Genomic DNA, 129,336 nt, shown 5'->3' on the forward strand with positions numbered 1-129,336 from the left:
GTTAAGCCCATTAGTCTTATGCTTTGTTTATAGCGTAGATCTCAAGTTGTTACAAATATACAAATAAGTGTTTGCCGTTTTCATTTAAAAGTCCAATTTTTTTATCTCGATATAAGAATTTTCTTCTTCGAATCGGGCACAAAAACTGCTAAAACTAGGATATCTTAATTAATTAATATCTTTTTTTTCATTTGTTAGTATCTTCTTTAATCCCCGTTATACATAGAATAGATTTTTTAGAGCTTTTATTCCTGGCACAGTTTTGCCTGTTCACCAACGATAAGAATCATTACCTTTGCCCAACTAATTGAGGTCATCATGCCAAAAATGGTGAATTAAATTCCCTACATCCCATTGGATGATAGGTGAGTGAAGTTGGGCGAAATTTAAGGGCATATACTATTCTATAATATCTTATGAATCTTTGATTTCAGTTTTGCACTAATACTTATTGACATTTATTTGCAGAATCGATTCCATACCTCTTTGAGTCAAATACGGCCGAATTAAGAAAACAGAAAAACTCCTTCTACCAGGACAAAGTACCGGCTCTCAAGCCCTTTCATTTATTTGTCGAGATTTTGCACTCAATTAAAAGTCATCTTCAGGAACTCTTGGTTGTGCCTGGTCGACCAGCAATAATTAAATTCGTTGGTTTATTGTTAACCCAGCCTTGAGTTTACAGAATAAACAAAGTAAAAAAAGTTTACCTTAATATATTCATATTCGAAATCAGGGGTAATTGTTGCATGCTTCAGTTGCGTAAAAAATTAAAAATAGAAAACACGTGTGCACTCATACAAAAAAATTCACTTAAAATTGCACCTGCCAAAAAGTTAACTGCGTACAAGAGAAAAACATAACTAAAAACTGCGTATGTATTGTATGAAGTTGTGAAAGTTTTGCATCTATTATTCTACCACATCAAATATTAATTTTTTGCGTTTGAAATTCTTGTAGTATACCACTACGCATGCTCGTACAATTTCATTCATAAGCTCGGAAGCAACGTAAAACCTCCCACCCAATAAGTGAAGAGAGCAGAAAGTGGGCGCTGCTCCAATTACAAATCCATACTCTATCAATAACTTATATGATGTTGTAACATTTACTTTTTAAATTGTATGTAAACTATGATAATTGCCTTTTCCATTTCTTTTGTACTCACACATACATACTCCTACATACATATGTACACAGTAATCGCAAAGCTGAAAATGAACGCTAGATATGCGGTTAGCGAAATCTCAACAGTGTTGCATGGCTTTAGGCGTTAGTTGGTTGTTAAATACAACGTTTTATGATTCATACTGCCTATTGTTGATATTGTCTAGCAACAGTGACAGTGAACGCCAGCAAGTCGCTTCATAAGCCTTTATGGTAAAATCTCTTCACAGGTTTATTCCTACAACGCCATGGCACGCTAAGCATGATTTTGTTTTATCCATATAGGTAGTCGTATTAGGTATATATAAGTATTTATGAAGCTGTGCATCTCCTTTGGTGCCGCTATCATAAGTGCCTACGAAGCAAAAGAACGACCGATTCATTTGTGACCATTCGCGTTTGTATGCGCCAACGAGACCGGCTAGCAGCGAATGCGCGCATTCACGAACGCCCACAAGCCCCATCACTCAACTCACAGGCCGAGCACTGCACCATTCACCATTCAACGAGCAACAATCAACATTTAACGCATTCAAAGTGTATATCTGCGCCTCGCTTAGCACCGCTACCGTTCTGCCTCCGTCGACGTCAACGCACTGCTGGCGCTCACTGTTACTCACTGACTTTGTCCATTTGCCGCAGATATTTAACATCCTGTTCCATGTGATCTGGCACTCAGTTGTTGCATACTTTTCGGCGTGTTCACGTATTTGCTCCACCAAACAAGCGACCAAATAAAATAACAAAGTAATAATAGTCTGTGTCTGACTCGCATGTGGCAAACGGACAGCCAGTTTATTGGTTAGTCAATCTAACAATTAATTTAAAAGTTTGCATTCGTTTTTTTTTGTTTTTTTTGGAAATCAGTTGTATTTAGCAATCACAATTTGTAATTTTTATTTGCCAATGTTTTGTGATAGTGTGCAAAAATATTGGAATTGAAGCAAATTAAAAATTTAACTGTTTTCGCAAGTGCAGTGTAATAAAATTAAAGTGCGAATATAAATACAATTTTTGAGCCGCGTTTGTTGGTGTTTATCAACAGGTAGGTGGTGCGTAGATTGTTGGTAATTATAGGTTGATTTATTTCAATAAAAATTTATGAAAATCATTTAAATGCAGTTTTCTGAGTGGCGCTAAAAGGCGAAATAGCGGAAAAATATTCAATTAAAATATGAATATCAATATATTTCATTCGGTAGAGCGTTTTTTTTACGCAAAAGCAATATATTTATTGTACAGCTTTTTCAAATGCGAAAGGCAATGCTTTTATTCATACAGAACGTGGCGAAACTGCGTTTATTGCTAGAAATACAAAACGAAATAAGGACAATTTTGGCAATAATTCATAAACACGTATAAAAAATTCCGCTCCGTTTTTAAATGCAGAGGAGTAGTTGCGTGTAATTTTCGTTATGAAACTGATTTCATAGTTTTTTGTTTGTAATTTGGCTTTCGTCACTCGAAAATTTACATTGCAGAAACAAGTTGTTTAATACATATCAATTATTTTTAAATAGCATATTTGAAATCCAAATGAAAATTTTGTAAATTGTCTAGTGAGCTCGGTTTATTTACGCGTCACGAGCAGTACACATTTCCAGCTGCTCTACACTGCTGGGACTTAAGACTGTCAATATTACAATCCACATCGTCATTAAGAACTTAGTCTATCTACAAAAGGTTTTCACAAATCACGGTTTCTTGTTCCATATTTTAGTTCGATGAATAATTTGCTGGCCTCATTATTCATTCACCTTCTCCAAATCAATTTAGGCCGGCCACTATTTCTAGCGCCTCTTGGATTCCACTGCAGAGTTGAATGAGCTATTTCGTCCGGGTTTTTCCGAAGCGTGTGTCCGATCCATCTGTGCTTTCTACGCATAATTTAGTTTTCAATGATTAGAAATGTTTCGTGGGCACCAAATGCCGATAAAATCTATTTACAAATGACTGCAGGTTTCTTGCCGATTCTGTTTTAAGTGCCATATTTCGCCCCCATAGAGTAAAACTGATTTTATACAAGTATCAAAAATTCTTATTTTGTGGGTTAAGCAGCTGGCAAGATGGCAGTGTAACCATGTCCAGACATCTGCTTTCTGAAGGAAATATAAGTAGCTCTTTCGTCATCTCTCATCAAAGAAGGACGAAGGTAACGGCCCTACCACCGAACTAAGCGAGTATAGACTAATCACCTATATTTCGTCGAAAATGTAACTGACCGAGTATCTACCAGAAATTAAAACAAAATTTAAGTTTTAGTTTTATAAAAATAATTTAGAATTTAAACAAATTTTGTGAACGCCAGTTTTAGTCATAAAATTGTGCAGAATTGATTCCTGAAGTAGCTCTATTTGCCACTGTCTAACGTAATATGTAAGTATCTAAGAGAGCTTCCATTTTTAACATATAATAAAATTTAGACTTAAGGCTGGATGTGCGGAAAGCTAAAAAAATCGAATATTTAGATTGGAAAAAAAATCTACGAAATATACAGATTTGCGCAAAAGTTTAAGACCACTGTGGTTTATATAGCCCTCATCGCCCTAAATAGCCCATATAGACTATATAGCCCTTTCGACTTTAAGCCATCAGCAGTATAATGTGCCATCTGCAGTCTTGTATTGTTGAAATATTTTCCTTTGCAACAAGAAATTATGAAGAGTTTCGACGTATTTTTAAAAATTAATCATGACGTCACCAATACATAGGGCAGAGTATCCATACCAAGCCATATGGTAACTCTCCAAACAGTAATATGCTCTCCACCTCCTCGGAATTGTTTTTGTTTTTATTCGCAGTTCGGATGGCATCACTTGAATAGTTGATTTGGCAACTTAAAATGGACAATTAAACGCTTATAACGGGTGTTTTTTTAAGAGATTGACAGAAACTGGTTAACGGGTGCTTTAGTTCTTAACACAGTGCGTATAATGATTTGTCGGGTGTTTTTTAAGAGCTTGAGAAAAATGAAAATGAAAAAGAAAATTGAAAGAAAATTATAATACAAACAGAAATATTTTTTAAGATAATCTGGTAGATAATTTCATGGCATTTATTTTTTGAATATGATATCCGGTGTAAGTCCACCGCGACTACGAGTTACATGGTCCATTCGATCACTTTTTCCAATTGCAATAAATCGATCGGATCGAAATTGCGCTGTATGTCGAATTGGTCCGCCTTGTTGAAACTGATTCATTTTTGGAAGCAAAAATTCAGTCAGCATAGCTCCATAGCACTCACCATTCACCGTAATGACAACTCCTTTCTAATTTCGAAAGAAATAAGGATTGGCTGCATAAGTGGTCTACGAACTTTATTTTATTTTATTTTTTTCAAAGTAAATTTTCACAATTTGGAAATTGTTATATTAAACGATTCATGATGACATGCCAAGCCAAACATTGTTTTTGGGATAGAAATTTTTTTTTTTCAATTTTCGACGAAAAGGTCGCATAGTACAACTCTTTAGCTTTAAAACCCATTTTTTAAAATTATTGTACGATTTTTTGAAAAAAAGTTATGACATTTTGAAATTAACAGTTTCAGTTACGTATACGTTGGGTATAACGTCTATTGGCGTAACTGAAACTGTTAATTTCAAAATGTCATAACTTTTTTTTAAAAAATCGTACAATAATTTAAAAAAATGGGTTTTAAAGCCAAAGAGTTGTACTATGCGACCTTTTCGTCGAAAATTGAAAAAAAAAATTTTCTATCCCAAAAAAAATGATCAAAAATGGCTAAAATGGCCATTTTTTGACCTTTTAGGCTTCATTTACCAAAAATCCTGACGTGATGGAGCATTTTGAAGGTCAGATTCGTTTTCAGCGCATAAAAAACTACAAGAAACAAGTACAGCCATTCTAGAAACTGAAAAAAGTTAAATTTCGCAGGCCTGTGTAGTTCTTATGCAGGTAATAAAAGCACCAGATATTTAGCTCTATGTATAATCTCCAGTTCAGTTGCTTTGCATGGATGTTTATTAACTGTTCCGAAGACGGCGCCAAGACAGACATTTTACTACGAGCATTTGGGCGAAAGCTTTAACCGTTTGAAATATTTACAATATTCAGGCCAGTTTATTGAAGAAAAATTAAATGCGACTATTATTTAGCTATTAGGGCTAACTATTAAGGCTATTTTTAAGGCTAACAGCATGCCCATCAACTCAGAATTGAAAAGGAGAGAACGGAGCTGGATTGACCATACGCTTCGAAATGACAATACCAATGTAACGAAAATGGCCTTCGAGTGGAATCCACAAGGTACGTGGGGGCGAGCAGTGCGTACTAAAAATTCTCATTTTTGGTTTGGTTTTTGGTTCCTGGAGTCAAATAAGGGGTTATGCATACGACTGCAGACGTTGCAAGAGGCTAATCTCCATCCTATGCTCTGAGTAATATTTTTAATTTGTGCACCAATTTAGAACTACACATTGTAACCGCGAATGATCGCAACAAGAGTGCGCCCATCAGAGAGTGCGTGATGTCACATTAGCTGAGTTGTGCAGTGTTGCCAACCATTTGCTCTTCACAATAAATTTAGTGCTTTTTTATACCCAAAAAGCGAAATTTTTTAAGTTTGGTGTTTGTTTTTTTTTTTTTTTTAATTAAAAGCTACCGAAACAGTAAGTTAAAAAAAAACTGTATTAGTAAACAAAAAAAATTTTAAAAAAGCTCGCTTTGAGAAGATTTTAATTCTAATGAATATTTGCTAATTCTTATAAAATTTGATATTTCAAAATGCAAATTTAATTTTTTGCTCCTTTTAAGGTTATGCAAGAATATTAAATCTTCTTCTCTCAACTCTTCTTAACATTCAAAAACCTTTTTACACATTTTAAAAAGCGTTTTAATTTACTGAATACGAATTAAAACCACGAATTACTTCCGTTCCTCAATTCTTAGAGGGACATAGGGCATCTAGGGATGTATTCATAGTAAAAATAAGCAAAAAAATACCAGAAAATGCTGAAGAAACCATAACGACATTTTTATAAAAAGAGTACCTTATCTTATATGACAAAAAAGTCGTCCTCTTAACAAAAGAGTTTCACTTAGCAAATAACTCATAACTTGAATTGTGCGTAACCATAACACATTTATTTAAAAAAACACACATTTTAAAGACAATTTATCACGCATATAAAGTTTTTTAAGTAATTCAATAAAAATTTGGTATTTTATTTTCTTTAAATGGGCATTTTAGTGCCTTTCTATATCCAAAGCTAGGCAACACTGAAAGAGGGGGAGAGAGATTTGACTGCTGGAAGGAGAAGAACAACAACAATAATCAACAATATTCGCAATCACGGACAATGTGACCAGATGCTAAAAAAAACTTAAAGCTAAATAAAATTGGGTGAATCTTGCATTGTAACTAATTATTGAAGTATTACTTTGAATTGCTTTAAGGAATAAATAATTATTAAGTTCTCCAACCGAATTTTTGCCATGCATTAAAATACACGAACTGATGATTCTGGAAATAAAACGCAAAATGTTTAAAGCCTTGAGTTTAGAATTATTTCATTGCAGCTCAAAGGTGTGTTTTATACCATTTAATTTCTTATTTCTATGATTAACCAATCAAATTATGGCTACACCCTGTATTACCTACTTTGGGGTATATACATAATTGTACTTGAACCTGAATGATCAATGTTAATATGACCCACATATGTCGCAGTGCTAGTCAATACGAATGTTCCGCATGTGTCGCCAAGTACACTAATAAATATGCCGTCGCTGCAAACGATAGGCGCCAAGTGTAGGTCAGGCACATTATACCAGATCAGAACTTGCAGAGACAGCCAGGATCTGTTGGTGCAACTTATGCACCTGCTACTAGGCAAATTTCTTGAAAATGAAAGAGTTACGTTCACTTTCAGAACTAAACACACGCCACAGATGATGGGGAGAACATATGGATGGCATAGAAATCATCGACAACCTAATATAGTATTTTGCTGTATGAGGAAAGCAAAGAACGCTTTTGCTGAGCTTTTTAAAACTAAGATGGTGTAATTTTACAGTCTCTACGCCGCGAGCGATCAGTTTTACTAAGGAGTCGGTAAAAGTGAAAGTAAAATGGCTCACATGGCTGAGTGCTTGGAAAATCATGCCTATTTTTCCGGCTTACTCCAGTCCAAACATTCATTCCAGCATTTGTTCACAAAATTTGCGCAACTGGTGTTCGATATTTCTTTGCCATCTAAGGAACTGAAAATATTGAACCTGTTATCAGCTACTAATAAATGCGTGCACGACTAAAGGCAAAATAAGAGATTGAAGCTGAATAAATTTGTGCTGGCTGAAGTTGTTGATTAGCTAATGAAAGTTGTTTAAAATTCGTTAAAAAGTTAATAGGGAGAAAAAAGCAAGTGTGCGTAAGTATTGTATTCGTGAGATTTTGATTTTACAAGATAATGCATGACATTTTCACATTCAATATACGGTGCCTCAAAATGTGCTAACTTTAATATACGGCCTTCAAGCCATATTAGAAGACACTCCCGAGAAATCGCTCGCGATAACTGAAAGTATTACACAAATTTCGCTTAAAAAGCTCACTTGACGACATTGTGCATGCCTGATGTAACTTCCTAGAGTTTTCGAAATTACTTATACTAAGTTCCAGCAACATCTGCCAAATATACTCCTTGCCAATTTTAACCAAAGCAAATCGCTAATACAGTTCTCCGAATATTTCCGCTAGCACCACCTAACGGGCAAAATTCGTGGAATTGTTCTGCATATGAATCAAAATGGATCATAAATACGACTACGATTTAATGAAATGTCCTGACGTTAAAGCTACGCAGCGGATTATGTAATATTTTCATTATAAAAGCAAAGGTTTATTCATCGGAAAACAAATTTTTGATACGCTTGTGGTTTGAGTTAGATGGGAATAACCATTTGGGGTTCACACAGCGTTGCCAACCCGTAGCGCTCGGATCATGGTATGGAGAGGGAGAAATGATGGTATTTCAGGGAAAATAATGGTATCCACCGATAAAACAGGGTGTCTTAGGGAAATTCATATTTTTTATATGATAAACTTCTCAACAACATACATTTTTCTCAATGACATTAATAGTTATTCAATAGCTATAGAATCCGATTCAGACATCTTCGAAAATAGAATTATCTCCACCATCCTCTTCCCCGCTGTCAACCTCTGTACTTCTAGTTTCCTTCGGCTTATCATAAAGAGAGTCTTTGGTCATTCTTGATATCATCTCTTTGGAAAGTTTGAATACAGCACAGCCTCCGTTAGCTTGAACGTGTTGGCTGGCTAATAAAGTGCCTCGAACGGTGGGTACGATGAGTCGATTCCTCAATTTAGTCTTGATGAGGTTGACCTTGGAGAAAACTCTTTCACTGTCGGCGTTGGAATGAGGAAGCGATATGATACTCAAGACGCATCGACTCAAATTCTGGAACAAGTACACACCTCCCTCGTTCTGTATAGATAATAATGTTGCCCAAAATACATCTGTGTCCAGTGCTTTGATCTCTTGGCCAAGGGGGTAAGAGCACAACCGACGCCACTGGTCATCCACGTCTTGATAATTCTCTTGTTCACAAACTCTGGGGAGCGTGACTAGGAGTGGAATGAGCGAAGGCGTTTTCTCTCGTTCAATGCTGGATAAGGCGTTTTTAGGCTTGAAAATTCTCAGATTTTCCAAAAAACTATTTGTAAAATCATACCTCTTCTTGATCTGAACACAGGCACAAATCAAAAAGGCTTGACATTTCTCACGAAAATGTGTCAGTAAATCCAATCGCTCCTGGACTTGTCTGCTCTGCTGTCCTAGCAACACCTGTACCCCCAAGTACATTTCTGCCATTGGCAGATAGTGAACTTTATCTTCTGGGTCTACTTCTGACAATGGACGTGAATTGACATAGTTTTTCTTCATGAAGCTATACAGGAGAGTTTTGTATAAGTCAATCATTACTTCATGCAGATCGGTGATCACAACTTTAGCAGATTGGAAATACTTGTTGACTCTAGTAAATTTAGGAAGCACCCACTGAAGAAAGAAGAAGAACAGTTTGTTGAAGGGATCATTCAAACACTCATAAATGGACTGTGCCATTTTCAGCTTGATTGTCAGCCATTGGTCAGTGAAATACAGCAACAGAGCAGGCCACGTTTCGAGAATTCTGTCAACCACCGTTGCCAATGATAACCACCGTGTCTGGGAAGGATGCAAAAGCTTGTGAACCTCAACTTTCGAAAACATCTGGAACTCAACATATTCACTTTGACGTTTAGAACTGCTGTTAAAAAAATTGTGAATATTGCGAGCAAAGTCCTCACACGTACGTGGTAATTGTTCACATGCTTCGCTTGCACAAAGATGCAATGAGTGGCAGATGCATTTCATGATGGTGATATGTGGTAAATCTCGCTTCAAACGACTAGCGACAGAGTTATGCACACCCATCATAGCACTGCAACCATCAGACCCAAAACCAACGATATTCGCCATTGGGATCCCCCTCTCTTTCAAACTTGCAATGATATTATTGTATAAGTGTTCAGCTGTTGCACTCGTCACTTTTCCAGGCTGCAATACTTGTACTAAGTCCCAAAATTTCGACACAATTTTACCTTCTTCTTCATCGAAATATCTCGCCAGCAAACAACTTGTCTTAGTTGCTGAAATGTCCGTTGATTCGTCCGTTAACACACTAAATTTAGTTATTTTCAACTTCTCCGCTAGCCTGCATTTCTCAGTCTCACCAAAAACATATTTGACAATGGCAGTTCCTTTAGTGCGTTTGAGAACAATTTTGTTGGCAATTTTGGACTCAGAGAAAGATGATTTCAGCAAGTCTGATAAGTGGTCTAATGCTGCGTAGGGAATATTGTGCTCGGCACAGAATGCAGCTATCCTAATTTCTGCGCTTTTTGCTGCAATGCTGAAAGGTTCTTCTATGCCACTCCCACGTTGAACAAACTGTGTCATCTTCATGCTCTTGTCTTTCAGCGGTTCTTCTTTTTCTCTGTGTTTCTCTGTTTGTCCATGTGCCCTTAATACTGATATGTCAGCTGTATACTCATGACAACAGAGTTTACACCTGGCTTTACACAGATTACCAGGTACACGTTGTAACCAAAACTTAAATTCCTCTTTCTCCAGCCAATCATCCCGGAACCTTTGCACGATTTTAGTCTTCTTTTTCTCGACTCTCGATTTTTTTTTGGGAGGAGTACGATGAGTATCCTCTTCGTCTTCCATGGCACCTACAGTGATTTTTTCAGTGAGTCTAGAAAGCTTATTGTCATTCATCGATATTTACCTGAGTTATGACCTGCAAAATACTCTACTCGTACTCTGAATCCTTCAATTTATATGCATAAAATTCCTGTGAGATTGTGTAGAAACTTCAAACGGAGCGCCGGCGTGTATCAGAAAAATGTTACAATGAGTAATTGAAGTTACACCATGAGTGGATATGAGTTTTGTGGTAGACGAACAAAGTAGAATCATCTCTATAGGAAGGAATTCTGTGATTGGTAGAATTCTCGTCGCGTTGCCCGTGATTCGTTGAAATTTTCAATTGGACGGCTGTGATTTTATCGACCGGAGGTTCTAGTGAATTTTTGTGGCGCTCTCGGAATGTGATTAGTATCTAGCTTTCCATTCTTACACCTCTACTTTCATGGACAGAATATAGCTAACAACAATTCAAAATAGAATAGAATAAACCGATTGATCACTTCAATTGTAGCTGCGAACGAACGGTATACAAATGATTCAGTCACGGACTGAAGCCGTGTCATCGATAAAATTGTCCAAAAACTAAGATAAAAATTTTAAATAAACGCATCGAAAAAAAAATTTTTCCCAAATCATTCATTCCGTTTCTCCTGAGGAAGAAATGTTATACCATGATACCATGATAGACATCATGGTATATGGTATGGGACTCAGTTTTATGGTATAGATACCATTAAAATGGTATGGTTGGCAACGCTGGGTTCACATTAATTTTAAAACTACTTAAATATAAACTATCAAATTTTACTGATATGCGACGATGTATAGATTAAATTGCACTGTGCCGCAGCCAAAACCAGACAAGAATTCTGGCAATTATGAAAGAAAAAGAGCTGTAGAATAGTGGGACACCTGCCGATTTGTCTCTAAACGTCGCAATACACTGTATTGAAGATTCCTAATTTGGTTTAAAGTAAATAGTATTATTTAAAGAAAAATTCGTTAAAAATTACATTTACCATTAACAGCCCACAATAAAATTTATTTGCGCATATTTTTGTTTAACGTTTAACAATATTTCTTACCCGTGTGGGTAATTTAGACCCTTGTTTTTACAAATCTATGAAATATTAAGGTTGTAGGGTCGATGGAGGACTTAAATGTTCTATAGAAATATTTTTCAAAAAATTTCACAAGAGGTTTATTCAGGCGAAAACGGACAATGGACAAAAGTACACCAGCACTGCTGAAACAATCGTACTCACTATTCTCAAATGAACTATAATATAATATGTACATACTTATGTATATATGACTATTTTTACAGAGTGTTTTATGGCAGAATTAAGAATTAAAACTCAATTTAAAAATAATTACTAATAATAAAAGTGTATTTCATATAAAAAGAATATTTATAAAAAATAAATTTTTTTTTATCTTTAGGTGAACATTTTATTTTAAAACGATTTTTATGAAATGGAAACTGAAAAAATATTGAATTTTTTTCACAGAAAATAGCGTGGTTTAAAAAAAAATTTCTTTTAATCACCAACCTTTATATTAAAATAAATATCGTTAAATTACTGGAAAATTCATTCATTTTAATTTAACCACCATGGCAAATAGTTCATATATCGTATATGCGCCATAATAGGTATGTATGTATACTTGCCACATACCATAACCACATATATGAGTATTACATTTACAAGTAAAAGGGAAAGCTGTGAATGATTTGGCTTTCAACGAATTTCGAACCGCATTCTTGGCCGACGGCAATTAAAACATTTCGATCATATTGCACATTGACGAGATGTTAATAGCCAACTACCCATGCATGCAGCACATGCGTTCATATTTTTCTTCCGCAGGAAATCCATTCTTTACTTGGAAGAACATCGTAAGATATGCGTCTGCGTTGGAATATTCGATTTTCATTGGGAGACCAATTCATAAAATCTACATAAACAGAATTGAACTGGTCCACAAATTTTTCTTAAATACGCTCAACGTTCACTGAGCTTGGTCGGTTCGATTCCTGCGTATCCCAGAGCGTAATATTCGTAGCTATCTATTTATATCTTTCTATGGGCTTAAATGTAAAACAGAGTAATACTCCTCTTGTTCAAACCTTGAGTGACTCTAATTTATTCTCTGGTTCTATCCAAAGAGAAGTTTCATCTCCGAAAAGTTTAATTTCAATCACTTTATACTCTTTTCTTTAGGTACATAAAGCTTGAGTACATAGGCTAAATAAACAAATAAATATAATAATTTAGATCCTTAGTTAATCTAAACTTTTTTAAAACATATTTTTCATGTTCTTTCGATGCTTTAGAAGTTCTGGAGGGGCGCTTATACGATAAAATGGTAATATTGTTCCATTTACAGAGTCCAAGAATAATATAGAGTTTTTAAATTCATTATAACAAGAAGCAGCATCAACAATGCCAAGCACATAAAATTTATAAATAGAAGAGATTTTATGAGTTACTTTTCGGCGATCAAAATATTCGAACAATTCAATTTCGAGTTTTATTGGGCAGTGATGCATGTTTGACAAAGAATACTAATTGAATTTAACATTTTGGCTTAAAATTGTAGGATCTTAAGGGCGGTGAAGTTTTTATGAAAGATTGTCTACAAAATAAGCCTCTAAGGAGCTGGACAGCCAAGTCAGGTATGATAAAAATTAAAGTCCCCCAGTACGCCCAATTTTATTGTGAAGGGAGATAGCGTTATCGACTCAAGCTTTGTAGATAATTTCGTTAGACTCCTGTACAATTAAAAAAATATCTTTATCAACGGCTAAAATATCGTATTCGACATTCCGATCATCCATTAATAACTTTCCGATTGCCTCAGTAGAGAACGGTTTTAATACGGTGCCTTTTTTGACAGTTCAAAACGGGATCTGATTTCAATAATTGTCTATTGCCTATGTAAAATTGGAATTTAACTCGCGAGAAGTATACGTGGTCTATTGGGATTCATCACACGCTCATTCGCGAATAATTTTCAGAGAATTTCTGTATTGTCTTTTAAGTAATAAAGGTCTCTATCTAATATCATCTAAATCCTATATCAAGTTTTGTAAAGATGCTTCTAACCTTTATACAATTTTTAGGCAGTTAACATTATTTTTGTTTGTTTTAATAATAGCTCGTAACATGGATAAAAGGGTCATTAGTATTTCTTATAATAAGCGTACTTTTTTCCTTCAGCTCTTAATGTTGGATGAGCGACATAAGCCATTCCATCATCACCTTGCAATAGTCGATGTCTTCGGTTTTTCTGCTTCTACTTCTCTCACTAGAATCTTCAAACGTTAGAAGGCCGAACAGCTTGACTCGGTTTACTCGGTTTATTTCTTTTCAGAATCACTTCCTTAGAAAAGACTAAGGATAATTTAAAATTAGTAATTCTTTTATTTAAAACTGCTAAATTAAAGAGTTCCATAATACATACCTATGCTACTAAAACCCATTTTACAACTGTAGTTTGAGACTTGCATTAATTAAATATTTGGAAATTAGAGGCATACTTACTCTAGTTTCATCCATAACGATAACTCCGTCAAATTTTAATGAATATTGCAATCCGTCATGTTTAGAAGGTAACGAGGGTCTGTCTTTGTGTGGGCTAGGCGAACTATGTTTTTAATCTCAGAGAGGCAAGTTAGGTACGTATCTTATGTCAAATAACGCGTGGAACAACAGGCGATGCTCATTTTGAAACCAATATTGAGGCTTTATACCTTCCTTTCGCACTTTCTTCGAGCTATTTGGGCATTAACTCCTAGTGTAAAGGGTTGTAAAGTATCTACACAAATCCAAAAGTGGGCATTTTATACGCATGGGATGCGAGCATATTTATCTTCTGATCAGAAATACCTGATTTTCTCAGTCAAGTTAATTTTTTTCGGCAACTTAGTAAAATTTTGAATATCACCACTGCTCGGTGCAAGTGTAAGTTGCTTCAGCGCCACTTCTGAATGTTTCTGTTTCTGAGAGCAGCAAATGACGTAATGAAACCACCCGCAGAATCGCAAAACAATTGTGACCTACTCTCAATGTTAAACGTACAGAAATCTGCTAAGTCAAAATACGCATACATTCGCACGCTGATTCCCGTTATAACGGGGCGCTGCTTAATAGGCAGACACGTCCAGAAAATGGGCGTGGAAGCACATGACTGCTGCAGAAGCTGTCTAGATGAAGAAGAGATCTTATGTTACACCTATTGTGCCATTATGCTGTTCTATTCAGACGTATACTTACCATTTTAGGCAGACAATTTTTTAATGAATTGGAAGATCTCAGTACTGTAGAAATCAGGAATTTTCTAAAATTTTATAATTAAGGACAAGTTCCCCATGCGACAACAGAGTGAGCCTGAATGTGTCCAGATTCAACCTAACTTAACAAAACGTCATGCGCAGAGACATTGAAAATGTTAATGGGCTTGAATGTACGAGCAGAAGAAATAAATAGTTAAAAGTGCACCATTCTGCAGTTGATGAGACAGGTCTATGAATATAACAACTAACGAAACCAGATATAATCGAAATGGCCATTCTCAGGCGAAGCAAAATCCCAAATTCCCACATTAAAGACTATTCAAAATCAAGTTTTGTGGACACTATCTTTTAATTGCCGTGGGGTGCTTGACTCCGAATTCCAAACGTCAAGCCAAGCATAAATAAGCGTGCTGAAATGTAATCGTAAAGCGAGAATAATTGTCACAAAAGGCCGCATTTGTGAAAAAAAGACTGTGGTTTTTTCTTCACCATGGCAATGAACCGACTCATACTTTTTGCACGCAACTATTTGATCAAAAACAACATTAACACACTGTATAAAGTTTTGGATTCACCGTTCATGGCTCGGCGTGACTTTCTGCTGATCTCTCCCACGCTCCAAGTAAACACTTCGCTTTTTGAAGAGGAAGCCTGCTTAAGCACTTCGTAATCAACTGAAAATTAACAAACCTCATACGTGTAATCTTACACTTACAAATGGTTCCCTACCCGATTTGCATACCTTTGTACTTAATACGTAAATTGAGTTGCAAAGTCATTGGTAATCAAATACACCTACCTTCAGTTATTATTTGTAGCATTTGCGGCATTTAAAAAGTTAAAAAAAAAAAAAAACAAAGCAAAATTGCTGACGTAAGCAAATTTATGCTTAGCACATTCATAAAGCTCTATGTGTTTAGATGCGTGCGTATGTGTGATATGATCATTACTTATGCGATTATATGAATTAAGTGAAAATTACAATTCCACTTTCTCATAAAGTCAAGGCGGAAGATGTGAAATGAGTCTCCTGACACTAAATAAAAGCCTTTACTAAAGCCAGGTGCCGACGTGTGTAACCTTTCAGAAGATTCAAGCAGAGGTAAGGCCTTTTAGAGACTAATTTTGAAGTCATAAATGAGTTAGTGGAGTAATGGTCAAGAATCACCGGGGAGAGTCAGAAAACATATTGTAGATGTGTGTGGCTCTCATGATACAATTACAACACATGCACATATACACGAGTAAACTTACCTGCATGTAAGGTGAGCTAACATGGCAGCTTGGGTAAGAGTAGTGGGTTTGTGATATTACAATTATTACAAAAAATGTTCAAATGCTATAACTACACAAAAGATATATTGCAAATAATAAATAATACATACATGCATATAAAGGTGAAACGAAATTCAGATGAACTGTACAATATTTCTGATTTTGAAATGACCACAAAATTGGCTTACACGCATTTATGATAGCATTTGATCTCAAACGAAGCCGTAAGATGCCCCAGCGTACGTCTAATTAGTTTAAAATTGTAGTGTCTGGATGCTCGTATTCTGAGTCAAGTGTACATGACATTTACAATAAATATATAAGTGCATGTATACGTATATGTACCAACGACAACACATGTGGCCTTGCTTACGGGGATCTTCACATACATACATACTTACCTCTTGGACACTGTAAGCAGACAATTACTTAATACGGCTACATACACGAAGGCCTAAGGACATCCTGCCGTGGTTACTACTTATTACATGCAATACATACAGCTGCAGTCAAAATAACGGTTTACCAAGTGGAAAATCAATGCAGCAAATGGAAGCAAAATCCATTTTTGCAGATTTTTTATTTATTCGATATAATTTTTACAAATTATTTTAACAATTTTTATATTTGGGTGACCGTTTGTAAATAAAATCGAGACAAAAATATATGGTATATGTATATATATAAGGCGGTAACACCCTTTATGGATGTGTGGTCGAGCTCCTCTCCTATTTGTGGCATGCGTCTTGATGTTGTTCATTAATATAATGCTCCAAATCGGCAAACTTGTCACTGCCTACTTTCAGTAAATATAATATGAATCTATGAATCTTCTTTATCAAACTTCTTTGCATTTAATAAACGAGCTCTTGCTATCCAATAAAAATACCCCTACTTAACCTAGCTAATCCTAATAGTGAAACTTTCATTGTTCGGAGCGATGGAATGCCCTTAAGGGGGTATTCTAGTCTAGAGGCCCGAATTTCGAGCATTTTTTGACGATGAATAAAAAAAAAGCTATTGATATTTTTACGATACATTTTTTTATCATTTATTTATTCATATATCAGGAGCACACAAAATAAATTTGAAAAAAAAAAATGAATTTTCATGGAGTTATGCGTCCTTGAAGTGCAAGGGGGGAAAAAAGGCAGTGTCCCCGTCGTCACGATTTCTACGCTTGTGGTCATCTGAAAAAAAATAATACAAATTCTTAATTAATATGAATGTCATTATCGTATGAACCAGAAAAAACGGAAACAAAAATTTTTCCATAAAATGGCGGCTACTCAAAAAATTGAGGTCGATTTTTCTCTTATTTTTAAGCTTTCTCGAATTGTTTACACATATTAAAAAATAGAAATTTCCAGTTTTTCGAGCTTCATACGATAGAGATATATTTAAGGAATATTCATGATAAATTTCAAGCAAATCGGTTGATTAGAACTTGAGATATTGTGCCGACCGTATCGAACGAAGTAGTTTCGAGAAAAACACTTTTGAAGTTCGGCGTCCGCTCAAACCAGTCAAGCTGTCGCGTCACTAAAATAGTTGTAGCTTCGAAAATAATTCGAATTTTGAAAAATCCTTTTAGGGAGATATTTTTGAATAGTTAAACTATCAAATTTTGAAAAAAAAAATTTTTCGATTTTTTCAAAGTTCTAGACTAGAATACCCCCTTAAGATTTCTATGCCACCAAGTAGCCTGTGCCAGTTCTGTCAGGTACGGTCCCAACTGAAGAAGCTTATTATATCCGTAAAAACATGGGGAAGGGACTTGAGTAATGCTTCTTAGGTACAAAAATGAGCATCTGTGGTTACCCAGTGTTTAATATCAACACTCTTAATCTAACATAAGGTACAATTAGCACATATTTGACTAACTTTTATTAGAAATTACCCCAACTTATTGTGATATTCGCTTTTTCATGGGCGTATGAGAACATAATTGATAGATGGAGTATTCACAAGGGTATCGTAAGTGTCGTATTGTTGTATGTCATAAGCCTTAAAAAGAATGGGCTCGTTGAGAGCATAAAAAAAGTTGGACTGAGGTCGAGATGAACCAACACACTGAAAGAATATGTAAAGAAGCTTAAAACGGAAACATGGAGAGACTTTAAAGAGACTAAGACAATACAGAGACTAAGTGGTTGTAGCGCTAAATGGCTCGAACTTTGCAGACCCTTATACTTTTAAGATGCTATTTATTGCTTTTATCTAATATGCTTTAGAACAAGCCATGTTTACTTACAGACCTTCGTATCGATTCTCTACTGATAGAATTCAAAGAGTAAAAAAATCTTTGGGAAAATCTTGGACTCCAAACTTAGGTGGACTCCAATGCTCAGTAGAATGGGTGAGGAAAGCAGAAACTTTATTGTTGTATAGAGCAGTTATACGACCAATTTTATCACATGGATCGGTAGTTTGCAGGAAAGCTCTAGGAACAGAATACAAAGATCAGCTTGTGCAATAACGGTCGGAACCATCAGATCTAGGACCACAGATGCTCAAAATGCATTTTGGGAGATCGTGAAGTACCCTGGGACAAGTTAGGGGTGTGTAGAATAAATCCCGTGCACGTTGCTCAAGAACAGTCGAAAATATTGCTCTTGTAGCCGAAAGTGTTGAAGAAAACCCCGTTTGTCCATTCCTCGTCGTTCTTTGGAATTAGGCATTCCACAAACGTCATTACATCGTATTTTGTATAAAGATTTGGGTCTTAAGGCTTATAAAGTCCACTTAACACAAGAACTCAAGCCAGTCGATTATCAACAACATTGCGTCTTTGGTGATTGGGTCGTTAAAATGCATGAAAATGATCCGGAACTCCATCGACAAATCATCTTGAGCGATTAGGCACATTTCCATCTCGGTGGCTTCGTCAACAAGCAAAATTGTCGGATATGGGGCTCAGAAAATCCAAGCGTTTTTATTGAAAAGCCTCTCTATCCTCAACGTGTGACTGTTTGGTGCGGTTTATGGTCCGGCGAAGTCATTGGACCTTACTCTTTCGAAAATGAAGCTGGAGCCACAATTACGGTGAATGGATTGCGCTATCGAGAGACGATTAACAATTTGTTATGGCCGGAATTGGATGGTATTCATCTGGACAACGTTTATTCTCAACAAGACGACGCTACGTGCCACACAAGCAACGAAACCATTGAGCTTTTATCAAAATAACACCTCTTATTGGAAAACCCTTAGGTTAAATGAAGAGGATAACTGGAAATAAAAATGTTTGGTCTTGCCAGTATACTCGTATTATTGGGACAAGCTCAGTACACCAGATGGTTCAAAAATAGATTGTACTGTAGGAGCAGGTATATATTCTCATAGGCTTAGAAATCAAAAATCTGCGCGTCTTCCTAATTACTGCAGATCTTCCAAGCGGAAGTATTGGCAATAAGGCAAACGACATTGATAATTGACGGGAATGATAAAGCAGATGAACTGACAAGAGGGGGATCTGCCATGAATAACATTATTGCAGAATCGGTATTCACACCTCTAGATGCAATCAATAATGCAATCTCCTCAAATTACTTTCGAATTGCGGATTGTAGATGGAAAGGTCAGGCGCATGCAAAATTAACAGAATGTTACAGTCCACCTACAACCACAAACAAACGTCAAAATTGATAAATATGAAACGATGCCTGCAGACTCACGACAGTGAGAGAGCAAGCAGCCAAAATGGGTATCCCTTAAAATTTATACTGTCTTAGTTGTGATCAACCCGAAAAAAGGAAACTATCTTCCACTTCCTCTGTGAATGTCCTGCCCTATGGAAGGGTTTGTCTTCTTCTTCTTTATAGGATTAAATCTGGTTCTTTAACAATGTTTGTACTAAGATACAATTTATTTGGATTAAATAAATATATAATAGGCGCGTACACCGTTTTTAAGTTTTTGGCCAAGCTAGTCCTCATATTTGTGGCGTGCGTCATGCGTAGCACGTGATTTTTTATTATCTCGTGATTTTTTACTATTTAGATAGGGCTTAGGCTGTCGCCTTCGCTTATCCCTGATGTCACCGGTATTGGGGTTGATATTTCATTATTAGCCTTGAGGGAAGTGGTGTTTTCGGCGTTGAGATTTCTAATTACTGCCAGAACATTGTTGTCAAAATTTCGTTTTCCGAGAATTTTAATTATATCTTTCAGTAAAACCTTATCAAATGCTTTTGCCAGGTCGAGGATGTTAACCCTTGACGATCCGCTCTTTTAAAACCTCGAAGAGCTGGCTGGTATAGATATAAACAACCTTAGTAGGTTTCCCAATCGCACAGACTGGATATATTCGTAAAGGAATAATCCGTAAAACTTGTTGGCAGCAGGGATGTAGCAACAAAATGGTGCGGAAGAGCTAATTGGATTCTTGGATAATCACCACATCAACCAACCATCCATGCGCTCTCTTCCCTGAAATGTTCTGATCCTATTCTGTCAAATGAATCCCGCTTACTTTTAATAGTCTTAAACAAAGGAAAGTAGAAAGTAGAAGATCGATTTTGTCGATCGAGCTTTTTTGTTTAATAATTTCAAAGGTGAAATTGACTGTTCCTCTCTTTTCGAAAGGATCAACTTCTCCGTCTTTGCTTGGGCTTTACGTAATAAATATTAGCTCCATTTGAATAAGTTCAGAACAAATTATGCCTGCGGTACCCCAATTGCTCGTTCCCTTCATGAATTGAGTTTGGTTTTAGTTTATCTAAACTACGGTTTTCTGCTCAATTAAGCTGTGTATTGCAATTTAACTTAACTTTTTGTTAACAATACTCTTCTAGCAAGTAGTACGTAAGAACAATTGTTTATTGATTTCGTATAAGTTAATAAATAAATAAATAAATTTAAAATTATCTATTGTAATAATATTCTGCTAGTGTAATATTTATAAAAGTTATATGGCGAAGGCTCTGGCTGTAAGAACTTCAGTATTTATTAAGTATAATACTCTTTTTATTCCATTTAATCGTAATAAATAATTTTAGTTTTTTTAGTTATAAGAGGCACTACATTTTTTCTGACCGCAACTGTATGTGCCAACATATGCACGTGCATAAGTATGATTGTGTATAAATGTACCTGGATCTTTTCTCATTTTTACTTGCTGGTTGTAATTTTATTTCGCAGCCCATGATTCATCCGCTAACCCTCTGCACCCGCCGCCACACATAGACACATAAAGTCTACTTTTAACAAAGTACGCAGATATTATACCGTTTTTTTACGTTTAATGAAAGAGGAACAGTTATAAAATTGCGCACACTACCGTATCTATGTGGCTTTAAAAATGACTTTAAAGTCATTAGAAGTTTTCTGCCCTTTAAGAAAATGGAGCACTGAAGATTCAATGGTTAAATTTTAAAATTAAGACAATATGCCTGAAGGTATGAACATTTAATCGAATAAGTTCAAAAAAGTAAATTTATAAAACGTCAAGAAAATTAATTTTTTTTGCATTTTTACTGCAGCAATTTCATTTCTGAAACAATCGTTTAGACGATTATATTTTTTCCGGTATTCTATTCATGGTGAAACGAATTTAGAAGGTATGGCCATAATCCGAACGTTAACCGGCTCCCAGCGAATTTAAAAGAATCAGCTGATTGGCGAACGTCACCGGAGTCATGAAAGCGGTTATTTTTAAAAAAAGCTGAAATTGTGAGAAACGAAAAAATCCACAGAGTATTCGCCCACACCGCTTCACTGCCTTCTGAACAACGACTGATTGGACGAGTGTGTGAATACGTGTGAAATGAGCGGGAAGAATTCGGCTGCCGGATACCTTAAAACGTGGCTACCGGAGTTACTCACTCAATTTCGTTTACCTCAATAACATGTAGGCCAAACCTGGCAATCTATCTATTTCCCATTACTTATGGAATGCGATTTCGTTCACCTCAACCGAGTTTTTTAAGATTCAGCCCATATTCCCCTTAAGCCACTGAATTATAGAGGAATTGTGGGTATCACATCAATATTTTAGAGTGTCCTACTAAGAAAATTATTACAAATTCAATCGCAGTTTTGTAACGGCCAATTGGCTTCACAATTAACGACCTTTTTGCTGATAACTAAAGTTCTTCCCTATTCAAATACAAGGCACATACGTATTTGGTAGCATCCATCATACACTGAAAACTTAGCAAACGATTCGGCCACTCCAAACCTGACTCCCGCCCGTGATTGTAACATTATGCGGAGGTAATTTTTCCTCCACCTGCGGATTGTGGTGCGCACCACGTCAACAAAAATTATATGCGGCAAAATTCGACCTCCAATTCGAATAATTCTAAACAAAATTATGGGATAAAAGAAAAAATATCGCAATTTGGAATGATTTTTCAAATAGCTGTTTCTCGGTCAAAACTGGTTGATCGGGAGCCTTTACTTTTGAGAACTTTTGGCGAATAAATTTTGAAATCCAAATTTCCGATTTTATTATTATCATTTTTCGGAAATTTCGGCAGGTTATTTATATTATATATTATATTTTGCTTTAAAATTTTGCAGGACATTTTTTTTGGAAATATTTCTTTTATAATTCTACCTAAATCTCAAATACACTATGCATTTTTTGTTTGTTTTTTTATTAAAAAAATAAATTTTGAAATCCAAATTTCCGATTTTATTATTATCATTTTTCGGAAATTTCGGCAGGTTATTTATATTATATATTATATTTTGCTTTAAAATTTTGCAGGACATTTTTTTTGGAAATATTTCTTTTATAATTCTACCTAAATCTCAAATACACTATGCATTTTTTGTTTGTTTTTTTATTAAAAAAATAAAATTTCTCCTATCAAAACTAGAAACAAAAATTTACAGTGAAAATAAAATTAAAAAAAGTTTACAAACATGGATTTCTTAGGATTCTTCCATTATATTTAAAAGATAAATTCTGTTTTTATAAATACTTCTTCTGTAATTCCAACAAAATCTCAGATACACTACCCGAATTTTTGTTGTTTTTCATACTTGTTAAAAATTAAATTATTCTTTCCAAAAAAAAAAATAATAATAATAATATCTAAGGAAAATACAATTGAAACAAATCTACAAACCTTAAATTTTGTTTTAAAATTGCTTCAGGAAATTTTTTCCTAATATTCCTGATTCAACTTCGGATAAAGTATTTAAATTCATGTTCAAATATTGAATTGAAGCGCTGTGAGTTAAACCGTATTTAAATATGCGTAAAACACAAATACTCAGCCTCTCAAAATATTATTCAAATTGCACGATTTATGTAAAGTACATACACTCATACATACAAATATTTCGCAAACATTAAAAACCAATTCCTTCATTTGATCTCCTTTTCTATAATCTATTTATTGTCACCATTCCTCGTAAAACAAGCATACAAACTATTAAGCCTTATTTCAATTTCAATTTCACTTCGCTGCTAGCGACCATCCAAATTTGGTGTGTTGGTGAATGTGATTTCATTTGCTGGAGCTGCGCGTTGATACTCAATGAGTACAATGCGATTGTCACCGCTTTTAAGTACTTCGCGTGGCACATAGAGCGTCATCTGTGGGCCTGCCATTGGCCAATAGCGACCTAAATTTTCACCGTTCACAAACACCAGCCCCTTACCCCAACCTTTGGTATCTAAGTACGTATCACCTAGTTGGCCTTCCGCAATCGATAGTTGGCCATAGTATATTTTTGGTCCATTTCGCAACACCGAACCTCCTTTTTCTTCGTAGAAACCAACACTATTAATATAATCAGCATTCACCAGTGATATAAGAGTTTCAATGTCCTCAATGGATTCTAGTGGATACTTGGTCATGGTCCAATTGGACAGCACATCTTTCTCGAGCACTACATTACTGGTGATGCCCTTAAAATCAGTGACTGGTCCATAATTGATGCGTCCCTGATTTTCCACCAGCAATTGCAAACGCTTGCCGTAACTGGGACTAATTGGTAGCTCAAGTATGGGCGTCTCGCGTGAAAGTATGCCCACGAGCTGATCGTCAATGTATACATAAGCGCGATCATGCACACCGCTGGCACGCAAAATACTTGGATCGCGTTTGACGGTCGGCAGCAAAGTTTCGTAGAGCACAAAACCTGAGTACTGATCAAGTGCTTCGAAAGTCAATGGTTTGTTATTGAACACAACACCAGTTGAGAGTATTTCTCTACCCTTTGCTGAGAGTAATGTACAGCAGGGATTAAGTCGAATAGTGCCATAGTGTTTCTTTGGTACCGGCGCGGGTATTGGTATATTGGGAAGTGGTAGATAGCGCCCAATAATTTCGCGTAATTTATAATATTTCGAAGTCGCATCGCCAGCCTCATCCATAGGTGCATCGTAGTCATAGGAAGTAATATCAGGTTGATAGCGACCGGGACCGCCATCGTTAGCGCCAGCGGTGAAGCCAAAGTTCGTGCCACCAAACATCATGTAAAAATTGACGCTAGCACCAGCATCCAACATTTCACTAAAATGAGAGAAAGAGAACAATGCACTAGATTAGTGAGGGAGACCAGCTTTAACTACTCAAGTATACAACATTTTTACACGTACACAAATGCTTTCGTTATCGCCTCGGTGCGCACACGTGCCATTGGTTCCGACCAATGTGTCAGCCAACCTGGATAGAATTCCGCATTTACCAGTGGACCTTTAGGTTGTATCTGCCGCAAGCGCTCCCAATAACTGCTTATGTCGTTGGTTGCACCAAAGTCCATAGTGGCCAGCACGCCTTCAATGTGACCACACCTCAGTACGCTCGGGCCGTCGTTGGTGAAGAGCACGGCTTTGTCTTGGACATGTGTGAGTGTCTCATCTCGCAACCAAGTACGATATTTTTTATCACAGGCAAAATAGGAGCCGTACTCATTTTCCACCTGTACCATAATAATAGGACCTCCATTCCCGTAGAGGTAAGATTTCAGCTGATTGAATAGCACATTGTACCACGTGCGCACTTCGAACAAGTAGTCTACAGAGTGAAAGAAAATGATATTGTGATTGGAATAGAAATACAACTCCTGACACAGTAACCGAGTGTTCGATTTCCAATGCGGTCGCAAAATATTAAGAAAAGTTTTGCCTTGCAACGGCTCTGCACCGCTTGGCGAAAAGGCAGATCTTCTCATATAAACCGTCTGCTATTCGGAAGCGATATCAAATATTTGAATAGTTCATTTGTGACACAGCACCAAGACGTACAAGACAAATTGGAGGAGAAGCTTAGTCTAAATACTTTTAAAGGATATAAGCACCATTCTCTTGACTATTACTTACTTATATCAGATGTACGCAGCTTTATATTGGGATACTTGGTGAGCAACCAGTACGGGAAACCACCCTGAAAATTTATCAGAAAAAAATAAAAAATTGTTTTATTAAAGTCAAACAACAAAAAAAATCAGTAGGAATAAAAGTACAAGATGTTATAGTGGCAAAGAAACTAGTTACACTTAAAGGATTCGAATTTGTTGTCACGTGACACTTTCATAGCCAAACTAAGTGGTCACCAATGCCAGCATTCCATTAGAACATTTCGCGCATATGAAGAATACACTGGATCACAAATTTCAACTTTTTTCTGCACCAGAGACGCCGTTATGAAATTCCTATGTAAAATCACCGTCTGATTCCGAAAATCAAGGTTATTTTTTATTCTATGGTAACGTTTTTGAGATATTTACGAATTACCGTTATTTCAAAAAAAAAAATTTGGCTCACTTAATCATATATATCTCGAAAACGAATTGAGCGATTCCAAAACCGTTTAAAGCTTTAAAAAGGTAATAAAATTTGCTATAACCCAATAAGCCAAAATATTGAAGAAATGTCTAATTTTGAATTTTCCTCTCTAAGTAAAAGTAAAGTCATATTTTCGTCTAATGAGAGACTGTTAATTAATATTGCCATGCATTTTTCTATACAGTATAAAAAAAGAGTTTGCGTCATTCCTGCATACTTATCAAAAATATATAGAAACATTTAAGGTGTTGACCCTCTTAGTGCAAATTAGCGATATTTTATTTCCAAGCTTTCGAAAGCAGCGTCTAGACAAATGGGTATTACATAAAAGACTTGGCCGGTTCCGTTAATGATGCAGAACAAATGGCTTTCTGCATACAACTGGCTTGTAGGGGTATACCCAAGGCTTCGGGACTTGTATTTTGCCTAATCTTCTGTGGCGCCGATCACATTGTAAAATCTAACGAAAAAGGAAAACCAAATCTAAATATTTTGAAAACAACCATTGGTCTTGTTAAGAGCAAAGTGAAAACTAGTCAAAGTTTGGTAGAGCTTGACTCTATAAATGAATAATTTTAAATATTTCGGCAGTTACGAACATTAACATACCTTTATTTTGACCTCTACCAAATGATCTGAAATTTAGTTTTTTGTGTATTGAAAATCGCTCAAATTTTGCCCATCCTTAAAGCCGAAGGTGAACTCAGACCAATCGCAAGTTTACCCCATCTTTCAAAGGTATTCGTCAGGTATAGACAGTTGAACGCTTTTCTTTCTAAGAACTCGCTTTTACACAAATGACAATCCGGTTTTCGAAAGAGACATAATTGTATAACTGCCCTTATAGACTTATTTATTTATTAAAGATATTCCTGAATCCTTACCCTGCTTGACCACTCAAAAGCATTCGATTCAGTTAATCACAGCATCTTATTGACAAAACTCTACAAATTTATTGAGGTTATCCCTACTTCTATACAGTTAATTGCCTCTTTTCTTAAAAATAGGTCAGAAGCTGTCTGCAGTGGGCCACGGATATCATCTGTTTTAGAATTACAAAGGGGAGTTTCGCAAGGTTCTATTCTTGGTCTTTTTCTCTTTTCTTTGTACATTAAAGACCTTCCAGCAATTTTTACCGAAATGCATTCGTACTTGTATGCAGATAATGCCCAGATTTATCGATCTTGTAAGATCAATAATATAAATGACTGCGTTCTTAAAATCAAGCAAAATTTATATGTGCACTAACTCTTAGCCGTAAGCAGTCTCAAGTGCTTTTTATTTCCAGAAAGCCCCTCGACAATTCAACTTTTCCAAAAATCTTGCTTGACGGCATTGCTACCAATTATCATTTTCAACCTCGTAATCATTTTTTCCCAAAGGTTAACTTGGGATAGTCACATAAATTTAGTCTTAGCAGTGCCCCGCTTAGTTCCTAGTGAGAATTCATTTGTACACTTTGCCTGAATTAAGAAGTTTATTTGGTTGCTTTTTGATTGATAACACCTTTGTTTCTACATATTTTGGCACTGACGGTTAATTATTTTATTTATTTATCTTTTCTTGCTATTATTCTTCAAGTTATTAATGATCGTTCTTATGTGTACTATGTAGTAATGCTGTCCGGTATAATTCGAGAATATGCCTCTTGAGGGATTTCTGCCACACGCATTTTCATTGCGTAAACTTACACTAGAAAAAGGTCAAGCTGGGGTTTGGTATAAGTGTTGAGAGCACATCAATTCCGACTATAAATAAACTAAAAATTTCAGATCAAACCTTCTCGTTTGCTCTCTTTCCCAACCCATACAACATCTTATTCAAAGTACATATTTTTTGGCCTAAATCTGTGGGCTATGACAAAACAAATGCCTGGTCATCTTCAAATTCGGCATAGGAAATGGAAATGGATTGGCCATACTCTACGAAAACCCAACGGAGGCATCACCAAAGCAGCTGAAACCCGCAAGGAAGTCGCAGGAAGTGGCAGACCAGAAGCAGAAACGCTGCCAGCAGGCCACTCTTAGTGGCAAGTGAAATTCCTAGCTTTAAACAAATATAATTTTAAGTTTTTTATTGAGACCCGATCTTCCAACTAGGAACGAACCGGAAAACATATATAATTTTTTTTAAAGGGTGGTTAAGTTTCAAGGGCCGGTGTTGATTTTGAATAAAATACAATTTTTTAAGAAATTATTGTCATTTCTCTTTTATCCATCTGATGGTCCAAATTTTCGATGACGCTGAGGCATAATTGAGGTTCTATGCCGTTAATGTGCCGAATTATCTCATCCTTTAGCTCTTGAATTGTTACTGGCTTATCAACGTACACCTCTTCTTTCAAATAACCCCAAAGAAAGAAGTCCAACGGTGTCGTTGACCTTTAGGTGTGGTTCACATTCAACATCGGCCCTCCAAATTTAACCACCCTTTATATGCACAAATTTTTCGTGGCACATTTTTTCATTAAGTTTTTTAACTTTGAACGTTTTGTAGGTTGTAAACAATATAAATCGAAGTTTCAAACTCGTTATCAAAATTCAAAAAAAATTTATTAAATTTTCGTACTTACAAAATCACGCTCCGCACATATATAAGGTCCAGGTCGCAGTATCACAAGTAGACCCACTTCATCGGCCAGTTTGATAAATTTCTCCAAATCTGCTATTCCAGTCCAAACATAGGAGCCATTTTTGGGATTATGCAGTGACCATTCAACGTACCTAATGAGGCATGAAAAATAACATAAATTGGATATTTTTGGGTTGTAGTTACGTGTATTTTAACTCACGTCGTAACCGCATTTACGCCGGACGCTCGCAGTGTCTGTAATTTGCGTTGCCAACTATCTGGATGTGCGCGAAAGTAATGAAGCGAACCAGCTATGAAACGAAATGGTTGACCATCCTTTAGGAAACGATCATTATTCCAGTCAACTGTGAAATTTCGCGACGCATAGTTGTCAAGCGCATAGAGGTGATGCACGCCCAGCAATGCTAGTAAGCATATCCCTAAGATTTGCATTTCCTATAATATAGGAAGAATAAATAAACGATGAGAGCGCAATAAGGCAGCAACTACGCTATAAGTACGAGCATTTACTAAGCTATACTTGCATTCATGTGCCTATGTAGGAAGTGAATGAATGCAAATTTAGTGCGAGCATTTATGAATGACCTCACATGTGTTTGAAGATGCTGCATTTCCATAAGTGTTAATTAAATAATGCTTTAGCGTAGTCAGAGAGTGTCAAGATCTATACAACTGCTCATGACAAATTAGATTGAACTAGATTAGATTAGCGATGAATACGTGCATATGTATGTGTGTGTTTATGTATACGTTTATGTATGAGCTTTCACCGGAACCATTTGCGCTTAAATAGGCACGGAAGTCAAATCCTACATTCGCTATCAATGCTGGCCTGTCAGTAGGCGTGAATAATAGACAATGGTTGCAATTATTTTCTTTACAGGCAAATTTGACAATTTAGTGCAAGGTGAATATTTGCATATCTTGGCTTAGAAGTGAGTGATGATACGCAAAATACATATATGTATGTAAATACTTATGTAGTGCATGTTAATTAACGCAGCGCATGCTACCGATAACAGTGCCAGTTATCATGTGTTCCACTCTACTAATTTTATTGGAATTAATTAATTCTGACAGCGAAGAGTAATGCAAGGCAAGAACAAGAACACAACTCAAAAATCATATGGATAGTTTAATTTTATATATGTTTGTATATCTAAGCACTGGAATTCACATTGAGCTAGAAAATGTTTCAGAACGCATGAGAAATTTACACAGTTGGTTGACCATATTGTTCAAATGTTCCAAATTTTCCCTCTGCTTTGCTACATATGTACATATGTTTATGGTGCATCTGTTTGTGTTCACATTTAAACACTGAATTTTGTGTTGGAAAAGAAAACTTTCATGGCCTATTTCCGCCAAGAACTTAAATGCAGTTAAGAGCTCTGTTAAGTTTCAAAAATGTTAAACGTTTCCACGGCAAGAAAGTTAATTCAGAATATGGCAGACATACTACTGTGGGCAAAAAGTAAGGTGAATTTATTTGTCAAACTTCGCGGGATTAAAATTTCGCTCTAGTTATTTTTTTCATGAGTTGGCAGCACTGTTAATAACATCTGGGCCAACTTTCATGTGAATGTCATTATCAGTAATATATTTAAGCTTGTGTTTACCAAACGACCAAGAGTGCACTTTTCGATTTTTACAATGTCTGATTTGATTGAGCAGAGAAGTGCCATCAAATTTTGTTTGCGGAATGAAATTTCGGCTGCGGAAACGTTTAGCATGTTGCAGAAGGCATTTGGTGATTCGACCATGTCGCAGAAAAATGTTTATAAGTGGTACAAAGACTTCAAAGAGGGTCGAGAACGTGTTGATGACTTGGAGCGCTCCAGACGACCATCGACGTCAACAGATGACCAACACGTCAATAAAGTGAAGGAGTTAGTGCTCAAAAATCGTCGGCTGAGTGTTAAAGACCTTACTGATATGATCGGAATATCAGAAGGATCTGTGAAAACTATTTTGAAAGACCATTTGGGCCTACGAAAAGTCAAATCTCGTTTGGTACCGAAAACTCTCAAATTCTTGGAAAAAAGTCGACGCGTTGATGTGTGTGAAAGAATGCTTTCAGACTATCAGGACAAGCTCAAATGCATCATTACGGGAGATGAGACTTGGATTTATGCTTACGACCCTGAAACAACCGACCAATCAAGCGAATATCGTGCTGAAGGCGAGGCCAGACCGAAAAGAACACGTCAAAGTCGTTCAAAAATAAAGGTCATGATGACAGTTTTTTTTCGATTTTCGTGGTGTGGTGCATTATGAATTCCTTCCACCTGGCCAAACTGTTAATAAAGAATATTATTTGAGCGTTATGCGTCGTTTACGTGAAGCAATTCGCCTAAAAAGACCAGAATTATGGGCCAACAACTCTTGGTTTTTACATCACGATAATGCACCGTCTCACACTGCACTCGTTCTTCGTGACCATTTCGCCAAAAATTCCACGTATATCGTTCCGGAACCACCGTATTCGCCTGATTTGGCTCCGTGTGACAGGAAATTATAGCGCTGCTTGCAATTTATGATTTATTTTATTATGATTTTTATTCATTTATGCTTGGGCGGACATTTTTTAGTATACCAAGTTTTAGGAACAAATTACTCTCGTTAAGCGGAGACTCTCTTGGCCGGGCGGACGCGGACAGTAATTTTTCATAAAATTACTAAAAATAAGATTTTCATAACAAATCCAAAAAAAAAAATCTCTGTTCAGTGGACGCAAACTCCTCATAGGGACGCGAATTCCCTACATATAAAAAATGTCAGTGAGCCGTTTTACTCACATATGGTACATATTTGCTAAATAGGGAATAAAAAAGGGGACTTTCCGGATAAAGAGTGGCGTTTTTTCATGCACCAAATTAGTTTGGTTTGTGCAGTGATTTTATAAATCTTACGGGGAAAACAATTCTTCTGTCCGGGCATTAACCAGTTTTACTAATCAAATCTTGCAAATATAATTTTTCCAAATAAAAAATAATTAATTCAGTTTATTTGGTATAATGTCATCACTGAGTCTCGGTATGAAATTTTAAAAGATATAAGTCCGATTTTCCTTATTAGGTTCGAAATTGGAAGAATTCAGGCTGCGCTCATCGTCAAAAATAAAACGATTATGCAGTCAAAACGGATGTGTGGAGACAATGGCTTTACTGCTTTCGAATTGTTAAGGAAATTATCTGCAAAATAGTTACCTTTTGAAAAAATAAAATTAAAAAATTACGTCAATCGGCCATTTCCGAATTTTTTATGAAATGAATTGAATCAACTAATTTTATGCAGTTTGTTGACTGAAATGTAATATTTATTTTTATTTTCGTTATTGAAATATGTTTATATATCTTCTATACTATAAAGGTGAATGTCTGTACGTTGTCCGCGCATCACTACGAAACGACAACACCAAATGACGTACAACTTTTTATACATTCATATTTTCACCCAATGAAGCTTATAGGCATGTTTTTACGATGGAACTCTCTTCCCACAGCCCCCAGACCGCGCCACCACTCTCATTCGTCACTGATAATCGAATATTTGCTTAAATTTAATCTAAAAAATATTAGTTTTTCCTATTTCCCACTATTTATAGCACACTCTAGACTTCATAATCCGCATAAGCTGTTCAACTATGACCCAAATGCAAAGTTCAAAAACGGTTTGAGATAGAAGATGAATAAAAATAATTTTCCTTGATATTTTTCTGATAGGTTGTTTTGATTTTATTCAACGAGGCATAGCAACGGATGCCGGGTATTGTAATGTTATGGTTATTAATATAATAAAAAACTATTTTCTATGAAATTATTGTTTGTAATTCTTTTATATACAGCTAGTATATATATATAATATATATAATTGGCGCGTACACCATTTTTGGGTGTCTGGCCGAGCTCCTCCTCCTATTTGTGGTGTGCGTCTTGATGTTGTTCCACATATGGAGGGACCTACAGTTTCAAGCCGACTCCGAATGGCAGATATTTTTATGAGGAGCTTTTTCATGGCAGAAATACACCTGGAGGTTGGCCATTGCCTGTCGAGGGGCGACCGCTATTAGAAAAATGTTTTTCTTAATTTTGGTGTTTCACCGAGATTCGAACCAACGTTCTCTCTGTGAATTCCGAATGGTAATCACGCACCCACCCATTCGCCTAGCGGCCGCCGTAGAAATAGTATTAAATTAATTAAAAAATTAATAAGTTCTTAAAGTTCTAAAAGTTCCCCTTGACTGGCCGCAAAAGGGAGTTTTCTCTATAATTATTGAGAGTTCGATTCCGCGCTAAAATTGTGCCAAACAAATTGGAATCAATGTTCTTTGTTTTGCTTGCAGTTACAGCTTTGTCTTCGCCATAAGTACCTTGAAATGTTTACATTTAGCCCTTCTGTTCGGCTAGCACAGTTAACTCAGCTTAGTTCTAAAAAACCAATTTATCGTTAAAAACAAAACAAAAAATGCATCAAATGTATCACTTGAATTTTTTTTAAAATATCAAAATATGAGTTTAGAAGAAGACTATCAAAATTAAAAAAAAATTATATTTGGCTGTTTTCAGCGATATTATCGTGCTTTTTATTATTGTTAACAATGAAAAAATAAACCACAAATTAATTCCAAATTCGAAAATATACGTTCTGCAGCTGGCGAGCTGTGAGGCAAACATGGTAAATTAAAAATGTATGCAGTCAGCTGAGTTACGTTTAATGCATTTTCTTTAGGCTTATTTGATAGACTCAATATTTGCAACAAATTTTAAAATTAAAATTAAAGTATCTCGCAAAATGAGTGAAAAAATGAAGTATCAGTCACAAAATGCGAAAAAAATATCAGTTTTGAAGTATACGGGTCAAAACGGGAACACCGTTTACGAGTATCAGTATCGGACATCAACAGTTTTATAGAATTGACAGACGGCGGCGTTAATCCGGATTAGCGGCGAGCGCAGCTAATCAGATTAAAAATGTAGTGTGACAGACCGTTGTTAAGCTACCCGTATTAGCTGCATTGATACTAAAAAATAATTAATTATTTAAAAATATTACATTGGAATTTCTCAAACTGCTCCGAATATCAAAATAATTAATGTAATTTCAACGTGCTAGTGCAAACTAGCATTGCATGCAGTCTTTCTTGTTCTTCTTTTGAAAACTTTGAATATTTTTCATTCATAATAGATATTAGCCGCTGTTTTCCGGCAGTGTTGCAGATAAAATTCCCCTAATTCACTTAAAATATGGGAATTAAGTCGAGTAGTTGATGCAGAAAGAGCCGCCTTCTAGACACGAGAACGACGATTTATCTGTACCGTTCGATTGTTATTCCAACCTTGCTATACGGTAGTGGAACCTAGTCACTCAGGTATACGGATAAACAGAAGCATCTGATCTTTGAAAGGAGAGATCTGCGAAAAGTCTTTGGCGCGAATGGTACGCTATAATCATAAACTCGAAAAACTGTACCTGTAGCCGTCTGTAATAATCACCAATAGTGTTCAATAGATTGAGATGGGCAGTATACAGACTATGGACTAATGCCGATTACCCACCCCCAATACTCTTTGGAAAGTGCACAGACATAGAAGAAGGAGCCGCCGCCAGTTAGATAGATTGATGGTGTAGATGAGGACGTAGATTTATGGGGATTTTGGGCATGGAGGTCGCAGGCACGAAAGCGAGACAATTCTAGTCATATGCTGCAGCAGGCGAAGTCCCGACCAGTGTTTTTCCAGCCGACAATGATGAGTTGATGCGGATTAGGTTCGGTGAAAATGCATGACTAGATTTCACTGAAAATTGTATCCACTTTGGTGCGCAAATTGCAAACGTGATTTTGGCATTTTTTATTATTGCTATATATAAAAGACAATACTGAGAACTTGAAAATAAATACATTTTGTAGTTGTAAATTCCATTACAGCTCCTGCTCCTACCTGTGGTGAGCGTCTTGATGTTTTATTCCACCTCAGAACGGCAAATAATTTTTTATGAGTAACTTTTTGATGACAGGAATCTACTTTGCCATTGCCTGCCGCGTATCAACCGTTATTAGAAAAACTCTGCCATTAGGTCGTTTAATAATTCACTACTGAAGTATTAATAGTAGGAAAAGTGACGAAACAGTCAAAAAAGTTTTTTACAACATTGCCTAACATTGGAAGCACGTAGCTTTCAGGTCGAGGCAAAGGAAAGAGAGCTCGTATTTGAACCACCCTGTATACATCATTAAACTCATTAATTTTTCTTATTTTTTTCTAAAAATAAAATATATATATAATGTATATATAGGAAAATAATTTATATTTATGTATATAATATATAGTTCAAATACAAATAAATATATATATCTAATTAATAAAAATAAAATAACTCTTTATATATTGCATATTTTATTATTTTTAAAATTGTAGAAATAATTCAATTTTGTAGGTAATAAATGTACGAAATATTAAATGGTAATAAATTGCGACAATTAATACTTGCAATGCAAACAAAGATCAAATTACTTGTTATACATTTTTCTTTCTACTTATTACGAAAGACCGAAAAGTCGGGGTTCGACGGTGATTAAATTTCAAATAACAATGAACAAATTGTGTAAGGTTTCAAGTTTTTTCATACACTTCCATATAGCTGCACTGTTATTTTCATATATTTTTGCTTGTTCGATTATAAAGGGTTTTCCAATAAGAGGTGTTATTTTGATATTCAATCAATGGTTTCGTTGCTTGTGTGGCACGTAACGCCGTCTTGTTGAAAATAAACGTTGTCTAGAATAATACCATCCAATTCCGGCCATAACAAATTGTTAATCGTCTCTCGATAGCGCAATCCATTCACCGTAACTGTTGCTCCAGCTTCATTTTCGAAAGAGTAAGGTCCAATGACTTCGCCGGACCATAAACCGCACCAAACAGTCACACGTTGAGGATAGAGAGGCTTTTCAACAATAACTCTAGGATTTTCTGAGTCCCAGATCCGACAATTTTGCTTGTTGACGAAGCCACCGAGATGGTAATGGCCCTCATCGCTCAAGATGATTTTTCGAGGGAGTTCCGGATCATTTTCATGCATTTCAACAACCCAATCAGCAAAGACGCAACGTTGTTGATGATCGACCGGCTTGAGTTCTTGTGTTAAGTGGACTTTATAAGCCTTAAGGCCCAAATCTTTATACAAAATACGGTGTAATGACGTTTGTGGAATGCCTAAATCCAAAGAACGACGAGGAATGGACAAACCTGGGTTTTCTTCAACACTTTCGGCTACAAAAGCAATATTTTCGGCTGTTCTTGAGCGACGTGCACGGGATTTATTCTTCACATCACTAACTTGTCCCAACAGCTCGAATTTTTTCACCAACTTCTGTATTGCGGTCCGACAAGGTGCTTCACGATGTCCCAAAATGTTCGAGTTTTACGAACCGTCTCTGCCAAATTTTCACCATTTTTATAGTAAATTTTAATAATTTTAATGCGTTGTTTAAGGATGTATCGTTCCATTTTTATAAATGTTGTAGTTTCTACTTGTCAAATATCAAAAAATGACAGCTTCAAAAGTGACATCTACCGAAATAGCGGGCTATTCAAAATAACACCCATTATTAGAAAACCCTGTACTTGTATATACATACATAGATATGTAGCTCTTCTTTCCCAATACACAAGTAACTATATATAATTTTATATCCGATCGGTCGATGCCGATATGTACACATAAGTAGGTACACAGATACATATGTATATAGTACTCATATATGTATGTGTGGTCAGAAGCAATAACCGTGTTGCGTCATGAGAAGACCAACCCACATACGTTTCTGACCATGTGAACGAAGCTAAAATCACTTGGCTTAGAGGTTTTTAAATTAGTTATTATACCCTATGACTTTATACCCTATGACCAGAAAATAACGGGAATGTTTAATTTAAACGACCGCGCATGTGGGAACCGGTTGATATGTTTGTCTTATGTTGGTAGGTCGTTGCTAAGACAAATATCTGTCACTTTTTAGCGCCATCGGATCATTAGTGTCTGCCTGGCCGGCCGGAAATGTGGGCCAACTATTCTTGGATTATGTATGATGATAACGCGCTATCGCACCGGGTCCAAATTGTGCTGGATTATTTGACTAAACACCAAGTAAATACCATCGTGCAAGCATGGCCCCGTGCGACTTCTTTTTGTTACCCAAGTTGAAGTTATCACTTCATGGAAGGAGATTTCAGTCGTTAGAGGAGATCAAAGAGAATGCGACGAAGGAGCTGAAGGCCATCCCTTCGTCGGCCTAACAGGGGTGCATGGAGAACTGGATTAAACGTTGGCATATGTGTGTTGCTTCAGACGGGTCATATTTTGAAGGAGATAAAATAACTTTGCCTGAAATTTAACTCTGGTTGGTGTTACGGTGGCCGCCGTAGCCGAATGGGTTGGTGCGTGATTACCATTCGGAATTCACAGAGAGATCGTTGGTTCGAATCTCGGTGAAACACCAAAATTAAGAAAAACTATTTTTCTAATAGCGCTCACCCCTCAGCAGGCAATGGCAAAACACCGAGTGTATTTCTGCCATGAAAAAGCTCCTCATAAAAATATATGCCGTTTGGAGTCGGATTGAAATTGTAGGTCCCTCCATTTGTGGAACAACATCAAGACGCACACCACAAATAGGAGGAGAAGCTCGGTCAAACACCTAACAGAAGTGTACGCGCCAATTATTTATTTATTTATTTAGTTTTTTTTTTTTTGTGTTATTTAAACATTCCCGGTACTTTCAGATCATAGGGTACTCCCAAAATACAGGCCTCTACAAAGCTCCCTTAATAGAAGAGGTACGGAGAAAAGTGACAGAGAGAAAGAAATATGATAGAATAGATACAAAGTCAAAGATAGAACTCAAATTTCGTATCTTCCTCTAGCAAAAGCAGGACACTCACAGAGAAAATGCTCAGAGTTATTTGGCTCCTCTAAGCAGGGTAAGAAAAATGGGTTGTGTCCTGTAATAATACCGACCACCAACTGAATGTCTTTTCTACCAAATTTTAGAAGAAAATTCGATAGTTTTCTGTACAGAAACTGCATAACTGATTCCGATTATTGGCTCTGGTCCCTGTGGAGGAACCGCTGATCCACAGTTGGCCAATTCACCGGTACTTTCATTTCCTTGGTATAACTGGTTACTGCGGCAATGAAGAAGAAAATGTATAAATTATGAAGAATTCATCTTAGCAAAATTTAAATGAAAAAACTAAAGTTGCTTACGAAAGATCAGCATTCATTGACCTAAGGGCAAAAATTACGAAAGCCAAGTAAGTTATGGATGCATAATGTATTATACTCGTATGTATACCAGCATTGATGATCTGTATTTGGATTTATGATATTTTGTTTTAAGCATATATGTATGTAATTAATTTGGTATAAATTGATTGAATGTTTAAAAATTCTTGGCTTGCTAATTTTTCTTTGTATTTTTTTTTATATTTTTTTTTCATATCACTTCGTATTTATTTCTATCTACGTTGTGTGTTTAACCCACCCGTAGATATTTATTTAATTAAAAAGGCCTTCACAATGAACTTTAAATTCCATGCGGCGAATAAATTAAGACAAAAGAAAATACCCCAAAACAACAAATGCATATATAAATGATAAATGCCGGTTGAACAGCTGAAAAACGCCACATAATTCAAGTATTTTTTTAATTTTCTTTCTTGCATATTGTGTATTCTTCTTCTTCCTTGCTTTCAAATTGAATTAATCATTTGACCCACTTCAATTAAAAATGATCTTCATACGCAATTTTTGGGCCACAAATGTCAAACTATTTAATTTGCGATCGCAAATTACTAAAATATATATGTATGTGCATAAATATATAATACATGTACTTGTATTTGTGAGCTTTTTACGAAACAATTTATTGACCTTGTAAATTTTTGGTTTTAGATCTACATTTTGTGATCTTTCACAGACAAATTCAACATTTGTATTAAATTTCCTAATGCAACAACTATCACTGATTGATAACCTGAATATCTCATTAGAACTCAAGAATTTAGAGTTTGGCAGGCGTAAAGTGCTAAGTCGATTTAATTAATTTATTCAATAGTCTAACTAACGATTTGTATTAGAAATAAAAAGTTAATTAAGAATAAACAAAAAATAAAGGCTACGAAAAATTCAATGACAAAATCGGTAAATTTACCATTCCTAAAAATATGCACAGCAGCAAAAAATTGATTAAGGAATTATGTTAAATAATAGATATGTTTGTGTGTGTGATTAAGGGGTAAGACAGTAAAGCGGCTGAAAAAATAAGCACATATTGGACGTTTTTTCCAGCGAATCTAAGTACTAAAAAATGTAATTTATTATAGCTAATTTCTAATAGCTAGAAAAACAGCTGCCTAAATTATCAAATTTGAAAATGATTCAAGTATTTTGGAAATTCCCGTGAATTTTTCTGAAAATTGGTTAATTTCCGGGCTTGAGTATAACTAATAAGAAAGAAACTTAAAAAAAAAAGAAAAAAAGTTAATAATTTTGAGATATATTAAATGGTGAAAATTTTAGTATTGAGTCTTTTATACATTAAAAAAACGATGTTTTCAATTTTTTAGGAAAGAACATCGCATTTAAATCTTTTTTATTTTTTATCTTTGAAAATCATTCTAACATAAAACAGTTTTTATTTTTTTTATGATAAAGTATCCCATAAAAATTTGTTTTGGAATATCTTTTACTTTTTGTAAAAAAAATAAAAAAAAAGAATTTTTGTTTGGTTGTTTTTGAAAAACAGGTGAACAGCTGGTGGTTACTAATTTTTAATTGAATACGGGAGCATATTTTATACATATTCACATACACATATTATAGTATGTGTATACTTTTAATGCAAAAATATAAGAATACGGCGCGCTGCCAAAAAATATTTTGTGATATTTACGTATGCATGTATATGCACAATACGAAGCCAATAAAAACAACAGCGAAATTGCTTGTTTTCGAACAACCTCTTGTCCACCAATGTCTGAAAAAGTTAATGAAATTATGAAAAAAATGGGAAAGACATGCAGATAAGTAAACACAACTAGTGTACTAGGATGCTAAACATTCGCCAACAAACATTTTTTTACATTTGGATAAGTGTAGGATAGAGTGTCGTCCCTTGAATTTCAAGTTAAATATTTTTTACGCATATGCTGTTAAAAGTTTCGTAATAACCCAATATTATCTAGAAAATAATATTAGCTGGATTTATAAACGATAACCCGTGCCGACTTGCGATTTAAATTTCTTCATACAAGTTGCATGAGTACTGCGCTTGTCATTTCCTACGTTATTTTTGAGATTATTAGTGCGTAAACATGTCGGTGGAATTACGGAGTGACAAACAAAATATTTTTCTTACCGGATTGCCTAGCTATTAAATAAATGGTGCAAAATTACGATCTAATCGACAAGTTCGCTCAGTCTTATTTTAAATACAATATTCGACAGGTTTAACTGACTGTGAAAGTGCAAATCTCTTTATTAGGGAGTGCTTCATATATTGGGAAAAAGCAAGAGTTCCAACTAGGGCATTTCTCAACTGCGTAAAGAAACTTGTTGATTTATATCATATTTGGAGAGAATTACAAAAAATTGTAAGAAAACTCAGGTTACGTTCAATGGCCGTGTGAACAATTTCAAAATTGATCTTGATTATTTGTTTGATATTCCACATGCTGATGCTTTTCAGAGAGTGAAAATTGAAGAAGATAAATTACTTTTAATGAAACAGAGAGGGCCAGGTCGCCCGAGATGCTTAGGTGGTGTAGATAAAAAATTGGCGGAAAAAGAGAAAGATCTAGACGACAACGACTGGAAGGAGAGGACAGGATTGTAAGACAAAGAGAATCACTGACCGTTGCAGCTACTTTCACCACAAATAACTTAGAAAGTATAGAAGAATCTGACGAAGAGCAGATCTTCAATTCTGAACTCAGCTTGCCGGATGTTCCCTGCCATGAACAAAGTTCAAAAATAGGAAGAAAGAATCTCATAACACCTAAACTAGTTGCAGCTTTAGATCGATGCCCGTTAAGCATTAGAGACTCCGTTTACATTCTTAATGTGGGGGTAGAAGCGCTTGGTCTGAGTAGCGATGATTTCCCTATTAATAAATCCTCGATTCAGCGAATTCGTACTGAAACTAGAAAATCAAGGACAGGAGCAATAAAATCTGACTTCCAAAACAATGTATCGGAAGTAGTCACAGTCCATTGGGATAAAAAACTATTACCCGGGTTGGATGTACGAAGTTGAAAAGAAGAACGCTTGCCAGTTATTGCTTCGTTTGACAGCTTAACAGCTTCTTGCAGACCCAAAACTAGAAAGTTCTTCTGGAAAACATCAAGTTAAGGCTGGCTCAACAGTTCTCTTTGAGTGGAATCTTTACGATAAAGTAAGTACAAATAATGTGACACAACAACTTCCAATACTAGCCGTTGCAGAATTGCTGATTTTCGCCTGTCGTCATCATATTTATGAATCGGTCCTAAAAGCTGTCTTTGAAACCAAGATTAAGCAAATAACTTGTAGCACAATTGGAAAAACATCAATTCTAATAGGTCTATGAATAAGTTCGTGCGGTTTTTTTTCGAAATTTGAATTTCGAATCATTCCCATGGCTTTTAAACGTTTGGAAATGGTTGATTGATCAACTCCCAAAGTTTTTGCAACCTCTTCTTGCGTTTGAGCCGGATCTTGATCGAGCAATTCCTCCAATTCGGTATCCATGAACTTTGGCGGCGCGGCCAAAATCACCACTTTTAAAGCGTGCAAACCACTTCTGGCACGTTCGCTCAGCTAGAGCATGCTCAACATAAACTTCCACCAAGATACGATGACTTTCGGCTGCTTTTTTCTTCATATTAAAATAATGAAGAAGAATTCCCCGCAAAAACACATTATTTGGCACGAAATTCGACATTTTCAAGTGTGGTAAAAATATTGTTGTTTACGCTTGAAATAAAAAACTTATACTGACGTTTGTGCCTTACGACAGTAGCTCTCCAATGAATGTTTGGAAATGTGGATCGATGGAATAATAATCAAGTTACGCCATCTGTTGTAAAATCGCACGAACTTATCCATAGACCATTAGTAACATTGAACCATCTCTTAATTTCATAAAAAAACGAGTAGCCGAGACAGCCATTCAAGCTTTCTTAATATTTTATAAGGCAGAAGTAGACAAAGATTTTGAAATTTAAAACTAAGGCGCCACGGAGCTATGCATCAGGCACGCTGGATGGCGAGAGCGATCTGCTCCTTAAAAATATGACTGCGAAAGATAAAAAGGCCGTACAAGATGTTTGTTTATTTGTAGTGATGTTGAATGTTAAAGCCTGGCTCGAATGCACCTAACCAAGATTTGCGCTTCTAAAAGAGTCCGAAAAAGTTAACGCAACAATTTTTAAAGCTTCTATAACCAAGTTTAGTCATCACTTGCTGTATTTATGTCAACAGACAGTATTCTATCACTGTATGATTATAAAGTTGATAACCACACTAAAAAGAAAATGATTGCCAACTACAACAGGGACAAAACCTCAGATTCTAGCAAACGCTATAACCCGTCCAAGGAAGGACTAGAAAGAAGTTGCCCAAAGTGATAATTATTACTTTATGTTCATCTCATTTAATTTTTACTTTTATTCACTTAATTTATTGCATTTATTTTTTTTCCTTGTTCACTCCACTCGGGAGCATAGAGCCTCGACAAGACTCAGTCTTGCGTTGGTTTCGTTATTCTATTGAAGTGAAGTTAAATATTTATCTTTTTGACTTCCGCTTTGTGTTCACATTGCACATACGTTTCATTTTAACGGAGTAATTATATTTGGACCTGGTCTGCTGCCGTAGACCAAAAAATATATAAACTTTGCGATACCAAACAATCAAGTTATTAATACAGAGGTGGACCACTTTCTAACTATGTTATAACTGCTTGTGGGAGAAAGCCCGTTAGGTTTCTTATTTTATGGTCGTGCACGCAAATTAAAACCATTTCGAATTAGCTTCGCAGTGTTCGGACAGCTGACTGACACCTTAGGAATTATTTGACTATCTCTAAAGACACACTGAATTTATGATATTTTTCAAGATTCTTTGAAACCTGCCAAATTACCTTCTTAGACAGACGCACGAACTTTGGTCCAAAAATCCCTCAAAGTGGAGAAAATAACAAGCCATTGGCAGATTTATATGAAACTTTGCATAGAGGCATTTTTGAGGTTGCTAATTACGAACATAAAATTAGTTTTTCTTAGTTCCAGGCGGCGGCCACTCTATAGCGAACGCCTTTTAAAACAATCATCTGGCTTAAATTGCACTTCGTATAGGGCGTGTGCCTATGGTTAGATGGAGGGAGGTCTTAGTTCGATTTATGCATCTCAGCAGCATTGCAATCAAATTTCAGTACACTGACATCAGGAATGCCTAAAGATGCGTCTAAAAGTGATAGTAGATCTGTTAACCTGTTAAATTAGATAGACCATGAAGAATGTATACCAAAAAGCTTACGAACAAAAGCGCCTTAAATAGTTTCCAGAGAGTTTATTATTCCTAGAAATTCCTCCTGGAACTTATCAAAATACTTCAAAAAGTTCTGATTCCAAGGGCAATTTTGATTCCGATTCTGAAATCAATCAGAAAAGGGATGATTTTGAGCTTGCCGATTAAGCTTGAGGACGAAATATGAAATATCTGGACAAATATAATATATTAATAGATTAGAGTCTGTTCAGAGAGCTTTTGGGCGCTTCGCAAAGCGATCGATGAAATTCGTTGATCGCATTCCGTCCTATCGCTTACAAATAACACTCATACGAGGTGTGTTCAAAAAATATGGTGAGTTTGCAAATTTCGCGGGCTACGTACATTCGACTTTCGATTATTATAATTGTTTATGTTGGTACTCTCTTCTCCAAGATATCATATGTTCACGGTTTAACAAAAAAGCATACTTAGTTTGTTTGTGAGAGGCATAAATATGTAGGACAAATATTTTGCGTGTTTGGCGACTTATATATACCCTTATTTATATATAATAAGATATTCTGCTCCATTTAGCCACTTTCATATCTTCATCTGGGTCAATTTTCGCCACATTAGATGGGCTCCTGGTCTATAGCACCACGATCAGAGAAATAATCTAAGGAGTGAGTAATACCCATATTTCAAAATAACAATTTTTTAAATGCTCGCAAATAATATTTAGATACGTTGATAGTCGAAATGACGTGGAGACCGCGGAAATCGTTTCGTATATTTGCTTGGTTGCTGTTACTCATATCAATTCGCAATGTAATTGATGCACCTTGCATACTTCTAGCGCTAAATTCGCAAAATACTTTAAATATTTACATAGAATGCAAATCTGGGAAATTTCTATTCACTGGCCTATGTATATATGTATACACGTACGTACTTGTGAGGGCATCACTTGCAATTACTAACGAATATAATCAGCAGCTTGTTTCGAAATTCCAAACATTTAAAGATGGCTATACGGTAAACGTTGCACTTAAGTGAATGTGAAATAATCTTAGCGCTACTCGAACGAATTGATGTAATTAACTGATAACTGGGAATACCCTACAGTACAGAGAAATCCATTTTTACTTACAATGAATGCAAAAAAGTCCAAGTGCACCGCTAAATAGATAGAAAAATGTGTGCCTTGTCTTTCTATCCAATTATGTGAGTTAATCCTCCGACAACACAATTATGAAAAACGAAGAGCGAAATGTAAATGATCTCCTATCAGTCCAGCAATTTATATCAGCAATAATAATACAATTTTGAATATTTAACAGTTTTTATTCATTCATTTTCATCGCTTCACTTGTATATCGATTGTTGTGCTTTCGTCTTTTACTATTTAAATGTTCTAGCGCGCTATGACCGTTTCTATTTCTTGTTTGCAGCAAAGTTGAAACGACTACACTTTCTCGCTTTCAAAACGCAACTGAACACTCAACCGTCGATCGCACGAACAGTGAGCCGTGAATCAGGAACATTGCCACCGACTCGCTAGAAGCCAACCCAATTGCGATCTGCATACTCTTAATGTAAATATGTCATATGTTTTTAGCATATTTGTACCTCTGCAGTTACTCACGCTTACAACCATACCTATAAGAATGAATATTTATACAAATGCCGCTTGATTCCTGTTCGTATGTTTCAACCAAATTAATCGCGTGTACGTCAAGCACGCTCTAGCTTAGACTCGTCTGCTCGCATTCCGCTGGTACAACGGCCGCGACAAAATGCACGCGTAGCATACGCCAGCTGTTGTATGCCGAGCAGTGAACTTGTTTTAGTTTGTTGATATGCTGATATGCACTCGGCTATCATTTATCATATCAGTCATGCAACGGTATTCAATTATTTCTCGCTTCGAAAAAGGTGATCTCCAACAGAGAGCTTGAGAGTGGTAGTGAGTTAAATTTTTTTCAGTGCTCTTCCCTGTATTTCTCTTTAAGAGTTGAATTGGAAGTACATATATGCTCTAAGCATGAGAGGCGATCCGTACTTATTTTTGTAAATTTATGGCAAATGAAGGGGAAACGAAACGATATCAAAAGTATTTGAATGAGCCATTAAAAACGTAACCACAAATTTTGTTTAATTAATTTTGATAGATTAAGTTTCCTTTAGTATATCTACAAAGCCTTAGATGGTAAAAGGAACTGTTGCGGACTCTTTGCCGACACTAGAAAAGCTTTTGATAAGCTGGATAGAGAAATACCACATTAATTAAAAAGCACCGAGAAAAAGTAGTGGCAGACCGTCGACATTGAAAACTGATGAAAACATCAATGAAGTGAAAAAAAAATTGATCAATAATCGCAAATTAAGAGATCGCAATTGGCAGAGGACCCATTCAGGGTTTTGTACAATAGTAATGATTTGGGTTTGCGCCGTGTTGCTGCAAAGTTGGTCCCAAAGGATCTAAATTTCATGCAAAATAGCCACCGCGTTGATATCGCCAAAGACATGGTTTCCAATACTCAATCCGACCGCAACATTCATCAAACGCAGCTTTACTGGAGGGTTTATGAGTAAAACACGCAATCCATAATCAGGCGAGTGAGTGGAGAGCTCCGAATGAGTTAAGACCAAAAAAGAAAGCATTTGTGGGAAAACAACTCTTGGATTTTGTACTATGATAACGCACCGTCACACAGTACCACCATTATCCGTGAATTTTTGACCAAGAACGAAACGAATACGATTTAAATACCGAAGAGCCCTCGAATTGACCTGCCATGGTTTCCTGCGATGTGTTTCTGTTTGGTGGAGGCAAAAAATCACTACGTGGAACGCATTTTAACAGCCGAAAGGAAGAAGTGGAAAAATCGAATATGAACGCGACTCTGATTGCTATACCGAAAATAGAGTTCCAGAAATGTTTCGAAAACTTGACTAAACGCTGGCATTCGAGTGTTTTAGTTGACGAGAGTACTTTGAAGGCAATAAATTCACTTTTGAGGAATAAACTTGTATTTTGAATTTTCTGATTATATTCTAGGAACTTTTTGATCACAAACGGTTTAAATCCTATCGCACCAACATATCACAACAACTAAGAGTGATAAACAACTAGAATAGCTTGCAATTCGTTCACCTGGGTGTACCCAAGGTTCAGTTCTCGGAGCAATATTAATACTAGTTTACTCACTTCTTCACGCCCATTGAAAAGCAATGGGCTACTTATGTGCATGGGTTACTTCGATGTATAGCACAATTTGCTGAGAACTTTGTTTGTTTTACGCCAACTGTTTGTTAATAGTAAAACTAAGCTTATGTGTTTTAGCCATACGCTAAGGAATCTCCAAGTATTTCATTACTCCCATTTCGTGGTCTAAGTGGCATCGCTGTCTCTATGTGCGATGCGGCTGCCAAACCTAACCTAACCTATTTCATTTCTCAGAATGGCTTCGTTTTAACTTGCATATTATTGCGTGTTCTTTGAATGCCTCACAAGTGTTTTTCTCTTCCAAGTCAAATGCAGTGACAACTGCTTCAAGATTGACACTGTTAATAGGGTTAGGGTTAATAATAATAAAAACAATATTTTCTTTATAATATCCACTGTTTCTTCCGCCTCTAAAAGTTGTGTTCCATGCCCACACTAAAAATCACGATGTATAGAATGTAGAGGTGTGACTAACATCGGACCCTTAATCGGCCCTCCGCGATTTTGAAGGAATCGGCTAATTTGCTGACGTAACGTTATTTCAGCGGTTTGTTTACGAAAAAACTGAGGTTATGTTGGTGATAAACGAAACCATAAACGATATCACAATCTCTGCTCACGATTACCATAATCTCTGCTCATGTTACTTCGTTGCCCATCTGAACAACAACTCATTGGACAAGTGAGTGAATATGTGTGAAATGAGCGGACAGTATTCTACTACCGAATACCCAATGATGCCGCAGCCGAAGTTATTCTCACAATTTTGCTTCCAATGGCCAAAATAGTTTACTATGCTATACATTTCAGTCAAAGCTATTATACAATATGGTATCATTTGCTAGGGCGATAATAAACTTGCACCCAACGTAACAATTAAATTTTTAGAAAACTCTAAAATTCCTGGCAGGCAGTTAATTGTTTTAAAGTTCTAAACATATTTTTGTTAAACCTGGCTACTTGAAAAGCTTCCATCAAAAATTTTTTAATTTGCGCAAAAATTTACTTTCATCTGTACTTATACAGGTTCCACCTTCGCGGGCGTCTCACTTTAGAAATTTTTTTTGCGTATATGTCGTGCAAATTGTTCAACTCCTCTTGCAAGTCATTAGAAATCGTTGTTTATTTTATAAGGTCGATATTGTATTCCTTACGTTGAACGAAATATTTTAACTAAAGCACTTTTCTTATTAATTTTTTTTCGAAACGCTTGTCTTTGTATAGATCTTTTTTATTAATTTTGTTTTTACTTTTAACTTGAAACGAATATTTTCTTTTATTATTATTATAAAATTATTTCTATTATTATAAAATTCTTTGCAATGGCATTTAGTATTATTTAAATTTTTGATATAAAAAAATGCACATATTTGTTTTATGTACTGAACACACATGAATTTATTGTTAATATGCATGCATTAAGAAAATGGTAAGTAAATAAAATAAAAGTAAAAACGTGTGTTTAACATGAATAGGGTATTCACCTCAGGTTTGAATTTTTATAGTAAAATTACTATAGGTTTTTGAACTCTATGTTTACTTCTTGTTTGCGCGAATGCTGTGTACCCAACATCTACTTCTCAGACATACGGCATCCGATCATCGCCACCCCTTAGTAGAGGTTAATGGGTGCCACAAATGAAATAAATTAATAACTTCTATGCAGACGAATTGAAAATTATGGAAAAAGTAACAGACTTGGCATTTGTCAGGTGGTTTAAGCAGTAAGCCGATTGAATTGGCAGTATGACACAGTTTAACTTTTTTCCAGACTTGAGAAAATTGATAACTTAATGGTAGTCATTATGTGTTGTTGGTTTTCCAACACCACGTCAGGACCTGGAAGCTTCTTCAATTCAAAACCTGCATTAAAAAATTATCCCAATTCTATAAAATCATATGGCTTAGCCAAATGGATATCAAATGTAAAAAGAATGCCACATAGGCCGATAGTCCTAGCTACTAGTGCCTTTCGTAATGTAATATAGTTATTTATAATTATATTTCTAATAAATAAATAAATAAAATAAATAAAAAGAATGCCAAGACAATTCAAACAATTTTTTTTTTCGAAAAATTTGCAAAATTTACAAAAAGCCTTCCTCCATCTGAATTGTTCGGTGAAAAAGATAGATGAAGAAAAAGACAAAGCTACAAAACCTAGCTTGTTATATCATATTTCTGGGCAAGTTCCAGCCGAAAGTAGTGCACTGGGCAAGATATCCTCGGCATTATGATATCCAAGTACACATTAACACCGAGCACCAAAAATGTTGGAGTTTACCCGCAAAAGTTTGGGTTTGCTAGGTGGACGTGCGCCGCTACCATTGGGTGGACTTTGCTGATCAGACTAACGTGTCGTTAATTAGGTAGAACTGCGGCCATGTTGGAGAACTCCTTTGTTGAGTTAAGTTTTATCCTTCATGTGTACAGTACAGCTCACCTAGCCCCCTGCTGGGTTGCCTCTTGTCGTAACTGTCGCGCAAGATGTGCTGAAATAATGATCGTCGAGGTGCAAGCGTCAAAAAGAGCTCATACCGAGTGCGAACGTACTCCCGCTTCGAATTTCACCAATCGCCAGTCTACCGTTTGTTTTACCGTGCAACCAGGATCTGTAAAGCCTAGTGTCCGGAATCTGTCACCTCAGCTTCTTCAGTCTTCGTTTGTGATTTGCTGGCGCTATGGTCGGACTCATCTAGTCGCTGATGAGCGAGGAGTCTTTTCGTCATTGATGTGCAGTGTGGTGTACTTCTTTTCAGTGCACCGTTGGCATGCCCCTCGTTTGTATATTGAGTAGAGACCCAGCAAGTCCTCATGCTGGCTTCCCACCGAAGGTTCTACATGGTAAATGTGGCATAGTCTCATCGGATGCTTCGAGCTACAAAACGGGCTGAGCACATTCTTTCTCTAATATTTCTCATAACTGAGAATTGAATCATTCCTCTATTATTTTTTATTATAGAAACATTGGTGGGAATGAAATGACCAGGCTGAAATCAACGGAGGCTGAGACATTCTATCGCAGTTAATAAATATTTATACATTGTTTTTATAGAAAACTTTTTAATGTTCTTAATTTATATTGTATAATTCGATTGTTTGGTTTTTATGTTTAGTAAAGTATTGTACATGGAACCCTACCTCTACATAAATATACTGTAGTGCAATGTTCCTAAATTTGTAGCAATCTTCCATATAACTTAATAATAATTACTTAGTGTCTCACGATAGTCGTAATATCTGAGGGAGCAGAAGAAAAACAAAACAAAAATATTTCAAATATTTACATAAAAGGCACATCTGGAAAATTTCTACTCACCGTCACTCTCGTGCATCACCTGCAATAACTAAATACTACATATACATACGAGTATACTCGTAATCAGCAGCTTGCTTCGAAACTGTAAACATTTAAAGATTGATATATGACGAATTTTGCACTTAAGTGCATGAGTAACAATCTTACTTTAACTAATTGGTATTTAAATAGCTGATAACTGGGAATACCCTACGGTGCGGAGAAAAATATTCTTACTTACACTGAATGCAAATAGTTCAAGTCCACCAACTCGTAGATGTAAAAATGTGGGTTATATTGTCCTATCGAAAGAACGAAAGCAAATAATAGTGCTATCAGAATGGGTCCATTGCGACAACGCATTTGACAGGCATGACATGTAAAACATACCGTGCTGCCGCAATGAAATTATTGCCGCATATAAACAAAAAAACAACAGATGTTCTTGTCGTGAAAGCAAATATTATATTATATTTCGTTGTGTATAAATAGGTTCTTTTTTGGTTATGAAATATATTATAAAAGTAATGCTTATTCAAGCGAAAGAGGATTTGAATATAATTTATAGTAGGCATAGACGGTGGGTGCGACCATGATTTCGAGATCGGAATGCACATTCATTTTTCCGGACAACTTGGTTAAGCCTTTTCTCTAGCCTTTTCCCTACTCCTTTCAATACTTCATCAAAAATGTTAGGGTGCATTTGAATTGACTCCATTTACTTTCTGCATTTAATTTGTATAATAAAAATCACAATCGATAAAAATTTCCTTCAAACAAACTTCCAGCTTGTCATTTTCTTCGCACTTGACGTATGGGAAAAGTAAAAAGTGACCAGTTTTTGTGCATTTCGACATGGCGTACGGCACTTATGTGGCGCCTTCGGCTCACAAAAACATATTCTATTTTGTTGGCAGTCAAATTCGTTGCTGCGATGGACCCATTGTGACGGTTATCATTTATTTATTTGCGTTAATATATCAATTTTAATCGTGATTATATCGAGTTTATATAAATTCCATCGTGTATTTTTTTAGTTGCATGAGAACTATGGTTTGACAGCTGAGAAAGGCAAACTGTATTGGCATTTATGTTCAGTAAAGTTTGGAAAGTCATCATGAATCATTTAACATCACAATTTCCAAGTTGTGAAAATTTACTATGAAAAAAAAAATAAATCTATTCGCGAAGTTTATAGAGCACTGGCGGCACCATCAGTCCTTATTTCTTTCGAAATTAGGAAGGAGTTGCCGTTGCGGTAAATGGTGACGGCTATCGAGCCGTCCAAAAATTAATCAATCAATCCAATCAATAAACACCGACGGCATTTGGTTTCAACAAGGCTGCGCAACTTGCAATACAGCAGGCTGAACAATCCATTTATTGCAATATTCAAGTAACCATTGACGCCATACGGCCAGATTTATTGGAAAGAATAGTCGAAAATTGGACTGATCGAAGGGTATCAGTTACAAAAAATAAATGCTATAAAATTGTCTACCAAACTAATTTGAACAATATTTCTGTTTTGTATTATCATTTTAAGTTCCCAAGCTCTGAAAAAAAACACTCCATATATCTTTCTAAAGTAAAGTCGGTGTATTTATTCGTTAACATAAATTGTGGTTTCATGGTAATCACACTTTCATGTATTTGTATTTCATTTCTATGGCTATTGATTAATTGTAATAATAATAAGAATAATTTTAATAATAATAGTAATTAATAAGTTTAATAGAGAATGTTGTTTGTCTAATTCTTGCAATGCTATTGACATTTTGGTGTTCGCATTATTCCAATAGGTTGGATCCTTCGTTTCGAGTAGTGCATTCGTGATAGCAAGCCCTAGGGCTTCAAGTGATAATTCAGATTTCCTTTTTTACTAAGTCCACTTTTTATATATAAAACGTAAACAAATTACACATTTAGGTTATATTTTGATATTGTTACCGTGATAAAAAAAGACAATCCCACTCAATGGTTTTGGTAAGTGTTAACTCAATGGAGTTATGCTGGAATTGTTACATCTACCAAAATCAAGCTACCAGTTACAGTAAATAAACTATTATTCAATTGTTTTATACAAAATTTTAAGCAAAAGATAAGCAAAGAAAGGATCAAAAGAAGTCTTTTTAGTGAAATAATAAAAAGAAAAAATATATGTAAAAGATGTATGAGTTTTGTAAAAATATGTCAATATCCCTAAAAAATTATTGTAGAACTATTATTAAAGTGAAACTACTTTTTTATAAGTATGTACTCAGATGATAGGATCATCTAAAAATACTTATACCCACTGCATATTAAACATGTAACAGTAGCCGAGCAAAAGCAGCAAACTGTGTACATTTTGTTATTAGTTTTGTACTCTAAGATTTCAAAAAAAAGATGAACAAATTTTGACATTATAGAGTAAATTATAAAGAAAAATGTCAATGTATGACCTCAGTTTTCGAGTTTTCAGCTGTTCACCGCCTCTAATTGTATTGCCAACCCAAAACACGAGATCAGGAGTCGAATTATGTATTCAGTGAACGAAATGTGAGTGGAATAAAATGGTTTACCTGACTGATCGTATGCAACATAATCAATATGTTTCCTTGTTGCCCGAAATCGTTGGCCAAAATTGTGCATTTTATATTTCTTTTGTCGGTTCTCGGGCTGCAGAGAACCTCTTTGGGAGGTTTATCGTGAAATGTTATATGCTTTCATGCATATTTGTACCTCTACAAATACTCACTCTTACCCTCATAGGTATTTAAGTAAACATATAGGTATATCTACATACAAATACCTTCATTTATGTTTACATTTTTTAACCAAATCAATCGCGTGCGCATCAAGCACGTTCTGAACTTAAGCTCGTCTGCTCGCATTCCATTAATGGCCTCTGGCGATAATATGCGCCGAGCAGTGAACTTATTATTGTTTGTTGATATGAACTCAGCTATTATTTATATCAGTCATACCTACAAGGGCATTCAATCTCTTTTTGCTTTGTTAAAGGTGATCTCGGCCTGTGTAAATTTGAGCATGATAGTGAGTTTAATGTTTTTGATGCTCTTCTCTATTTCTCTTTAATGACCAATTAACATTATTCCACTAGCACTTTAGTCCAGCGCTGGATAGGAACTGGAATAATCTAACCAGGTACTGGAATAAATATTCATATATGCAAATCTCTAACAATAATATTACCTGTTCCTGAAACAAGGAACTTTGATGGGATAGCATAAAGTTTTTATAAATTCTAAATTATTTCTGTTGGTAGATATGCATAGTTCGTGCTTGGGCGAAAAAAAAAAATCTCTATAAGAATATCGTATTTGTCAGGGTGGTGTACAAAAAGATTATATTTTTGGTATAAATTACACCGCGAAAATACATTACACCAAGACAATGTAAAATTAGTTGTGATAAGAAAAAATCGTTCAATCACTAGCAATGAATTTTCGTGAACAAATCTTAACAGATTCAATGTTAACCGTTTTTTTCAAAATAAATGGAATACAGACAAATTTTTCCGATATAGTATACTAGCTTTAACCCGCGGCCCCGCTCGCGTAGGAGTAGTTTTGAGGGATTTAGGATATGTATATAAAAGAATTACAAACAATAATTTCATAGAAAATAATTTTTTATTAACAACCATAGTATTACAATACCCGGCATCCGTTGCTATGCCTCGTTGAATACAATCAAAACAACCTATCGGAAAAATATCAAGCAAAATTATTTTTATTAATTTTCTATCTCAAACCATTTTTGAACTTTGCATTTGGGTCATAGTTGAACAGCTTATGCGGATTATGAAGTCTAGAGTGTGCTAAAAAATAGTGGGAAATAGGAAAAACTAAGATTTTTTAGATTAAATTTAAGCAAATATCGATTATCAATGAGAGTGGTGGCGCGGCCTGGGGGCTGTGGGAAGGGAGTTCCATCCTAAAAACATACCTATAACCTTCATTGGGTGAATATATGAATGTATAAAAATTTTCGTCATTTGGTGTTGTCGTTTCGTAGTGATACGCGGACAACGTACAGACATTCACCTTTATAGTATAGATATGTAGTTTTTTAACAATATTCGAACCATTATTTTCAAAATTTTGAACTTTTTCTAAATACGTGTTGTTTTTGCGAAAATCTATATATCCAGAACTTCTTATGTACTTCTATGACTATTTATCTTTGTACTTTTGGTAAAACAACTTAATTCGGCTTCTGTAAGACATTAAACTCCTAGCTTTTCTTGAATTATTTATTTTATTAATAAATAACCGTAGCTCGAGTAGCCATTTCAACAAAAGTTTAATAAAATACTGACATTTCTATGATAGATCATAATTTATAGGCTTAAAACAATACCTGTTAAAGTTACATACACATACATATATGTACTACGTATAGGTCACATATATGACATTCTTGCTTGAAGTTGCAATATTTCCTTATTACTTGGAAAGTAGGGAATACTAAAAGCCTCTTCTGTTCGCCACTTCTCTGCTCGGCTCACTTGACGAAAAATTAACATGTGTAAGCCTGCTTTAGTTATCGAGCAAGTTTCGCCGCTAACGAGTATGGTTATACCTCATAATACTGCTATAACTCACTATTTTACAAATAAATTAAATTTTAGGCAGCTGAATTTCAGCGCTGCCAAGATATGTTTATTTATACCAGTTGCTTCATCTATTCGCCACTTGCAAACGCTTGACGAAAAAAAGAGGCCTTAAAATGGATTAGCCTAATTATCTTACTAAAGGAGATACCTATATACCTATAATAGCACAACGACAAAATACTCAGAATAAAGATGAGTTATTTGCTAAGCCCTTTTGTCTTAGCTAGGAAATTTAAGTCATATAACTAAATCTCTGGAAATTGTGCGTTAACTAAAATTTTTATCTACTACGCTGAAAACATTGGTTCTCGTCCCGTCATCGAAGTTAAGCAGCGTCGGGCGCAGATAGTACTTAGATGAGGGACCGCTTGGAAAACTGCTTGTTGTTGACTATTTATCAAAAGGACGCTTTGGTGCTACTTGGCAATCGGACTTCAACAATTTGGAAAGCTTTATATCGTGCAAGTGGGCTCTCGAATGGGTTGATGCACAGGTTCGGAATCCCGGACACGGAAGAGTGTTAGCGCGAATTATAATGATTTTACACGTTTACAAAAAACATTTTTTTTACTGTAAACGAAAAGTTACAGATGGTTTGGCTGCAGCCGCCAGTTTTCTTTCACATTACTTTTTGAAAATGCAATAAAACACTACTTTCAGAAATTTAATTTCTCCACTATTTCGCTGAAAAACATTCCATTATATTTTCCGTCGCTAACGTAGCCGAACCCCTTTATACAGGGTGGCTGATGAATTTTGCTACATTAAGAAACTCAAATAACTTTTTTTTTAGTGTATGGAATTCATTTATTTTTTTTTCAAGTTGAAGGTCATTAAATTTTATTAAATGTAGCTTAACTAGTTTTAAAAATAATTGAATTTAAATGCCCCCATGCTCGTTGACACAAGTGCGGCATCTTAGTAAAAAGTTGTTCATTGCTGCTTTGAGAGTTGCGACAGGAATAGCCGCAATTGTTGCCCGAATGGATTGTTTTAGTTCATCCAAATTTGTTGGCTTTGTTTTATAAACTTCTTGTTTACATAAACCCCACAAGAAAAAGTCAGGTGCAGTAAGGTCAGGCGACCTGGGGGGCCAACGAAATTCGGAGTTTCTTGAAATTGGGAAATTTTCGTCGCAACTCTGTCATAACAGTCTGGGCTATGTGAGACGTTGCCCCATCTTGTTGAAACCACACAGAGTTGAAAGGAATTCTCTTTCGGCGTAGTTCTGGATAGAAAAATTCTTTCAGCATTTTCAAATAACGGTCTCCAGTAACCGTAACGGTGTGACCATTTTCTTCAAAACAATAAGGCCCGACAATACAGCGTGAAGAAACCGCACACCACACTGTCACGCGAAGAGAATGCAATTCCGTCTCGTGGAGTATCTGTGGGTTAGAAGTACTCCATATTCGACAATTTTGTTTGTTCACATTGCCGTTTAAATCGAAATGGGCCTCATCAGACATGAAAAGGCAGTTTAACATGTTTTGGTCTTGTTCCACCATTTGCAGGATCTTCTGGCAAAATTCCAAGCGAATCGGCAAGTCTGCTGCATTCAGTTTGTTAACCATTTGAATTTTGTAGGGAAATAAGTCTAAATCTTTGTGCATTATTGTTTGCACAGACTGTCGGCTGACACCAAGTTGAGCAGATAAGCTTCTTGTTGAAACCCTTGGATTTCTTTGTATAGCTGCAGCTACAGCAGCGATCGTTTCCTCCGTCCGAACTGGTGGGTTTCGATGATAAGGCCTTCTTGCGACTGTTCCTTGCTCAGCAAAATTATTCACCAGTCTCATTATGGTCCATCTGCTCGGGGGATCGCCGCCAAACATCCGCCTGTACTCTCTCTGTACCAAAACTACGGACTCCAGTGCGTGATAGCGGCGGACTATCCAAATTCTTGTTTGCGTGTCCCAGTTATCCATTTTAATAAATTTTAAAGATCAATCTGCAAATTAAAACAAAAATGGAACAGATAACTTAAAAAGAAAAAAAGTTATTCAATTTTTTTTTGGTAGCGGCTTTCATCAGCCACCCTGTATAATATTGGGATGTTGCTGGCATCGTTGAAAAAAGGTCTTAAAGTTTTCTTACGAGATCCTTTAGTTTTAAACTGTCACTAAATGAAAAACAGAAATATTCTGAGAGACTTGTCATTGTCTGCCAAGTGTCACAATATTTTTTTTATTTATATCCACGATGGTAATTGAACCCAGGAACCCAGTATGTTACACCCAACTTCACTCAACTGAAAAACTGTTTTCAAAATTTTATTTTATAACCGCGTAATATGGCGCATACACCATTTTGTTGTTCTACAAATGGAGGGACCGACTCCGAACGGCAGATATTTTTTATGAGGAGCTTTTTCATGGCAAAAATACACTCGGAGGTTTGCCATTGCCTGCCGAGGGGCGAACGCCATTAGAAAAATGTTTTTCTTAATTTTGGTGTTTCACCGAGATTCGAACCTACGTTCTCTCTGTGAATTCCGAATGGTAGTCACGCACCAACCCATTCGGCCACAGCGGCCGCAAATAAATTACAAGTAATAAATTTAGTTTTATCATGAATTATCATAGAAATAGAAAAGCGTTACAAACTAATTAGCAGCTACTCCGCTATTGCTGTACGATGGGATTAAGCAAGTAGAAATAACTGCTAAATACTAAACAGCATTTCCTGTTACTACTTTAGTCGATTGGTTGATGACAACGGCTGTTGCAAGCCATTGCCACCTAAGTTTACTCGTATTCGTGCAAAGTGTTCAATGGTACATTGAAAGCGCTGCCTTTACGGCCAAGCCAACATTTGTGTTTCTTTTATTTATTTTTTTTTTTTTGGCATAACGGATATTGCTACCGCACTGTGCATGCACAAGTTAACACAAAACAGCAAACATTCCAAAAGTGGCTGGTGTCTTCTTCCTGAAGCATTTGGCGCAAAACATACGGAGCGCCGCAACCAAGATGATTACTCCACTAAAGGAGATGAAGAAAAAACGATAACGATGAGGAAGACCAAATTCAATTGACATCAACCGCAATGCAAATGTTGCCATTTACTTGCACTTTTTGTTTTATTTTTGCATTTGCTACAAATGCTGATGCTGATGCTACGCCGCTGTCAACTTTTCAACGTCTTCATGCAATCGTCAATTTGTTGTATATTTTGTTATTGTTGTTGTAATCATTGGTGTCAATCAATTCAATTGAATATAATCAACAGGTTGTTGCACATTTTTCATACACTTGTGCGCACGCGAATATACTGGGAGATACATGTTCACTACGGATGCCAAGTTTCGGGATTCACTGATCCGGATTTTCTCGGGTTTTATTTTTTACATCCCGAGATTTGCGGGACTGCCCCAAAATTAAGAGGTCTTTAGTATTGATACGAGTATAATTTATTGTTCAACCAGTGTGGCAAATACTTTATGTACTCCCCCTATTATGGTGTTGGCTCAAGAGAAAATTATTTTAAGAAATTCTTAAGTATTCGTTATACGCACTGAAAAAGTGTCTGATTATGGGAGGTGTCCGCTTAAGAGATTTGTCCGGAGAGAGGTCACCGTATTTTAATTCAAAATATTATTGCGAAGAAAAATAGAGGCGTGATCATAGTCCAATTTAGTTAAAGTAATGTTAAAAAGTTAGAATTTTAGAAAGTTATGGAATCATGTAATGTAAAAACATGGGAAGCTATGAAAGCGAAATGTAAGAAGTAGGCTATGAAAAGTAAAAGGCGCCTGATAAATTAATATTCCAAAGTACACTTTGGATCATTAGAGTTTTGGGGATTGAAAGATAAGTGTGTGTCGGTAACGAAGTGTAATTCAGAATAGTGTATCCACCGGCGAATCGTTACACCGGCGATGGTAGAAGATTCGACTTACATATATTGTATATATATATATAAATATATATTATAATTGGCGCTTACACTCTTTTTGGGTGTTTAGCCGAGATCCTCCTATTTGTGGCGCGCTTTTCCTCTAGCGTTTTAACATAATTCGATATTAAAAGCACATTTTGTAAAGCAATAACAGGACAATGTGACTGTGGACACACAAACATTTTATTAAAATTTTGTCTTCAAATTTATTTTGTTTTCCGGCGTTCATTTTATTTAGTTTTTACTTTGTCGTTTCTCTTTACATTCATAATAATAATTATCGATAACACAGGAAACACATAATCTCGTATTTCGGAAGAGAAATTTCGAATGAGATAATTTTGAATCATGAAAATCTTTTATTGACCTCTATGCGCTCCATTGCTTGTATGTTTGTATACTGCGGCTGTTTAGTCCACAAGTGTCAAATATGTCTGACACACGACACCATTTGCAAAAATTATAAGTTTTCCGAAAGGGTAAATAATTTTGCGCCACTTTGTATAAATAACTCGAGAAATCAAGATTTTGCATTCTTAATAATTGTAAATCATATAAAATATTGAAGTTTTCCAAATTTTTAATTATTACTTATTCTCTTTTCAATTTTAATTATTACTTTTCTCTCAAATTCATCAATTAAAACGCTACAAACGCAGGATTTGAATTTTCGTTTGGTTTAAGAATTTTAGGAGCAACTAAAGTGACAACTTTTCGACACTCTAACTTTAGTGCTGGGTCTGAGCGAAAAAGTCGACTCTTACTCGACTAGGACTAAGCTAAAGTACAGTTTTAATTAAAGAAGGGTTTAACTAATTTAGAACCGGCTTTAACTTGAGTATGTTTATGCGCCATAGTTTTTTGTAATTCATATATTTATTCAAACAATAAATTAAATTCATTTATAAACAAGAAAAAACATACTCGTAAAGCTGAAGTCTTCAGTATTTTATAACAATTTTTTTTATTAAAAGTATAAATATACTTGGAACAGCAGCAATTGCTTGCCTAAAATTATTTTAAATCTAGTTTTCTAATAAAAAGAGTTGAATGCACTTAAGGGGTAACACCACTGTACACGCGTAAAATAAACACGATTTTTAAAGAATTTTTTTGTATAGAAGGAAAGGGGAAACAATCACTCTGATTTGGGAAGTTATTACTTATATACTATTTAAAATACAAAACTACAAAGTTTGATCGAAACATTTTACAAAATGGCGGCATTGGAGACATTTTTGTAATGTGGTTTCTCTTGAAGGAGCTCCGCGGCACGCAGCATAGAGGGTGCAAATTTTAATTTGGAACAAAGAAACATTTTTTTTCTTAATCTAGATAAGAATAGCTAGAGAAACACGTAGGGGATTTAAAAAATATTTATTTTTGTGGAATTAGCAAGCATTTGAAGGAAAAAACTCTATTTTGGACTAAAAAAACGGCACTTAAATAATTATAACAATCGTTTAAATTAATCTATCGAAAATCCCCTACGCTCTTCTCTTAAGAAGGTTATTATACAGACGTAGTGAAAAACCTGATTAAAAATATTTAAAATTGTTTGAGTTATGCTGCGTGCCAATTTCAGAAAACGTGTTTTGAGAAAAACGCGTTTAAAGTTTGGAAATTTGGAGAAGTCGTCAGGTAGCAGTCACTAACGCTTGGTTAAAAGCTTAAAATATTTATGAAATAGACTTCGGTAACGTATAAAACTTTTTGTTCTGTATTTTAAAACGTTCAAAGAATTTTTTAAGCTTATAAAAAAAAAATCAATTTTTTGAAAATTCTACATTAATTAAAAACTGAAATTACAACCAAATTATTTACCTAAATATGGCCACGCAGTTTATCAAGAGTTTGACAGTTACTAGAAATTGACGTAGTAAACGAAGTATAAAATTTGGTGTATTTCAAATATAGTAGCGAATCACATTTTTAAATTAAATTACTGTTTGTTTTGGTTAAACTGTGATGTTAGGAAATTTTAAATACTAAAGCTCAACGAATGTTGCAAATAAAGCTCTCCTTTCCTCACAAAGGAGGATTTTTGTGATGAAAATTTTACTAATTGCATGTGATGTAAAAAAAGTATATTCAAAAATCCCTTGATTTTCAAAATTGAAAAAAGGTCGGACTCCCGTGGTCCCGATGTTGACATCGCCAATGTGTACCCATACAAACATAAAAATAAAACGAATACAAGCCTGCACTATAGCACGCAAACAACCACAAGTAGCAGCAATAAAGAGGTAACTTAAGTCACAGACAAACGTCGAAGAAGACTGAACTACTCATTGACTGACAATTTGACTGATTGGTTGAATGCACACACAGCGCACTGCATCATTGCGATACATAGACAGAGACGCAATGATAGATAATTTTATTTATTACTGAGTATTGAAATATTATTGAAGATGTGCCGAAGTCAACTTTAGCGCAGTGTCAGAAATGCACGAGAGGCGCCGTTAAAAAAGGGAATGTACAAACAATGCACATGAATGTTGTTGCGGTAAATTATAGAAGTTAATTTCTAATTGGAAGTTATTTACATACGAGGTGTGTTCAAAAAGAATAGCGAATTTTGAATTTTCGCAGGTTATGTACTATATATTCGGCCGCCGTAGCCGAATGGCTTGGTGCGTGACTACCATTCGGAATTCATAGAGAGAACGTAGGTTCGCATCTCGGTGAAACACCAAAATTAAGAAAAACATTTTTCTAATAGCGGTCGCCCCTCGGCAGGCAATGGCAAACCTCCGAGTGTATTTCTGCCATGAAAAAGCTCCTCATAAAAATATCTACCGTTCGGAGTCGGCTTGAAACTGTAGGTCCCTCCATTTGTGGAACAACATCAAGACGCACACCACAAATAGGAGGAGGAGCCCGGCCAGACACCCAAAAAGGGTGTACGCGCCAATTATATATATATATATGTATATATACGTATATTCGAATTTCGATTTTTTTGTGGCGATATGTTGGTACTCATGTCTCTAACTCATGCCGACGAGTTCGGTCATTTTGAATGTTCATTTGATTGCATTCAATTGTTGACAGCTGCTTTGCTTGCACGTGTTTTGGCTCGTTTTCGATTTTTACCTATTCAAAAAGATGGATCAAAGAATCTGTATCAAATTTTGTGTGAAAAACGAAATCAAGTGCGCGGATGCATTCCGAATGTTGACTGTGTCATACAGAGAAGCTACTTTGGACCAAAGAAACGTTTATCGGTGGTACAAAATGTTCTCAGAAGGCCGAGAAGATATGAACGTCGAAAAGCGTGCCGGACGCCCGAGCACTTCAACAATAGAAGAAAAAATTAATTAAGGGAAGAAAATCGTATTGGCCAATCGTCGAATCACCGTTAGAGAAGTTGCTGAGGACCCAGACATATCGATTGGCTCGTGCCATTCGATTTTTTTAATGATTTGGGCATGACACGGATCCCCACAAAATTCGTACCAAAACTGCTCAATTTCGACCAAAAGCAGCATCGCATGAACATTGCTAATGAGATTTTGGACGAATCGGGGGTTTATTGTTATAACGTGGAAACCAAGACCGAAAAAAGCGTGCCAAGTTCGGTCGAATGTAAAAGTTTTGCTTACCGTTTTCTTCGATTGCAGGGGCGTTGTGCATCATGAGTTCTTGCCACAGGGTAAAACGGTCAATAAGGAATATTACCTGCAAGTTATGCACAATTTGAGAGAAGCAATCCGCCAGAAACGCCCCGATTTGTGGAAGAACAAAAATTGGCTTTTGCATCACAATAACGCCCCTGCTCACACATCGTTGCTTGTCCGCGACTTTTTGGCCAAAAACAACACACTAATTATGCCACAGCCACCGTATTCCCCAGATCTGACCCCCTGTGACTTTTTCTTGTTCCCGAAACTGAAGAGGCCCATGAAAGGACCACGCTACGCTACGATTGACGAGATAAAGACGGCATCGAAGGAGGAGCTGAACAAGATAAAAAAAATGATTTTTTGAAGTGCTTCAAAGATTGGAAAAAACGTTGGCACAAGTGCATAATATCTCATTGGGATTACTTTGAAGGGGACAAAAACACAAAATTCGCGATACTTTTTGAACACACCTCGTACACTGAGGAGAATAAGAAAACATTAACGCTATTAATTCACACAGAAAAACTCTCGATAATGGATTGTTAAAAAATTAGATAACAAATTTGAGCAAAGTTAAAAAATTTTTCTATATGCAGCATAAGCTTGCTTGGCAAGCCTACCACTGAAACCCTACCCTATTTTATTTTTCACATCGAAATTTTGTACTGCCATAATCAATTCCAATAAAAACCCCATACATATGAGGTTGTTAAATAAAGGGTAGTATTTTATTTATGATGAAAAATATGTGGATACATACATTAGGATACCTAACCAAAAAAATATAAGCTTTTTCACCGGGATCATACAATTTATTATATTTTAAGATTCCGCCAAAATATTTCGGAAAAGTTTTAAAGTTTATGTGAGTTGGACGGATTTGAAAATCGAATTTTTATATATTAAATAAATTTAGTTTTTAAATATTTTAGAAAAAATCACCTCAGATGATACAAAAGTTTAAGCCTAAGTCCAGTCTAAGCCTGTATTTTTTTTTAATTTTATCAATAGACACAAAATAATGGAATTTTGATGCTATTTGTAACTTTTTTTGGAAATTAGATTTAAAGAAAATTTGAATAATTCAGACAAATATTATATATTTAGACTTCTAACCTTGGGACAATTGAAAATGCGTATTACCTGTCGAAAAGGAGAAAATTTTTTTGCGTAGCCGAGGCATCCAGACAATTATAAAGACAATTTAATTTTCAGAAACTGCCGTTAGTGTCGTTTCGTATTAATTCATTGCTTTGATTTTGATTCTTTCATAAATTACAATAAAATTTACTGTCTTTAGAAAGTCATTAACAGTGACGAAAACAAAGAGATAATAGTGAATGCATTAGTAAAAAGTAAGATGCCAAGTAAACGCTAAGCAAGACATCATTGGAAAGGTATTTTCTCACAAGAAGAACTTTGTTTTTTCAAAACAACTTAAAGCAAAGAATTCAGATGAAAATAATTCTATTTTTTATTGTACAAGTATTAGAAAGAGTAAAGTTTGGTATTTACAAATGAAACATTTTGTCGGTCCAGAGATTAAGATGTCCACTTCGACCACGATTACAGATATTGATTCCTCATTAAAATTTTCAATAACTTTTTGGTAAAATGGCGGGTTTATTTCGTTAATAACGTCACGGATTCTGAGTTTTAAGGCTGCAATCGATTCGGTTGGCTTCGTATAGCCTCTATCTTTAACATAGCCCCACAAAAAGCAAATCAGTGGAATTAAACGCATAATGGGAGCGACTGAATTTCGTGAAGTTAAGCCAGCGGGAAATTTGGCTGGTTGTAAATTCATTTTGGCACCATACTCATGAAGTCACATATCAGTGATATCCATCAATAGGGTCATTATATATAACTTCTTCTTCTTCTTTATTTTAGGATAATATCCTGAAAATAGAAACAGGACAATATAAGTTCTAATTAGGAAACTTAGAGCATATCAAAAAGTCATTCCTTAGTTGAGCTTGAGATTCAACACTCTCGCCATCTTTTGAGGCTAGATATCTTAGCATCAATAATAATCCAATGCAGTTGTTTACAGCTCTCAATAGCTTAATAAACTGATCGCACCGCATTTGCAGTCCAAAAAAGGCCCAATCATAGTTCCAGACGACAAAGCGCTCCAAAAAACGGCTCAAACTTATTGACCAAATTCTAAATAGCTCTCTCAGAAGCACCATTATGCTGACCAAAAATTTCCCGAATTTTACGAAATGTAGCTTTTGCAGATCCACCATTTTCGTAGAGAATTATTATTATTTTTAGATGCTCGAGCGAAATCGAGTTCCTTTTTATAATTGCTGAAGATTATATTTTGTATATGTCAAAAAATCGAATTCCAAAACTGTCATGACGTTAGACTTTGTCCTTATTGGAAAACAAAGTTCTTGTTGAAAAAACCGCTACTACACCATTTAGTTCGGCTGTGCCGTCAACAAGACTGGTGAACTTAGACTAGATTAAATTACTTCGAGGTTCGCACTTCGATCTCACGGTCTTTCGTGCTCTCTGCTCATCACAGTATCTCATTCAGGCCCAGTTCCCTTATTAAACTCAGGATAGAGCTGAGTTAGGTTGAACGTTTGGGCTTTCTTCTGGCTCCTTGCTATAGCGCTACATTCAAGGAGAAGGTGCATTGGAGTACCCTGATATTGGTCGCGGAAACGAAAAAATCCGTGGATCAGATAACTACGCAGTCTGCAATGGTCCGTGAGAATGCCCGTGAGCATCCTCAGTTAACCCGTGGGAGGGTTATGAGTTTCGACTGGACTGCAACAACCTTTTTCGATTTTAATTCTTTAACTATTTAATCCCCGGCATACAACTGCGGGTCCCTCCATATAGAAGGAGAAGTTCAGCCAGGCACCCAATAAGAAGCGTCAGTGCCAATTATATAGAATATATATATTATATTATATGTGTGGTATATTTCAGCCGAAATTCTGTTGGGACATGAAGTGAATATTGTTCTCTTAACATGATGTGGCTGTAGTTTTGGCAAGTACGAGCAGATTCCCGGCTCATAGAGTTGACATCGAAATGATTTGTTTACTAATATTGTTTAATGAAGGCTGAACTGCTAAGCATGAGTCGGAAGATAAAGGCCTCTTTGGGTTGCTTGCTGCAATAGTATTAAAATTTCGATTTTTCTTTTGGAAAATTGTTATGGAAAAAGCGCTCCGACATTTTTGATAATTTTTTTTTCTTTTTTGTAAGATGGGCTTTCCATTAGAAGTGGGAAAGCCGAAGGCCATTGTGGCCATACGTACTTACAATCCGATAGTTTGAAATAAAATGAAAAATGACAAAGAATGCTGAGGAGGTTTAGGATTACGAGAGAATGTATAATTAAGAGAGACTAACCTTTTGAAAACAGCGTCGTAGGATTCTCTAGGCTGCTGGGGCTTCTTTGAACGGTCAGCGCGCAATGAACATCTGGTTGTGGTTGTTTCGAAAAAATCTTAACAGACATGGTGAGAAAAGTTTTATATGCCGATGACGTCAAGCTATTTGTACAGCGATGCTAGAAACTGTCCAACCAAGCTTAATTTTTTGCAAAACCGGTGAATTATTGCGTAGCTTGATTTGATCGACCAGAAGCAAATCATAAAATAGCGCTAATCCAATAAGGCAATCAATACTGTCTCGCTTGTAGAACTGTACATCTACCAATTTTATGTTGTTGGGCAAATTCCATTTTCCGATATGAGGAACGAAATGCAAACGTCTCGCTAAGTGTTAGTCGGATACTATCAAAACTTTTTGCTACTCCAAGTATACTTATAATTGTCCCTTATATCTTTTGCTATTTATTGCACGAGCTTCTCTTCCAATCCGAGGTGTGTGACTTGATATTGTCCCATAATTAGCAGGACCCTTAGTTTCCTACCATATTTTATGTTGAGTTTTTTTTGTTCTCTTTTTTTTGTTGATTTGTTGTTGTTGTTGTTGTGTGTATTCATGGTTAAAAAACTCAGTCGTGAACTTAACATCGCTCATAGAGGAGCGGCTGCTTTTGGAAAAAACTTTGTTTTTAAGTTTCACTTGAGACCAGCTAAATGGTAGTGATGCACAAATTCAATCGGCTGAGGTGGCCGTCATGGCTTTTATTACTTATTTAAGTATTAAAAAATTACTAGTTAGCCCCTTTCCATTAAATGATTAAAATTATACAAAAATATTTATAGAAATATAATATCACTTTTATCACTTACACTCTTGACTTCCTTATAAGTATTAACTGTTGATTTAATCACTGAATTATAAACTGAAATAGCATCTGAAATTAGGCAACTTCGACAAAGTGCTCGCATCAAGAACAAAAGCCCCAAATAAGCTGCTAACAAATTTACTAATTACTAACACAAACAATCACTGCAAGATAAACACTCACACAAATTAGCGGGCTCATCATAGGCATGGAGTGCTTAGAACAAATTCATGTACGAATGTCTACAATTATATATATCCAGCAACCGCAAAGGGACACATTTGCGGTGGTGAAATGTCAAATCAGTGATATTAAGCGGCAAAATGATGCTGTTAATGCTGAAAGCTTAAAGCTTAATTTTAGACACCAGGGAGTGTTGAGTGGTTGAAAATGTGCATTTAATATGTACATTACTTTTGTTATTGTAAAATAATGTGTGTACAAACATACATAAGGATAGCGAGTTTAAAGTGAGTTTAAATAGGTAAACGTGCACATACTTACACACATCTAAAACGCCTAGAAGCACACTAGTCTCCACGTACAACGAAATGGTATACATTAAACAGAACATTCCACCCACGAAAAAGGAACTTGAAAATACTGTAATAAAAATGCGTAACGCAACAATGTCACAAACAAAAGGCAAAAACAAACGAACACTTTTCAAAGCAAGTGAGACCGAAAGTAAAGAGAGCCAAAAGCGGAGGGAAACTGAATTTTTAAGTAAACAAAGCAACAATGCGTCAGGCCCGGATCACTGATTCGCCTTTTATTCCTATGTGCGTATTCATGTATGTATGTATGTTAGTATCTGCATTTGTATATTCGCACCATCGTCGCTGCCTCAAAAGGTTGATTTTCGCACACAAACCACAACCGAATTTTTCTTTGACCCGCAGCAATGTGACTTTTCTAGCCACGACTGTTTGTTAGTTGTGTTGATTGATCAAATTGACTTGATTTGAATTCCGTTACCGCAGGCCGCACAAACCAACACATTCATGCACTAGTGGGTAGGGTATATGTGTGTATGTATGCGGGACTTTCGCTCAAACTACACTAAAGCGTCGATGTTCGCAATTGAGCCGACAGAAATAATAAGAACAATGGGTATGGGAATTGGAGTGCCGATTGAGGGATATTCAAGCAAGCACAAGCGTTTAAGTGGCGCATATCCGGGCACATACATATAAATGAATCCCAACGCATTCATATATATAAATATGTATGTATGCAGGGATGTACATATCCTTAAGCGGCATTTTCAAGCATATTTACTCGCATATTTATTGACTCAATAAAATTATTAACTATAACGCCACCATTCAAGCAATTAGAATTCTCTGTTAGTGATAGCTTGCGGACATCCAGATGGTGTGTTTTACATACTTGCAAATGAGATGTTCGTGAAAAATGGCATTTGCATTGTTTTGGATAGTGTCCTACATATGTATATATATATTTACTTATGCGCATGAATTTGTTTTGATTGTATGAGTGAGTTTTCTAAAGCTTTCTTAAAGCTGAATATGTTTAAGTGTCCTAAGGCGTTAAAGAGCAGGTAATCTCACTGAGGATTACCGTACACTATTTCTTTTAAAAATACGATTTAATTTCAGAAGTAGGCGTAAGTAGTTATTTGTAATAACCACATACCAGGTTTTTTCAGAAAATAAGGTGACTTTTCAAATTTCGCGGGCTACGTACATTCGATTTTCGATTATTATTATTTTTTATGTTGGTACACTCGTCCCGAAGATATGTTCACGGTTTTAGCAAAGTAACATGTTTAGTTTGTTTGTGAAAGGCATAAATAATACAAGTGTTTTGCGTGTTCGGCGATTTTCTGCTATCAAAAAAAGGATCAAAGAAGTTGCATCAATTTTGTGTAAAAAATGGAATTAAGTCCTCAAAAACACTTGAAATGTTGACATGGGCATACGGTGAGAGTTCTCTGAGTCAAAAAAAGTTTAACAAGTGGTACAAGCTTTTCACAGAAGGTGAATGACGACGCTCGCTCAAGACGCCTCAGCACATCAACAACCGATGAAAATGTTGAAAAAGTGAAAAAAATTGTTATGGAGATTCGTCGAATAATAATTAGAGATGTTGCTGAGGATGTCGGCATGTCGGTTGGCTCATTCCATACAATCTTTACGGAAATTTTGGGCATGAGCGAAGTTCGTTCCAAAATCGCTGAATTTTGACCAAAAACAACGTCGCATGAGCATCGTTCAGGAATTGTTGAATGACGTCAATGATGATCCAGATTTGCTTAAAAGGGTCAAAACTGGTGCCGAATCATGGGTATATGGTTATGACATCGAAACCAAAGCCAAATCGTCACAATGGAAGAGTCCAGGAGAGCCAAGACGAAAAAAATCACGCCAAGTTGATCAAATGTCAAGATTTTGCTTACTGTTTTCATCGATTACCATGCCGTAGTGCATCAGGAGTTCTTAACACAAGGTCGTACGGTAAATAAGAAGTATAACCTGGAAGTTATGCGTCGTGAAAAAAACGCCCGGAATTTTGAAAAAAAATCATGACTTTTGCATCATAATAATGCACCTACTCACTCATTTTTGCTTGTGAGAGATTATTTGGCCAAAAACAGCACCGTTATCATGCCTGAGCCACGGTATTCACTAGATTTGGCCCCCGGCGACATTTTACTGTTCCCATGATTGAAGAGACCCATGAAAGGACGGCGTTTTACGACGATTGAGGAGATAAAAACCGAATCGCGGAGAGAGCTCAAGGACATTTCAAACAGTGCATATCAGAACTGCACATGTGTATTATATCTGAGGGGCACAACCTTGAAGGAAATAAAATAGAAATTGATGAATAAATAAATATGTTTTGAGAAAAATGAAAATTCTCCTTATTTTTTGAACACACCCGTATACCCTTACGTTGTTAACTGAGCTAAATCAAGAATGATGGAATTTTGGATGGAGATAGCAGATTTAAGTGGAAAAATTTATGTGTATTTACGGCGCCGTATCCACGCCAAATTTTATTTCCTTTCTTCTATTTAAATTTGAAAAACTTGTTTATAAATATAAGTAAATATTTTTGTTTTCAATTTATTTTAGTTATTGCAGTCTGTTTTTACAATAAGCAGTATCTATCTGGAGGATGGTTCCACATGTAGATCGCCATTCACTTGGGAGTGGCCAGGACGATTCTTCTGCATATGATTCAAGCAGCTCACAGCTCCCGGGATTAGCCCAAGTATCCTCTGGGTAGCTTCCGAACACCCGTTCGGGAATGAGCTAAAGTGAGAAGGCGAAACATTCCAGGATAGCTGGTTGTGCGCTGGGTTTGGGACCCGCCATTTAAAACCCTCCACGAAAATATACACAAAGCCTCGGATGAGAACTTCCAACACTGATGACGACCCCTCCAAACGATCTAAGGACTATGATTTGAGGGCATGCACCTGGAATGTCCGGTCCTTTAATGGGGAAGTGGGGGGGTGCCTCTGCCCGGCTGATTGATGTCCTCGTGAGAGTAAAAGCTGACATCACTGCCATCCAAGAGATGCGATGGACGGGGCAAGGAAAGAAAACCATAGGAGCGACGTCTACTACAGCTGCCATGTAAAGGAGCGCAAATTCGGGGTCGGATTTGTTGTGGGAAAGAGGCTTCGTCGCCAAGTACTGTCGTTCACTCCGGTGGACGAGCGTCTCGCAACAATCCGCATCAAAGCCCGTTTCTTTAACAAATCGCTAATTTGCGCCCATGCCCCGACGGAAGAGAAGGACGATGCGACCAAAGATTCATTATATGAGCACTTAGAACGTTCCATTAAGCGCTGCCCCCGCCACGACATAAAAATCGTGCTTGGCGACTTCAACGCCAGGGTGGGCAAGGAGGGAATTTTTGCTCCCAAAGTCGGAAAATTCAGCCTGCACAACGAAACATCCGGTAACGGACAGAGGCTGATCGACTTCGCCGGGGTCCGAAACATGGTAGTCTGCAGCACCAGATTACAGCTTCTTTATAAATTTATTCTCATTCCGTTTTTGTGTTAAATTCTCTCTACTTGCGGAAAGTTTTGATTTTCCAGCTTCCTTGCGAAGAAAAATGTGGCTGAAATCCGAGACTTACAGTGAATTCCTAATTAGCAAAAGAACTTTTCGTGAGTAGTGGGAGCGCTCTTGAAGCGAACATTGGCAAAGGTTATATTCTGCATTTGTGGGGCCGATTCGGTGAAATCATCACAGAGGACTGGTATCGAACACAATAAATCCATTTGAATCGAGTACTGAGGAAAAATGTTGGCAACATCAAGAGAGATACAACTAAGTTTCTTCCAGGATAAAACCCGTTCTCATGCCTCAAAACAAGTGAAGACATCTTTAGAAAGACTAAATTGGTAGGCCAACTCTTCAAGAGATGTTGCCCCAACTGACTATCATTCGTTTGAACTGATGGCACACGTTCTAGCTGATCAATATTTTCTCACTTATGAAGAAGTCAAAATATGGATCGATTCATGGATTGCCTCAAATTATTAACTGTTCATCCGGCGGCCGCTGTAGGCGAATAGCTTGGTATGTGGCTACCATTCGGAATTCAGAGAGAACGTAGGTTCACATCGCGGTGAAACACCAAAATTAAGAAAAAGTTTTTTTCTAATAGCGGTCGCCCCTTCGCAGGCAATGGCAAACCTTCGAGTGTATTTCTGCCATGAAAAAGCTCTTCATAAAAAATATTTGCAGTTGGAGTCGGCTTGAAACTGTAGGAACAACATCAAGACGCACGCCACAAATAGGAGGAGGAGCTCGGCCAAACACCCAAAAAAAGTATACGCGCCAATTATATGTAAACTTGTATATATATCTTCCAGTACGGTATTTTTACCAATGAGCAGTACTTTGAAATATTTAACCACATTCTTAAAATAACGTCATTAAACTTTTTTAAAGAATTTCTAAAACCAAAGAAGCCCACGGCTCACCCTCTACTTATATTTATTTAGCATAAAATATTCTCATTTGGGCACATCGCATACGAACTTTTTACTTCACGAGATGATTTAATTTTTACTTATATGCGTATGTTTTGAATTTTTTCACACACTCACACGTATCCTATCCATATAGTCTATCCTCGTTCCGTTACATTTCATTGAGTATGTACACACGCAATCATTTCCATTTTTTAATGCACTCTTAAAGTTCGATTGGCTTTGGTGTAAGCCTCGCTTTCAACCAACTTTGCCCAGTCTTGGCTTTGTGGTTATACGTATGCCGACATGGTAAATATAATTTTATAAAAATGTATGTAAATTTCTGTGTGCATTTCGTTGTTGAAAGCTCAATTTATTTATTCGTCCATGCATTATTGCCTCAGGCAAGACATAAATATTCTATCAAACCCAAACGCATGCCAAGAAACGTATATATGGAGAGCGATTTATGTATTTGCATATATGTTCGTACAAATATATAAAAAAAAAAAATAAATAAATAATTGGCGCGCACACTTCTATTAGGTATTTGACCGAACTCCTTCTCCTATTTGTGGTGTGCGTCTTGATGTTGTTCCACAAATAGAGCAACCTACAGTTTCAAGCCGACTCCGAACGGCAGATATTTTTTATGAGGAGCTTTTTCCTGGCAGAAATACACTCGGAGGCTTGCCATTGCTTGCTGAGGGGCGACCGGTATTAGAAGAAATTTTTTCGTTCATTTTGCTGTGTCATGCATGAAGATTCGAACACACTCCCAAATGGTAGTCAATTGAGTTAAGTTAGAACAATGATGAGTGTATAAAATAGAACAAAATGCAACTATTTATAAAAAATACTCAGATAAGAATGTCACTCTTATATACTCGTATAAGAATAAAATTAAAGCAAATGTGCTGGAAAGTTAAATCCGAATATACAAGCATAGTTATAAACCATAGTTGGCTATAATAAAAATATGTCAAATTCACGTCCAAAGTCGAAAAATTCTGACCAGACCCAGGTACCCAACGGAGGGTTAATGTATGTATACAAAAAGATATATTAAAAAATTGTTTAACTATAAATAATATGAATAAAATTGGTGTGCTATCTAAAGAACTAAATACCTGTTTCCACTATTAAAGAAATACATATAAACTGGTTCTGGCTTGTTAAAATCGATTAAGTAATTTGCCGGTTGGACAATGGCACGTCAGTGAGTTCACTCGCACGATCGACATGTTTTCTTTCTATAACAGCAGATGGCCTTTTTTATTTAATTCGATTTCTGATTATTGATTTAATTTTATTTGTAATCTTATTGCTATTGTTATTGTTATTGTTAATATTCTTGTTAGTCTTTTAATCGTTTGCGGAAAAATATCACTACTAAAATAAACCAGTCTTTAGTTTTTATGAATATGTATGCACTTACAAGAGAGTTTGCCCATAAATTTAAACCTATGACGTATTTATCTGCCTGGTAACTGGCAGATGTCAAAGCAATGAGTTTTGAGTTCAATTTATTAACCTTCCGTTGGGCGCAATGCTTTTTCAACAGAATAGGTGCGGGGTATACGATTGATATAAAACAAGTGACATAATGATAATGAGTAAATGGATAATTTTGAATGCAATCATGACGTTCGAAATAAACACAGACCGGATATCGGCCGCGATCACCACCTGTTAGTTGCCGAAGCTAAACTCGATTTGTTTGCGATATGTAATACTAAAATAAATAGACGTAAAAAATTCGCCGTCTCCAAAATAGCAAGCAAACGTACCCGTGTTGCCATATGCAATAGATTGGGTAGAGTCCAAACTCCCGATAACAATAAAAATACAAACGCCATCAGGAGCAGTATTAAACGCCAATTGCATGACATATGCTCAGAAACTCTTGGCCACACTCGACGCAAACAGTAGCTCTCGTTTGATACCTGGCACTTAATCGAAGAGCGTAGGGCAATAATGCATTGAGTAAACTTATAAAGGAACAAATTGAGATGAAATTCTACGAAGTCCTAGGTAGAGAGGCACAAAATGCAGCTGAATTGTCGTAATCACTCGTGAATCGATCATATCAGTACAATGTCCAAAATCATCGCACAATCTGCCGACTCAACGCTACGCTATACTTGGCCGCACTTGAAGTTCGCGGTATCCCACCAAAGCTAACTAATATAATATAATATAATAAAAAGCTCATAAAATGGAGACACCAGCAGCAGGCACCTGAACCAGGGTTGCGCTCTCTCTCCTTGCTTTTACTTATTATCACTCTCGCCATGATCTTCGAGAGATGCGATTTCGCCGAACGTGGTATACAAAAACCAAAAACTACGTGGAGGCATACAGTTAGTAATAAAACATCCAATTCCAGAGAGCGAGAAATGTTTTGTAAATAGTCTAAGTTTTTAATTTTATAATGAAAATTTATGTAATTAGAACACGCCAATAATAATAACAATGATAAGGTCACAATTTTTTTCTTTTTTTTCAAACCAAATTTTTTTATTAAAACATATTTCATTATATAATAAAAACCACATAAATCTAAGTTTTAAACTTTATGGAAAATTTTTAAACATTCATCCAATTTCCATCAAAATTTAACACTTTCTATTCTAAATTGTTGGGAAATTTTTGTATGGTATGCAGTTTATAGTCTATTAAATTTTTGTATACCAAAGTGTTAGTGTGAAGTAGATCAAAATTCTCATTGATTTTTGATCATTTATTTCCTTTGCTGAGTTGCACATTTGCCCCATATAACAAATGTACGACATTTTTTTTATGTTTTGCGCAACCCTGTCAAGGAAAAAAATTGTCAAAAATCAATAGGAAGTTTTCAATTTTGTTTAGATCCGGGCTGATCGCTAACCACTCCGAAATCGGTTCCTTTCTGGGTGAAAGAAGCTTCTTTGTATTGCACGCATAATAAAAGAATCTCCATAACAAAGTTTTTGAACCGCAAGTACAAATATATTTGCTACAGCCGGAACTGCCTAAAATTATTTCAAATCCCTATTCGAAATCGATATTAAATAAAATTAGTGCCAAAGTACAATAATATAATATAAATTATAATTTCTACAATAATAGAAGCGATTTAGTGCATTTATGCGAATACTAAAATTGAAATCGAATTATTTAAACAAAAGAAAAATAAATTATCGTTATCCGAAACGTTGGTTATCTGAAAAGCATTAAACTATCGAGAGTGGTATCCACCAAGCATTACCTAAATTTATTTCATTTAAGTTCAGCAGATGAGAATCACAGTTCTGCTTCACCACTTTTTGGCAGAATTGTTGATAGAAATTGAAATGCTTTCTGCAGATCACTGCAGTTTCGCCGGATTGCCGCACATTTGGCGGGATTTTCGGACTTCGCGCTAATACTTACAACAAGACTAGTCGATCCAAAGTTTAAGTTTTTCAGCAAATGCTAAACATTTATTTCTGTGGCGTTACAATAAATTGGGTACAGCCTCTCGGAACTCATACAACTAATTAATTTACTTTCGGTTAAGATTTGATGGACTTTTCTTCTGGATATGTTGAGATCTACATGAGTCTGGGTCTATAGGCCGCACAGCTAGACGCCGCATTTCACGCTTATGCCATTCGTCTAATTTAGACGGACTACAGAGGTGCTTGATTCTTCAATAAATATAGCGATTTTTAACAAATATTTCTTTGTCGATTCACTCTAGCAGCTATATCGTCAATTTTTGTACCAGCTTCATTTAAGCTCCGTATCAATTCGCACTCCTCCTCCGATAAATTTGTTGCATGTGGCAGTCTAACCTGAAACCCGCATGTACGCATTGCTTTCAAATTTACAAAAAACAATTGCATTCCTTAAAAGATGATACATATACTTCTTTCCCTGTGTAACAGCCTTTGTTAGGTGATTTATCGAGATTCTCCGCCAATTTCCGCTATGCATCTTGATATTGTGCCTCAAATTAATACCATTCATGTCAGAGAGATAGCTATTGAGATTTGTCTGTCTCAGACGCTTTGAACCCAACTCCCTTCCTCCTTTCCACAGCTACGAGTATGGAAATTGAATAGAGAGGAGTCCAAAGGACTTTCCGTATCCTCCGTATATTGTACTGGGGCCAAAGGGTTTTCGAAATATCACATGAAGAAATGAAGCTCCATCTTTGCTGCGCTTTCCTGAGAAATAATTTATGCAGTTCCCCTTTAACAACTGATGCCGATGCCCGGGTAGAAGGTCTCTGAGGTCAATTCAATTCCTAGCAGCTCATCAATTTCATTTCCCTCTATACTCCTATGTCCTGGAACCCAGATTAGAAAAATGTTTCCTGCACACCCAAGAAATTTGATATCCTCATTACAGGAGCTTACTAGTTTCGTTCTGCACCATAGCGTCGTCGGAGCCTTAATCGCGGCTTGGCCATAGGAGAAAATGTACATATCTCTCTCGCTCCCGCGTTCCCTAAGCATTTTGCATGCCTGTAGGATCGCAAAGGCTCCTGCTTGAAAAACGCTAGCAGTATTCGGCAGTTTGAAGGAGGTAGATAAATTGGCTGATTTAGAGAAAATCCCGTCAGGGAAGACAGAGGGGCAAGCTTCGGTGCAGATTTTCCCCTCGATCCAATCTTGCCTATTTGGAAAGATTGCCCTAGCACGACCCTCAAACTCTAGTTTGCGTATAAAGAGATCTGTTCGAAGTTCGGAGAAATCACAGTGTTAACTGCCCGAAAATGCTACCATATCCCTTGAGAGATTGCCTGCAGAGGCCAACCTCCTTCAACCTAATTGCACTTTGCGCTGCGATGGAAATAACGTGCAAAAGGACATTCAGGGCAGCACTGGAGCAAGCTTTACATGCTCCAGTAATGCCAATGCATTCAGTCCTTTGCACCCTTCCCAATTTAGTGATATTATAGCCCTTCCGAAGAGCTTCCCATCAAACCAGGCATCCATACACTTTCAAATACATTCTGTCAAAAAAATATCAGGACTTGTTCATTTAAAAAGCGAGCGTTGGACATATGTCTACATTTTTTTGCTAGAAGGGTGCTACAAATATCCTCTATAGTGTAGCAGAGTTTGAGCGTGTCAGTCAATTACTTGTTTTTAGCAATTAATTATATCAATCAATCGCAGGTGTGCTCTGCGATTTTCACCATGGAAAAAATATCGAACAAAGAATGTGTCTTAAATTTGGTGTTTTGAACGGGATTTTGTGTGTCGAATCGTTCAAAATGTTGCAGAAAGCCTATGGCGAGTGGGCGAGTGAAAAACACGGCTCTACGAGTGGAATAAGGCTTTTGCATTAAGGAGAATTCACTGAAGAAGCTGAAAAAGATCTCTTTAAACGCATTTAAAAGATGCTTTGATGACTGGAATAATCGTTGGCATATGTGTATTTTTTCGAATGGAGCCTATTTTGAAGGCAACAAAATAAATTTTGATGATTAAACAATTATTTTGCGTTTTATTGAACAATTCCCGGTACTTTTTTGACAGAATGTATAGCTCTCAACGAGCGCGAGGGAAATTCTCAAACACCATTATCTCGTAAACTGAAACTAAATTGACAAAGATAATTGAATTTAGAAAGTATTAAAGAAGTCAGATGAACTACCAAAGCCTTTCGCCAAACTTTGATCTTGCACAGTGTTATTTACAAGAAGACCAGCACAGGCCGTCGGATCGGAATGAGTTTTGTGCGTGACCACCTTATAGTGGGTGCAAGTAAAAGTTTTTTCTAAAAGCGGTTGCCCCTCGGCAAACAATGATAATCCTCTTAATGTATTTTCGCAATGAAAAGATTTTTCATAAAAACATCTGCCATTCGAAGATAAGAAAAACCTACGCGCAAATTCTATTTATTTATTTTTACCCCCTTGTTCACTCCACTCGGGAACAAAGGGTATCGACAAGACTCTTACATCATATACGGTTCTGGGCTGTTTGTTTTTGCCCCGTCCCATGTGATGTTGCTCCCTTGCGGGTGTAGCCTATCCATCGCCACTATCTACGTTTGATTTGCCATAGGATGAGCTCCTCATTCGTTGATCCCCACACCGCTTCGTTGTTGATGGAATATTCTATAGATGATGTGGAGGCATTTCTGGAGCCTCTGTGCGATGGTGTTAGAGACCAGCAATGGTTCACTTGCATGCAACAGTACTGTCTTCACACATTACCTGAATATTCGCAGTTTAGAGCGGCTGGAGATTTGCTAGCTCGCCCATACTGTATGCATTCATCCGAATGCCGCCCATGCTTTGTTTAACCTGCAGTTGACATCTTCATCTGCTCCGCCGTCTGCCGCGATAGAACGCAGTTTCAGTAAGCTAGAGTTCTAGAGTTCTACAAAGTGCTCCAGTTTTTCATTTGGGCACAGTTTGAGTATTCTAAAACCCATCTTTGGTGCTTAGAGGTCTCAGCTGGTGTCAAGCGACATATAATCCTATCGTTCTTTGATAGATCTTCTTTAGGCTGCGTAAGTATTTATTTTCCGCTTAGTAGTTCAACATTGCTCTTTGTGTGGGAAATGACATTGAAAATATTGACTTCTGAGTTCTCGTGGACGTTAAACGGTCCATTGTTTCTATTTGATTAGGTATAAAAAACTTTTCTTGAAGCGTTACAAGATGCTTCCATGAAGGATCCAGCATTTCCAAATGAGGGGCCTAAAATATAAAATAAAAATCAAAATCAAATCAGTTATCAAAAATATAAAATGTTGAAATGCCTACGGAATTTTTTCGGTGAGTTGGAACTGAGACCGACTATCTGAGTTTCAGCAAAAATAAGAAAAATATACGTGAAGCAAACTTTGACAATCAAAACACAAAATCACAAAATAAACTGCTCCAGTGACATCCCTTTGAATGGATTCGCCTGATTCAAGGCATTTTTCATTGAAAATTTCCTTCACATATGTAAATGTACTAACATAAAATACTTTACCCATATGCAAATTTTCTCAATTTTTCCCATTTCAGCTATCCTTTCCATCACCACTACAATCACCGCATTTTCCTCTTTTCAAACAAACTTTAAATGGCTGTGCAAATTCTGAAATACACCACTGCGTGCTGCTGCAAGCTGTTGCTATTGCTTTTACTTTGGAATGCGGTAGTAGCGGCAAATGGCACCGGAAATGTGTCGCCGACGCATGAGGAGCTTAATTACCCAAAGGTAAGTTGATCACAAGAAATGCATTACAACAACAACAAAACTCGAAACTATCTACGGGACAAATACAAAGTAGCACCGACTCAAAGAGGAAATGTCATTTTAAAGTTTGTGCAAAGGCACATCTTGAAAATTAAAAAAGCTTTTTATAGTGACTTTGCGCAATGGACGTATGTGAGTAGTTCAGTAAATAAGATTGCCTAAAATGTCAGGAAATATTGCCTTATATATGGGATACTTACATCTGTATATGTACATATGTTTTTATGAAAAGGATTTTGCATTAAGAACTATACATTTCTTTTTAGTGTAATACCATCTCATACTACATATTTTAGCCATAGATGCGCTCAATACGATCGAAGCTAATCTTCAATTACTCTACCCTCATGTATCGATGGGTACTACTGCAAATTTTCGTTCCAGGGACGAGCAAAGACCCACTAGCTTGGAGCTATTTTAATGTCACTGGCTTGTTAACAGAGACAAAATGACTTATAGCAGTAACAAAAACAGGCCAAAACTCTCAAATCATACAACCGAAAGAGTCACTTGGCCGGCCCGTTTTTGTAAAAAACATGTTGGCAGTGCATAGACGTTGAAGCATGTAGATCCATCTTTCTGGAACCATATTTCACAATTTTTGAACCCACGCAGTTGGAAAGAAAAAATAAGGTGACGTTACTGTTAACTGGTGCCCTTTACAGTAAAATATTAGCCAACGTAAGCAAAGAAACCACAAGGTCGGCATGGAATCCCCATCAAACAACCGTCTTTTCGGTATAAGGTCTCGTCTCTGGAATCATATCTGGGCTTACTTACAGCTAAGCAGTAATAGTAATAGCAATGATAATAATAAATGGGCCAATACGTCCTTTATTAGATTTTTGACCAAGCTTATCCAGTTTGTTGTGTGCGTCTTGACGTTGTTTTACAAATGCGACAATTTTAAGCTTTCTCCGACCACCGAATTAATTCATTAAAATAAGACATAAGTACATACTTTTATATTCATAGTGCGATCAAACGTATTGATGTTCCGGGTTTAAAGCAAGAATCTGCTTCTCGTGTATCATGCATAATCACACTAGTTCATGGTAGTCGCCAATTGTGCTAAATCCTATTCTTGTGATAAATACGGCATACGAAACCCAAGTGTAAAAGTGCAAATTAAAAAAGCTTGGGGCTTGATTTCGTAGACTCGGTGCCCACCCTATATTATATCTAGTCACTGGTCACAGATATATAGGCGGAAACTGCAAAGCGAAAGAGTTTCTCAGATGAGATAAGACTAATTAAAATCAGAATACTTCTAGAAGCAAGCCAGATGTAAGCATGATAATAACCAGGTTAGACCACGCGAAGCAAAATTGTGAGAGAAACTTCGACTGCCACCTCACTGGGTACTCGGCAGCATAATTCTGCTCGCACACAAATTCACACACTTGTGTAATCAGCCGTTATTCACACGGCAATGAAGTAATATGAACGGGAACTGTGTTAATGTATTTCGTATACCACCAACACAATCGTAAATAAACCAATGTCATGGCCCCAGTTATGTCAGCTAACCACACCTCTGAACTCTGTACATCGTGCTAGATCTGTTGACGAGGTAAAACCAAACGCTTTCGAAAACGTCCTAATGTTGCTAAGAAAGTCGCATTCGAATGTGTTCTTGTTCCATTATTAGCGAATGCGTCACCTATTATGCACCCAACTTTCTGAAAGCGAATATTTCAGTCAAAATATTGTTTACTCCATCTTTCTACTGTACTATTTAAGGGGGGAAGTTCTTATATACTTTCAACATCCGTTTATAAATTTCCTTTGCTTTTAAACCAAAAATAAAAGTTCAACCACTGCACGATAATTTATTATCGATACTACATGGCTTGTAAACAAAGAAAGAATACACATACTTTCATATGAAGAGTGTACCAACATAACAAAAACATATATTATTTAGGCTAGTAGCAACGCCCTCTCTTATTGAACCGCAAAAGTTATTCAACAACCTTGTTATCCTATCAGCACACTGCTTAGTATCAAAGTTATTACAGGGCAAGATTGAAAGTGTATTCTGCACCTTCTCTACTACTCCTCAGAGTTCTGCAATGTTCGAACGCAATATCTTTGAAAACATTTCATTGAGAGATTAACAAAAATATTTATCTTAGCTATTCGGCCGCCACAGCCGAATGGGTTGGTACGGAAGACGTAAGAAGACGTAGGTTCAAATATCCGTGAAACATCAAAATGAAGAAAAAATATTTTCTAATAGCGGTCGACCCTCGGTAGGCAATGGCAAACCTCCGAGTGTATTTCTGTCACAAAAAAGCTCTCATAAAAACCATTTGCCGTTCGGAGTCGGCTTAAAAGTGCAGGTCCCTCCATTTGTGGAACAACATCAAGACTCACGTCACAAATAGGAAGATTTATTTATATATAATATATACATATATATATTTATAGGTTAAATTGGAAAAAAAGTCGGATCTAGCAGTGCCACAATATATCTAAATATAGAGGGATAACTGCTGCTGATTACACCTACCGAATCAAAAATATTTTTCAGCGGCGGATTTTATTTTATATTTTCTCGAATTTGAGAAACCTCGACGCCTAGCAAGGTCAGGTAGCTGTAGCTCCTTACTCAAATGAATATTACATGGCTTTAAGGTGAGCTATTTGCCCGAAATGGCCCACTTTTTCAATAATGTATGTTTTCGTCAAATTTTGGCCGTTTTTGCCTTCTTTTTATCAAACTGACTCATATTAATGCTGCTCTCAAAACAAAATAGTGAAATAGATAGTTCCTAATTTAAACCCTGCAACGTATTAGTACACACTATATGAATATATGCATGTATGTATGTAAATTAAACGTGACTTTGTAACTTTAAGCCAAAAATATGAACAATTTTCTAAAATTTTATTTTCCCGCGCTGCTTTCTTCATGCCTTCAAACATTAAAAGGTCATAAACGAACGGGGCAAACGTGATGTTTCAACATTAGGCGACACCACTACACCGGCGGACAACAACAACAATGAAAACAACGATACACCCAATGATAAGGACAAGCATAATTTGCCATTTCATCTCGGGTAAGAAATACAAAGAAAATTATTGAGTAGCATGAAACTGAATGGGTAGATGCGTATGTTTAAGAAAAGCTGGAGAACTGAAAACTTGCGTTTTTAGTGGAGTGAAAAGTGTTTGAAAATAATTAATGAGCAATGGGCGCTAACGGCAATGAACGCAAACAGAACAAATTTAATTATTTTGTGTTTTTTTTTCACATTTCGAAGAATATTTTGATTGCAATTTGTCGTCAGGCAATTGAGTTATACAGTGGAGAGCGTAAAAATATGGACAGTTGAGAGCGTAAAAAATTATAGCTTTAAATATTTTAATTTTTTTTAATTAATAGCTATTTGAGATTCTTTATCGGATAATATAATTTAAAAAATAAATATTCTGTTTATTTTTAGTCCACGATAGAAATAGATAAATTTCCTATATTCTGGCGTTAGATTGGAGTATTTTGGAAGGCGGGCAAGGGCATCTCATACCGTCATATCCTAAACGTCTAGGTTTGAATTTTCGCCTAAAAAGTAACAGTAAATGTCATCGCGAGGTTAAACTAAGTTTGGCATTTAAAAGAGCGCAGGGCAAGGAAAATTTTAAACAAATTTTGAATTTTCTACCTTAATCAAATATTTTTAAATGTTTTAAGTGTACCGTTATTCGCCAATTTCATTTTCTCAAGTACTATTTTCGTAAAATTAACAACTAATTATTGAATAACGTGTACCGAAAGTTAAATTTAAACAACGGGTTCATAAACTAATAATTTAATTACAATTAAAGTGTAATTTCCCTCTCATATCTTATCCCCTTTTCTCCTTCCCGCATTCTCTTCAGCAATCCGCTGCGAGCACTGAACATAGTCAAGCGTACACCGAATGGCTTCATTGGTATGCGCGGCAAAAAGGAATATGAGTTCACCGATTACAGCAACGCCAATAGTCTAGCAGTGGATGGTGATAACTACGCCGATTGGAGCATTGACCCCACACAACAGGTGGCCTATGCAAATGAGCTGAATAATGCATACGATCGATTGTTGACACTGGACCCACGCTTCAAAAAAGCGTCCAGTACTTTTTATGGAGTGCGAGGCAAAAAGTATTCCGGCAGCGATTTTAATCGCATTGACTCACTTTTGCAACGGCTGGAAGAGGATCATTTGCGTGAAGCTCTGATGCAGAACTTTTTCAATAACTTGATAAATCGCAAAGCATTATCACAGAATGATGTCACAAAACGAGCGCCAACTGGTTTCACTGGAATGCGAGGAAAGCGACCAGCTGCTGGGGTAATGAACTACTTGTATAATGATGAGGATGGTACGCTGCCGTTGCCTATGTTGGATGAGAAACGTGGGCCGGTGAATGCGTTTGTGGGTGTGCGGGGAAAGAAGGATGTAGACCATCAGACATTCAAGCGATCGCCGGCAGAGGTGAGTGGAACACATATTTTTATACCGGCGGACTTGTGTAACAGCACAGGTAACAGCCCAAGGAAATCGAGATAGATAGAGGCATATATTTGCGTATAATGCAAGAGAATGATGAGAGGAGTCGCTTTAGCCATGTCTGTCCAATCGTCTGTCCGTCGTCCTTGCGCACGATAAGTCGAGCAAAAATTAATTTTTTTAAATGAAACTTGGTACTCATATTACTCATTGTCGAAAGTGGATTCGTGTTAAAAATGACCAAAATCGGTCGATACCCATGCTCACTTCCAATATAACGGTAGTTTTTAAAGAAAAAAAATATTTCACTTGTAAATTATTCAAATTTGGTAAAAGTGTTAAGCCTAAAAAATAAATATGCTAAAATAATTATTTTGGAAAATGGGCGGTCCCCCACTAGTTTTTGGTGGTGTGTATCTCTGTAACGACATAGTAAATCTCGACTAAAACTTGAGTTCGGACAAAAACCATGTTCACTTGCTATATGTTAGATCTTAATTTCCGTCCGTCTGTCTGATGTTGAAAGCTTCATTCTTTATTATTGTCTATGAGTTTATTTGCGCAAGTACTACTCGTACTTATACAACTATACGAAACAATGCGCAAAACTGAGGAATTACAGGGAACAATACCTGCTATGCAACATAATTACTTAGGGAATGTAAATTCATTCAAAGATCCACTGCAGCTGGTCATGCAGTAGTTAGGAAGTGAGCAATATTGTGTTTAAACGCCGAATAATTCTTAAAATGTCGATATGTTTATACAAAAATACTAACTTTGTTAACTTCGTGGAGGCGATTATCGAACATGATGGGCAAAAGTTCGGTTTTTGGACGACCTGTTTGGCATGCGGTTCCCTCTTGATGAGCTCGCCCATACCCAAACCTTCAATCCTCGATTGTGCTGCCAAACAAAAATTAGGATCACGTCTTTGTAGCACTCTTCGTTAACCGAAATGTTGTTTCCGTCTTTGTTTTCGAAGAAAAATTCCCGAAAATTTTTTACATGTATCATAATTTCATAAGCCACACAAAAATTTCACGCGCTCAGAATGCATTGCAGAGTTTTCCGTACCCCAAATACTTCAATTTGCTTGCGGCGAGATGAAAATGGTTAAAATTACTTTTTGAGCTGTCAGTTCCCAGCGGCCTCAAAAATCATGTGGAGAAGCGTTATGGAAGCGAATTTTTCTTTGCATTCATTTTCTAAGTCAATAAAACCTTATAGATGAATAGGCCGACATGCTTATGCGCAATTCTCTTAAAGTAAGTGCAGCTAATGTTGAGTTGCTAGCGATTAATGTTCTTCAGTTAATGCGGACACCATCGGAAAAGTAGCAACATCCGCGGTTGAGCGGGCTTGACAAACACGAGGACAGTTTGTCTTGGCAATTAACAAACCAATTTCTCGAACTTTCCTCATTAATTTAGTTTATACACACAAGTGCAGTTGGTACATTATGTAGGTATATATAATTGGCGCGTACACCATTTTTGGGTGATTGATCGAACTCCTCCTCCTATTTGTGGCGTGCGTCTTCATGTTGTTCCACAAATGGAGGGCAGAAATACACTCGGAGGTTTGCCATTGCCTGCCAAGGGGCGACCGCTCTTAGAAAAAACTTGTTCTTAATTGTGGTGGTTCACCGAGTTTCGAACCTACGTTCTCTCTGTGAATTCCGAATGGTAGTCACGCACCAGTCCATTCGGCTACGCCGACCACATTAGTATATTATCTCAACCGAAATTCCTTTTTAATTGTTGCACTATTTCGGCAACACAACATCCGCTATGGGAGTAAGTTTTAAATATTTCGGAATATTGTTTAAACGCAAAGCGAAATGTGGTAAGATACATGGTATTGAAATTCTTTCACTTTCAGCGCAAGTTAGCTGTCGAAATACCATGAAAAAGAAATAAAACCACGACCCGCTTCTTGTATCCAATTCTGAAATTTCGAAATTCTATCTTCAGCGACCTTCTTCGGTTTCCTTAAACAATTCTACATATATCTTGAAGAAATTAATTTGCATGTCTTTCAATGACATATTTCGCTCAAATCCTATACTATATTTACAGGTGTACAATCCTATAACTGTTTTAGTACACTTGATGCATCTTCTACTGATGGCGGGAAGCTTTACAGAAGCTTTGATGATTTACTCTACAACAGAGATAATGTTTTTATTGTCTCGCATGGATCATTCGGTTTCACCGAGTTCGAAAAAGACATCACCTAACAAAGGATATAACATCTTGCCCTGACCACCAACTTGACCCCTAGGAGAGAGTTCTCAGTGACAGGGACAAGAATTACTTGTCGGTGTACTGCATGAATGGACAGTCCTTTGACTTTATGAGCATTTACTCACATAATTTTATTGAGGGAACTTAAACTTAATGAAATTATAACATTAGTTACACTGTACAACACAAAAATCAAGTTATCAAACTCGAAATAAAACTCTTTTTCTCATGTCACGTATGTATTCTGACAAAAAAGTACCGGGAACTATTCAATAAAACGCAAAATAATTGTTTAATCATTAAAATTTATTTTGTCGCCTTCAAAATAGGCTCCATTCGAAGCAATATATATATATGCCAACAATTAGTATAGTCATCAAAACACCTTTGAAACGCGTTTGAAGAGATCTTCTTCAGCTCTTTTAGCGAATTCTCCTAAATGGCCCCTATCGACTCAAATAGAAAGGAAAAAGGCACAAGCGGCTAAATCCGGTGAATACGGTGGTTGTTCGATGATATTTGTCGAGTTTTGGTCAAAAAAGCGTTCGCAATATGAGCCTTGTGAGACGGTGCGTTATCTATGAGTTTTCTTTCCACAAATTGGGCCATTTCCTACGCACATTCTCTCCGAAACGTCGAATAACTTTCAAATAATATTATTTAATTACTGTCGAACCAATTGGAACGAATTCCGAGTGCACAACACCATGATCATCAAAGAAAACGAGTAGCATTACTTTCACTTTTGACCGACTTTGACGTGGTTCATGTGGATAGCGCTGTTCAGCTGCCTGTTGACTGGTTTGCACATCCAACTCATATACCCACGTCTCATTACCTGTTATGATGCGCTGGATAAACGTTGGGTGCGAAATCACTTGCTCAAGCATGTCTTCAGCCACCTTCTGCCGATGAGTTTTTTGAAAGAAATTCAACTGTCTTGGAACTAGTCGAGCAGCCACGCATTTCATGCCCAACTGATGGTGTAAAATGTTGCGAATTGATTCGTGAGACACGCTAAGGCTACGAGCTACCTCCTTCAAACTTAAATAATGATTTTCCAGCACCATTTCCTTGACTTTGTCGACGTTTTCATCCTTTGAAGACTTCCACGACTTCTCAGCCCTTTGCAAAATCCTTATTCACTCGTAGACCTTTGTTTTTCAGCACACGAAATCCCGTTCAAAACACAAAATTTAAGACAAATTCTTTGTTGGATATTTTTATCCATAGTGAATATCGCAGAGCACAATTCCCGATATTTTTTAACAGAATGTATATATACATACCCACATATACTTGTATGTGTATACTATATAGATAAAGCACAAATACGATTTTTTAAAACATCTCGACTCCAGCGCCATCTACGTAGTACGTAATATTCATATATGTAGTCCGAATGCAAACTAATTCGGATCATCGCGTCACCCAACGTAGAAAGGAACTCATACTAACCTGCATATTTCTTTCGTACAAGAAATATTATTTCATTCGATTAAAAAACATGAGTACAATTCTTAGTTTTCCACTCAACAATACCAACGACCTTTTCTATAAGTCCCTGACTTACAGCCTTTGCAGTATTTTTTCAAATTTGTGTACCAATTTTACATATACAAAAAATAAATGAACTTTTGTGATTTCGCCATTTTAATATGTTTTCGTATTATTATATATTCACCCAGTCTGTTAATCGGCGCAGCAAGTCTCGTTTTGTCGATTTTAGCAACAAATTTGTTGCGGTGCGAGGCAAAAAGGCCGATTCCAACAGCGATAGCAACACTTTCGCCGATGAGACACACCAAAGATACTATGTCAACAATATGCCCTTAATGCCGATGCTCAGCATACGCGACAAGCGAGCCATTGCCATGCCGGCGGAAGCGGAAGACGCGACGTATGAGTTGGGTACGTATACGACACGTATGTACGACGACAAATTATACAACAAAAATATACAACACACACACATACAAGCGCATCCATACGCATGTATACATGTAAATTTGCAGCATAGGTACTTATATATGTACGAAGATATACTTAGCACAGAAATACAAATATAGTTACAGTGTGCCATTGTGAAGGGCACTTCACTTAGAAAGAAAGAAGAAAATAAATGTCTTCCGGCTTTATGCACATAATGAGCAAATACCTGCCAGTAACAGTAACAACTGCATCAATGCCGTAAGCTGCAATTACATACACACATACATACAGATGTAGCAGATGTAACTCTAGGCTGATGCATTCCATTTATAGAAAGAGTTGAACTTTTTTCTAGAAGCAAATAGACAGCAGGATTAGCGGAGAGAGGGAAAAATTTTAGCACATACAATGGGGAGATAATATATATGCGTACATATGTATGTACGTATGCATATCTACATTTAGAAGCAGAAGCAAACGGAATAATGTAGAGGGGCAGCAGCGCAGAGTTGACACTTGAGCCTCGTCTTAAGTGAGCGAGCCAGTCGTTGTTTGAGTGACGCTTAACCTTTTTCATAGATTCACTCAAGTGTCGCACTCGGCCTATTGTTACTGGCGTTTTATTTTCTATTCCGCCTTGCTGATTAAGCATTTAAAATATGTACTTGTATACTTAAAATGATTTTCTATTTTTTATATGTACAAAATAATTATAACTAAAATTCTTTTGCGTCATATTTTTCTTTCACTTTTAGCTGTCAACGACTTGAGCGCCTTCCACAATTAAATTCAAAAGGTCTACACATTTTTTCAACAGGCTATTAGCGGCAAATAAGTTTTCTTTCTTAAATTAAGTTTTCATGCAAGCAAGCAAGCAAGCAAAAAATAAAAGTTCCTTTCAACACCACCATTTAAATTTGTATACAATACATACACACAAGTAATACATATAAGGCATAAGAGGCTAAACATTTCAGCAATGAGCCAAAATTGGACAGGCAAGTTCAATAAGGATATTCACTCCATGGTGCATGGCGAAAATGTAGATTATTTACAACTAAATCTATAAACACAAAAAACTAAGAAATATTTAATGTTTTGGTTAAAACTTGATTAAAACTAAAAAAAAAAAACCTGACTTAAACTTTAAATCTAACTTGTGAGTACCTTTATTGTAATACACAGATTCAACTACTCTCTCTTTTTTTCATTTTTCATTTCAAAGTTGTCTCTTGTATTGGTGTCAGCTAAGGTGTATGCCTTGAACAATCGTGGGCTGGGATTGTTGATGCGCAAACACTTGAATTCATCTGTTGTTAATTTTTTTAACTGTTTTTAAAAACAATCACATCAATACTAACAAAAGACTAGGTGTTTATAAGTATAAAATAAATAAAATCTATTACAAGTATAAAATGAAGGTTATTTATGGAAATGTGTGCAAATACAATTAAGTCGAAATGGTAAAAAAATTCAGCAATTGTATGCATTAGTATTATAATAATAAAAAATCCATAGCAACAGAAAATGCATGCAATGCAAATTTATTGCAAGAAAGCCTATAAATATTATAGAAATAATAATGTGTATATTGATTTTATTATTCCGTGTGCATAAAAACCAGTGTGTTTATTATTTCTTTACTTAATTTAAAATAAAATCAATTTAACTTAACATATACAAGGAAAAAACGCAACCTGCATTCATCCATGCATTAATATTATATTATATGTCTTGTAAATAGTGCAATTTATTGTAATTATAAATAAATATGTACAATACATACATACCTTATATACGTGCAATTATTGTAAAATTATTAATTATTTATTAATAAATTATCGAACGACCAAAATTATAAATAAAAAGAAAATAAATGCATCTAAAACCAAATCTGTCATATTTTAGAAATATCTTCAATTTTTGGTAGAGCAATTTCAGGGCTGTAAGTTTGGTAAGTAATATTTATTGAAATTGGCGCGTACACTTCTGTTAGGTGTTTGGTAGAGCTCCTCCTCCTGTTTGTGGCGTGCGTCTTGATGTTGTTCCACAAATGGAGGAACCTACAGTTTTAAGCCATCTCCGAACGGCAAATGGTTTTTTAAGAGAAGCTTTTTCATGGCAAAAATACACTGGGACGTTTGCCATTGCCTGCCGAGGAGCGACCGCCATTAGAAACAAATTGTTATCACTTTGCACTTCTTGTGGATAATACCCGTTATTCCGGGTCGTAGCCCAGTTAGTCAAACCGCTTTGGCTCTTGTAAAAATTTACTCAAACTGGGAAATTTACTCACTCTAGAAATCCTAACTAGTTTCCTGTCGATCATCTAAGTGACAACTGTGTCAAATTTTGTTCGAGGGCCCTATATTTTCAGTAGGGTAGTTAGGGGCTCTATATTTTTAGTTAGGCTTAGTAGTTCCCTACAATTCTCGGCGCTTCTAATCTTTGCCTATTTATTTATTATTAGTTAATATTCGGCGGGCATTGCAATGCCTGAATAAGTACTCGTATACAAGTATATGTAGAAGTATATGAAGTCCTTGTCTCACCAACGGCAACTTCAATTTTATGTTTCAACTCCTAGTTGGTGCAATTATATTCGGTGGACCGGAAAATAATGTTGTTTTTACAGTAAATTCGAAAAAAATAAATTTCTCACAAGTTTTTCTTATTAGTCAATGATGTAGTCACCCTCGTTGTCAACAACCTTTTGCCATCTCGTGTGGAAATTTTTTATGCCAGATTGATAAAATCCTTATTGAACTTGTCGCCAACAAGTGCTACTTTGAACTAAGTAGGAAACTGAGCAGTAAAGTCCTCTCTCGACGAACAAAACTAACACTCTACAAGACTCTCATCATGCCCGTCCTAACGTATGGCGCAGAAGCTTGGACGATGACAACATACGATGAAGCGACGCTTGGAGTGTTCGAGAGAAAGATTCTGCGTAAGATTTTTGGACCTTTGCACGTTGGCAACGGCGAATATCGCAGGCGATGGAACGATGAGCTGTATGAGCTTTACGGCGACATAGACATAGCGCAGCGAATACAGATCCAGCGGCTACGCTGGCTGGGTCATGTCGTTCGAATGGATACAAACGCTCCGGCTTTGAAAGTATTCGATGCGGTACCAGCTGGTGGTAGCAGAGGAAGAGGAAGGCCTCCTCTGCGTTGGAAAGATCAGGTGGAGAAGGACTTGGCTTCACTAGGTGTGTCCAATTGGCGCCGGTTAGCACGAGAAAGAAACGACTGGCGCGCTTTGTTAATCTCGGCCAAAATCGCGTAAGCGGTTATCGCGCCAATTAAGAAGAGAAGAAGATTGATAAAAATCAATTGGTTTTTCAGTAAAATATCTGTAAATGACATTTTTCATATCAACCAAATTTCGAATTTTTTTGTTTGTTAAGAAGTGTTGCAGTGAACGGAATAAATGGAAATCCGATGGCGGAATGCCAGGCGAGTAAGGCGGGTGAGAAAATACCTCCCACTCCAATCTATTAATTTTTTTGGAGCAATTTTCTTGCGCAGTGCGGTCTTGCATTATCGTGTTGCAAAATAAGGCCTTTTTATTGATAATCGCCGGATACTTTTCAATTAATGATTGATTTACTCGATCTAATTGTTCACAGTAAAGGTCTGCACTAACAGTTTAAATGTCATAGATCGATAAGCTGTGTTTTCTCCATCCAGATTGTGCGAAACTCAAGCAGCTGCTGGTTTTGTTTTACCAATTTGTTGCAAATAATCTTGAATGGTCCAGCAAGGTTCGTTAAGAGTATTTGACAGATCCTCGATTAACTGACACGGATTTGCTTCCACTTCTCTCTCTTAAGTTGATCTTCCTGATCGATATGAGTCGGAAAGATTGAAATTACTCGATCTGAACTGAGAAAACCACCTTTGGCATTTACGAACATCTAAAGCACTTGGGTAAACATCGCAAATGTTTTTGGTAGCAACTGTTGCACTGCCACTGTTGTCAAACTCTGAAAGTGGGCAAAGGAGATATGAATCTTTTCTGATATTTGGCTAGTCACTTCAATCAACATGGCGAAGAAAATTTCAGGTTTAAGTTTTTACAACTAAACAAGTAATCTTAACTTTAAATGGTTTTGGCATGACTTTCAACTACGCAATGAACTCGTAAACGGTAAAGAAACATTGGCATGCACAGAAACGGCATTACTTTTCAGTCCCTCCAATATATCCTTAAAGGTACCAACAAAAAACCTATAATAAAGTCAAATCGACCGACTCACTTCCTCGTTTCTGCTGACTATTCGATTTTGTTATATAACTGGTGCGTATCTTTTTTGTTCGTTCTTTCCTACACTTTGTGGTGTGAGCCTTAATTTTCTGGGAAATTTTATGGGAGCAGGACTGCCATATTATCAATCTATACTAGGTCGCAGGACGTAGTCATAATCTATGGAATGAGGAAGCAGGCAAGTGCAAGAGCTTCAGACATTTTGGTTATCGCTCAAAGAACAAGAAACACTGCATGCTTGCTGAGGCTCTCTAAATCAAACGTCCGCTTTTCATGGGAACACTAACGGGGCACTATACAATTGGCTGTATACCTGCCAGGCTCAGAGTCCTGCATAATGATTTCTGTAAGATGTAGAATCCAGTCCGGGCAATTGACTCGCATTTCGAAGAATGTACTGGAGATTTGAGTAAGAAATTAGTTTCTGACCCGATTGAACTACTCCCGTAGCAAGGTATACGTAAGGAGAAAAGCGGAATCACTATCTTATAAATGCACTGATCCCACCTTTAAGGGGGCTGCAAATGGCCTTACGATTTGGAGATACATTTGCCAATATTTACTTAAATATCATTAAAGAGGTAGAAATTCTGTACAAAATAACGATCCGATCCACATCGCAAAAAAGCTCAGACAACATTATAACTTCGTTTATCGCAACAAAAACTTTAAAACATCAACGAATTGAACAAATGTGATCCAAAACCTTGGAATAAAATGATTTCTGATGAATGTTGGTCAATAGGTGAAATGGTTGAAGTACCACTTACTCCCTGTGTAGCACTAAAGTGCCGTTTTGATACCATTATGAAACCTTCAACAGGTAGATATCTACAGCCAGCCAGAGCCGTTGATGTAATGGAGAAGATTAATAGGATTTAAGTTAGCGCACTGCCCCAGGCTGTCAAATGAGCACCTGGTGACCTTAATCGTCTAGCCCGGATATTTACAGAGAAAGTGCTCAACAGTTTCCTTTTCTGAAAGGTCCCCATAGCTTCTGCAATGCGGGTTAAATGATAAGCCTAGGTTTTCCGCATGTGTGACGATCGTCCAATGACCGGTAAACATAGCTACAAGACAAAATTGAATGGTGCGGAGTCCCCAGGACTTTCTGAGTGCACCGTCTATTGTATTGGGGTAATAGGGTTTTCGAAATAGCACATGAAGAAATGGAGTTCCACAATTTCTGCGCTTGCCTGAGGAATAAGTTGTGCAATTCCCCTTTAACAAGAATCAACATCAGGGGGGGCCGATGAGGAGGTCTCTGAGACCAATTCAGTCCCCTTCCTGGCAAACCCATCAGCAATTTCATTTCCCCAGATGAATGTAAAAAGCTTGTCAAAATATTAAGTAATCGTTTAACCAAAATGTCTTCTCTTAACGGGGGCCATTACAAAAGTTTTAAATTTCCAAGAAACCTGGTTTAATTTACTTATTGAAGCTTTGTGTTCTAGAGAGATGAACTTACCTAAGTGCGATATAACCTTATTCTTAATGTTCGAATAAATAAAACATAGTAAATTTCTTTTAAGTAAGATTTTAGTTTCAAAAATTATTGAAAAAAATAAACAGCGTTGAACGGTTATGAGAGACGTTTTCTTTTTTTCACAAATCCTAATGATATACAGGGTTTTTGTAAAATGTCATATCTGCCTACCATTAAGAAAGAGCTTGAAACTATACTCCTAAGGTTTAATCCTTTTCGTGAAAAAGATTTAAAAGATTGTACTCATAGCGTCACCAATGTAAACGAAGCAGACAGTTTTAAATAACACTGTGCGACAGTGATTTTATACTTTTATGGAGACCTAGTACAACTTGTAGATATAGTAAAACTAAGAAAAATGGTATAGGAGAAATTTCCAATACACCCCCAAAATCTCATTTTATGGCCATAAAACCGTTTTTCGGTAGGTTGATGTGAACAATAACTCCTAACTTCGCCAATTTCCATCCGATTTCGAATTTGTTTTTTTAGTAATATGTAAGTTGTATGCAGTACAGTGTACTCTTATGTATACATATGTATATATCCAATAAATATTACGTATCTATAATAACGCATCAAAACACATCCTTATTCCCATTTAGCGTAAGTTATACCTACATGCCAAATTAATTTAAAAAAAAATTAAATCTTAAAACCCACACAACTCTATTAATTTTAATTCAATTACAGTCAAATATAGCTCATTCGACGCAAAATTAAATTTACTATAACAGTAGTGTACTAAAAAAAATCCTCAATATCGAATAATATCGTAAAAATTATGTCAAAGTTGAAAAAATAGAGAAAAAATAAAACAAATCCAAATACTTCCGCCTACAGTCTCGTCAGTTGTAATTTCAGAAAAATTGTCAACACACTGTTAAAATAGTTCTTTCGAACTAAAAAAACAAATTCGAAATCGGATGGAAATTGGTGAAGTTAGGAGTGATTCTTCACATCAACCTACTGAAAAACGGTTCAATGGCCATAAAATGAGATTTTGGGGGTGTATTGGAAATTTCTCCTATACCATTTTTTTAGTTTTTCTATAGCCACAAGTTGTGCTAGGTCTCGATAAAAGTATATTTAATTTTTTTTTTTTTGTCACACAGTGTAATTTATTAAATGAATCTACGCAGACTTCCTTAAATAAAACAACCTACAATTTGTCTAACGCGCTGATAAAAAAAGTTGCAATATTTTGTACTGATAGCGACAGAAGTAATTTCATTATCTTCAAATACCTTATTGTACACATTAACTGTTAAGGCCGAAGGATTTTATATTAGTGGGATCAACATCATATTTCGGAATTATCTCAAGAAGTACGTGCAACTAATCCCGATCAACTACTAGACTTAATTCACATAATTTAGGGCGAAGCAGAATTTTAGCGGGACAGCGGTTAACGGGTTAACGGGTGGTGGTGATCAGCTGATCTACTTCTGTCAGAAAATTCGTTCGGTTAAACACAATTACGACGGGGATGGAAAACATTATTGTGACGGGATGGTTTTCAGTTGAGATTTTGTATTTACAATAAAATTAATTTTGTAGTGAAATCTTTTCGTTTTTTATATTTGTGAAGCATCTCGTTGAAGCTCATTGCTACAAAAGAACAACTTATTTCTAAATTATGGATACTTTGCGGGTTTTCTTGTGCAAATCGAACATTATTTGCTTGTTATTTATCTGTTGTTGCTTGTAAAAAAACAAATTGTCATCAAGGAAATAGAAAAGCAATCCTTAGTCTTTAACCCTAATTGTTTTGCTGCCGTAAAAATAACCGATGGCAAGAAATCCGTCCCGCGGCAATTCTGCGCAATTTCGTGCTAATAAATGTATTCTACGAGGGGTGCCTTTTATATGTCGGGATTAGAGAACAAAAACAAATTTTAATCATCGAAAATCACTTTATTGTTTTTCAAAATATTCTCCATGAAGATCTATACACTTTTGCATGCGTTTGAACCAATTGTCGGAATACTTTTGCCACTCTGAATGAGGTACCTCCAAAACATGCATTCTGAATGCTGCAACCACTTCTTCAGGTGTCGAAAAACGTTGCCCTCCAGTTTATTTTTTATGTACGGGAATAAAAAGAAGTCATTCGGTGCCAAATCAGGACTTTACGGCGGATGACCCATTAATTCGATGTTTTGGGTGCTCAAAAATGCAGTTGTTTGAGCCGATGTGTGAGAGCTCGCATTGTCCTGGTGAAGAGTGATCCGTCTTTGGCGATTGGTTTTCCTAATTTCTTGGAAGACAACTGGCAAACAAATGGTTGTGTACCAATCAGAATTTACTGTTCTGCGTTGTTCTAATGGTGCGGTTGCGACATGTCCAGTTTTTCCGAAAAAACAGGCGACCATTTGCTTGGAAGTGCTTCGTGCGCGAACAACTTTTGTTGGATTTGGCTCATCTTGAAACACCCATACAGTCGACTGCCGTTTACTTTCGGGCTTATACGGGTAAATCCATGATTCATCAGCTGTCACGATGTCATAGACGTGTTTCGAAGCCACGCGATCGTATTTTTTGAGCATTTCCTTCGACCAATCGACACAAGCCTTTTTTTGAGCGATTGACAAATTGTGTGGGATCCAACGCGAACAAATTTTTTTGACAGTCAAATGTTTATGCAATATTGAATGTATGCTGGTCCCACTAATGCCTAAGATTATCTCAATCTCACGATAGGTCACATGACGATCTTGCAATATCAGTTCGCGCACAGCATCAATGGTTCTCGGAACAACAACTGATTTTGGACGACCTTCACGAAATTCGTCTTGGAGTGAACTACGACCACGATTGAATTCAGCATACCATCGATAAACACTGGTCCTTGATGGAGCTTCATCGCCAAAAAATGAATTAAGTTCATCCATGCAATGCTGCTGAGTTAATCCACGTCGAAAGTTGTAAAAAATAATCGCACGAAAATGTTCACGATTTAATTCCATTTTTGGACCGAGATGAATCCTTTAAGTTACTGTAAACAACACAAATAGCGCTGGTATTTCAAAACGTTCTGAGTATGTGAAAGCCAAAAAATGTCAAACTTTACAATACAGCTGTCAGTTGCCAGATTGCAACACCAGGGTTGCCAATTCCCGACATATAAAAGGCACCCCTCGTAATGTTAACAGCGGATACCCGAAAACCTGTTACCCGCCATCCGCTGCAATCTTTTCAAGGGGTTAAGCGGACTAGGAGCATTTTCGCTGGCAACGCTGCCGAAAACCACAGTTATTATCTAAGGTGAATGTAAAAAAAAAAAAAAACTTTAAAAAATAAGAACAAGAAAGACTATTTGCACTAACACGTTCGAAATTACATTCATTGTTTTGATATTTCTTAGCAATCCGAAAAATTGCAATTTAAGATATTTTTTAAATAAATTCTTCGTATCAGTGCAGCTAATACCCGTATTTGTTGTCTGTGCTCCATCTTTTACTGACAAAACAATCCAATAAACAAATCAGCTGTTCACTAATCCGCATAACAATCGTCTGTTACACTGCGATTTTAATCAACTCAACTGTCTCGTTAATCCGAATTAATGTGGCCGTCTGTCCATGCTATTATAGCTTGCACTCAATATTAGAATACTCTACTTTAAATGCTTTGCTAATCTTGCTTACCCATTTTAAACGCAATATTAATAAACATTTTTTTGTTTTTACTCCTTAAAGGGTAGCTTTATTCTGCATATTTTAAAGGTAAAAATAAAAGGTTCGTCATATCGACGTAGTCGCTTTTATTTCCGATTTTTTGTAAGAAAAATGTAGCATAGGTAAAATCTTGCCACCCTGCTTTCAATAATAATAAACCTTACCTGAAAAGAAAAGAGAGTCCAATGTGACAAGCGAATGTAGAGGGCAATGGAGCGAGAGAAGGAACAGTGTTCCTTGAATCGTCGAAGATTACTCGTGAAATGTTAAATATGACTTCAATTCCTCTCCTATTTATGATATGCGCTCTCCTGAGTCGCACGGTTTTTAGTAAATATATGACTTGTAAAATTCTAAATGAGTTTATGTGCTTTCGGTGTTTAAATGTGAATTTTTACTCATATTAAAAAAGTTTGTCCCAGACCTACTCCCGGAACCCGGCATGAATTTAAAATGAACTCTAATAAAAATGTTTTGCTAATATTGGGGTCCCTAGTAAGTATATATGTATATACATATGTATATACTCGTAGACATATTCGGCAATTTAATTCTTTGGAATACCTCTTGAGCGCAAAGTTAGCAGCTGCCTAATGGCATAAAAATATAGTATATATGTCTGTCTGTATGCATGTACACCGCTTAACTGGTCTCGCGAGTGTCCACGTCACTATGCAAATTTACATACACAAACACGCACTGGACAAATTAGTTTTGCGACAATAAAACAATATCCGAAACTGCAGTACACAAAATGCAGTGAATGTAAAAAGTTTTCCCGGAGGTAATTTATATTAGCCGCTATTTAAGAACCATATGGGCAGTGTTGGTCACATGTGTGTAACAGTTTCGCGTGTTAATTGAAACGAAATTAATTAACAATCGTCCACTTTTCTCTTAATGCAATTGCTGCGATATTTAAGTGCATGTCTCTGCGAAGGTAGCTTGACGGAAATATAATATAATATGTATGTATGTATGTATGTATGTGTGTGTGCATGGATGTAGTCGGAATCTCTTTGCTACTTAAATAGCAACAATTATTGCTAAAGTGAACTGAACGTAGCGACATTTAAATAGATACGCACAATATTCGGAAAAAAATATATATGTAGGTATGTACCTATGTCAGGGATCGCCGTAGCTGAATGGGTTGGTGTATGACTACCATTCGGAAAACGTAGGTTCGAATCTCCGTGAAACACCGAAAAGACGAAAACGTTTTTTCTAATAGCAGTCGCCCCTCGGCAAGCAACAGCGAACCTCCGAGTGTATTTCCGCCATGCAAAAGCTCATAAACAATATCGGAGTAGGCTTAAAACTATAGGTACCTACATTTGACCCACGCCACAAATAGGAGGAAGAGCTCGGCCAAACACGAAAAAAGGGTGCAAGTGCCACTTATATATACCTATATATTTATATGTATATATATTTCTTCATTACTGAATTGAAAATAAGAATTTCAGTTACCTCGAAATTATTGGGATAAATTTTATGCAATTTAGTAAGTATTTTTATTTTACTTTGCACACTTAGTGTTAAATCCGACCCTCGTAAAAAAAATATTCAGAGAAGCTACCTGCACATACGGTGTACAATGGTCCTATTTGTACAAAAAAAATACAAAGCGAATGATTTCAATGTCAAATATTTGCCATTGACTGCCGAAGGGCGACAGCTATTAGAAAAAACGTTTTCTTTATTTTTGGTAGTTCATAATCATAATCCATATATCTAAATAAAAATAGATTTTTCAGAAGCTGTACAAGGTGAGAAATTTTCCTGGTAAGACGGGTCCGTACTTTTGTTGTACATAATGATAACGCTTGAAACAATCTCCCATATATAATCCAGGGTTACCAACACAAGCAACGGAAAAGTAATTAGCGCGTCTATTTACCGCCTTTATGCAAAGTATACACGCTCCAACCGTTGTATCAACACGTTGTATGAGTACAATGAGTTGGACGTCTGTTTAGTATACCCATTCCAAAATGATTACAACGCGTTGTCCAACTTCATTATTCTCATATTCGTGGTGTTGAACATTTCGCAACTTGCAGGAATCATGTAAAATTTGTTCAATAAGAATAATTGATAAAGTTTTATTTTATTTATTATATTATTTATTATTATTTTTAAATTTTTTTTTTTTCTTTTTCATATTTTTTTATATTTTTTAAATTTGATTTCTGCGTAAAAACTAAAAAGAGAAATGTGAACAATCTGCGTATACATGTTCCAACTCATTGTACAACTACTAACTCCGCCCACCAAAAATTATAACAACCGTTGGAACAACATGGAAATCGGCTGTACAACAATGGTTGGAGCGTGTATACTCTACATTAGAGCATTGTCGACAAATCTTTCTTTGCACCTTCCTATTCTTACCTCTAGGCAGAGCTTCAGGTAGATGAAACAATGATAGTGGACAGTGGACAAAATAAACAATCGTCGTTTTCCATTCTTGCAGCTGTTACATAGGATATTTTGAGAAGGACTGTGTATAGCAAAGCATATGTACAAAAAAATAACAACAACACTCCAACACTCCTTCTAAAAATAGTCAATGTAACAGATGCAAGCATTCTTGGAATGTACTTATATATGTGTTTTTTGTTGTACATATATTCGTTTGTATAAATGTAAGAAATTTTCATTCAGAGGAAATTGTCTGATCACATTATAATAAATATAATCCTGTACGAACTTTCACACAATAAACATCACTCAAATCTCATCAGAACTCTTGTTATACATTGCTGGAACCTTCTGGACCTCTAAAAATGTCTACTAAAGTAACCTATAATTTTATATAGCACTAGCAAACCCGGCCCGCTTCGCTGGGCACACTAAAATAGAATAGATATGGTTTAGAACAGAAAAGATATGGTTTTCATATTATTTATTTCTTTATTCTTTATTCAAGCGCTTTGGCATAAACAATATTTTTTGTTTTTCTATTTGTTTTTGGGAAATATATAATGTTGTTGGCTTCCCAACACGTGAACAGCCAACGTATAGTTGACCATGGGTGAATACTGGTTCTTCTAAATTCATCGCGCATATTTCTAAAGTTTGCCCTTGTGATTTATTGATAGTTATTGCAAATGCTAAACGAATGGGCAGTTGCAAACGCTTGAATTCAAATGGCAATTCAGGTGGAATCATTGGAATTCTTGATATTAGAACGTCTTCATTCTTCTTCAATCGTTTGACTACTTCATTTTGTTCTTGACGTTCTTCTGATGTCGCGTTATTCCGGGTATTTCTCATGCGCCTATTATTATTTGTCGAACGACCAATATGATTACGTGATTGTCTTGGCATTTGTACTGTAATAAACATGATTGTAATTATGGTATTCTGAGATTTTAAAACATGTTTTTTTTCAATTTTGTGGATTATATTTTCGATGCATATGTGTTTAAAAGCCCAAGTCCACATGGTCAGGATTATTTTATTTTGTTCTGATTTTCTTAAATCATCTCTTTTCTTCTGAAAATTGTTGACAATTTCCATGATAAGACTATTAATTTTTTCATCAAAGTTACGCATTTTTCGTGTTCTTCTTTTGCATCCTTTAACAATTTCTTTTGTTTTTTCATTTTTTTACCATTTTTTTTTCACTCATGGTGTATCGTAGCTTATCACATATGAACCGAAAAAATAAATCCACAACACATAATTTCATTTGAACATTCGGATTTCACATTCAATTCTCAAATTTCGTAAGAAATTATTCACTGTTCCAAAATCCACTCCAAAAAAATTCACAAACAATTTTTACATGTTGCACTTACGTTTTTTCCTTATGGCATCCAAATCAGAAAGAAATATTGACACATTGTAACTCACACTGTCAATTTGACAGTTCAGTTCCGCTCCAAGCGTTAAAAAAGTAAACGACATTATGGCTGGCTCAAAAGAACGCTGTACGCGTTGCCGGTGTTCCGAATTACAACCAAACTTTACCAAACCCATTTTCAATACTTACTTAACAATGTGTGTAAGTTTGGTTTAATTCGGTGCAAAGACACGGCGGGTCCACGTTTTGGCATATATTTCAAGACCCTGGTATCTGATTCTTAAAATTTCAAAACACAAACCTTCTCCATATGTGTCTCTTCAATGTGGCAAAGTTTGGTTCAAATCGGTTGAGCCATTCTCCGTAAAGTTCATCACAACGCGAAAAACGGCTGAATTTATATATATATATATAGATTTAAATGTTGTCTTGTGCATGAATAATAAGATAACATTTGATCTTTGTGATCTATCCCATTCATGTACTCGTTGTAGCGATGTAATGCCATTGGTTTTAGAGCTTTCGTTTTTCTTTTACTTTTGTATTCTTCCAAAGTCGCTTAATACTCACTTAAAATTAATAAAACATCTCTTTTATCTTTAAATTTACCTATTATGACATTAGTTTTGTTCCGAAAAATCGCTTAATTTTTCAAAAGTTTCATTTTTATTACTTAACAGTTGTTTGTCTTTCTTGTTTTTCTCAGAGTCTCTGTACAGTACCTTTCTGAGAGGGAGACTGTTGAGCACTTTTTTGTGTAAATGTCCAGGTTTGGCAGTTGAACGATTAAGGACACTAGATTCTCCTTTCTTCGACAATCTGGGACAATGCACCAACATAAATCCCATCAATTTTCTCCATTACATCAACAGCTCTGGCTGGCTGTAGATATCTGTCTGTTGGAGGTCTCATAATGATATCAAAATGGCGGTTTAGTGCTGCACGGGTGTGCCAAAATAGTACTTCAACCATTTCTCCTACCTGCCTACATCTGTACAGTAAGTTTTACAATCAGTCAATGTTCCTACTAACTAAAACTTATGTAATAATATCACCACTTCCTGTATATACTTTTATACGCAATACAGTTCACGAACTTTGGGATAAAATATATAATTTCATACTGTGTTTGTGCTTTTTATTAGTATTATATCGCCTTAACATTAATCTTCCTCGCCATGGAACTAAGGATTCGTCTATTGACGTCTCTGTGTTTGTTATATATCTTTCATTTTGACATTGAAATAATTTATAGCGGGAATTATTTGCCATAGGCGATTATTATTTTATTAATTAAAAAAAAAATGAAAGCGTCTTAAGATATTTTGAAATCTTAGTCTACTAATATGACGGGTAAATTAATCAAATCGAAATTGTTTGTTTGTGCTCCAATTGTTTTCAGTTCTTGGACATTTTATAGTGCCCGTTTACTACATACTAAATACTACAAAAATATCTTGAGAGAAAAATGTATCATCAAATAAGAGTTCAAAAAAGTCACCTATTTTAGATACCTTTTGGAAATCCGACTTGTCCACAAAAACGATTTTTTTTAATCACCGTCATCAGCCTATCTCTCAGTAACTTCACTAACTTTAGTTTCAGGTTGTTGTTGTTGTATCAGCATAAACATTTCCCATACATATACAGGGAATCCTGCTGAAGTGACAGTCCTTGGCCGGATATAAATCCGGGTCGTTCCGGTTACGTAAAACCAACTGTCGTGGGAACGTCAGTTTCACGTTCGTCAATTGTCAGATATTCTCAAAAATATCGTCAAGTGTATCATCTAACTGTTCTATATTCATATTTACATACATATGTCTTTCTCATATTCCGAATCAGTGTCACTATACATACATTATAACAAAATTTCGATTATTTTTTTTCTTTTCTGCAAACAACAAATCATCGCTTTCACTATCACTGCTCATTTTCTGGAATCCTGATTGTCCTGGTTCTAAGATAATTTTTATTTTCATACGTTCTTATCCTCACCAGGGCCGTAGAGAGCATATCCGGGCCCCGGGGGAAAATTGCAATGCGGGCCCTTTCCAATTATGTCTAATTCATATAAATACGTATAATCTCGAGTCCGGGCCCCTCTGAAAACTCCGGGCCCGGGGGAAAAATTCGAATTTAAATTAGTTGAAGTTGTAAGCTGGTAGGCATATTGTGCGCGCTGGAGTCTCACATTGCTCCGTTAGAGAAATATTATCTACGATCGATTTATTTTCAAATACAACAAACAGGAATAAGGCCAGACAATCGAGCGTTTCATTCACCGTTTATAGTAACTCACAGGGACTTTCGAATTCGGGGCGATGGAAAACGATATCATTATGTAAGAAAACGGTTGCTTACCACTAAAGATCTAATGTTGTCGGGAGCGATAAGCATTTTTGAAGTAGCAGGGCAGGCTAAAGTACAGATAGGAACGATCAAAGACAGTTTGCATTTGGAAGAAAACATTAATATTGTGAGTAAATTTAAATATCAGTATTGTGGAGGTATGAATGCATCAAAGCGAATCAAAATAAATGTCCAGGGTGTGGAATGGAAACGCGCAGGTTCGAGTTCTTAAAGGGCTGCCCTTTCCGGTACCAATCATTGTGGAAATACTGCCCGAGCCCAAAGATACCAAAATATTTAAATCTTCAGACGCAAAAAACGGGCTTTTTGCAGCTAAAACTAGTTGAGCCATCAAGTCATCTTACGACGTCGGACTATAATCGGTCGATTTCGAAATTTGGTAGAGGGAAAACAGTTGAGGAGGTCATAAAAGACCCCAATAAGAAACTACGCAATACACTGCAGACATTAGAAAAAGCAGGGCTTAGCTAAATAAAAAAAGTAAGAGTGAAGCTGAGACGAGCACCTGCTAACGTCAGAAGGATTAAAGCAGATCACGAAAAAGTGAAACCCGTAGCCGAAATGACCAGACCGGAAAATATCAAAGAAGTACAAAGTTTGTTGGACATGGATGCATATTAAGACAAATGGTACACGCCCTAGAGCGCAAAGAAACAATTTGTAGACGATTTAATGAAAAAATTTAGGTGGAGTAATAAACCGAAGTTCTGCCGTTTTGGATCTTATGGAAAATGGTATGTTTGGCCTCTACATACAAAACTCCATAAAGCATATGATAGGATATTGAAAATAAGGGATTTCCAACTAAACATTAATCTCTTAATTTCTACCTGAATGTAAATAAATGAGTTTTACGAGGAAAGGAGGAATATGTCAGACACCAATTATAACGGTGCATGTCCCTTACTTAGTAAACCACTTATGTACATAGAAACATGTTGTTAATCATTTAGTTGGTTCAGAGAGAAGGTTGTATTGGCGTATAGTATGGGCGTATAGATAATACCCGTCGTCTTCGATAACAAACACTCAAAAATTGAGACACCGGGGTACATAAGAGGCGCTCATTCTGTACTGAAGAAGCTTAGCCTTTTATTTAAACAATTTCAGCTGATATACCATATCTTCTTCTACCGATTTTTGCAAGGGATGCCAAATTTTATGTTCGGAAGAGAGTTTTTGCTGACGCTCTTGATTTGAATTAATGGCTAGTAATGAAAGATCGGGTTTGGCCTAATCCTTGCAAAGCCAAGAACTAAAACGAAAATAAAAGATTATCCACGTTAGCTTTGGAGAAGCAATTAAAGTCCTTGAAACCGGAACGACAAGAATCTATGCCCCAACAAGTATTATGGCTCCGTCAGAATTTCCAAAACCTTTGACTGGAGTTTACTAAACCCTGCTGGTGCGGTATAGTCACCGAAGGTCTTCGTCTAATTCATCTTACGGAAGGCCCAGCAAATATGCTGTTTCAAAAGGTTAGGTCCAGAGAGAGAGGGCCGTTAGGTGAGTAGGTTTCTGAGGGCATGTAAATACTGGTGCGGTGTAAGTAAGAGTTTAACCTACTATTGTACAATAGAGCCAAAGTTTAGTTGTTGTCGTTGTCGCTGTTTCTTCTGTTTTTTCCTCTGGTAGTCCTTGTTGGAGTCGTTCCGAAAATATAGGCCAAATTGTCATTCTGACTACTTTTGTTGGGAACATTGTTAGCTTTAGCCACCTCAATTGCTTTTAAAGTAGTGCTCAATATCCAAAATCCTATTATTTCATAAAGCTTTTTTTATGTTTATTTCGCAGTCACAAAACGGCTCCCCGATTGGAAGGTCGCATAGACCTATCGGGTACAATAAAAATAAACAACCACATATACCTACATACATACATCTAAAGAAACTGCAACGAATTCAAAAATAAATAAAATGACAAGAAAATTCCGATGCCATTAATATACCATAGGTACTTCCAAAACAAACATGATTCAACGCAATTTAAAAAATAAGACGATAGAAATCATAAAAAACTAGAAACTGCCGTAATAACGGTAGTCTATACAGTAGTTTTACGTCCTACCCTGGCGTTTTGCGGACGTTCATCCGGCTATCTTAATTAAAAAGCAAAAATGCTTCAAATGGCTCCAAATTCAATTTCTTAATAAAAACAACTTTTTTGGTTTTCCTTACTGCAGTTTATTCTTGACGAAAGAGAGCAGTGCAATTGGAAGTCACATGAGAGATTTGTACTACTTTTATTAGAATTACGTTATTATAGTTGTAAAAACGTTGCTTTTAAACGTTTTATTATAAATACTAAACCTATAAAGCACTTATTGCGAGCAACATTTCAATTTATTTACGATTTACAAATGTGTATTTAATATTTAACGAAACTGATTTGTACTTTTTTAATATTTGAAGTTTACTTCATAATTAAAAGATGTACCAAATATTTTTCACGAATATGATATTGCATAGAACAACCATAATATATATGTATGATAACCTTCCGGTACGAGCATGTGATCTCATAGACTGAACGCTTAAAGCTTTCTGTATGCCAGAGTTCAGCTTTCACTATTTTATACCTTTCGGTTGGTTAGTGCTGTTGTTTATGTAACAGCATAAATATTCTCCATAAATGTTTGAGGAATGCTGCTGAAGCGGCATTCCTCGGCCGAATATAAGGGTTGTAGAACCGGCTGTCGTGGAAACAGGACTAGTGCTCTTGTTGCTGCCGGTGTGAATGGATCGCAGCTACCAGTACTTTATTCCTTTTTCAACGATTCGGTCCGTGAGACCGATGTGTAACTTATAACTTCAGGTGAACTTAAAATTTATGCTTGGATGCAAGAGTTATAACTGTTGTAATTCTGGATTATGGCGCAAAATTAATCACCCCACGGAAGATTTAAATTTTCGCAAATAGCGCCATCATCAGTCATATTTATACATTTTTATATTTTATTAAACAAAATATAATGATAAATAATTTCACGCCACTTTGCAAAGTTACTTCAATTACTTTATGTATGATAATGCAACGAGAAATGATGGTTCAATTGATAGATAGTAGATATTTTCAAAATTATTTAAGAAATTTTTACTGTGAAGTTTGTGGTTAAACAAAAAAAATTAAAAGACTAAATACCAATAAGTGTTTGGAGTGCGGAGAGTTTTATTTATTGGATCCCTATGAGTTAAAGTTGTCTATGCCAAACCGAAAATTGAGATAAATAATATTTGTAATGCACTATTATTATGTATATTAATATTCAATTCATATTTTTTAATGTGTTATTTAAGTACTTTTCGTGGAAAATTTGTTATTTCGTTTTATGTTTATTTTACTATTGAGTACAATAACAGCAAATAAGAATTAAATACATAATCCAAGCATATTAAATTAATGTGAAAAAATTAATATTTTCTACACTTCGGTTCCGCGTTATGAAATTCATGCTAGTAGCGGAAGATTATCAAATAAAAACGTAAAAAAATTAATGTAGTCATAAAATAAAATAAAATGGATTTTATTTCAGTTCAGATAAAATGTCGACTGACTGTTTTAAATAGTCTCTCCACTCCTTAAAATTCGTTATACTGCAACGCTCTGCGACGTTGTGATTCATTTGCAATGGATCTTGTACGACCATGGGTGTATTTAACTGTATTCCACAATTTTTTGTCTCACTTTTCAGTACAAAATTGGTATAGCTGCAAGAAAAGATATATAACAATTATTGTTCGTTACCTCTCATAAACTATGGTATATCATAATTACCGTTGCGGCAACAAGGCTTCAAAATTTTTTATTTCTATATCCTTACGTCCGAAATAGGGACAAACTACATGCAATTTATAATTAAAATTTGCGTAAAATTCGCAAAACTCTTTAATGTGTTGTTTGCAGTATTGTGGTGTGACGTTAAGAGCTTGCATTTTTAATTCAGCCAAAGATATTTCGGTGAAGTTACCAATCCAGGCTGTAATATAGACAATGTGCAATAAACAGTAATTTTTTAGGCGACGAAACCAAAGAATAAGTTTGTTTTTGAAAAGTATAAAAGTTAAGGTGAGATTTACTTACGGCCAATCAAAACATTGGTCAGCATATTTTTCTGAAGTAACTCAATTGATGGCAGGACATTTTTGACCTGCAAAAAGTAGATTACCATCAACGACATGCAGTACGTGGTAATATGTCCATTCAATCTTGTGCGCTCTAACCATTTCTTCATAAATATACACAGCCGTCGGGCTAACATTCAAATTCAATAAATAAATATGATTAATTTCAAATTACAGTAAAGGGTGAGCAAACCTATTGGTTGTTGTAGGAAAATATATTCAAGCAGTCTTGTATTGCAATAACTTATACCGTTGGAAAATCCAACATCGCATTCAATATTAGTCTTCGTACTAGTCATCCGCAGTATGGGTACACGCGCGCCTCGTATGGGACGATTCAGACGCCAATCGATGGCATTTTTCTTAACAATTTCATGAACTTTATCGAATAAGTTAAGAGTTTCGGGCGAAGCACTTTGCTCAAAACAATTAAAGCGTCCACCTATTGCGAATAACATTTAATAAAAATATATATTTACAAACAGGCTAGATAGAAAATATACGTACCGATGTCAACATAGATATCCAAGTCTGAGTTCCGGGAGCCAATGCCAGTTATTCGAGATCCGAATTTATATAGTTTGATAGTTTTATCTGGAAACAGTTTCTTCAATATATTACTTAACGAATCTTCTATAACAGAATATTCAGGAATTTGTTTTAATTTTTCGGCCACTTGTAATTGATTGGCGAAAAATGTTGCGAAATCGGTCCTAACAATAGCCTTCGCTTCTACATCGCATCCAAAAATTATAAACAAAAGCATCCGTTAAAAAATGTTATAAACACAAATTGAGAAGTAAACAATATTTATGTAATACGTGCTTATACTTGCTTACTCTTGGGTAACTTGATCAGCTTAGGTTCGGATCGTCCCTTTTCTCCTCGTCTCTTCTCTGTAATTACTTCTTTGGTGGTGTTCATCCGATGCCGCTCGGCCAAATGAATCGCCGCCTTGTCAGCCGATTTGCCCAAATCCTTTTTGCAGAACGTGCAATGATAAATGTTTTGTATTGTAGATAGTTGTGTAAGTTGCACAAACTTTGTTTTATGCGTGGACACAATAAGTACAGGATTTTGATCCAAAAATTTTTCAATTCCGAGCACAACGTTTTTCAATGAATTACAGAGATTAGGATCAATTTGATTGTACACACCACTATACGTTTCCAAAGAGTTGATGAATAGTTGCGACTCCAACGTTAAAGGATGCAACTGTAGGAAATATGAAGTTTAATTTAATTTTTAATATAATATTGCAGCACTCACATAATCCTGCGTTGGTAACTCAGCCATGTTTTATTTAACAAACGTTTTTAAATTCTTTGACGAAGAGAATATTTGTGTATTTAATGAATTATATTCCGCAAACACGCACGATTAAAGAGCGATGACTGTTCACAATGTGTAGATCATAGATAATGTGTAGATGAATATTTACAAATTTAGGAATCCCACAATTACTAAAAACCCATGACTGAACTCATTCGTTGCTAAAAACTCAAGAATGATAAAATACAAGATTGCGCCTACCCAATTTGCCGTAACGTCAGTGTTGTGAATAAACAAATAAAGGGAAGAGCAAAAATATAGAAAATTTAGAGAATTATATTCCGCAAACACGCACAATTAAAGATAGGTGACTGTTCACAATATATAGATGAATATTTACAAATTTAGGAGTCTTACAATTACTAAAAGCCCATGACTGAACTCGTTCGCTGCTAAAAACACAAGAATACAAGCAAGGCGCATTCATTAAAGATGGTGGCACTAGATCAATAACAATGTTTTGTAAGTTTGATTGTCAAAGCAAAGTATTGCGAAACTAGAAAACAAATAATGAATTCGCCTTGTTTCATTCTGAGCTGACAGCCACATAGACACGGCGAAAGAAAAAAAACTCCGCTGATTTACCATCCCCACCTTTAAAAGATTCGCCTTGAATACAAGACTGCATCCAAGCGCAATCTGTTTCTCTCTTATTCTTGATAGATACCAAGTTTGATCGTTAGGTATGGTGGAAGAAACATTTTTTTAGGGGAACTTTGGATTCTACGTCATTTGGTTTGGGTTTCACAAAATTCAACTTTGTGTAATGACAAAAAATAAAAACCATCACAGCCATCGCTCATACCATTGGTTTGTTGACCAATACGGTGAATATAAATGAGCAAATCTGCGAAATGAAGTGCAAATGCTGCTGCGTGGTTAGGCAATTGTGAAAAGTTGAGTGTTTTTAATTAAATTTAGCTATATTGGAACTATTAAGCTATATTACAATTTGAATTAAAACCATTTGCAACTTTGCACATTTGTATTCTCGGCATTCGTAAACAAACCAATGGTATGAGCATTGGCTGTAATGATTTTTATCTTTTGTCATTACACAAACCTGAATTTTGTGAAACACAAACCGAATGACGTCAGCATATCTGTCAAGAAAACCTGCATTTGAAGGCTTTATATTAATTTTTACTTTCACAATTTAACGCACGGAATTTCGTTTTCATTAGTTTGATTAGTTTAAATCTCACAAATCACAATATTACTAAGCCGTTCACTGAATTTTTACAAACATGTAACTTCTCCTACTTTTGTTTGTTTTGTCCGTTTGTTTTGTATTGCGACCACAGCTGACGTCAGACTTATTAAAATCGCGAGAAATAAAGTATGTAACTGCTTTTTAATGGCGTCACCTGAGTTAATAGATTCGCCTTGATGATAGCGGTATGTTTACAACAAAGCGGTATGACAAAGTCAACGCAGCCATTGCCAATATCACTTCGTTGCCATCTAAACAACGATTGATTGGAAAAGCGACAGCTATTTGGTGTTTTTTTATTACGCTCATATTGGCAGCATCTTTGACAACTTTAATTTTCCAATTTGGGCGTCCTTCTTTTCATCATACAAATCTAGCAATGCTTTCAAACAATCAAGAGCACGGGCACAACGTATTAGCTTACCTGGCGGCATTTTCAAAATGACGATAACATAAAATAGCAATGCTCACATTTAAAATATTGTCATCGCATTCAATCAAATTTCATAATACGTTCTCATATAAGTATCATAGATGATCTACTTTTTCGTGCTTAACTCCCAATCCGCAATTAAACGCGAGATTTCGCATACAAAATTTTTCTCCCAAAATCTGAGATTATAAAATAATCCCAGATAATAACCATACTTCTTGACATACAACCCTGTGTTATCGATAATTATTATTACGAATGCAAAGAGAAACATCAAAATAAAAACTAAATGAAATGGACGCCGGCAAAGAAAAGAGGTCTGTAAAAATAATTCCAATAAAATATATGTTAAATACATATTATTCATTACGAATTCAGTTTACAGAAAAAGCATGAGCCCATAAACGTTTTGTCCTCTTATTACTTATTATAATATGTAATACAGAATTTCCCATGCATATTGCTGCCATAATTTTTTGCAACTTCAGTAAACGTCGTTTACGGATTTCCTCCAACTGTTTATTGTTAGTAGCAAATTGCGCAATTAAATTATTTATTCCTTCTCCTTGTTTTTTCATCATATCGTTAAAAATAATTAAACAAACCAAAAACACCGAAATATTCCATCAAAACAATTTCTATGTCACATGGTAGCATGTCATTTCACAAGAACAATAATTTTTCTATTGGAAATCTTTGGCAAAATGCCAAAATTAAATAAATTTTAATAATTAAAAATAGTCCTAAAATCTGAAAAGCACTCTTACCAATAATGGTTGTAACATTGGCTAATATTCAACATTTATTCGATTATTAGGTTTCTTCATAGTCGTTGATTAAAATCTATCGATAACCTTTAATCATATATAGTTTTTTCTCCAATAAGTGTGTGGTGTTTTAATTGTCTCGTGAAAAAATTGGTTAAATATTTTCTAATTATTCACTGAAAATTCAAGATAAGTTAAACTTGTTAAATATGGAAGCTGAAGTTGACGGTGGAGTTGAAAAAAAGCTGCAATCTCCAGAAAATATAACACCTGCAGCTGGAGATGGTGAGCCGCTTTTTAATAGTATCGCGGCGGGGGCTTCGCAGGAGAACATTGCGATCACCGGTGTGAATGGAAACGTTGAGCAGACGCCGCCAGTAGAAAAAGTGGATGCAAATGAAGGTGAAACTCAGTGGTAAGTAATATAGGAATGACGGCATCATCTGATATGTATACATGTATATATGTGACATTTGGAGCATTTACGCACATATGTATGTATAATAAATTTGTATATGGCTGTAAAAGCGGCATATGTTTTCGTTTCGTTGGCAACGTCAACTAATTCATTTTTAAATATATTTTTAGGACTCAAAGTCCACAAAACGTTGGAGTGGCTAAACCGTTTGGTATGCCGCCTTTTGGCGCACCACCTATGGCATTTCGAGGTGGACGCGGGGGTATACAAATTATGCCATTTAGTCGTGGGGGTTCTCGTGGTGGAGGAAATTTCGGGGGACGTGGACCGGCAAATTTTGATCAAAATTTGCCAGGGCAAAATTCAAGCACAGCGCCAAGCATCGCAAATGGGCCACCGATGGAGCTATGGGTGGAAACTAAAACGGAAGATGGAAAGTCTTATTTTTATCATGCTCTGACTCGTGAGACTACTTGGAATAAGCCTGAAGGTCCGAACATTAAAGTTATGACACAGTCTGAAATTGAAGATATGAATAAAAAGCAACAACAAATGCAACAACAACCACAGCAGCAACCTCAACAAGTCAATGAAGCCGGTGGAAAAGCGCCTGATTCTGGTGAGCACACACTGGGTGGTAATATGGATCTGGCAAAAGAGATGCCACCAATGTCTGTTGCACCGCCTTTGAAAGCACCAGAATCACTAACTCAGCATCCACCTCCGAATATGATGTCACAGCCACCGCCAACACAACAGCCCCTAACACAGCCACCACCGAATGTCATACCAGCCGGTGCACCACCGTTGACCCAACAACCTCCGCCCGCTATCCATCAACAACCTCCACCATTCTTTCCACCTGGCATGCATCCGCCAAATTTTGCCCAACCTCCATTCGGGATGCCCCCACCAGGTTATGGTGGTTTTCCTGGCGGACCAGCACCATGGGGGATGCCTTGGAATCAACACATGCATCCAGCTCATGGACCTCCAACACAAGACAAACCCGCCAAAACCTTAATTATCAAACCTGGGGTTATTGATCCAGCCGTGATTGCACGTGCAGCCGAATGGTCGGAACACCGAGCCCCTGACGGACGGCCCTATTACTACCATGCAGGTCGAGGTGAGAGTGTTTGGGAAAAACCGCAAGCACTACGTGATATGGAAGCGGCAAGAATGGCTGCTCATTCAGGCACAACGCCGCAACAGGCCGTCGCCCCACAAGTCGCACCCTCTATGCCGCCACATATGATGCCAAATCCTGCCCTAATGCATATGGGTCCAGCGCCTGGAGGCTATGATCAAGCGATGGCATATAATGCTGCAGCTGCAGCTGCAGTAGCAGCAGCCGCAGCCGCGGCAGCCGCTGCTAATATTAAACCAATTGAACAAACAAAAGCTGCACAAGCTGCTGCGTTAGAGAAGGAGTCAAAGAAAGTGGCTGAGGAAAAACGTAAAAAGGAGGAGGAACAGAAGAAAACTTCGGCACCTGCTGCAAAGCCAGTTGATAAGTCTCGACCTATTTCAAGTACACCCATTGCAGGCACTCCATGGTGCGTCGTTTGGACTGGAGATGCTCGTGTCTTCTTCTACAATCCATCAACACGGACATCCGTGTGGGAGAGACCAGACGATTTACTAGATCGTCCCGATGTAGACAAAGCTGTCAATAATCCACCAGAGCAATTGAAGGCTGCAGGAAATGTGACAACGGAAAAACCTGTGGAAAAGATAGAAATAGAGAAGAAGAAGGAGGCTGAAGTTGCCGAGGATGAGGAAGAGGAGGAGCAAGATGACGATGAAGTTATAAAAATTCGCACTGAATCTGAGTCGAGTGTAGAGGAGGTGCCAACGAAGAAGTCCAGATTATGTAAGTCAAATATAGATCCAAACTTGGGATTTATTACTATTATTTTTGTTGTGTATCTACTTTTTTTTTCAGCCGCAAAGCAAACCAGGAAGGCTGATGCAAATGAAGCAGCTGTTGAAGCTGAAGTGCGTGCGGCCAAGGAGCGGGCAGTAGTGCCCCTGGAAACTCGTGTTAAGCAGTTCAAGGAAATGTTGCGTGAGAAGGATGTAAGTGAACGTTAGCTATTGTGTTTGTTTTGAGTGATCATATGTTAACACGATTATTTCTACATATTTTAAAAAGGTTTCTGCATTCAGTACTTGGGAGAAGGAGTTGCACAAAATTGTATTTGATCCACGATACTTGCTGCTGACATCCAAGGAGCGAAAACAGGTATTTGAAAAATATGTTAAGGATCGCGCCGAAGAGGAACGCAAAGAGAAACGTAATAAAATGCGACAAAAGCGTGAAGATTTTCGCAAGCTTATGGAAGATGCAAAGCTTCATGGAAAGTGAGTATTATATAAAGATTTTTTAAGCATTCATTAATTTATTATTATTTCTGCTAACAATTTGCCAGATCATCATTTAGTGACTTTTGCCAGCGCTATGGGAAAGATGATCGCTATAAGTCTATAGAAAAGGTACGGGAACGTGAAAGTCTCTTCAACGAATACATTGTAGATGTACGTCGGCGTGAAAAAGAGGAGAAAATTCAAAAGAAGGAACAGGTATGTGCGTGTTTTATAAGATTCATGCGGGTGAGGATGCGTTTGATTGCTTACATCATCTTGGGTTTGGGCTGCAGCAAACGTATTTCTTATTTAAATATTTAGTAATTCGTATTCTTAAATAATTGGAATTTTTGTACGTCTCTATTTGTATATATACTTATTATATTGTTAATGCTCCACAGCAAAGTTTGTACTTTTTATTTTTTTATAAAAATTTTCTTCACTCTAATCTTGAAATTTCAAAACAAAAAAATCTACCACTTCTACTTCAACTTGTAAAAAATATCATCCTCAACTGCAAACGATCAACAAACTTTCAACACAACAACGACCATAAATAGTTGATTTCAACGAAAAATGCAAAAATAAACCAGCCGCATGAAATGCGCTTGAAATTGGTGCTATTCTATTTGAGCGCATACAAACTAATTATCTTAGAAAAGGCAAAATTGCAAAAAGATTTTAGGAGTTTTATCTGCATTAACACAAATAGACGTGATGAATGAGAAGACGTAAGGAAAAACGCAGCAAAATATTTGTTAAAGTATATCGTGTAATTGATTTGGTCATGGAGGTGCCAACGACCGCATCAAATTGTTTTGAACGGCAACACATCCATGTCCGTCCTGCTACCTACCATCCCAGTGACTTGATTGTTCGTTACTGCCTTCGTATGCCCGCTCGGCTCGTTTTACCCAAATTGTTTATCTATCTAGCTCGAAGCGTGGTGAGTTATTTATATGCAAATATGAAAGCATTAATAAAATAAAAAAAAAAATAAATAAATGCAAAACAAATCAGATCAACGTTGACTTCATTAAACAATCAGCAAATCACAATATATATAAACCAACGATAAATCTTGGTGATTTACCCTTCCGCTAGGAACGTCAAATGAACTTGTTGAAGCTTTTTGGATGCTCATAGTTATATGGAGAATTTTGATGGATGGAGAGGTACGGGCACAAACAAGGACGACTAAAGAAGGCGTTAGGCAGGCGACAAGGCATGCCAATCTCCCAACAGCAGTCAGATTATTTAATGTTGGCGCTCGAGTCTCCAGTCTCTGGTCTCTGAGTGTGGCAGAGCGGGAGTGGGAATTGAGCGAGAAGAGACAAACAGTATGAATAAAAACTCAATCTAAACTTCATACATTTAAAAATTTTGTTACAGCGCAATAAGCAAGTAAAAAACGATATTTCACATTTGTAAAATAGTGTAAGTTTGCAAGTATACTAACTACTATTTAAAATGCAAGTCTAGCGAACAAGAATAGATAAGTTCCAATGAAAACATCTTATGCTCATACATATTAGTCCTTCAAAATTCATGCTGACTAAAACCACTGCAAGCAAATGTGAACTATTGTTTTTTTACTGTCGAGTGTTACTTTAAGTCCGTAAAGTAAATCATTCAATACATTATTTTTATGTATTTTTATTATATGATACACGTACATTTACATGTTGTCCGTCTGTCCGTCGAACAAGTGCTCGCACTTCCTGCCGTTTTAAATAATTGAAATAAAATTTACAATTTTCAGATTTGTACTGTTGGATGCCATTCAGTGCACTAATTTATTCTTTTTCAGCTACAAACTTCGTTTAATTGCTAATCTTGAAACTTTCTTTTTCAGCACAGCAAAGTATAATTAATACTTAAGTTATTATCGTAGCCAATTAAGTTAGTTTGTAAGAGCGCCCTTTAAGCCCCTGTTATTATACTATAGTCGTATTTTGTAAGCTAAAATGAAAGCCAGTACCCGAAGTCGTCTAATTATCGTTTGTTTTTACTTTCTCTCTTTGTATCTTCCTTGACTGCCTTTGCCATATACACTTCGAACTTCATTACAATTTTAGATACGCAAAGATTTCATAGATATGTTGCGTGAACGTTCGGATATGGATCGGCATACTCGTTGGCACGATATCAAGAAGAAATTTGACGCAGATCCGCGTTATCGTTCGGTGGAGAGTTCTACTTATCGAGAGGAGTACTTTCAGGACTATATGCGTATCATGAAAGAAGAGAAACGTAAGCAGCGTGAGCAAAAGGATCGTGAAAGAGAACGAGAGCGTGAGCGTGAGCGAGAACGTGAACGTGAAAAAGATCGGGATCGTGATCGTAAATCGGATCGCAAACGTGGACGTAGCGATCGTAGCCGGAGCCGCAGTCGAGACCGTGATCGTGATCGTAGTGATAAGGAAAAAGGGAAGGAGCGTGAGAAGGAGAAGGACAAAGAGCGTGAGAAAGATAAGGAAAGAGAAAAAGATCGTGATAAGGAAAAGGATAAGGAGAGGGAAAAGGAGAAAGATAAAGAAAAGAACGGCGAGCAGAAGCGAAAACATGATGAGTCCGTAAGTCAACTAAAATATAATAATTTGCATTTATATCCGACCTACAATTATCACTCCGCCAGCATCTCCCAACAATTGAAAACAATAGTAAAAATAACAGTATATTAATTCTGTTTGTTATTTTGCGTCTCATAGGACGAAGAAGGTGAGCATCATGACGATGAAGACGGTCACACCAACAGCGAAGATGATGAAGCCGAACGGTTGCAAAAGGAGCGTGAAAAGCAGTTGCGTGTTGAACAAAGCATTCGCGAACGCGAGAAGGAAGTCCAGCGTACATTGGCTGGACATCTGCGTGATCGTGATAAGGAACGGGAGCACCATAAGCGCGACGAGGCAATTGGTCATTTCAATGCTCTGCTTACAGACTTGGTACGCAACCCAGATCTGACTTGGAAGGAGGTAAAGCGACAGCTTCGCAAGGATAGTCGTTGGGAATTGATTGAAACTTTGGATCGAGATGATCGTGAGAAGTGGGTAGATTTTTATATTTTTGTATGTATATTATATATCCTTAAATTAATCGATGTTTCTCGATTTTAATCTTAGAATATTCAATGAGCACATCGATACACTTATGAAAAGAAAACGCGAAAAATTTCGTGAAATGCTCGACGAATTACCGTCATTAGAGTTAACCAGCTCGTGGAAGGATATAAAAAAATTAATTAAAGACGATCCGCGTTATCTCAAATACAATAATTCCGACAAATGCGAACGCGAATTCCGTGATTATACTAAAGATAAAACGTTAGCGGCAAAGACAGCGTTGCGCGAACTTTTACTGGAATGCAAATTAATAACTCACAAGAGCAGTGAAGTTGTTAAAGATAATCCCAATCATCTCAAGGAAATACAGGATATTCTAAAGAATGATAAGCGGTATATAATTTTAGCATTAGCTTTGCTCTATTTTATAAAATTTTTAAAATCGGAAAACTTGCAGCTATCTAATTTTGGATCACATGGAAGAGGAGCGCACCACTATTATTGTGAATTATTTGGAAGAGTTACATAAGCGTGGGCCGCCACCACCACCAACCGCTTCTGAGTCGACTAGGCGCAATAAGTAATTTAAATCATTCAACAAAAAAAAAACAGTTTGCGCCGAAATCTAGTTTTTATGTGAAGTTACAACCATTTTCCAAAAATACACTGCATTAATGTAATGCATTTTTTTTAACCTTTGCTAGTTTTAGTTAATTATATATGAATTTCAGCAATAAATTAAAAATAAACTGGAATTCTTAAAGTAAGTGGTTTCATCACAAAGAGGTTTTTTAAAATATTGAGATATGTCCCGTAGTATTTCCTTTAAATGTTGAATTAATTAACGAGTAGGTCTTATAACTATACATGACATTGATGGAATATGTGAAATACGAAACAAGCACATTTAACAGTGGCGGAGAACGTCAAGGTATAGATAAGCCTCAATGTGAAGAACAATGATGTTGAGGGGTACTCCTATTGCGCACATGGTTCATCATAGACACCTTATGCGCCATAAATTAACAAGAAGAGACTGAATGGCTTAAATTAAACTGCAGTGGAGTATTGCTGGCAGAGAATGTTAATTAAATGTAATGTTACTGATAAGTATTTTCAGTACAATTGAGTTTTGAAAGAGATTTTAATGCATCGAGAATATCGACACCACACAGAGTTTTTTCAAACATTTCACCAATTAAATTTTGTACTATTTTCTTATTTTTGAAATGATAAGAGAATACATAAAATTTATTAAATACAATTTTTTTTTACATTAAGCAATAAAAAATTGCCACAGCATGTACAGTGGCTCGCAGCTGATTTCATGCAGTTTCAGTTTATGAATTTAAAATATTGCAGATGAAAAATTGTCGCAATTTAATGTAAATATTTGATGACGAACGTGATGAGCGTTTAATTGTTCGAAAAATAAAAGAAAACCCAATGCTATCGGCTCCAAAACTGCTGAACGAAATTCAGCAGGAAGTGGGGAAATCATATTGCGTTGAAACAGTGCGACGGGTACTACGTGAAAAGGACTTTAATAGTCGAGTAGCACGAAAGAAGCCATAAATATTTTGATTTCTGGAAAACGGTAATATTTTCTGACGTGTCCAAATTCAACCTATTCGGCTCAGATGGAATGTCTTACGTCTGGCGGAAACCTAATACAGAGCTCCACAAAAGCAACATAAAACTGACTGTGAAACATGGTGGTGGCAGTGTAATGGTATGGGCATGTATGTCAGCAGTCGGAGTAGGAAATTTAGTATTTGTCGAGGGTATTATAGACAAAACAATGTACCTCAATATTCTAAAAGATAATCTACTCCAAAGTGCTGCGAAACTTAGAATACCTCAAGATTTCCGTTTCTACCAGGACAATGACCCTAAACATAAGGCGGCAATCGTGCAGACATGGCTTATATGAAACTGTCCACATTTAATGCAACCACTGGCTCAATCACCTGACATGAACGTCATTGAGAATTTATAGCCATTACTGGAAACAAAAATCCGCACAGATCACACAAGCAATAGAGATCAGATAAAAACCGTAATTTTCAAAAAAAGTTAAGCTTTCAAAATACAGCATTCAAAGTTTTAGTAGTTTGCCCGCATGTGCCACTGTATATACAGTATATACAGTAACAGCAAAAGAAATCGCACTTTTGTTTCAGAGTAACTAGCTCTTAACTGTTTTATGATGCTCCATTTTGGTTTTCCATAATCAGCATAACAAGTTCTATCAAATCTCATTTTTGAGGTTCTTCTAGCTAAACTTGGTCAACAATTTAATTGATTATTTTTGTTTTTGATAAAATTAGGTTCAGAATTTTTACCGAATCGTAAAATATAAGAGGAAATTTATTATACGGCTCTCTTTGTTTTTCTTTGAACAAATTACTCACTGAACACACCCAATTATTCAAACAGCTGTTTTGGTGTCGGTGTGCCACAATAAACTGTCATTATCCATTACCTAATAAAACGGAACAAAAAAAACCACCAATACTAAGTTTGCTAACGATGTCCTGGCTTGCGAATAGTTTCCGCAAGGCAATCACCTTTACTAATGTTCATCAACAAGTTTTACAAAAATGGATCACATCAACCACATCAATTACTTCAACAGCCGCCAATGCAGCCGGCTTTCGCTACATATCATTTGAAGAAAAGCGTGCCAAAGGCCCACTAATTCGACGGTATGGTTACAAAAATCGCCTGCATCAACGTGGTTTGCTTCCACATTGGGATAATGGACAAAAATTGCCAATGCCCGATTATCGACCCAAAAATGTGTGGTCTGAGAAGCGTGCACTTTTTGGTCAAAATGATTACATTGACATACTTGGCTCGGATCGTTTGCATCCTACACGTGTACTGTATTCAGTGCCATCATGGTTACGTGGTGTCTCCGGCAATGAATATCAAGTGCTGCTACGTAAACGAAAAATGCTTGCCAAAACAAAGTATCCAATTGCGCGACCAACCAAATGGAAGCAATTGCAGAAACGGATACTTTACCTGTATCGATTCCTCAATCGCAAAACTAAAACAAGTTTCTCAAAACAATAAAATTACTATGTATCTGAGTGGAAGCGAAGTTGGGGGAAACAAATTCATATATAACTTTTGTGTTCAATACCTTATGGAATAGTAAGAGAAGAGTGTTTTGTAAATTTCTCCATTAATATAATAACAAATGTTATAATGGGTTGTTGTTGTGCATTATGGAAATTACTGAATACAATGTGACGTGCATTTTCATTTTTTTTTCAAATAAAATAAAAATAATCGTATCTAAGTAAAAATAAAACATAACTTTTTATTTGAGTACATTTTTAACGTAGTGAATAAAATTACTTACTCTAAAGACGTGCCCGTTGCAGTTAGGCCAACAGGTTATTGGCTGTGGAAACAGGCTGTTGCAACATGATGGCATGATCGGTTCTACGACGGATTTATAACCGAACAAGGACCGTCAATCCAGCAGCATTCCGGTTGCGTGTATGGGAAATGTTTATGCAACAACAACAACTAAAGGCTGGGATCAGAGGAAATGGGTGTTAAGTGAGTGGATTTATGCTAGCATGAGGAGAATTGCTTAGTGTCATGCGAAGTACGGTAAAATGTCAGATATAATTAAATATATCGAATATAACTGGGTAGATTCTGGTAAAGTAGGAGTTTAATTTACTACAATGTCGAGACGGTAAGAATAAAAAAGTGGCTTCAAAGTTTTCAATTTATTCTGCCTCCTTCAGTAAAAGAAGTTGGTGCGTGACTACCTTTCGGTGTAGTTCCGGGTTCGGATATTAGGTCATGAAATACCTCCAAGTGTATTTCTGCCATGAAAAAAGCCTCTGATAAGAAAAACCATCTGCCATTCCTAGTCGGCTTAAAAGTGTAGGTCCCTCCATTTTGTGGTACAATATCAGGACGCACGCCACAAATAGGAGTAGAAGCTCCACCAAGCACCCAATAAAGGGTGTAAGCACCTATTGTGTATAATGCATGTATGGCGATCGCTGTTAGGAAAAACTTTTTGATGGCGGGTCGCAATTTATGGAGAGCGGAGCGGAGATCTAGGTTTGTCAGTCCATATCTGCTGAAGTGAGAGTAATATGTCTACAGTAATTCACCTTTATTGCTACCTATCGACCTTTTTCTAGTTGTCATATAATTTGAATTTTTTCTACGTAGTGTTTGAACAATTTAAAACAAAATCACCTTGCATTTAACAAAATTCAAGTGCCTTAAAACTGTTTTACTTTAAATAAGTTTTATTCGGTTTTCTTTCATAATGTTATATTTCATAATATATATATTTTTCTTTCATAATAATAATTATACTCATAATAATCATATAATAATATCGTAAATATTAGAAGTTATTGTGAAATACATTCGTTTTTGCGTTTTCTTATTTTGTTTGTAGTTTACATCGTTCCAAATTTTTTTTATAAAAAATTATCAGGAGAAGGTAAGGTAATAGAAGGTGAATGAAAAGTCGCTTTAAATTGTATTAAAAAAATGAAATAAATTTACAAATTTTATAGTACGAGTATAACAATCATTGTCACAATAAATTAAAATACATAGGATATTTGTGAATTGCAGACTTTGTATTCTTATTTGGCCAAAGTATAAGATTTTATATTGACTTATATTTTAGTTGTTACTTTTGCTTTGTTCACATCGATAGGCAATCAATGATGGTTCGAAAAATAACGTTCACTGCATACATAGGTATATTCATAAAGAATTTGAAATATATCATTTTTAAAAACATAAGAAAAGATTTCTTAGGCTAAACTTAAGAACTTTTGAACTTTACAAGTTCAAAACTATGAAGTAAATAAAAATTAAATATAATTCTAATTATTAATATTTTCTAACCCTAAAATTTGCCGCAAGGTTTTCACATTATCCTTTTTCTCTGTTTTACACAGTAAAAGTCCAAAATTATTCAGGCTGTTTTATGGTGGATGTTGGATAATTAAGAGCCACTGAACACTTTAAACACAATCAAACGTCTATAACTCGGATTACCATTATTGAATGAAAATGTTCGACTTATGGAGGCGCTCTAGTTGTTATATTTATATTATTTTGTTTTTAAAAAACTACCATTATGTAACACACATTTTAAATCGTTTCCACGATAGTCGGTTCTACGTTACCGAAACGACCCGGATTTATTTCGGCCAAAGACTGTCACTCCAGCAGCATTCCCCGTATGTAATTATGGGGAATGTTTACACATGCTACTACAACAACAACAACACATTTTAAATAATGAACACATTTATCATACATATCTAAAGTTACAATGAATTAAAGCAACCGGAATAAGTGACTGAAAACCTACTTTCCTTTTCGAGTTTTCAGCTGAAAGAAATTCGAATTTGTTCAAAGCCTTATATTGTTGTCGTTTCTGTAACAGTTCATCAAACCCTTCCTATACGGTGCAGCCATCGATAGCTATCATCAATCTCAACTACCGGTAGGCCCAAGACACATGTTGTTTCGACGAGGGGGATCCAAAGCGCGAGGAGTGTTAGGTGAGTGGATTTGAGGGGGACATAAATAGGTGGTTAGTGTCGTGCGCCGTACCTTCACATATCGGCCATATATTGAGAATGTAAGGTCGATTTTGAATAGGTAGGAGTTTACACCCTGCTACAATAACCAGACCGTAATTGAGTCAAAGTTACGAGGGTCTCGCGAGGTAGTCGAAGTTCTTAATCTGTGGTGGTTGAACTCCGATGATGGTATTCGGAGTGCGGAAGTTTAAAAAGATGGTAAGAGACTTCCGATGAATGCCGTTTAAGGCTTGGGAGGAGTCTCAGCCTCCAGCAAGTGCCTGCAGGAGTGGTTCCTGCGGTAGCAATCCAACTATGCTAGTTAACCAGGAGCCCAATAGCCATGCTGTAAAGAACTTGTAAAGGAGACATCAGGAAGCAACCAGTGGCTGCCGTGATGGTAGTATTGGACTTCCTTTAACTACGTGTCACTAGTACCAGGCGCTATGTCTGTTAATTCAGAAACGGCCGGTCAATTGCTTTAAATGCCACGAACGGCATTTCTTGAACCTTGCCCGAAGTGCTATCGGCTAGCGATTTGAGGACGTTGTTGCGATTTTGGACCTTAGTGGCAATTATGGTTGCATGCGGTGAAAAGGAGCTCAAACTATCGAAGGTGACATACAGTATTTAGGGATTGTTAACAGTCGGTACAGGTGTGTCATCGAATTCAAACTTCAGCTCTAGTTTGACTCCTTTCTTCTGGATTGCCGAGCAATCGTCAGCGTACGAGATCGCTGAGAAAGCTTCGAAATATAGAAGTTGAGAAGCAAAGGTGAAAGGACACCACACTGCGGTACTCCTTGTGCGGCTCTGTTAAGAAGCTTGATTTCGCAATGCTACTGACATGCGTCCACCACGCAAATAGTTTGCGGATAATCTCTTTAGTCCCAGTTAGAAGGTCGACTGTTGAATATCATATAGTAAGATGGAATGGCTAATTTATCGAAAACCTTGTTGATGTTGTTGTTGTAGCAGTATCGAAAACCTTCGATAGGCCGAATGCTACTAGAACAATTCTCGCGCAGGGGCGGTTTAGGTTAAGCATGTTGATGTGAACCTGGGATCAAGTGTCTTGGTTGGCGGGCTTCGCAGGTTTCATTAGTGGGACCATTCTCCCTGTTTTCCTCTTGTCGACTACAATGAGAGTAGTCAAGGAAAAATGTATGGTCCTTGTGAGGTATGCTGCTCCCGTCGCACCCAAATTTTTAACATCAGCATGTTGATACCGTCAAAACCAATGGCTTTGGAAGATTTACCTTTCCTGATGACCACCTTGGCTTCTTCGCTGGAGAAGTGATAACACGACGCTTATACATATCTGTCGACCGAAGGATGCAAAACAAATTGTCGGGTAAAATAGTTCGCGCATCGCTTAGGGTTCGACCAAACGCAACCAGTAAAAGTGGACCCCAGTTGACACTACAGCATTTGCTTTACATACAAAAGTTCTATGCAAATAAGAGCATCGCAAAAAAACAAAAAACCAAGTACATAATGTGGGATTTCCCTTAAATAGTTAAACTTGGAGAAACTTGTGCAAAAATACTTATTCGAGTTATGAGTTATGGACAAGTTCGAAGTTTACATTGCTCTTTAAACGCTGTTGAAATTCAATTTAGTTTGAGTTGAGTTGAGTTACAAAAATATCGAGTTATGGATGTTTGACTGTACTCCTATTCTATTCTATAGTAATTATATATGCAGATATCAAACTAAAGAGGAGAATCACACTGTTTTCAAATCATATATAAGCATTTAAGTTTTTGTCAGAGTGAACATTTAAAAAAAATGTTTCGTTAAAAAATATATTTTTGAATATCCTTGGGAATTGCCAATGTGAAACAGGAAATTATTTTAAAATTTTCAATAAGAAAAAAAACGTTGCTTTAAAATAGCAGTGACCCTCAACTTTCGTTTCATATTCAATTTAATTACTATACGAGGGCGGTTCAATAAGTACCCGTGTTTGATGACAGAGGGCGTTTCTGAGGGAAGTTGGTGTTAACATCGTGTGCTGCCATCTATCAAACGACAGCAAAACAAATTTCAGACTATAAGGTTAGTTTGGATTTGGCAGCTATTCGAGAAAGACGTGTTTCGTCATTTTAGCTAAGATGGAAAAAGAGTATTGTTCGGTAATTCGCTTTTTTTTATGGGAAAAATGCGGGGAGATAAAAGCAAAGTTGAATGATGTCTATGCTTCGCGATCTATGACCACAGTTAATATTGGTTCAACGAATTTAAACGTAGGCGAACATCCATTTTTGATGAGGAGCGATCAGGACGCCCGCAAGACGTGGTTACCGAGGAAATCATTCAAAAAGTCCACGATATAATTCTGGCTGATCGACGAACGAAAGTTAGTGTGTCGATCGAAATGGCAATTAATATTTTATATGATAAGTTGGTGATGAAAAAATTGTTGGCACGATGGGTGCAGCGATTGCTCACAAGCAGCAACATGCGGATGCGGCTGTTAACTTCGATTAAGTGTTTGGAGCTATTTAAGCGAGATCCGAAAGATTTTTTTATCGACTTGTCACCGTTGATGAAACCTGCACACATCATTACACACCAGACAGAAACTAAGCAACAATCAAAACAATGGATTTTTCCCAGTGAATCGCTCCAAAGAAACCGAAGAAAGTCCTATCGGCCGGAAAGGTCATGGCGACAATTTTTTGAGATGCGAACGTCATCACCCTCATGGATTTTTTTAGAAAAAGGAAGAACGATCACGCGGCGCCGTAGCCGAATGGATTGGTGCGTGACTACCATTCGGAATTGCGAGAGAACGTATGTTCTAATCTCGGTGAAACACCAAAATTAAGAAAAAAGTTTTTTTCTAATAGCGGTCGCCCCTCGGGAGGCAATGGCAAACCTCCGAGTGTATTTCTTCCATAAAAAAGCTACTCATAAAAAATATCTGCCGTTCGGAGTCGGCTTGAAACTGTAGATCCCTCCATTAGTGAAACAACATCAAGACGCACACCACAAATAGGAGGAGGAGCTGGGCAAAAAACCCAAAACGTACGTGCCAATTATATATATATAAGAACGATCACTGGACAACACTACAATGAGTTATTGGACCGCTTTCACAAAAAATTGAAGGGGGCACGGCCGCATTTGGCGAAAAAGAAGGTGCTGTTTCACCACTATAACGCATCAGCATCATTCATCCGGACTAGCTGCCGCCAAACTGCATGAATTCCGTTATGAATTGCTGTCACATTTCCCGTATTGTTCGCTAACATGAAGAAATGGCTCGGGAAATGGCGGGAAAAAAGTTTAGTTCAAACGAGGAAGTCATCGCCGAGATAGAGGCGTAATTTGGGGAGTTTGACGAGACTTATTTTTTGAGGGGTTAAAAAATGGCCGCAGCCTTGGGAGAAGTGCATCTTTCTAAGAGGGACTATGTTGAAAGGAAAAAAAAAACAATTTTTTTTAAATGGTGTCTTCATTTTTAGCACGGGTACTTGTTAAACCACCCTCGCATGTATCACATATATGTACATATATATTTTTAACTATGTGTGATTACTTTCTTATTCAAAAAACTAAGTGCGCCGACATGCTCAGCGGACTTTAATTACCCAAAATGGATTAACTCTCGTGCGCCTTTTTATAATCAAATCGGTTATAATTTGGAAAAGGCCAATGAAAATCCAAATAAGAAGAGTAATTCTCTATCGAAAACTTTTGCATAATTTTTGGTGGTTAAATTTTATCAAATTTTGTTATACAAAAAATGTCAACAAAACGTTCTATGTCCGGTTTATAGTATGCATCCTATTGTTTGTTGTGGTTCATTGCATATGTTTTATCAGTGTTTATGACGAACTTTATAAATATTTATATTTTTCGACTTTTTACTTCATTTCATACATTTATTTTATTGATTCACTTTTCAGTTTAGTAATTTAGTTTTATTCTCTTTAATTGTTTTATGGTTAGGCACAAAGTATGATTTCCATATTTATTTTATTGGCTTGCTTCAAATTTTCAACCCATTGACCAATTTCCACTTCTTTCAACTTTGCTATACCTTTGCTTTGTATTTGTTTTTCTTTCGTATTTTTTTTTTCCTTGTTACGGTTACATACATACATACAAACACATATATACCTATAACATACAAGTCAGGCCACTTGGCTTACTTGCAATTGGAAAACTACTATTTATACACGTCCTAATTTCGGTAAGGTTCTATTGCTACAAACAGATGTATCTGCATAAATGCATACGTACATATGTATGCATGCTTTAAAGTATATTCTATTTACTTTTTGTTTTCATTCAAGTATACTGCAATCTAATACATTATTTATTACTTGGTAATCACTAGACGCTATTGTTTTTGTCATTGTTTTTATTGTTGGTGTTTTTGTTTTTTTGCTATACTTTAATTATTAACTATTTTCTATTTGCGTATTCTTTCCTACTAAATTTAAATATCGTTTGTATGTAAGTATGTGTAATGTACTAAATTAGTTCAAGTATGTATGTGTATATAATTTGTTTGTATGTGTTTTCGTTTCCTAAGGTGTGGTAAGCGATGGTGTCAGTTAAAGTAAGAGTGCAAATCTGTAAAATACAAGCCATACACTCTTTGAAGAATCGACTATCGAAGATCATAAAGTGTTGCCATAAAGAAAGCAGATACTGTAAAAAGAAAATATATTCAAAACTGTAAATAAAAAAAAAAAAACTATAAATTAAATTAAATAAACAAAATAATGTAAGTTAAATTTCTCCAGTGGCCTAACCACCATCGGTTACTTCGGATATCCATTTACGATGCTAATGCCCACTTGACAATTTGAAATTCAATTCGAAATTTCCTTTTGTGCTTATGGATTTCTATACAATCAAGTTTCCGATACGAAATATATATAAGACGTTTCGACCTTTAAAGTCTTAAAATAGAGGAACAAAAATACACAGCAAAATGGGGCCGATCACGGTTAAAAGAATACAGAAGGTTAAACAAATTGAATTTCACAAAATCTCTTTTTCCATGGTATTATCTTCCTATGTTTAATTTAATCTCTATCTTCGTTTTTGCTTAAAAAAGTGATTTATTTCAGCATTTTCGTAGCTCCTCTAGAAATTCCACTTCAAGCTGTTGTATCTTCTATTCTACTTATCGTTTTCCGGGTCGGGTCAAATAATGAACTTTTGTTGTTTTCATCGCTAAGCGCAAGTGAGAGCAGAACTGCTTGACCACTGGGGTGGAATAAATATAAAACGACCTGCATTGCCGAATCGCGAAAACCGAACAGTATTCTGTTGCTAAAATATTCTCCACTTATGATTCTAGATAATAAGATTGGAAAGGGTGAAGGAAAATAAAAAAATATGTAAATAAAATACCTAAAATAAATAGCATTTTATTTGCGAATAAAAATTTCTCAGTAGGCCCACATACAAATTGAATTTTAATCCCCTAATAATTGAATCATAATAATTAGATCCAGCATGGTATATCACCGTGAAAGAAAGAAGAACCATCCGTGTTTCGCAAATGTTAGCAGTCTACGTTTTTATGCGAAGCAGTTTCGTTTCGAGTTTGAGAAGAGTTTCTTTCATAGGCGTAGTCTCAATATTACTACATCTTCGTTCGTAATTAGATAATTTGGTAAAATATTAATTTGAAATACATACACTTCCTTCGATTTATTTTTTTTTTGTTTAATTTAAAATCATGTAAATTAAGGGGTTACATGGGTTTCGTGGCTTCAAAAAATCGAAGTTTTTTTGGCTTATTAATTTCTACAACATATCAAGAATATATCCTAAATTTTCAAGTCGATCCGAATAATAGTTTCGGAGATACAGCCTTCGGAATGTGTGCGCTCCAAGCCACTTTTATTGTTACTCAAAACTTGTAACGCGTTTTTCTCGGAACCGTGTTTTCAAAGTCGGTTGTCAAATTTTCTCGAAAACTACTCAACCGATCTTGATGAAATTTTTCACAGGTGTTCGAGATCCAATTTACTCGTGCTTGGACGAAGGATATTTTTTTTCAATTACAACTATTTAAAAAAAAAACAAAATGTCAGCAAATTTGACAGAAATTTTCATTTTTTTGGAAAAATGTCTGCCAAAATTCCAATTTTTACTTTTTTTTCTTTCCTTCGTTCAAGCACGAGTTTATGGTCTTAACTAAAACACTTATTTTTGTTTTTTCATTTTCGAGGGGTCACCGGAAATGACGTCACAATGGAGGAGTTGTAATTTTTTTTTTTTGAAAATTTCAGAAATTATTCTTTAAATATGTATCTATAAGACAGAAAAAAGTTTGAATTAAATAAATAATTAATTAATAAATTTTACATAGAAAAAAAATATTGAAAGTAGGCCTTTTTTTACCCGGCGAAACCCATGTAACCCTTAATGAAATATTCTCCGCTTGATTGCTTTATGCTGTTGCTTCTGAATTTAAAGGATCCAACGTCAGCACCCATAATCGTCTAAGATTGTATAAGTATATTGCTCAAACTAAGCCACATAGAGAACTTCCGTGCGTCAATTCTAGTTTGGGGTTGATTTTCATTCATTTGAGATTCCCCGTTTTAGTAGCCGCTATGATTCTAATAGAAGTGGAAGTCGGTCTTTAAACCAACTCACTGCGACCGTTGCCGATCCATTGCATGTCGTGCATTATTGAATGCGAAATCATTGCATTGAATGTGCATTATTAAATACGATATCACGTTACTGTTAGCCGAAAGTCTTAAAGTGAATTAATTTATAGTTAAAAATTATGTAAAGCTTGAGAAAATGTTAATAATTAGAAGAGAGAAATGACTCAGCCAGGGACTGCCACTTGCGCAGCATTCTTCAAAAATGTACAACAAATATCACAATGACAACAACAACAGCTGTATAAGTATATTAGGACGAATGTGTCCGTTGTGTCTGCATGTATACCAAACCGCAGTGACAAACACTTTTCTTAGAGTTTTCCGAACAAGATCCAGTCTGTCTAACAGGAGCGTGACCGCTATAACTTGAGAAACTATTTGACCAATTCGATTCTAAAAAACTACTTATATGGCCTTATATATTGCTGGCAATATATTCAATAAAATGTATAGTCCCTCCACTGGCTTTAATGGCTGCATATTTCTGCGCACGTTGTCGAGGTAATCGGTTCCAAATCAGTCGAATTTGCCTTGGCATGAGTGGAGAAGTCAAAAATCAAGTCGATGCTTATTTGTTTTTACGATTCCAAGGGAATTGTCCACAAGGAGTTCGGGCCAACGGGCCAAACCATCAATGCAATTTTCTAACTTGGCGTTTTGAAGCGTTTGCTGCATCGCATTCGTTGAATTCGTAGAATTCGCCCTGAATACCGCGAAGGAGGAAGCTGGCGCTTATTGCATGCTAAAGCACCATGTCATCGATCCACTCTTGCGACTGATTTTTTGCCTAGAAATCCCATTTTAACCATCAATCACTCAAATCGTTTTTCACACGCGGGACTCATTTTGTAAAAATAACATACGCTTTCCAAATTTCTCACAAAATATGTAAATTGCACAACGCATATTGTGAAAAGGGTACACCCATTTAGCAACATTTACATTTTTTTTATAACCGAACTCGAAGTTTGAATTTTGCCGGTCACGCTTCCATTAGACAGACTGTAACTGGATGGAAACAAAATGTCAAAATGATGAATATTCATATCTGACCGAGGTGTGACTGTTACGAAGCCTTTTTTTTAATTTCTATAACATAT

At 36.2% G+C, this 129,336-nt stretch overlaps 5 protein-coding genes across 5 annotated transcripts; 3 read left to right on the plus strand and 2 right to left on the minus strand.

Annotated features, from left to right (window-relative positions):
* The first annotated feature begins 1,862 nt into the window (after positions 1–1,862).
* Positions 1,863–88,462, plus strand: LOC129248211 (tachykinins). The gene is made up of 7 exons (XM_054887679.1): positions 1,863–1,968; positions 2,088–2,212; positions 77,732–77,927; positions 80,904–81,034; positions 81,855–82,452; positions 86,405–86,627; positions 87,404–88,462. Exons 3-7 carry the CDS (start codon positions 77,790–77,792, stop codon positions 87,433–87,435), a joined length of 1,122 nt encoding a protein of 373 aa, XP_054743654.1. The 5' UTR covers positions 1,863–1,968; positions 2,088–2,212; positions 77,732–77,789; the 3' UTR covers positions 87,436–88,462.
* On the minus strand, positions 23,306–44,482 carry LOC129248203 (beta-galactosidase). The gene is made up of 6 exons (XM_054887667.1): positions 44,011–44,482; positions 28,525–28,760; positions 28,306–28,456; positions 25,269–25,332; positions 24,546–24,963; positions 23,306–24,459 (listed from the first exon to the last, which is right to left on the minus strand). Exons 2-6 carry the CDS (start codon positions 28,755–28,757, stop codon positions 23,409–23,411), a joined length of 1,917 nt encoding a protein of 638 aa, XP_054743642.1. The 5' UTR covers positions 28,758–28,760; positions 44,011–44,482; the 3' UTR covers positions 23,306–23,408.
* Positions 88,463–104,432: 15,970 nt separating the features above from the next.
* On the minus strand, positions 104,433–107,916 carry LOC129253169 (terminal uridylyltransferase Tailor). Its single transcript, XM_054891439.1, has 7 exons — positions 107,664–107,916; positions 107,234–107,609; positions 106,902–107,126; positions 106,588–106,836; positions 106,354–106,524; positions 106,048–106,249; positions 104,433–105,980 (listed from the first exon to the last, which is right to left on the minus strand). Exons 1-7 carry the CDS (start codon positions 107,688–107,690, stop codon positions 105,797–105,799), a joined length of 1,434 nt encoding a protein of 477 aa, XP_054747414.1. The 5' UTR covers positions 107,691–107,916; the 3' UTR covers positions 104,433–105,796.
* Positions 107,917–110,249: 2,333 nt separating this feature from the next.
* Positions 110,250–116,687, plus strand: LOC129245008 (transcription elongation regulator 1). Its single transcript, XM_054882952.1, has 9 exons — positions 110,250–110,554; positions 110,728–112,433; positions 112,506–112,639; positions 112,716–112,924; positions 112,993–113,143; positions 115,006–115,503; positions 115,639–115,976; positions 116,053–116,385; positions 116,450–116,687. Exons 1-9 carry the CDS (start codon positions 110,349–110,351, stop codon positions 116,574–116,576), a joined length of 3,702 nt encoding a protein of 1,233 aa, XP_054738927.1. The 5' UTR covers positions 110,250–110,348; the 3' UTR covers positions 116,577–116,687.
* Positions 116,688–118,446: 1,759 nt separating this feature from the next.
* On the plus strand, positions 118,447–119,305 carry LOC129248962 (39S ribosomal protein L51, mitochondrial). The gene has a single exon (XM_054888572.1). The coding sequence runs from the start codon at positions 118,525–118,527 to the stop codon at positions 119,071–119,073; it is 549 nt and encodes a 182-aa protein (XP_054744547.1). The 5' UTR covers positions 118,447–118,524; the 3' UTR covers positions 119,074–119,305.
* The last annotated feature ends 10,031 nt before the right edge of the window (positions 119,306–129,336 follow it).

This window comes from Anastrepha obliqua, chromosome 1, assembly GCF_027943255.1.
Source record: "Anastrepha obliqua isolate idAnaObli1 chromosome 1, idAnaObli1_1.0, whole genome shotgun sequence".
Classification (NCBI taxonomy): domain Eukaryota; kingdom Metazoa; phylum Arthropoda; class Insecta; order Diptera; family Tephritidae; genus Anastrepha; species Anastrepha obliqua.

What these genes read in the sequence shown, in the direction of transcription:
- LOC129248203 (XM_054887667.1), bottom strand. Translation starts at nt 28,757, where the DNA reads ATGCAAATCTTAGGGATATGCTTACTAGCATTGCTGGGCGTGCATCAC. An exon ending in TATGTGCGGAGCGTGATTTT is followed by an intron (nt 25,333 to 28,305) that starts GTAAGTACGAAA and finishes ATAAATTTTCAG; the next exon opens with GGTGGTTTCCCGTACTGGTT. An exon ending in GCTGCGTACATCTGATATAA is followed by an intron (nt 24,964 to 25,268) that starts GTAAGTAATAGT and finishes TTCACTCTGTAG; the next exon opens with ACTACTTGTTCGAAGTGCGC.
- LOC129248211 (XM_054887679.1), top strand. Translation starts at nt 77,790, where the DNA reads ATGGCTGTGCAAATTCTGAAATACACCACTGCGTGCTGCTGCAAGCTG. An exon ending in AATTTGCCATTTCATCTCGG is followed by an intron (nt 81,035 to 81,854) that starts GTAAGAAATACA and finishes CATTCTCTTCAG; the next exon opens with CAATCCGCTGCGAGCACTGA. An exon ending in TCAAGCGATCGCCGGCAGAG is followed by an intron (nt 82,453 to 86,404) that starts GTGAGTGGAACA and finishes ATATTCACCCAG; the next exon opens with TCTGTTAATCGGCGCAGCAA.
- LOC129253169 (XM_054891439.1), bottom strand. Translation starts at nt 107,690, where the DNA reads ATGGCTGAGTTACCAACGCAGGATTAT. An exon ending in TTTCCTACAACAACCAATAG is followed by an intron (nt 106,525 to 106,587) that starts GTTTGCTCACCC and finishes TTTGAATGTTAG; the next exon opens with CCCGACGGCTGTGTATATTT. An exon ending in GACCAATGTTTTGATTGGCC is followed by an intron (nt 106,250 to 106,353) that starts GTAAGTAAATCT and finishes TCTATATTACAG; the next exon opens with CCTGGATTGGTAACTTCACC.
- LOC129245008 (XM_054882952.1), top strand. Translation starts at nt 110,349, where the DNA reads ATGGAAGCTGAAGTTGACGGTGGAGTTGAAAAAAAGCTGCAATCTCCA. An exon ending in AAATGTTGCGTGAGAAGGAT is followed by an intron (nt 112,640 to 112,715) that starts GTAAGTGAACGT and finishes TATTTTAAAAAG; the next exon opens with GTTTCTGCATTCAGTACTTG. An exon ending in ATTCTAAAGAATGATAAGCG is followed by an intron (nt 116,386 to 116,449) that starts GTATATAATTTT and finishes GAAAACTTGCAG; the next exon opens with CTATCTAATTTTGGATCACA.
- LOC129248962 (XM_054888572.1), top strand. Translation starts at nt 118,525, where the DNA reads ATGTCCTGGCTTGCGAATAGTTTCCGCAAGGCAATCACCTTTACTAAT.